The following is a 110,492-nucleotide window of genomic DNA, read 5'->3' on the forward strand; positions in this document are numbered from 1 at the left end:
TGTAATGCATAGGCCTACCTCATAGCAGGGTCCGCGGGTGTAAATGTTGACTGTGGGGGGGGCGATCGTGGTTGTTGACGGGGAGGACGGACGGACCGACGATCGGGATTGACGGGGGGGGACGCGTGTTTTTAGTTTTTTTGGCCGTGAGAAATTGGATGTGTGGCGTGTGTAAGCAGGCAAAAATGTGTGTCACACGGTGAAACCGTGCAAGTTGGCAGCTCTGAAATGTATAAATCGAATTACGTGGGAGCCAGAGGGAACCAAGCTCCCAAAAAGGCAACAAAGTCAAAAAACTGAGGGGGTCTCTCATCTGAAGGTGTCTGCCATATTTGGCATTGTAATTTCATCTTAAACAACGCTCATTATCCATCCCCGTGCGGTCTTACCTATTATTAAATAATAAAAAAATAATAATTATAAAAATATATATAAAAACAGATTTTAAAAAGATATTAAAAAATATGAAAAAAATATATATTAAAAAAATATCAAAAAAAATTATATTAAAAAAATTATTTAAAAAAAATTATAAAAAAAAAATTATATAAAAAAAATTATAAATTAAAAAAATAATAATAAAAAAAAAATTGGACCTGCGCACAAATGTTTTTTTTTGGACATGCGCACGCGCATCTTTTTTTGGACATGCGCACGCGCATCTTTTTTTGGATCTGCGCGCGCATCTTTTTTTTGTCCATCTTTTTTTGGACATGCGCGCGCAGGTCCAAAAAAAGATGCGCGTGCGCATGTCCAAAAAAAAGATGCGCGCAGGTCCAATTTTTTTTTAATAATTTGTTTTTTAATTTATAATTTTTTTTTTTATAATTTTTTTTATATAATTTTTTTTAATATAATTTTTTTTTCCTATTTTTTTTTATATAATTTTTTTTTCATATCATTTTTTTATATCATTTTTTTAAAATAATAATTTTTTTATTATTATTTTTAACTGTCTTCTAAATTAAGGAAATGATACAGGGAAACGAATAAATCATTACACGCCACGAGTGAACTTAATAAGCGATCGAAATACTTTTTTCAACCACCGCCTCTTTCCCTTGACATTTAGTTTTCACCTGACAAATGCGACCGATGTAATTAAGGCAACCCGGTCTCACAGGAATCCGTGAAATGAGTCAGTCTACGTGACGTATAGTAGGCTAGCCTATATTTTAATCGAACATCTTTAATGGTAAGAGACTGCACGGGGATGGATGAGTGTTGTTTAAGATGAAATTACAATGCCAAATATGGCAGACACCTTCAGATATGAGACCCCTCAGTTTTTTGACTTTGCCTTTTTGGAAGCTCGGTTCCCTCTGGCTCCCACGTAATTCGAACACTGATTTATACATTTGCAGGGCATGTTAAATAAGTGCGGTGTAAAACCAAAGATAATACCGTTAGCATCTACAACTTGTATTTAATAAGCCTAAATTGTTGTGCTGTGTCCTGATTAGCTGAAGAGAAATAGCCACATCGTTGCGTTCTAAAACTGGACCTGGCGATTTGACATGTTCAATCTTTGGAGACTCCTTGCAACGGCATCAGCCGCCTTGCGACGACCAGTTCACACTGCTGCAACTTTTCCCCTGCGACGTCCCAAAAGAGTCTCGTTGCGTCGCGAATCTTTGGTCTGAACTGGTCTTAGGAGACCGTCTATGTGGTATCAATGATGAATTTACCTTAACATGTTCGCTGTAACTGTTGTAATTAGAATAGTTGGTTGAATAATGGACTAGGCCAACATGGACGCAAGATAACCTAATGTGCTATGATGATATTGCTTTTGATAAGGGTGATGTGTACCTTTTTCTAAATATTGTTTTATATATATAAATTTTTTTAATTTTAATTTTAATACGGCATCACTATTAAAATGTGATTATATGTTTCTGTATACAAATGTTATATCTCCTGTACATGTTTGTATATAATTGTGATATTATAGTACCTGTGGTGTAACTTTGGTGATTTGGATACACTGTGACCCCAAACACACTCGTGTCTTGGGGTGATTGGGTGATTGGCAGGCGAGCCTATAAAAGACCGCTGCGCCCTGTGACGCATCACGTACAAGGAACACGGATGAAGGGCTAGACCCGAAACGTTTCCCCTTGTTTATGTGTCCTGTAATTGTTGTTTCGGCTTTTAAAATACTTTCGGAACTTCTCAGCCCTAGTGTGCGATCTCCCCATTCTTCACTTGATAAACACTTAAAACATTAGTTTGCCAGCTGCTGGTCAGAGATGACTATGGGCATCAAGAGAATTAACATGAAAAAGTTCAGTGTTAAATTTCACATGACATGTCATTCACAGCTGCTAAACAGTGATCAAAGTGTGAATTTCAAATTCAACAATATGGCCAAATATTCAGGTTTAACTTGAAAAACATTCTGCAGTTACACTTATGCTAGAACAATAATCCCTGCTCAGATGCATCTAAAATACAATTTAAGACAATAAAATGTGTGATAAACACTTAAAACATTAGTTTGCCAGCTGCTGGTCAGAGATGACTATGGGCATCAAGAGAATTAACATGAAAAAGTTCTGTTAAAATTCACATAACATGTCACACAGCTGTCTTGACACGTATGGCTTCACAGGTCTAACTTGAAAATACATTCTGCATTAACATTTTGCTAGAACAATCAATGTAGCAATGTAACAATGTAGAAAAATATAAATAAAATAAATCAATGTCAAATTTCACGTTTCCTTATTAGCAATAACTACATAACTTACAAATGGGTGTAACACACATTTTACAAACTTTTGAGTTATTAACCAGCAATTAGTCTGAGAACACAACACAAAACAATTATGTGAACTTGTCAAATTTCACAGCTGCTAATCAGAGCTGACTCCAAGAGGGAAAACCTGTTTCTTTATTTCACTTTTCTTTTTGCAACGTTTAGACAAGACAAAGCTTTTTCTTTAGAGATCGCACACAGTTAGAGCATTTTGGGCCATTATCCAGGAACACGCGTTTCAAAGGTGTACTTAAGGTCCTCCGGATAGGAAATATTGAGTGCATAAAGGAGGCCGAGAAGGTAGGCCATGGGAGTATCCGGAAGGTCCTTTACTACTATGGATTCCTCTAAGATGAGTGCGATGTTTTGGATCTTGGGGGATGAGGCTTCAGCCACACAGGACATACAGAATTCCCACAGTGACTCCCTTGGCAGCCACGTCATCTGGATCAGTTTCCTGTTTGAGGATATAAAGAAATATGATTTTCAATTCAAACTCACATCACATACTACATGTCTTGTAGGGAGCCAGGCATCTCAAATTGGATTGTCATATCCAATATGAAGTTGTCTGTCATTTTAGCTTTGTTGTTGAAGGACCATTCCGGTGTATACTGATCCATATCCCCGTCATTCAAGCCTATCTGGTGCTGTCCATGGGAAAAATTAGAAAAATTGTAAAGCTGACTTAATGTGGTATTCAATAACACACAAGTTTAAGCAAGCACTCCGATTGGTCAATTCCCATTCTAGAGTGTGTTTAAATGCCTGGTGAAAGAACGGACAAAAATAATGTGCCTAATTACAGAAAGTATCGATACGCTAACTAGCTGAAACTACTTTCATGAGCCTAGTTTCCATAACAACGTTCAACTGTTACATTGTTTCACTTTCGGTTCTTTTAAGCAATCTTACACAAGATGGCGTTCTTGAATGTCATTATTGGTACTTGAAGCACAGGACTTCGGAACTCGGCGCAAGCGCCTCGTTCCTACGGCTGTGCTTTGCGTACCAATGACATTCAAGAACGCCATCTTGTGTAAGATTGCTTAAAAGAACCGATCACAGGTGGCCAGAGTAGGAAATGTGACATCCACTATCCCTCAGCACAAGTGCTTCCCAGGGCCAGAGCCGTATATAGAGAGAGTTCCGCCAACTCTGTTTAGAACGTTCAGGACAATTCTGTCGTGGATTGGTTCAAAGGTAGTCACGTGTTTTGTGTACGCCATCTTACAGACCAAACATTAATCAATCGTCATTACCATGCTATCAAGGCAAGTGCGACAACTTACAAGAGAGGAATATATATCTGTAATATCATTACTTTTCGAAAGAAAATGTCGTGTTGTGTAGCCTATGGTTCCTCTCTAAGGCCCGGACGTGGTAAACGTCTGCATCATTTCCCTCAGGACCCTACTAGGAGGAAATTGTGGGAGCAGAGGGTCAGAAGGATGAACTGGAAGCCGAATAATTTTTCCTTGTTGTGTGAGGTAAGAACATTTCTATCATGGACTTTGTAAAGAAAACACATTTGGAAATTATTATTGTACCCCATCAATTCATGGCATGCTTCGAAAAAAGTACTAACCAAAGTGAATTTGATTTGAACTTAGCCTAGTAGTGTTAAGCTACACGATGCTCGCTAGCTCTTTGCGCCTTTTTTATGCTAATGCTAGCACTGAACTCCGGGACAAACAACCTGCATCTGCCGTCTGTATTTTTCCACCAGGCTCTTTTATGCATAAGTATGCACTGGTTAGATGCCATTCTGTGAAAATCTATGCAATTTTTAGAATAATGACAACTATTAATACTCCATCATTGCAAGGCTAGCCTACTTGACGTGCTATCTTTCTGCACTGCCGCATTTTACCCTGCATTCTTTCAAAACACCGGCTGCATTGTCTTTGTTTATGTTCATGCATGTCAGAAAGATTGTGATTAACTTTGCACGGAAATCATGTGGATATATTGCAAACAAATGCCCTTTTGCAGCATTGCTTGGTCAGCTATTTCTCGAGTTACAGATAATACATGGTCAGTTCATGTTTGCTGGAGAGATTTATGTTACTCTTGTCTAGAGTCTAGTGCAAACAGCATGGTGCCAAAGCGCTTATGTAATCCATGCAATAACTATGCATTGGTTAGATGCTGTGAAAATCCATTACCATCATTTACTTTCTCTCTGAAATTGCATTAAAATGTCTGACTCCGTTTGTAGGACCACTTCGATGAGACACAGTTAGAGTCACAGAGCTGATGGTGTTAGGAAGCTCAAGCCGAATTCCATCCCAACACTGTTCGTCTTCACCCCACCGACACCGCCCAGCAGACCCACCAAACGAAAACGGACTGAAGATGAACCATCTTTGAATGCAAACATTCCGAATGTATTCAGAATGTATTATACGCTATATAGTGTAAGAAGTAAAGATATTAAAGATTGTCTAATACAAAATGTATACTTTTACCGTAATATTTGAGATGTTTTAATGGCTCTTCCCTGATTTCACTGTTGATATTTTAATATGAATATTGAATATGAATTTTCCTGTTGGAGGATCTTTGCGTACTGCTAAGATTTGAATGCAAACATTCAGAATGTATTATAAGTTATAGTCTAAGAAGTAACCAAAGTTATTTTTATATTGCCAATGTCTGATTCATTTTTTATGAAAGAGAAAACTCTTTAATTGATAAACAAAATCATACGTGTATGGTCTTTTTTCCCTTGGGCATTAGTCATCAGTCAGACTTTTAACAATAGACACAGTCTGATCATAACACCTAAGTAGGCTACGAGAAGGGTTAATTTGATGTTTAGGGGAAATATTTATAGTCTAGATTAAAATAAATAACCAAGAAGTTGTAATTTTTAGCCAATGTCTCAATAAGTAATCGTAGGCTACACGGCGATGGCTATCGGAGAAGGTAAGGTGAAAGCGGCTCCACTGATAGGCGATCAGGGCTCCAGAGTGCGACCTATTAGGTTGCATATGCGACCTAATTTCTTACGGTGTGAGTTAAAATTTAATGAGGTCGCTCCGGTGCTACTTGCAGGAGGACGAGCAGATATGAAGCGGTCGATAGTAGACTATTTTAAGAAGAAATATGTGTCGGAGGAGGAAACAAACGAGCCTGTTGGTGCTGGAGAAGGGTTAGCAGAGGAAGCAAAAAGAATCTCAGATTCTTCTTCTGAAGAGGACAGTGACAGGTTGGCAAAAGAGGCGGGGGGCAGTGGGGAGAAAATTTTTTTTATAAAGTAAAGTATTTTTTTCAACAAAAATGGCTGGCGCAGTTCCCGTGGTTGCGTTATGAAGGACAAACCATGGTGTGTGTACTGCAGGACATGTGGCCCGTCCGTTGCAGGCAAAACACATTTTGTAAACGGGTCTACACAATTCAAAGTTCAGTCATTAAAATTACACAATGAAAGCCAAAAGCACAAGACATGCAGGGACCGCTGCATCACATGAAGCTCCCAGTCTCTCCCCACCTCATTTAATCGGATAGATGAGACCAATCGGTCGGCGGAGAATGAACAAATGATCATCAAATTTAACACCGCCTACAACATCGCTAAAGAGGAACTCCCGTTCACAAAATGATGAAGAACGGACTGAACGTCAACCCCACATATTCCAACGACACTGCGTGTGCACAATTTGTGGGAGTTATAGCAGACACACTCAAGGGAAAGACCGCTGACAAAGTCGCATCCGCCCCCTACCTCTCGTTCATGCTTGACGGTTCCACTGACAAATCCACCAAAGAGTGCGAGATTATATATGCCCGTATCGTTGAAGATGGAAAACCGTGCAATATTCTTATTGGCCATATTGTGGTTGAACATGCCCATGCAGAAGGTAAGGAGTGTGTCTCATTTCTGTTTCATATTTCCTTTAGAATTAATTATTTAATGCCATCATGCCCAGGTATCTTATAAAAACACACAGAATAACGTGTGTGTGTGTGTAAATATAAATATTCCATGTTATGTGCTTAATTTAAGGCGTTTATCTATCTTTATTTTTATTCTTTATCTATTTATTTGTCAATCTTTCATAAACATAAGGTCATGTATTAATAACACGCTATACAAAGAAAAATATGGTGCTACCTAATTTGTTTTGGTGCTACTAAATGAAAAGCTAGGTGGCACCAGTGCTACCTGTGAAAAAGTTAGTCTGGAGCCCTGTAGGCGATGTAGGCATAATTGTCTGTCTTCTCGAGACGTTCAACGTGATATATTTGTAAAAGCGTTATATTTTAGCAAAGTATGAGAAACCTTTTAACATTCACAACAGTTTATGATGATAATGAGCGATTTGTTGCAACATCCCATCTTCGTTCCATTGGCAGACGTTGTACAGTGAGCTGACTTGGGTCTACAAGATGGCACCCATGATTTCAGTTGGCAGAACTCTCTCTATATATGGCTCTGCCCAGGGCTATGTGATGCACCCAGACCAGCAATCACACCTCCATCATCAAATTTGCTGCTGCAATGGGTTGGTGCACCTGATCAGCAGAAACAACAATCAAATGGGCCTATACCTAAAAGGAGCCCTATGAATTAATAAGCCATTTAAAAAGGTCCCATAGCATGAAATTTTCACTTTTCAATTTACACGTTCTAACATTAAGTTGAGTTTCCCTAGCCTCCCTATGGTCCCCCAGTAGCTAAAAATTGCGTTAGGTGTAAACCGATAAGTAGCTATCTTGCGCCGTCTTTGAAAAAAGGATCGCTGAAACGCTTCGATTTGGCTTCCGGCCCCATATGACGTCATATGGGGCCATGTTACCTCCCCTTTCTCTGCTTGGCCCGCCCAGAGAATTTGGCCCGCCAATGAGACAATGAGCTAGGACCGTGCGAGCGCCACATGTGTGTATGTGAATACACACACTGTAATGCAAGTGTTCTTTGTTATTTGGATAACCGTTCCACTGTTGGTGTAAAGGCCCATTCACACCCTACGGTAAATACGGATACGGACGCTTTTGTCTGGTCCCGGAGGTCGTCCGTCAGTGGGTCCGTCGCCTCTGAGCTTACGAATCCGGAGTGCTCCGGACAAACCGGAGCACTACCACCGAAGATCGAGGCGGCAGTAGAGGCAAAAGTCCCAACCACGAGAGTAGTAGGCCTATAATAACTGATATGTATATATATTTTGTATTTAATGTTTTATACTTATATTATACTATGTACTTCACCTTATAATTTTATTGTTCACCTGCTTTGGCAATGCAAATGTATATTTTTTATGCCAATAAAACTTTTGAATTTAAATTTTGAGCAGAGAATCTGCAGGTTGGTGAGGGGTGCCACGTGCCACCGCCACGTACACTTTGTGCCGGATGACACAGAGCAAAATCATCTCCTCTACAGATACTATGTTTTCGATTGTCGATGCCGGTCATTTTATACACGACAGTCACTGCCCTCTAGAGGTTGTTTTGCGTCATCCATAACACTGAAACCGGACGGAGGTATGAAGGGTAGTCCCGGAGACAACGTTTAGTACGGACGGACGAATTTCGTCCGGATCCGGAGGTATGAGGCGGCCTTCATGGCGCATAACATGCAACACAATAACGCAAGCTTGCATAAAGCTCCCATTTGGTGAAAAGATTAGACTGCGTCGGGTTGGTTGAGAAGGAATTGGGAACCGCGACGTGGAGGAAAAAGGGATTGTTGCCTAGGATTGTCCGTCGGAGCCCCGCTGTAGTGGGCAGCGGGGCTGGGCGGGTAGCCCCGGGGTTGGCCAGTGTTCAGCAGGTAGCCCTGGGGGTGGCCAGCGGGCAGTGGGGTTCCGACGGACCACTGCCGTGGCAGCGGGGCTGGGCGGGCAGCCCCGGGGGCGGCCAGCGTTCTGCGGGGCTTTGACGGACAATCCTGGGCAACAATCCTTTTCTCCTCCATGTCGCGGTTCCCAATTCCTTCTCAACCAACCCGACGCAGACAACCCCGGGCAACAATCGCGGGCAACAATCCCCTTCTCCTCCATTTCATTTCTCCGTTGAGTCTGTAGCCTACTTAATATTGACGTGGAAGTGGAAGAACCAGAGGCGTCTGAGAACCCGTCGCAGTCGTTTGAGATTCATAATATCATACGGAGGCGCAAACAGCTTTTGACCATGATAATATATATTATATAGATATCTAAATATAATATGATATTATTTAGATATAGAGCTCCAGGACTCCCGCCGGAGCACCCGGAGTGTTCAGTGTTCCACTGTAAACACTAGCGCATGGTACCGTGGCCACAAGCTGCTCAGGGCCACACTCCCACCCTCCACCTTGACCCGCCTCTAAAAACGGCACGTTTGTGGAGAGCTCATTGCGGGACTGGCTCGTAGTGGCTGTAACTGTCTCTGCACCAAGGCTGAGTTTCTTGAACGTCTTCAAATACTGTATTAGGGGCCCACTAACACCTTTATTAAAGCATACATAAAATAGCATGCCATGGGACCTTTAAACAAATAACATTTCCTAGCATTCAGCTAATATCTCCTCATGATCCAATAGCTCTGGTCTTCTCAGCAGCACGTAGGCTGATAACTATGAAAACTATGTAAACTACACTACCGTAATTTCCCACATATAGGCCGCATCGTGGACAAACCGCAAGCCTTTAATTTATGTATTAAAAAAACAATTGTGTGCATGAGAACGGTGAGAGCACATCAAACGCGCGTAGCAGCTAGGACCCGTCTTTCTTTACTGTCTCTGAGTGTGTGTCGCTGTTAAACACCTGACAATGAGTTAGTTTACCATGATAAGACCGCCATATGAATCTGGAAAAAATGAATAAAGACAGGATTTGGTCTCCTATATTTCCTATGCAGGATAACTCATGTATGTTTCCATTGAAAACAAGAAAATTCAAAGTGATCCTAAACTTTAAACCTACTCTACGTTCTGTTGGGCAAAAGCATCAGAAATTTAAACAAATAATACAAACTGAACTTCCACCATCATGCATAGCGCACATTTAAACAGATAAAAGAGCAGAGAGGAGCCAGCTCAATAAAAGCATCTTCCCTCATGGTATAACCTATCTATCTATAATCTATGGTATAATTCACCTTTGTGAGATGCGTGCCAGCTCACCAGCATAACCTGCAATGTCCACAAAACCAAGGAAATGGTTCCAACCCAATGTAGAAGAGTATATCACCCTTGTAGTTATGTGGCCCAGAACATTTGACTCGGACTGTAAGAAAAATAATAGCTTGTAGCCTGTAGAGGCCTAGACCTAATCACTAGTATCAAAAGAATGACCTGACAGGTGGTGAGTGATATGGCTGTGATCAAGCCCCCTAGTTCTAGCCAAAGCAGGTAGCCTCGGTCTAACATCTGCCGACAACAACCTGTATATCAAAGCAGCATCTTCCTCATGGTATAATCTGAAACCCCTGTCAAATGCGCTAGAGGGACTCACTTCACAACCAATAAGCTTTTATATAAGACAGGCAATTAACTTCCCTTCCCTCTCTCAAGCAGTCCGAGGGCGGAACAGAAATAAACTTTCAGATTTTCTACTTGTGTAGTATTTTCAATTACAGTATCTTCATTTTACAATTGTATCTCTATGCTTGTAAAATTTATATTAATGACCATTAATACTTACAAGACACTGCTTGAAAAGTAGATTAGGATCTTCACGTAGGAACACAGGAAGTCCTTTCATGGCTGCTTCCTTGCCGTGTCTGACGATGTTGGTGGTCTCAAAGAAAAAAGGAAAAAATAGAAAGATAGCTCTAATAATAGCAAGACTAATTGTAATTCAACAGATTGAATTTCATCTGGGAAAAAGTATTGTTTGGTACTGTACTGTGCACACACCTCATCATCAAGCTTTCTCAGTATCTCCTTCAGGTCCTTGCCAAACTCTGTTTTTCGGGCGCGGTACAAACTCAGCAGTAGGGGCGCATATTTTTCTACAGCAGCTCTGAATGTTCCGAGTAGATCTTTGTTTGTAATACAGAAAAACTCCTCACAAAGCTGTAAAATGCAGGAAAAAACAAATATGTACAGAGGAATAGTAAGTAAATTGGGAGAATTTGTAACCGGTCAAAAATAGTCTATAGTCATTATCATTTTTAAAAGCATTTACAGCCTCTCCGGGTTGTAGTGGGTGCCTGCTTGCGTGAATGAACGTGCGTGCACGTGTGTTCGTGCGTGTGTGTATTGCGAGCATATGCGATTTCAAAGTGACAAACAAAAACTCAAAGCCGATGCATGCATCCAAAACTATTAATTGAAAACCAAAAAAACAGCGTCGCTTATTCGCTTCAAATACTTTCTTTTTTTTCAAAACTTGGGAATTAATACGGCGCGGTTAAGTATTTAAAGCGAATAAGGGACGCTGTTTTTGTTTTTTATTTGGTTTTGAACGAATAGTTTTGGACGCATGCATCGGCTTTGAGTTTGTTACTTTGAAATCGCGCACACGCACACGCTACAACCTGCCCGAGTGATGCCGCAGCGCGTTGACTAGTCCGTCCTGAGGCGTCCATAGGCTTTATGGTTTGTGTGTTTGAAAGCCGTGACACTCCTTTACCAGTTGGCCTGAAATACTCGACTTGATTCGGGAGGACTCACCTGCCTCAGCCATTTTTCATATCAAAGCAGTGAAGGCGGGGGGGGGGGGGGGAAGAAAGAGGATAGCAGATTAACCAGCAGGGCGCGCACAGCGCACAGACTTGTGCGGAGGTGAATTTACAGTGAGCCGTTTGGAGAACAAAAATAAATAGGCGGTCGACTGACCGCGGCACTAATGTGCTACGACCAACAACTCCAAGGACCGGGAGGTGGTCTGATCACGTGCCTGATGCCTGTAGTGCTAAGGCGAACTCACCGACGAGAAACTGTGTCAATTTCCAATGGATAGTGTAGCCCAGGGGTCCAAACTTTTCACCTACCATAATCTAAGATCCGAATCATCAAGCTGGGGCTAATATTCAGATCTTAGCTCCGCCGCCGGGGGGCTCCGCGGTCGGGGTTCCGCCGCCGGCCATGGGCCCGGTCAGGAATCTAGCTAAGATCTGCTAAGATCTGAATGGCCCGGTGGTTGGGGACCGCTGGTGTAGCCTATCTATGGGCAATTAAAATGCATGAAAAGGCCATGCTGTATGGATAACGCGAACACATTGGGTACCTACATCTAATAGAAAAGTATTCATCGAACCGCAGGCCTTGACTAGGCTAGTCTACATAAAAACGACGTGTGCAACTAGCCTAGCTAAACACCGAATTGTGTTCTCATTAAACAACTTGCGATACGAGAGTCCTGGTTGCACAACGATAATAACAAATTAAGTGAACAAATGAATGATATAGTTGGTTGCATGGTTGAAACTTTTGGTTGAAACAACTCTTTAGGGAACCTGACAAACTGTAACCCACTGTTCTTATGGTTTCCTCGACGATCGTGTGAGGCATTGGAGCAGTTTTTAACGCAGCAGTTATTTCCAGGCATTGTTAAAACAGTACAGAATTGCATCAACCTCCTCTGCTAGCAGCTACCGTGTCAACAATAACGCAAAGCTCAGCTGCACTCGGAGGGGCGTACCTTCCAACATGGCGGGAAGGGGGTGGGGCTCTGTGCCGTGACGACAACTCCTCATTCTCATATTGAGAATGGGCGTGGGCGGGGCTCGTTTCTTTTTTTGCGGATGCATTATTTAAAAAGAAAATGTGGGTGGGGAGCACGCATTTGAAATATCGTGAGAACACTACGTGTCATCGTGGGAAGCCAATATCGTCATCGTGATAAAAATTCGATATATTGTGCAGCCCTACTGTGAGGTAGAATGGAGGGGGTCCGATTTTTCTGTCTCTCATTTACAACCGTCTCTCACTCAAACATACGCGCACACACAGCTCCAAGTTGTCTCTATACTATATTTCTGCTCCTTTCTCCCGTCATAAGAACATTACTGTATGTAACCGTGGCTATCTGTTGCGTGGCTTTCCCACTAAGATAGCTTTCTTTATAAAACATTAGTATTCATTTTTAGTGTTTATCGTGTCACAGAAACCACAGTGAATCCTGTGTTTCTGTGCCCCGCTGTGGTGTCGACAGCACAGAGCTCCGGTACCGTAACAGGACAGCGGTGGTTTCTTTCAGCTTGTATTGTATTCCGATTTTAGCGAAAAACACACATAACATTAGCTTGAAAGAAAAAAAAAGTTTAAGGATGCTTATCTTTGCGTGAATTTTGGGATGACTCGTCTACCAATGACTTCAAGTTGGTTGTGTTTTAACCGGTGATTGTTGCGCCAAACTGTTTACAAAGGGACACTTGCTTGCGACGCAGCAAGTGCCTGCTAGTTGATCTGCCGGGCGGGACGATCAGTAGGCTTCCCCACATAAAGAGCTTAGTTCTGATTGGATCGCTTCCCAAATCGTCCCGCTTACATTTTCGTCTCGTTTTTATTCGTTAACGAAAGTGTCAAAAGATTTCGTCGTAGTTTATTTTTATTTAGTTATCGTCTCGTTTTCGTCAGACTGTAGACCCCCCCCCCACCACCCCCAATGTTTTCTCAATGGATCTCCACGAATCACACAAGTGGCCAATTTTGTTAAAAAAACAAACAAAAAAACGGCGAATTTCGCCGAAAGGTGACTAGTTTGCATGCCTGTGTTTGTCCTACGGCCAAGCTTCCGTGGAAAGGGTCTATGGATATCTTGAAAACAAGGATGTCATAAATGATGGAAGTAAGAAATAAGTTTAATGTGTAATATATGTTTTACCATGCAATGCACATTTTCTAAGGCCATAAATTAAGACAGCTTTGTAGAAAGAGACGAGTCTTTGTAAACATAATACATTTTATTCACTAGGTATCTTTAGCAAGTTTCATGATATGCCTTCCCCACTGAATTGTTACATTATGGACAATTGTATTTCAATTTAGCCCAACATTTACAGGCAATATACAACTTCAACTTTCTCCATAGGGAAAACACATTTTAAATATAGTGGCTTCAGAAAGTATTCAAACCTGCTTCAACTTTAATGCATTTCGTTTTTTAATGACAAATGTTATTGCATTTCTTTTTATGGTAGTGATTTTACATAACTTGATCTCAGATTTAGTTTAATCAAATGAAGCTGCTGTAATCAAGCCAAATGCATAAAGTTGAAGAGCAGAGAAAACCTTCAACCGCGACTGTATGTGATATTGATGCGGAACGAGGTCACCCCAGATAAACACTTCTGTACATGGTCCCAGGGGAAATCAAACTAGAATTAAATTTACACTCAGTTCAAATCATTGTACAGAACATAAACAGGCAACAGTAACCCTTAAAAATACAAAATATTTTTTGTGTACGTACGATTTACATAGGTAACTATATATAACGTTTTTTGAAAAAAGAAAAAAGGGCAAAAACAAGTGAGTGACAAGTGAGCAGCTCGCGCTCCTGTCAGGTGATACATTCAGATAAGCGGAGGGTCGCGAGGGTCCTTGCAGTAGCGTGGCAAGAACCTGCAGCTGTAAACCCAGTCTGCTCCCAGTGAGGCCCAGTTAAGATCACAGTGCTAGTACTGGAAAGTCTAATCTCGGATACATACGCGGATGGATGTAATGCTATTTAACTGCATGTCCTTTTTAAAGTGCTGAGCATCTTGGTGAGATACGCTTCCCGGATATATTCCTGCCTGCGTTTAGGAATGGCATGGCAAACGGGATGACTGCAGCCCCAATCTGCCTGAAGCTAGGTAGGTTGAAGCGTGTAATATACGGATAAATGTCCCGCCCCCTGCGCATCCTTATCGGCATAGTCGTAGCAGATGGTCCTGTGCGCCCAACCAGATCGAGGTTGTGAATGATGCCCCTGCGTCAGAGGAGGGCGTGGGAAACCCTTTACAATGACGTCACCGTGATCCAATCATATCAGAGAGTCGACGTGGGGGTTGGGGGCGTGCTGCATGGGTCTTCACTTCCACAAACATCACCAGTGTAGCAAACATGCAAAAGTAACACGGAAAACACACCGTACCGGCACATATATGCCACGCGACACATCAAGACACAAACAAACTCATTACGACAGTAACCATCCATTCACAACCCACTACGCCCAACATTCACCTGACCCTCCACCCCCTACTCATTCGCTGCATACAACACTGTGTGTGTGTGTGTGTGTGTGTGTGTGTGTGTGTGTGTGTGTGTGTGTGTGTGTGTGTGTGTGTGTGTGTGTGTGTGTGTGTGTGTGTGTGTGTGTGTGTGTATATATATATATATATATATATATATATATATATATATAAAATATATAAAATGGCTTTTGTTATGTAATGAGTGGTGGCATTTCCAAGTTAAAGCTTGTGATTTGAGTTCAACCATGCAAGACCATTCCTGTATGAGTACAATTTCAGAAAAGTGTGTATACATCATGTATAACAAGCATTAATAATTAAAGAAAGCTGTACTTGATTTGATAAAGGCGGTTTGCAGTAGCAAAAAACTATTGTTACAATTTTATAACAATCGTAAGCGTTATTTGAGGGAATAACATGATTGTCGTTTTATCCAGGACCATTAAGTGTTTAAGATGGACGAAACCACATACACCTTCCAGGATTCCACGACGCTCCATTCATAACTAAAAACGGCCAACCAATAGGAGACCGGCACCAGAGAACGGAGGCGGGCTCTTACATCAGTAGAAGCACTACGATGAACTTCAAATCCTCTTGACCCTGATTTGGCTGGAGCCGTAATCCAGGTCAGATAACGTCCAGACCCGCTCGTGCTGTCACCCTCCTCATTACCAGCCACGATGGAGACTGGATTATTTGTACGACCAAACGGTCAACTTTAAGCCGTTTAAATGGCGATGCATTAGCTCAGCCACTGGAAAGTCCCGGCTGGAGATCTTTGATTGACGCTCGGTTGAACTACGCTTCGTTACATTCTTATCATTCTGCAGTCCAAGTAAACGTGATGAACCTCAAAATGAAACTGGAGAGGCGTTAGCCTCATTTTGCGATGGATTGTCGTAGCTCTCTTAATGCTTAGGCTAGTGCAGCAATTTAACTTCAGGGGGCGCTAGTGCTGTATAAAAAAATTCTCATCAGTCATCGGCCTCTGCAGTGTCCTGTAGTGAGGTGTGATCCGGGCCACGTTTTCCTTCTCGCCCCGCGGCCATGTGCTCCTGCTGGAGAGGAGGAAGTCCTTGTGATCACATTCTTGGTGTGCTTATTATGGTGGGCTGAGCACAGTCTACCCCCCTCACTACTCGTGAAGGCCCAGTTCAGTCTCATCAGTGCGCCCTCAAGAGAACCAGTAGTTTCTCTTTTGGGAGAGGGAAAATGGTGGGTCAGCTGTTGTATTAAGGGTCTTGTAAAAAAACAAACACATAAAAGATACAACTCCTCTCCTACCCCCCCCCCCCCCCCCCCCCCCATTCAAACCGCTTTGTGACTACTATTAATGGACAGGAAGTGCACCTCAGACCAACTGTTTTGTTAAACATGACAAACCCCATCGACACGATCACCTTGGAACACACACACACACACACACACACACACACACACACACACACACACACACACACACACACACACACACACACACACACACACACACACACACACACACGATAAGAGCAAGAAACTAATTAGGATTTGCATTCACCTCCTACGATGCCATTGTGAATAAACATTAGCTGAATAGTCTTTTTGGAATGTTCCACGTTGTTTGAAATGGTTGTCGTGCTGCGCCACGTTGCTACACAAAAGGTGTCCGGCCGGCCCTGCTGCCTGTCCTCAGCCACGGACCTGTTGGTAGCCGAGCCCAAAGGCCTGTGGCTCCTCCCACACGCCCGGGGTCCACCGGGTCTCCGGCGGGCAGCCCTGCTCCTCGTAGGCCTCGGGCCTCCCGGGGGCCACCTTTTTAGAGTCGCACCGGGAAGGAGGGCATGGTCACCATGGTGACGGGGTTGAGCATCGCCTGGCCGACCAGCTGCGGGTGGTGGGCCACCATCTGGGCGCCCGTCTGCTTGCTGACCACGGCGGCGGCAGCAGCGGCGGTGCTGCCCGCCGTCTGGCCGGGCATGCCGCCGTTCAGCTGGGCGACGGCCACCGACTGGGAGTAGATGGTGGGCAGGTGGGGGCCCAGGTGGGCCACGGGGGTCACGGTGATGTGGCTGATCTGTTGGTGGTGGTGGTGGTGGTGCTGCTGCTGCTGCTGACGGTGTCCGGTGGCCAGCTGGACGGCGCCCGAGCTGCTGGACGGGGCCAGGTGAGCCATGTGCTTGTGGCCGGCCGCCTGGATGACGTGGTTCACCGCCTGGATGACCGACGCGTGGGAGGCGGGTGCGTGGGCGATGACGGTGGGCTGCAGGCAGGGCTGGGAGGTGACCACCTGGGTCTGGGCGGGGAGTAAGGCCTGGATGGCGGTGGCGCCGGGGATCCCGGACGCGGCGAGGACCGTGGGCTTGGGCAAGGCCAGAGTCTGGTGCACGGGGGGTTTGTGCTGAATGGAGATGTGTTGGGGGAGGAGGGGGTGGGTGGCGACGACGGCAGCAATGGGGGGTGGTGGCGGTACGGGGGTCAGAGCGGGGGTCTTGCGTTGATCCGGCGGCACGGCGCGAGGCACGGCGGGTAAGGCGGTGGGCATCCGGCGAGCCGTCTCTCCGTCCTGGTCGTCGATGTCTTCCCCTTCTGCAACGCAAACACAACCCATTGAGACAACGTCACAACTACCAGATCGGTGCCCAATGCACTCCCTAAGTGAATCAACGCAACTGTTGATTGAGAATGCAGTCAAATTTGTAACAGGGTCACTTCAATTAACATAAAAATGTATATTAAAAAAAAGGCGTATTTTAGTCCAATCGTATACATATGTCTGATGTATGTATTTGGGTATGGCAGCAAAGAGAACCGGCGAGCCAGCCCCTCCGTACCTGAGGCCGTGGACGTGGAGGCCTGGTCCTCCTCGGGCTGGACCGTCTGCCGCAGCACCCGGTCCACCTCCATCACGTCCATCCACTGGCTCAGCTCGCTCTTCAGCTCGTCCAGGCGCTGCTGCGTGGCGATCTTCTCCCGTGCCAGCCGCTCCATCTCGTGCTCAAACTCCTTCTCCTTGCGCTTCAACGTCTGAAAGGGAGGGAGGAGGCAAAAGGGGAGAGCCCTTCAGTTTGACCTTCTTGGCAGGGGAGTTTTGCTTGAAGAAGGATCAAACTGTGTGAACTCAAACTGTAATGAACAACATCTCGCCAAGAAGAGAAGAAAGATGACTTGTGGCGGGAGGGATAGAAGTGAGGCATGAATGTGATTATGAGAGATGATTCAATCAGAGTCAGACATGATTTATCCGTCAGTTATCATCAAAAGAGAAGAGATTCACGCCTTCAGTCGGGCCTGCCACAAAAGCTTTGCATTCATCTCAGACCGAAAGGTGTGACGCCTGCAGTCGTGAGATTGCACGTCTGGACACATGTGGGTAACAATTGTGGCTTCTGAACTTGCAACCAAATCTGTGATCAGCCGGTTTGGTGATTGGCTGGTTGTCTCTTGCCACAATCCACACCCAACTTCCGCTAATCCCGGGCAAAAACAAGCACATACTTTTGCTGCGTTGTTTCACTTTGGTTTGTGAACTGACACAATGCAGCCAACACTGTTGAGCTTCATTAGTCAACATAGAGGTTATAGGAGAACCTTTAGAGTGTATTCAATTCAACTCCTTCAAGGGCTGTTGAGACTTTTGGGACAATTATTAAAGTTAGTCCCCAACTTTTTCTTGGTTGCTATTGTTTGACAAAAGGATATGGCAAAAATGTGCTTCACCAAACAAGGCTGTTTGGATGTTTCAGGCAGAAAAAAGTTAGGCCACACCCTTGCGAAAATGAAACATTTGGACATTTGTAGTTATCCACAGATACTGAAGATTTGCTTTGGTGGAGACTTCTGTTACTTTACTTTGGGGCTATACAGTAGTTAGATCCTGATTGAAGGAAGATAACTACGATGTCTGTGGACAAACACTTGTAAGGAATTTGTGAGTAGAAGACCACATATTCATTATACTGTATGGTTAACTTTTCCTTAAATATGTTGTCCAACAAATGAAAATGTTGACCTCGGGTATGAGTTCTTGTTATTATGGTTTTATATTGACTTTATCATATTAAAATAATTCCAATACTTATTTACACTAAATGACCCCATACCAAAGACAAACAAATGATCCCAGAATGGTGAAATCTTAAGGAAATTGCATAATGATGCAATTTCCTTATGGCCATGTTGCCATAATGGTGTTTTCTCAAAAATAAAATAGGTTAATATAGCAAAATGAAACAAAAACAAATCTCAACCTCAAAACAAAACTGTGTGCACTGTGTGCTGTGTGCGACCAATACCAAGCATGGAGAAACACATGGGTGTGACAGAGATGAGGGGGAGGGGCTTGTTGAGTGGGGGGAGCTTCTAGGCAGCCACTACACCATGACCCAGTTTCCCTTAACTGGTCAGCTGACACAGGAACACTCTCCACACACACGATGGGCGGACTTCCCTAGGCCACAGCAACAGGAACAAATAGTTGGAGGGAGTTTTTGACCAACTGCCGAGGAGAGCGTTACGACACAAAACTATTCAGATTTCCAAAATATACTACAATATGCTAAATCCATATAGAAATGTTGCTCTATTCAACATTAAAAGGGTTTACATGACAGTAGAGTCAACTCTACATTTAAGATATTTGGTTTGGTGTAAAACAAACAAAAGGCCAGTCATTTCAGAAGCAGCCATTGCGCTCTTAGGAAGGGCATGGCTTCTGTGGAACAGTGGGAATAAATGATTCAACACAACGCATTGCTTTGGAATATGAGGCCCAGGGAAGTGGGCTGTGTGACTTCACTGCTCCCCTCCCGGCGCCTAGCGACTGGATGACACAGCCGTTGAGTTGTTTGCTCAAAGACTGAACTTCCTGTCACTGTGAGTGAGCAGTAGTAGTGAGGTGTGTGTGTGTCTCTGCGAGTGAGTAGTAATGTGATTGAGTGAGGGAGTGAGTGAGTGAGAGTGCTCCTGGAGCTTTTCTCCGGGAGTACTGTGGTGTCGAGTAGTACTGACTGGTGTACTGTGAGAATGAGGAAAACACGTGATTACAATATTAGCGCCAAATGATGTCGTAGAATTGCATCTCCCCTTCGCCTCCCCAGTCATTACAGGCTGATAATACCCACGGCAAGTTCCTTTGAGGATATTAGAACGAGTACCCATTGAAACCACTTAGAGGGGTAACTTTCCCCTGCTCCAGTCTTACAGGAAGTGAATGCAGAACGGAACCACATGTTCACAGGAAGATGGAAAAAAGACAGACAGTAGGAACAGATTCAGCAAACAGAATCTGCTGCGTAAGCTGCCTGTGAACATCTCCTGGTGCTGTGCGCAACACTGATCACATGTGCTCAGAACCAGGAACTAGTTGCTTTGAGGACAAACTCCTAACTTAATGGTTGGACAACAGATGATCAACATTCCTCAGAGATAAGTGATCATCCAATCAGGCACTTGGCTAGATGAAGAGGAGGGGTAGGTTGAGATTTGTTTTGTGATCTTAAAGAAGAAGAACAATTTGACTGATTGAGTCGCCTCGTCTGTTGCTACTGACAGGGTGAGGGTGGGGGGGTATGGCAGTTTCCATGGCAACTACTAAGACATTCGCCGAGCAAGGCCTATAATTCACCCCCTTGAACCATTCAGCCATTGAAACTATGTTCCTCATTAGTTAATAATCATAAAATAAACCCCATTTCTAAAGGACGACATTCTCCAGGGCACACACTATGAAATGTGCCCTCAGCACTAGTCGATGTGAAGCATTCACTGGATGGAATTCTTGGGAGTTACTGGTTTCTCCGTCAGTCGGCACAAGCCAACTGTCAACAGTCCCTGTTTGATCCCCCACAGCAACAGGCAGCAGCATGCAAGCGTGCCGCCACACACACACACACACACACACACACACACACACACACACACACACACACACACACACACACACACACACACACACACACACACACACACACACACACACACACACACACCATTTGCCCAATATACCCAGACTCTCTACCAGAGGCACCATGTTCATCCTGTATGTTTTCCTGGCTTGTCCTTAAACACTGATCCAGTGTGAGGTTGGTTGAGTTTCCCTAGGCCTAGACATGTTGAAACGTGAAGTTCGATAGAGGAGGTTACAACGGGGTTAATTATCAGTCACGGTGGAACTTTGCCAAGATAACTATCAATGCAGACATAATAACTTGCATATAGAGATCCTTACTCGCACATAGACATTGCTAATACAGAGTTACGACAGAGCCATTGCATCTGTCACGCCAGTCTATATTTATTCACTACATTGGTCATCGATACTGACGAAAAAAATAAAACAATAATGCAGCTTTTATGGTAAGTAGTGACTCTTAAGGGAGCAATTGACAAGGGGTCAAGGTTTTTTGTATTAAAGGAATGCCAGCTTGTTCTTTTAACTCTTTTAAGTCTCTCAACCCTCCAGTGGGTTCTATCACTAGTCCCTCTCCCCTCCAGTGGGTTCCATAGTTAGACAGCCCCTCTCCTGTCCATTGTCTTCCATATCTCAATAGCCCCTCTCCCTTGCAGTGAAACAAGGCCATGTCGTCATGTTTATGTGTAGAGAAGTAGATCAGCACAGGGACAGATCGGATTGTTCATTTATGTCTGCACCTGTGCCTGTGTGTGCCTGTGTGTGCCTGTGTGTGTGTGTGTGTGTGTAAGATAAACAACGTCAGCCGTTGTCACAAGCAATGAGAGTGCCGAGCACATGGCACCGCAGAGCACGGGAGGGAGGGAGGGCGGGCGAGGAAGAGAGCAGTACAGGCTGTCCTCACTGACTCACTTTTGCGGCAGCCTGAGACAGGCCGTGCTGGCTGGGACGAGCTTCTCTTAAAGGGCCAGTAGCAGCAGCCGCCGCCGCAGCAGCAGCGGGGGAAGCCACGTTGCAGACATGCCCCTCCGCCGCGCGGCTGACTGATCAGGCCGAGCAGCGTGGAGGTCTTGTGACGCAGCCATAACCATAAACCCTTGTCTTGTCTGCTCTCGCCTTCCAGCCGGATCACAGAGCTTCTCGTGTAGAGCCGACACCCAACAATAAAACGGCATGTCGGTGGCCTGGTTTTTTATTATTTGAATCTTGACCAACATTGGCCTCCCCCCAACGCCTCACACTGTGGCCATGGTTGTCTCTATCCTGCTGCACTAAAGGCCTCAGAATAGGATGGGATTACAAACACATTTTCTGTCTTTATACCACATTATTTTCTCTGCTGTCCATTGCGATGATAAATAAGGCAACCCATTTGTGGACACTGAGACCAAAAGGGACCAACTGAAAGCCCAGGACTACACAGTGTGATTGGCCATCTATATTTGCATTCTTAATGCCCACACAGAAAGGCTAATTCTTACTTCAAAAACAGACTTGTTGACCCACTTTCACTTGGCCTCAGCTGGACTCTTACAAAAAACTAAGACTGATTATTGTGATTCTAAAGAGATATGTAGGTTAAGGCCTCATTACCTCCCTCAGCCTTTCCCCTAACAAAAGAGAAAAACATTTCCTGCTTCTAGGGAGGAACAAATCCTGGGCTATCGGTAAACAGTTAACCGTTAACTCTGTGGAAGCCCACAAAGAAACTACATTATGCACATTTTCCCCCTTCCTCTGCCTCCACCCTGAAAACAACATGGATAAGAACGAAATCCCCAGTCTTCAATTGAATGTGGGACTCGTGGGGGATGTGAAAAAAAAATGTATCAGAGAGCCGAGACGGCCTTCCACACGGCAGGGTGCAGAGCTCCGTTTGAAAGAAGCGTGCTAGAGCGAGTAGTGGGAGAACAGGTTCCTTTGGCTCCACTGTGGTAAATCAGGCGTGAGCTAGGTAAACTGAGCTCAGTGTTTACCCCTCTGTCTATTCCCTCCCTTCCTCCTGCTGCTCCCTCCCTCCCTCCCTCCCTCGCTGGCAGCCGCTCCCGCCAGTGTGGCCAGTCCAGCTTGTCGAGGAGGGAGGGAGGGAGGGAGGGAGCGCAGGAGGATGGGGGGGAGGGGCTGACGTCACGCGGCTAAGGCTAGCCATGTGCTCGTTGCTCATGTGGCTCTGGGAGTGGAGAGTAAGACGGAAGGGAGGGAGGGAGGGAGGGAGGGAGTGGGCGGGCGGGCGAGTGAGCGAGCGAGCAAGGGAGAGAAGGGAGGAGTGTGTAGCGTACGGCCGGGTTTGTTTTTCACGGTCAGCTAAAGTAGCACCACACAGGCCCCGGGAGGACGAGTTTAAAAAAAGAAAGACACCACAGATCATGAGACGTAGGGGTATGAAAGATATGCACAAAGGAGCTGAGGGACCAACCACAAAGTAAAAGGACAAAATGCTGCCTTTTAAGCACAAAATGGGGACAATGCCTGTAGTTTACTGAGCCAGAACCATACAATGTTAACATCAGGAATTTAAAACCTTCTTTTGACATTTATCAAATGACTTTTAACTCCAATCACAATCACTCCAATCGCCAAACACAATCCCGCCAAACACAATCCCATTTCAATAAGTATGGGAGTGGGTAGTCTCTAGACAATATCACAACGTGACTACCACCTACAACACAAGTGAAGGGCAAATCATGGACCAAACGAAATGTTATCCTGAGCCTCTAAAGCCCTATATTGGAACCTCTCCTACGTCCATTGTCCGGCTTGGCAGACCACCTCTTTTCTCCCCCCACCCAAATGAAAGGGGGCTTTGGAAGTGTAGAGGGGGGAGGATGAGGGGGAGGGCGGGGGGGGTGGAGCTACTTGCAGAGGAGACACGCGTGCACTACCACCCGATGTCACGACAACAGAGAGCCGCCACTGTGAGCCCCTGAAGACTCGGTGTCTGCTCTGGCTCTCCTCCCACGCGCCTGGACACCGCCACCGGCCAATCAGAGGGAAGGGAATGCACCATGTGACACAAGAGTAGTGTTACCCAGCCGACACCCGCCCTTCAGGTTACTGAAAGCCCTGTAACCATGGAGCAGGGATGTTGAACGCAGGTTCAACCCACTTTGTCCCCATTCAGCTTTGAATAGGTCACCGTTTACACTTCCCCTGCCGCCGTGTGCAGGCGGAGAAACAGGAAAAGGGGGTTCATGATGGATTCATGGAACATTCTAGCCACAAGTCGTTTTGGTCCACCAGAGAAACAGGGCAGCTCTGAGACTCACGTAGACGTGCTTCAGGGCAACTATACAACAATAACAAGCGGAAAACAAACCGCCGGCATGGTCCTTTAAACACTCACATCGAGACTTGGGAAGTTATGATCAGTGTGAGATTACTTTTTGCCCCCCATTTGTTGCTGTTGATTCCCCAGTCAGAGGACTTTTAATGTTACCCAAATAATATTGTTGAATGTATGTTTCAAACATGGTCATATTTCTTATATGATCTTCAACATAGTAATCAGTCATTCACCAACCAGTTTGCGAATGTCAGACTCTGCTCTGAACGCAGGTTGCATTCTTTGAGACCATATTAATATAGTCTTCAACGTCACGACAAAGGGACTCTGGCGGTGAGTGTGTGCAGCGGTTGATGTTTATGAGCTTCTGAGAGCGGGGTCAAGAATCTTGGACACTTACAGCACAATGGCACGGTGTGTGTGGATATGTGGACATGTGGATGAGTGGGGCTCGTTGCGGGCAGCTGTTGATTTTGATGTTTGAGTCCCAGAGACGGTTATGCTTCTAGGCCAACTATGCAACTAAGTAACGTGTGTGTGTGGACGTGTTTCAACTCTCAAACCCAACAATAGTACTACAAAAGTATCACAGAGTGGGTCGTAACCATGGGGATAACAACCCCCCACCCATTCCTTTCCTCGATCTCACCGCCCAAAACACCTGTTTTACAATCTCAGTGTTACATTTCGAGCTGAAACAGGGGGTTCACTCCCACTTTAAATACAGCTTGAATCGTGCTCAGCTGTTGATAAGGAGGAGACAGACAGACAGACAGGCAGACAGACAGGCAGACAGGCAGGTCAGGCTGCCCACCAGGGCATGCTATGTTGCCTAATCGCACAGAGGCAAAGGGGAGGGAAGAGTTTCACAAGCCCTACAACCACCACACTGTCCTAGTTTCACCCTCAAGTGTCTCATACAGTCACTCCGCCGCCTTCGTTAGGTTTGACATACAGAAGCTATTTGTTGATTGTGTTTCACAATCAAACATGGGGTCGCATGATAAAAGAATGTAGTATGAAAGGGGAAGTGGGACATTTCCAGTAGCGTTCTATTATTATACATATATTTTTATATGAATGTTTATTTAGAGGGGGAAAAGGGAAAAAGGGTTTGGAAGTAATCGGTATTTCCACTACAATGTATAAGCATTGGTCTTGGTCTTATAGCCTACAAATATGTGTTGCAGTAACCGTCAAAGTAGAAAGCTACATTCTAACAATCGTATTCGTCCCGCAACGTATTTATTTATTCTATTTTCCCACCATGTCTTTTTTTAAAACATAGACACGGTTATTCAAGAAGTACAAAGAACGGTGTTAAGTTGACCTTTGACCCAGCGACCACCAGCTAGGATGAACACAGAGTGGTCCTGCATGCTGTGTTAGGCTTAACTGCACGGTGACTAATCCCGGCACATGACTGGTATCCTAATTAGATATAGTATCTGGGGCGTAGGGGATACGAGAAGAGGATACGACAAAAGGAACAAACAGGGCCTCCACTTAACAAATACTCATTCATAAGATAGGACCTACAGTTTCAAGTTTCAACTGAAGTCAAGCACTCAACATGTTCCTGCATTTCGGTTAATGGGGACATATTATACCACCAGGTGTGAGTGTGATTAGCCATTACAAGCCGTTTTGAAAATGTGCCGCTTCTGACATCACAGGTGGCCGTGTCCACCTAGATGTGTGCCGGATAGATCAGTCTACCAGCCAGTGGACTGTAGCAAACGTTGATCATCTATCCGTCACACATCTAGGTGGACACGCCCACCTGTGATGTCGGACGCGGCACATTTTCAAAACAGCTTGTAATGGCTAATCACACTCACACCTGGTGGTATAATATGTCCCCTTTAAGACACACAAGTGCTAATGGTCCAGTTATTTTCATGCTCAAGCAGGCATATTGAAGCGTTCCAGTGTTGCTCTTGTTAAAGAGCATTGTAGTGGAGTTCAAATCAGGATCTATTCTTGGATAGATGATACCTTCGCCAAAAGTACAGTATAGTATAAACTCCACAAAATTGGAAAACTCCAGAACAAAATCCTCAAGTTGTAAAGTATTTTTTTGTAAACACAGCAGGACTGTTATGTAAATAAACTAAGAGCCTTGAGTTCTGCAATTGAGAGGCGAAGAGCACTCCTCTCACCGGTCACAAGCCGCCGTACAGAGATGAGAAGGGTCACAAACCAGTGTACAGAGATGAGAAGGGTCACAAACCGTCTCACTTCTCTCACCGCTCACAAGCCGGTGTACAGAGATGAGAAGGGGCATCTCAAAGAACAGTATTGAAATCAGGGCAATGCGGTTGAGAAATCTGCATTTCTCCAACGGCTCCTAGTAGACATGGGTGTGGTTCATGTGACGGTATGATCCCAGTCTACGGAGCCTGGTGGTGCTTACCTGGATGTATCTCAAGGCACTGCGCAGCACACTCAGGTTGGACGTCTTCTTCTCGTCCACGTTGGGGATGTTCTTTTTCAACATCTCAAAGCACTCCTTCAAATGTGCCCGTCTGAGGAGCAGAAAGAACAGACAGGGCAATTCAGCCGGGCGGAAAGGACAGGCCTAGTCTCTCTAGAGAAATTAGCAAAACATCCCTGACATGACATTGACTGAATACCACAAGAAAGACACATTGATTTGAGAGGTTTAACATTGATGTTGATCCATAGGTCTAACATTGGAATTGAGTCATGAGGTAAGAAAGGCCATCCGGGGGCAATGGAGGAGGTACACTGCCTCTGTAGAATTGAACCCCCATTCAAGAAATTAAATGAAGAAATTAAAGAGAAGTAAGACCGTGGCTAGCTGTTCTCATCTACACTGGTCTGTGCACAGAGATCAAATCTCTGCATTCAAATGGCACAACAGGAGACAGGTTGCACCCACCTGTTTTTCTCAAGCTTGTTATGCACGTCTCTTGTGCCTGCCCTGTAAAAGCACAAAGCAGGCCAAAGTAAGAATTTGGTGTCCAGAATAACGATTATTACAAAAGAAAATAAATCCATGTCCATTACTACTCTCTGTAATCTCTTCCACTCTCTAACTATTCCCATTTTAAAAAACGGCCTACATAAATAGAGTGTCAGTATTATTGTTGTTACTATTACGATTAGGATTTTGAAGGTTTGCTAGCAAACCACTATTTGGGGCACACATGTTGTCACTATGACCCAATGCTGAAGTGTAATCAAATAAAAGCCCTGGCTAGCGTAATAACAGCTGATGAGCAAAGCAAACTATGTAAAAGGCTCCGGTCTTTACCCTCCAGGGCGCTTCTTGTTGTCCAGGTGACGGCCGTCGTCAGGAGGGCTGCCCCGGCTGTTGGGACTGGTGGGCAGAGGGGCCTGCGGCCCCGGCTGGGGGAGTAAGGGCTGCTGCTGGTGCTGGTGCTGCTGCTGCTGCTGCTGCTGCTGCTGGGGTGCCGTGACGATGGAGCCCGGGTACCGCTGCAGCGGCAGTGGCGGCTGGGCGCTGGCGTGCTGAACCGCCAGCTGCGGGAGAGGATGATGGTGATGGTGATTCTGGTGGGAGGGCGGGGACTGGTAGGTGGCGGTCGCCGCCGACGCCAGCGATGACGGGGGGGGATCAGGCCGGGGCTGCGGCGAGACGGGGGGCGGGGCTCCGGTGCTCTCCTGTGGGGGGGAGTAGGGGTCCCTCCTTGGGGGCGAGGGGAAGTGCGGCGCAGCGGGTTCGGAGAGGCTGGCGGGGAGTGGGGGCGGGGCAGGCGGTAGACATGTGTGGGAGGCGGCGACCACGGGGATGACCGTGATGGGCATGGGCTGGGGGGGCAGTCGGTGGGCCAAGCGGGGCTCCTCTGCTTTGGCCACATGGTGGACGTGTTGGTCGTAGTGGTGGTGGTGGTGGACGGGGGAGGTGTAGACGAGGCTGGAGTGCCGGTGCTCCGCCAACTGCTCCAGACGCAGCTTCTCCTTCAACTCATTGTCCTCTGTGGGAACAACGTGGTGGCGTTAGCAAACACAGCCTGGACTCAATAAGAGCTCATGCAAACGTTTACACTGAAGAATAGTGTAAACGGCTGTTTTAGGTTTGAAATCTATTCAAAGCAGATGAATAATAACAAGGTTGTGTCAGTTGTGTGTGTGTTGTATTCGTGACGGTGTTGTGATGTCCATCTGTTGTACCGGACCCAGAGTGCCATGTCGCATAACCCGTGACTCGGGGGACATTGACAATGACTTGTCCTGTTCTGCCTTCACGGACCTCTGACAGCTTTGCAAAAACACATGCCTAATGCGACGTCAGCCCAGCAGTGGGGAAGGGACATCCTATTAACCAGAGTTGCTCTTAAGAGGAAAACCACCATTACTGGCTACTTCATCATACAAGCATTTGGTCTCGTGTCAGGCTCTGTGGCAGCTACAGACGTGGGACACCATAGAATCAGTCACATTTTGCATTACAAAATGCATAGTAGTAACAAATGGTAATGGCCCACTATTAGCCTTTCCTTTCATGGTGCATCACTGTTACATCATCCTTTGCAATGCAATATGTTTCAATAACATTCAGCAGGTGTGGTCAAAGGATTCTTGGTTGTGTATAAAGTGTTGAACACACACACACACACACACACACACACACACACACACACACACACACACACACACACACACACACACACACACACACACACACACACACACACACACACACACACACACACACACCCCTTTCAGTTCACTGGCAACAATTCCTCATTATAAACAACATATTAACAGGCAAAGCCCCAAGCAGGAGCGAGCAAGAGAGCACACATTCTACGAGGAACGGTGGCGTGTGATCGACGTTGTCTCGGGTCACGCCAGAGACAATGGGGATGAGCTCAATAGTCAATGATTTTCCATCAACGTTGGGTCCTCCAATCACATTAAAGAGTCTCCTCCACTCCTTGTGGGCTTTCCGTCATCACATGTTTGAGGATGCTGGGAGGAAGGGGCTGTACTGTTGCCATGGTAGCGGTCTTGGAAGATTTAACACTACACGCGGAGCGACGAGGGGTGAAAGCAAGGGTATTCTCGGTATTTCAGACAATAGTCCTGCACCCTGCAGTTAAGAAAACTAGCAGGAGTGAAGTCACATGGGGCAAAATGGTTCATACCCTGATTCTGCAGTAGCAGCATGCAGTAGTAGGCCTATATACAAAAAATGGAATAGATATAAATCAAGGCATGATGCCTTAACCAAATTAGCCAATTGATATCATGGGATATAGCCTATGCTGAATGGACATCAAACTCCTTTATCATGTGCTTTGATTATGCTTACTGCTTTGGTATAGTTCAGGTAAACGTCTTATAAACTCCTAGTGACGTTATCTGCTTTTCCACCAACAGATTCTGCCAGGAAATGATCGCCACCATATTTTGCTGCCATGGACGGTTATGAGTACAACGTTTTAAACCTCCTAAATATTTCCGCTTATGGACTGGGCCTTGTTCAACTAAACACAGGTGGTTTGAGGAAAACACGATACATATTTGTTTCTCAAGGATAAGTGAAATGTTGAATGTCAAAATCCACTTCCCCTGAAAAAAAACCCTAACAGATTGCTTTGTTCCTTGGAGTTCTAATTGAACAACTAATGAAGGACTAGTCTTACACCAGTCCTATTGGTAAGCAATATCTGTTGATGTTCATGAAACACGCCTCATCGAAAAGAAGCACGTAGAAAGGTTTACAAAAACAAGGAGTACTCGCTCTCTTATATAAGTGCAGAGAAGGGGGGAGAGGGGGCTGGCCCACTTTCCCTCCCAGTTTTCTACAGAGAGTAGGAGAGTCTACAGAGAGTGGGCGGTGACGGCTATACAGAGTGGGAGGGTCTACTGTGCTAGGAGACTGCTCTCCACTGTCTACAGAGCAGTGGGAGGAGACTGCGCCGAACGCTCTGCCCAGAGCCAGGGGCAGGATTGCCCAGCACGCACGTGGTGAGGTGGGCGGTCTCTCTAAACTCACATAGATAAGAGGCGTGGTCATTTGGTACACGTCATCGACTGCCACTCAAGATATTGTAAAAATCAAGCTTTATGAGCGATCACAACACCGATACACTGTACGAAAGACGGGGGGGGGGGGGGGGGTGCACGGACCGTTGCACCACTGTGTCATATAGAAATCCGCATCAGCGTATAAAATCAATCGATCAAAGACACGCACTAGGGGAAGCCTGGGGGGAGCGTCATCTGATATCCCTACTAGGTCAGGTCATTATGTAAAACGGGATGGCATTCCGGTCTGCCACCGCCCTTAGTCGTCTGCTTCTTATTATTTAAAATGTGTGGTAGTAGAACACGAGATAAACGTATTGCCTACTCGAATGAGGCGGGGATGTGTGCGTCCTGGGGATCATTTGAAACGTAGTGAAAGGTTCCGCATAGTAAAATAAGCGCCGTGACTGTAGACGCAACATGTAACCATGTCATGTTCAGCGCTGCAGAGAACTGTGCCGAAATGTTTAAAATATAACGACCCCGTTTATATATCTGTGACACGCGATGGTCTAATAGAAGCATGAAGCTCAGCCGCATATATTTCAAACGAATGTGAAAGTAAAAAAACAACCGTGTAGGCTGGATTCTGGTCGTATTTTTGGCTAAAAGCATTTAATACAAACGCAACAACCCTTCATACTACGGCCGTGTCGTTGAGTAGGTTTTACTGAAACACACCGTAGACGTGAAGAGGCAAGTTATGCATTACAGGGCACAGTATCATTTACACATTTTGAATTTAAAAAAAATGCATGAGCGTTACAATTTCCTGCACATTACGCTTACCACGTGCTTTCTGTTGTTGCTGTGCTTGCAATTCCAAAAACTTGGCTGCTTCCAAAAGCGTTTCGATGCTCATTTCTTTTGTGATCGAGGGACTGCGATTTTCCGAAAAATCGTTAAACGACGATTTGATATGTGGGATCCAACAGAAAGGGTCCAGTCTGTGGGGCTGAAGAGGATGGTCGGATATCCTTCATAAAAAAAAAAACTCTTCCACATACGTAGAAGAGTTACAACAAGATGGCGCTTAAAGTATGAGGGAAACAAATAAGGTTTAGAAGCAGAGCATGTGTGACCGCCCATAGACGTTTCCCTCCCGTGCCGCTCGGGCGGTGCGACGGAAAACCCGGAGGCTGAAATCCATGGATGGAATTTGAATTCATAGCAAGCGCAACGGATATTGTTTTGGACAATTATTACCCACAATAATATGAGAAATGTAATGTCTCCATTTAAGCATAGAAAATGTATTAAATAAATAATATGGGGCGGGGGGAAGGAATAATTCCCACGTGACACTGATATATCGTGCTCCGCAAGGGAATAGTAACGAACGGACGAGTACAGTTAATTAGCATATTCGTATTATCGACCAATCAGCGTGCAGAACAACACGGTAAAGCGCTGCTCACGCGCACGCACGTTTAGCCATGCTGCAGTATCATCTGTCGGGTCTGTCTCCCCGGCTCCCAGAAACTGTCAGTTGCTTAGTAATAGAGTAATAGCCAATGATAACCAAATCATCTAACCATCTACCGACTAGATGGTGCAAACAATAATGCTGACCCAAGTTTCCATTCCTGATCGTTGGACGCTGCGTATTCGAGGTGCTCAACGACCACATAAAGTGGGCGCTTGTTCCTTCCGCTCTCTTCGCCTTCTAGTTGCAGGGTTGGCTTTTCCGTATGTTTTATAAAAGTGTCGTCCGTCTTATCCAAGTGAATGTGGACTTTTGAAACGCTTAAGACTTTAATGCAATTCATGGTCATGGTCCTCGGTCAATACATTATTAGGCGCCATCACGACTGACCTGCAACACCTGGATTCCTAACTCTCACCTTATAGAACTGACAGAGGTCCGTGTGTATGCGATCCAATACTGTCCGTTCCCTGTAGAGAAGTATCCCCGATTAAACCTGCTCGCAGTGTGCTCAACAGCACTATTCTTATAACGGACCACTGATAGTGTCCAAAGTACTCTCCAAGAAATGTAAAATAAAATACACAATAAATAATTGGTTACGGGTTTTGAAAACACATCTTATTCACCAACCCAGAATGATACAATAGTTGAACTACAATAAAAAAACTCCGTCTGGGGACATTCTGAGACATATTTGCATGCGGCAGTTTAATTTCAAATCGAAGTAAAATAGCAACAGACATCTACTGTCCCCCAGTGGCCAAATTAAGACACAACATGCCATGCTAGACGAACAACTAGTCAAAGTAAATCAAGAAGTTACACAATGCTAAAAAAGTAAATTTTATTATAGATACTGTATTAACAAATACAGAACACATCTTAAAAAAGTCATACAAACAAACTCAACAAAACATTCATGAATATGCCAAAATAAAAACATGCACAGGAACGTTTGTTCTTCCCAGTCCGTTTTGACATTAGGGACTGGCCACCATCTTGAGGAGTGAGTTCTTAAGGTATGTACACAGCTGGTTCATCAGGTCTTTACTCTGGCCCTCCACCCAATGCATCTCCACCACTACACCACCACTAACTTCCTCCATCAACACCTCCAGCAGACACTTGAACAGAAACTCTTGAACAGAACTGGGGGTCGGGGGCCGTTTCACCAGCACCGTTTCATTTGTTCCTGCTCCTTTCTCTACCACAGAGGTCTGGGTTTCCATCAGGTCAACAACCTTGCCTGCGTCACTCCCTAACACTTCTGATGGTTCAACAGTTGGGTCCCTTTGGACCGCTACACTTGGGGAAGAGTCATTGAGCGGTTTCTTCACTGGCTGTGGTGGGCTAGCTGGCAGTTCCGGAGTTGCTAGCAGTCGTGGGCAGGCTAGTTCTACAGTGGCCTGGTCTGAAGGGGTCTCAGGGACCACAGGGCTTTGTGCTGAGGGCTGCTTGGTCTGGGAGGACCTAGTGGTGCTGGCTGAGCCCGTTGAGGTTGCGGTGCTCTGGGAGCCGGCCAAGGCTGCAGGGGGCGCTCTAGGCAGCTCGCGCAAATGCCGCTTCTGCTCGCGCCGCTTCTGTCGCCCGTGGATCCAGGTGTTCTCCACGGCGGTCAGTAGCAGACTTGTCTGCTGCACGCTGCTGGGGACGCGCTTGTGCAGCACCTGCAGTAGCGGACCACGGACAGAGGAGCACACCTGTTCATTGTCCTCTTATTGATGCGTCACTGAAAAGCTGCTCTATATACAAATACATCATTCTTAAAAATTCTCACCCGTATGTCTTATAATTATATACTTAGTCTTTTCTACCCAGTGATGGCAAAGTTTGGTCCATCACACAGCTGTGTCTAGTTTTCTAATCACCTGGCATACAGCAGCCTATGCCCTTGTTATTCTAGAAATATTCCAAAACCAGTGCTGTGGCCACAGGTTGACATACAAGCAATGTCTTAGATCAAGTACAAGTACTGTGAAAACCAAATGCAGTATGTTGACAAGGGGGCGTGGCAATGTCCCTTTCATTACAAAAACATCCCTTTTAACTTTCAACAACCCTAGAAAGTAACATCCCTCCAATGTAACTTGCTGCATGTGACTGTGTCATGGGACTTGAGAGATGGGAATTTAAATGCAGTGGTGTTGAGGTGCGTCCCCAGAGAGTGGTGTATGTACCCGCAGGTCGGTGAGCGTCCTCTCCAGCAGGGCGGTGATGCTGTCCAGACCAGAGGAGGACTTGCAGCCCTTAGCGGAGGCCTTGGCCCGGAGCTCCTTTACACCAGCCTCTGGAAGAGTGAAGGACAGGGGCTTCCTCCCCTTCTCCAGCTTACGCTTCTTGTTGGGTGGGGACTGCAGAGACAAGGACATTTAGATCCTTCGTGGAGATCCAGGTGGATGTTGGACACGTTATTTTACTAAGAAAGCGCTCAGAACAAAAATGACACTTGGCACACCTATTTCATGGGACAGGTGCGTAGGAGAGGGACGAGAAGATGAAAGGTTGCAAACAAACTTCGCACAATGTCTAAGATGCAATATATTCATACCCAACATTTCGGTGCCTTTAACGGACCTTCAACAGGCAAATGGTTGATGACAATGAGGATCCATCTTAAACAGGGAGTGGCTGTAAATCTGTTAACAATCTCGTTCCACACTTTTAATTTGAAGACATAAAAAACCAACATAGAGAACTGAAATGACCATGTAGCCATCACTTCGATTGAATGTGCAATGACTTCCTGCTACGTTTCCAACTTCTACATGGTTAGTGGAGACCACTGCCCTGAAAATAGACCATGCTGGTGTTTTTTTATCCTCGTCTAATAATTACTGATGCATTGACATGTTCATTGCAGTTGCAGACCATCTCCTCTAATATGTTCCTCTCTTTTTCAACGGCTAGCTGATCTTCCTCATTTAACAAAGCCATTTCCAATTCCACACTACAATCATCCGCCATGGTAACCAATCTAAGACAATCTCATACACAACTGCATTTGTACGGTCCACGTTCTTGAAAAAACCTTGTTCAGCCTCCACCCAAAAAGACAGATGCAGAACCATAAATCGTGCACTGGTGTACACGCCCATGGGTTTTCTACTGTGGCAACATGCAAGAGTCAAACGTTTCCACCACTAGATGGAGCCCCATCCATGGCAAACATTCTGGGCCATGAATGACATTGAGGACGACTTCGACCTCTCCCGGCTCAGTAACTATAATATTGCGCAGTGTAAAAGTGCAATACTTTGAGTAAATAAAACATGGGTCTCTGTGAAAAATATAGACTGCACAGCCTTTCAGAGGGGCAGACGTAGGCATGGCTGAGCGTGTGCATGAGGGAAGAGCAGACACACCGAGACAGCATGGCCGACTGACCTACAAACGACAGGGGAGTGGCAGGGAACACATCGTGCTCCAGCACTGTTTTGGTTGCCATTTTATCCCTCAGTAGTCGTCCTTTTGAACCACTTTAGTGGACAAAAAACAAACAAGTTATTGTGTGACGTTTATTGGTTAACTGTCAGAACTGTAAATGATTGTCGCGTTTGGCTGCTCATTAGATATTGTCTGGTAGCAACTGCTTCATTTACATTAGATCGTTGCAAACTACCTCTCACAACACATTCACCTTAAAAAGAAATCAAGAGAAATCAAAAATAAATAAATCTAAAGACGCTTTCCCGTATCACAAATCCACATGTAGGCACACACGTCTACTCATCTCTGGTGAATCACGTCTGCTCTGGCTCTGCTGTCATTCTATTATTCATCCAACCTGCCCTCTCCCTTCACACCACATGCCCGTTTTCTCTCACACACACACACACACACACACACACACACACACACACACACACACACACACACACACACACACACACACACACACACACACACACACACACACACACACACACACACACACACACACACACACAATTAAATAGTAAGAGTGGCCTAATTTTGAAAGCCGGTAATGGTAACAGCCAGGGTAATACAAAGATATTTTCTTCCATTAGAAACTCCATACTAAATTATCCATCATTCCACTTTGTTTACATGTACACAGCGTGTGCGTGCATGTGTGTTTGTGTGTGAAAGGTTATACCCCAGACTGCAGAAGACATGCTGACTGCACATGCACTCCCTCTTCCAACCCTCAACAATGAAAACCTCCAGGGGGACTGTGTCTTGGGGGTCTTTCTGCAACCTGAACCTTTCTTAACCCTATCTTTCCCAAGGGTCCAGCCAGAGTCACATGATGCTGGAGCAGCAGCAAAAGAAAACATCAGCTGTGCAGCCTATAGGCTGTATGAAAGCCCTTCATCCAATAGTCAACCTTTCATTCCGGCTTATTCAGAGTCTCCGCTAGCTTCTTATCAGTTCACCATACATATTTCCCATATATAGTTATTTCTTTAAAATATAAGGGAACACGATGGGAATATGCATGAGGCTATGGCCCTTTTATGCAGAGCATAACAAATAAATAGAAATAGAAAAGAGAAAATAGCAACAAAAACAAAACGATATATATATAGCAGAAGAAACTGCAGAGCAGCAGCTTCCTGAATATCAGCATGGTGATTTTGGATCATTATCTATGCATCTATCAAGGAGAAAGCTACCAAATAAGAAGGGCTGTTGGGGCAGTGGGGAGACGGAGGGAGAGACCTGGTATTAAAGGGCTTTGAGCAGGGGAAGACCTTAAGTGAAGTAGGTCACTAGGTCGGGCATGTCACATGTACTTTAGGCCATACGTGTAACATTTATACCCCCCCCGTCCCCAGATGTTCATCCATACATAACCTACACATCCATATGAAGGCACATGCATGGCAGATTAGCTGCCCAGCCATGCATTTAACTGCATGCATAGAAAAACGCATGCATCAGCAACACACGTGCCCGGGCGTACACACATGTAAACTGATGCCCCACCCACCCACACACTCACTCAGGATAACAAATATGAATGCCTTGAAATTATTATGAGCAACTCCAGTCTGAAGAATCTTGGAAAAGGATGGAAGGGGTGGGGGAAGATTGTATGTCTATGTCTGTGTGTTTGGGGGAATGTAGGCCAATTTCTCTGCTCAACTGATTTTATGTTTAAAGGAAACAGTGTAGTCTGGTAGAATGCTGCAAAGAGCAGACGGAATAAAGGCTTCATTACACCTAACAGCTCTTCAAATGGGAAAACGTCTAGCCCCCCCGCCGGCTCCCCGCAACCCTCCAACTCCTTCAGTCTCATGTTCCATTTCCCTCTCTCCCACGGATTTATAACTCTTCACTTATTCACCTATTCTCCCCTTAATACTTTCCTGCCCTTAACGTAGCTTTCACTTCCCTCTATTTGTTCCCTTCTTCCTTCTGCCCCCCCCAGCCTTTGGAGCGTGGGCCATGGCATAGCATGCATGTCTGCCGTGGCAACTGTTGCCTGGATACGGCACATTACTGAGAGGTAAACACATCCCCGGAGGGCTGAATAAGTGCATCTAATGGAAATCGGCCATAGAGTAGTAGGAGGGGGAGAGGGGGGAGCTGGAGAGGGACCCAGACAGAGTGCATTATTGATACGATGGCTCGGAAGTTCAGTTCACATGCACGGCGGTTTGGGAGCGGCCCCCTTGTCCCCGGAAGACCTGCACTAGTAACCGTCAGGCCGGCCGCCGCGGAGAGAGCTGCTCTCTGGAATGACTAGCTCACCCTCCTCCCGACAACTTACCGGAACGATCACGTCATCGTAGAAGCTCCAGGCCAGAGCCCAGCGCATGGTGCGGCCCTGGCAGAACTCTGTTTGGGTCACCCGAGGCACCTATAAGACCATGGGTTGACAAAGGGACAGTCAGTAAAAGGGCAACCACAACGGACACGACTCTATTTAGATGCCGATACGCTTAAGGCATCTCGCTCGGCCTTGGCGAGCTGAGAGAAGTGAGAATCAAAATGGCATTGATCTACGTTTGACAGACAGATGGACATCAACACATGTACTGTCAATGTGTCTCCTGTGCAAAGCTCTGGTTCACAGTATATAGAGTTGTCAAAAGTATGGATTTTTCATATCGATGAACATTTTAAACTGCTTTAGTACTCATACTTCGATACAACTCTGCAGTATCGAAGTATGAGTACTAAAGCGGGCACTGTAGTGCTCACATGGCCCCGCCTCCTCTCACTCACTTGCATTGCCGTCTCTCGCAGTCATTTGTTATATTTATCTTTCAATGAAAAATCTTAAATTGTATGCGCTCAATTTTGTGTTTATTTTTTCCTGTGGTATTGAAAATGTTATAGAATATCGATTTCTTTCAAGGTATCAAATTTAGAAAATCCAGTGTCAAGACAACACTAGCACAGAGTGTGTCAAAGTTACGTCTCTATTGAAAAGAGTGCCAACGGAACACAAAATGGGATGAATGTGATCAATAATAGGGGGACGCATGTCAGTCTAATAACAGGTCAAAGGTCAAAAGCACTAGACCCAAATGGAGGGGGTGGGGGGGCTGGGGGGTTTACAAGAAGCCGCCCTTAGCCCTCAGAAACATTTAGCAGATTAAAACAAGACACTGAGTCGGCCGAGAGATCCGCGGTGGCTCCACATCTGCGTAGCAATCAGCCGCGGTCTCCCTTTACACCTCAACCTGCGGCGAGGCAGGCTATCCTCTGCCCTGGGTGACAGCCAGGCCGCCACTCACGCTGATGAGCAGCGACAGCGCCCTCACGGCCCCGCACAGGAGGGCTTCAAGAACCACGGACAGCGACGGAGAGTTCCCTCAACCAGGGGGCCGGGGGACCCCCTGTCAGCTTAACTGATGCCTGACGCAGGGTGTGTGTGTGTGTGGGTGTGTGATGTCCGTCTGTTCCACATCATGCCGACCGTATCATAGTAATGCGGGCAGGGGCTTAAGTGACTGGCGTTGTGCCATAGGGCCCAAAACGTGCAGTTAGCAGTGAAGGGGCTAGGCTATTAGCTAGACCTCTAATGAATGTTAACGACACACTGCCACGCAAATCAGTCACGCAATGCTAATAGAAATTAGCGCATTCATAGCTGGGCTGTGACATTGCTTAGATAACCTATTGTAATAGGTTTTTCTTTATGGTTTGCTGGATGTGTGAGCTTCATTGTGGCACTGCGTGAAGCTCTGTTTGACGCGAAGAGAGGCTTTGAACAGAGCGAGATAGCTTCCATCTTCGATTAAAGACAGCAGGGGGGACATGGGGACAATTAGGTGTGTGTGGGCACGTGCAGGTGTGTGTGCGTGCGTGTGTTCCAGTGTAGCCGGGCTCTACTCACCCCATGCTTCCTCAGCTCCTCCTTCAGAGGGGCCAGGGTGCATTTCTTCCCCAACATGCAGCTGTACCACCTGCAGCGGGAGTCCAGCATTAACTCACAGCGTGATGGTGCCAGGTTAACCCAGACAGATCCAACAATGGCCTTACATGCAACACGAACACAGTACGAGCGAGCACGCCTCTGCTGACCACTCTCTGTTCCCCATTTAATACGGATTAGAAGTAGGCGTTTTTATCCTCTATTAAAGCCAATAGAAAGTAGCCGCAGAAGACAGCGGAGGTGCTGTGGCCCCAGGGCAGAGCGATGGAGCCTTTGATGTTGTCCTGCGAGTCCATCTATATATGTGCCATGCGATATACAGTACATCCTTAAATCCATAGCAAGGCTTTAAGAACGCAACACAGAAAATAAAGAATTTTACGGTCAGCCAAGGAAAGAGGGACATTTTCAAACATTTTACAAAATGAATGCTTTCGTTATCAATGTCTATAATGTTACGGCAACAGCTTGAAAAAAACAAAACAAACAACTTGCCTTTAGCCAGCACATCATGCCAAACAATGTGTTCAATAATAAACGGGAATGGAAGGTGTAGGTCAGTGTTGCTCTGCGCTTTCCTTTTGAGATCCAAGCACAACCAGAAGCAACTACCCTCCTGCCTTCTAATACTTTCTAGCAAGCAAAGGCCTTCTTAAAAAAATAAAATAAATAAAGCACGCCGGCCATGCAAATAAATTCACGCCCATCATAAGTACCAAGAACCAAGTAAACAGGAATAATCATTCATGCATTGACTACTGAATGAGAATGCAATTAGGGCACTAAGAAAGGCAAGTCGATTAGCAGGGAGAAGGTAACCGTGTCTCTTTGGATGAATGTCCAGATGAATACAAGGGCAGTGGCATGCTACAGCACGTCTGCATCAAGTGACACCATTAAGTATTCAACAGAGCTAATATCCCCCCTTTTATTGAGTGGCTGGGTTAGGGGCGGGGGTGTTAAGACCCACCACAGCCCTCGGGCTCCCCTCCCTGTCGACAACAGCCCCAAAGGGTCCAGCTGGAGAGAGCACTTTGCCATATTCAATTTTGTCCTTTCCTTCTGAAACACGGGCTTATGATTACAATCCTGCCGCCAGTGACCGTAATTATCACATCAATGGCGGCAAACACTTCAGCCCAGAGAGCCGAATAAAGGAAGCGCGTCTCCCTGCCGTAACCGTGGCGTTCGTGTGTGTCGCCTGTGCCTGGCAACCGAGGTGGCGATGGTGTCGCGTGGCGCCTTGTCACCAAGGTGGCGTTGCCCCTCCCATCTGCCAGTAATTATAGTTTAGCAAAAACTAGAAAAACGAGTTGCAGTTACATGCAGGCAGGGGGGTGGGGTGGTGTCTCGGCGGTCCAATCAGAATAGCTGGCGTGGTTTCCATGGACACCTGGTGGCTCTGGTATCCCAGCATGCGTTCGGGAGTGACAGCCGGCTGCGGCTGGTTTGGCTCGAACCCCAAACTCGACAGCGGGTGGGGGAGGGGGGTTGGAGGAGGGGAGCGGAAGAGAGGTAGACTGGGGATTCACGCCTTGCCAAGCGGTCTCCCCTCACCTCTCCCCACAGTGTCACATGCGGCGGTACACACGGCGACACCGGCGGGCCCCCCCCCTCCCTGCGGAGCAACCCCTTAACGTCACCGCCACGCCGTGACACCGTTCGGGACGCGCACCGTCTCAGGCACCCCCCCCCTCCCCCCACCCCGCGATCGCAGCCTTGATGTTTAACACGTGTGCCGCGCCGCACCCCCCACTGAGCCCAGGTGCGACACGTCTCATCATCCTTCAGATCGCACCTCTTCTTCTGCGCTCCGTCGCAGACTCACTCACACGGCTGCCTGGTCGTCCGCCTCCTTAGGCTGGGGAGTCGGGTGGGGGGGGGGGGGTTGCTAAGGATTTGTTTAGGAGGAACCCCCCCGAAGACCAAAACACAGCTGTTCCCTTTGGTAACCCGACACCGCGTAGGACCGGTGCGTGCCAAATGGTTAAACCAACTCTGGGTGACAGCTCCACGTTGCCACGCTGGATTCCCCCATCTGCCCGCCTGCCCGCCCCGCCCTCCTGGGATCGTCTTTCTGTAATTTCCGTTTACATGTCCCATCAAGCCCCCCCCCCATCCCCGAAGCAATCAGGACGTCTTTAGTACCGATTAATTGTGTTGTTGCGTGGCCAACGTGGATGACACAGTGCATGTCTGCAGATGTAGGGAATCTAGCGTAGATCTTCGGGACCCGGGTGGGTCCATACCGACCCGGGTGACATCGACTAGACTGTGTATCACAGGAGTTATCGCGATCGTTTGGTGAGGTTGATTTTGCGTGGCCGAGAGACATTAGTTAATGAAGGCCACAGTCCAATGGAGCCACAGAGAACCTCACGCGTCCTTTTGATCCTTCCTTCATATCAGAGGCCAAAGGAGAAACGGTCCAGAACAACAATAAAAACCTCAACACCTAAAATACCGGCCAGTCTTACCTCAGACGTGTCCTGAGCTGCAGGCTGTCATGGATGATCCTCTTGACAAACTCGAGCTCCCCGCCCTCGGCCATGATCTCCGTCACGCCGCCCGTGTTGACGGAGCTGGGAGGCGGCCGGCGAGAGTTTCTTGAGTTCTCCCCCTGAGAGAGCCAGGGGAGACAGGAGCGCCAGAGTCCCATCAAGTCCCACGACGGCTTCTCGCTCCCACTTTGTCAACAATTCAAACGATTCCTCCTGGCAGAAAGCCCGCGCTTGGGAGCATAAATCATTGTATGGATGCCCGCAACCAGGAGTCTGAAGCGCAAGTCTGCAAAGCACTCTTTGTTTTAAATTCAAACTGGGGGACTCGTGGGATGGGAGAGATGTTGTAAACACACAAACACCCTACCTTAGCTTCCAGCTGGTTGGCGAAGAAGGGAGGATTACACATGCAGAAGTCGTACACTAGGGTGGTCTCCTCCTTCAGGGCGTCCATCAGCAGGGTTTTATGAGGAACCTTAACCACTAAAGTACACATCATACGGCTCAAGGTTTGGGTGTCACATTGGGTGCAAAAAGAATGAATGCAGGCCATGTAAATACATAACAGATACATGTATGGATAATCAAAATGAACACGATCGAGTGTTTCCAGACGATATCTGAGGTTACGTGATCACGGTGCCAACGGCCTGTCAAACATTAGCAGTGTGGACTGTGATGCACTGTGAGTCACCGTCCCGACGGCTGACATGAACTATGAGTCACATCATAAAGCCCTACAGTGCCACGATGTGAAAGCGCGGGTGATAGTGGACCACTTTTTTATGTCTCTGTGTCAAATAAAACAAAACCGTTAGTGCTTTGATACTGGGGAAGGTTGGCAGCCCAACCAAACAACTTACAAATGCCTACACTGCAGTATGAATGTGACTGGCAAGAAGCCACATATATACAATGCACATGAAAAAGAAACTACACCTCCGATGAAAAGAAATGTGTTGTGCAGTGTTCACTTTGAAGCATTACACCTGGCTAATGCAGTGCAGAGAGGACTCGGCTTGCCTTTAATGAGCTCAGAGAGGTTGTTCTGCTCCACATTATTTGTGGCGTAGTCAAAGCAGATGTCGTCGACCTCAGTGGCTAGGAAGTACCAGCCATTCATAGTGGCTCCCAGCAGGGGATAGATGCAAGATGCCCCAGTTCCTGTGAACACACATGCACAACAAGAGTGTGAGAATGATGTATGCTGTATGGACGCGGCTAATTGAGGCCTCTGGAGGTGAGGACAGTCCCCATTATATACGTAGAACAGTCTGTAGTATACACCATAATGTTAGAGGTAGTCTTTATCAAATCCACAGGCACATACAGGCCATAGAACAACCATACAGCACATAGACAGGCCATTGAAAGACCATACAGCACATAGACAGGCCATTGAATGACCTTGTAGCACATAGACAGGCAAAGTCAAAGAACAACCTTTGGATCAAAGTTGTTTGAACAGAACACACACGCTGAATATTTACTGTCAACAAAAGCCACAGAGTGTGGGGCGGAGCAAAACAACAAAACCAGACCGCACTCCTTGAACACACACACCTCAGCCAACCTAGAGAACAAACCAGTGGGAGGCTCAATTCTATTCAGTTGTATTTGTATAGCCCGTAATCACAGGTACAGTCTCAAAAGGGGCATATATTTATGACACCCCCTTGAAGAAAAAAAAACTCCCTAAATTAGCAAGGAAGAAATTTTGAGCCGGAACGCCGAGTGGGGATCCCCCCATCCAAGGATGGGCCGTAGTGCAATGGGTGCCATAACTGACACACACAGGCAAAATATCTGACATCATGTGGTTTTTAAATGTAATGTCTATGGTGATGGGCTGCCGGCTGGTTAACCGTTGTGTGAGGGACCCACCGATGTCGATGCCCTTGCGCAGCTGGCCCTGGCCCCCGGTGAGGTCCTCCACCCAGTGGATGTAGTTGAGGCGCAGCGGCACAGTGGGGATGAGGCGCTCCAGGGGGATGGCGATGGTCAAGCCGAAGTCCTCCTTCAGCAGCGTGCACGTGAGTGCGCGCACCGCCTCGGGCTCTTTGAAGTTCAACCTGGGAGAGGGGAGAGCACACGGAGCAAAGCCCAGAGCAGAGTCAGACGAAGCCTCGGGAGGATCGAAGGCTAGGCTGACGCGACGCAGAACCACCATTAATTATCATTTAGCTGAAAAAGGGGAATCATTTGATCTGGGGGAAGGAAGGAGTTTTGTGTTCACTTCATTTAACAAAACAAACTAAAAAAGAAATACTGTTAAATCCATAACATAGATCTTGTTCATGACGTTGGCATGGCAACTAGAACTTCTGGGGCTGATTCTTTATATGAGCAGTATCACACATAATTAGAGTTGTACATATACGGAGCACGGAAAACATGATCCCGAGTATTGACAATTCCTGGCGGCTGCTCTTTGTCAGAATGCGGTGGTCCAGTGTATTATTAGCAGCATTTCCCTACACCGGCACTAACCCAGCACTCCATTAACCCCCTGCAGTGACTGGGGGCCCTCGCTCCAGCCCAGACACATACCACTGATGAATCGCTGTAGAAGGATAAGCAGCACATCAATTTACAACACCTCCCGCTAATGACACTGAAACTCACATTTACTACATCAGCAGAGCCTCACATTTACTTTAATCACTTTTCCACACACACACACACACACACACACACACACACACACACACACACACACACACACACACACACACACACACACACACACACACACACACACACACACACACACACACACACACACACACACACACACACACGCGCTTCCTAGCCAGCTGAAACCATTAAGACTACCTACGGGGAACAATGGGTGGGGGGGCTGTGTGTGTGCATGTGCGCGTGTTTGTGTGTGTGTGTGTGTGACAACGCAAGTGGGCGAGCTAGGTGTAATTAAAGTGTCTCTGGGCGCTTTCGCACCTTGACAGATGCAATTAAACGCTTCCTGGTGATTGGAGCGTCTGGCACCTCAGGATTTGTGGTGTGAGCCCGATTCTCTCCCCCCCTCAGCCCATATGCAAGTACACCACAGACACATTGACTGACAGCCGCAGCATATCTCCGATCAATGGAAGCCCCAGCAGCACTGCACAATAGATGGGATGGGGGGGGGGGGGGGGGGGGGAGACCTGTTAAACATCTCCAGAGGGTGTATTGTTCAGAGTGGGCTGATACTGACGCAAATCCTCCTTCAACTTCATCCTCCTACCGTACCGTTCACTATGCCTACTAGCAGTGCTGTAAGCAGGATGCAGGATGCATGGATGGGAGAGTCCAGCACAGGAATGCATAGGGAGGTGCTCTTCTTGGTCGTGGGGATCCGGCATCAATCACAGCTGGGATTCCTGCCACTAATGACCGCATTAGAGCAGAGGGGAGGGTAATCAAGCGTGGCCATTTGGTGTCAGGTGGGACACCAACACCTGGCTGGGTTTCAGGACACTGCTGCAGGTAAAGCCATTCAACGTTACACGCATGCTCCATTTCTAAGGGGGGGAGGGAGAATTGAAGTTCAGGTAATGAGTATGAGTAAGTGATACACCACCTCCATTGTCATTATGCTGTTTAAATCTATTCTCCTTGCCGCCCTCTCTTCATCTCTCTTTCTTTCTATTTCTCTGTCTCTCTGCTGCTTTCTCCCTCCCATGCTAATGATTTAAAACTGTTGAGAGCATTCCCACCTCTATTTTTAGCGCCTGCTAAGTGCATGCGTTGCTGGTCGTCTGCACAGCAGCAGCACCGCCGAGCAATGGCAGCGCTGCAAGCGCCAGGTTGTCATGGCAACCCCGCCGACTGCAGAGACGAGAGGAGCACGCAGATCTGGCCACGCTGGAGCAATGGCTGATGCCCGGCATCGTGCGCGCTCCCGACGTTTACGCAGGGTGGGCGGCACGTCATGCCGTGGTCGATGGCAAGCAGCAGGCTACAAAACTATGGAAAACGCGTAATGTTGGAACATATGGCTAGGAGTAGGAGAGTCAGAAACACAGAGGGGCTCGTCACCACAGCAAAGAGCGGCAGATGACGTGTGGACGAGACAGATCCATAGAGAAAGAGAGATATATAAATAAATGTATCTCTCTCCACACACACACACACACACACACACACACACACACACACACACACACACACACACACACACACACACACACACACACACACACACACACACACACACACACACACACACACACACACACACACACACACACACACACACTGTATTGCATGAATGAAGCACTAGAGAGCAGAGGAGAACTCGAGCAGAGAGCAGAGAGGTACAGTCAGCAGTTCCCTGCTGCTGCAGTCCAAAAGAGGGAGGAGGCGTGGAGACCAAGGGGTGCGTGCTGTCCCTCATCCTCAAAACAGTTATGAAGGTCAACAACGGTTCTCCAGCGTGCGATCAAATAGGCTCACGTCTTTCCACTCCACACACACGCGCATCCGTATTTTGTGCATAATATTCAAAATCGTGGGTTGGTTACTAGAGAGGGTCAGAGGATGACTTCAGATCCCAGAAGCAGCAGGGCATGACCACGTACTAGGGGAGTGGGGGAGTCAGTGGGGGCACGCACCACCTCACACCTTCTGTGGTGACCTTCAAGCTCTTAACACCGCGGCCGGAACACACCCTGACTGCACAATGGGGAGGTCGGCGTTGACACCGCGTCACATCTTTGGCTCAGCACAGAAAGTGGAGAGCCCCCCCCCGTTATTTATATATATATATATTTTTTTTTTTGTATTTATTCATTTTTTTGGTTATTACTATTACTTATTTTGTTTTACTAATTATGATTATTGTTTATTTTGTGTGTGTATTTACATTGACATATTTCCTCCCTTTTTTTACAGTAGTAAATATAGTACTTACTGTGACTGTTGTTAAAATTCCCGGGCTTGGAAATGTCATCTAAAAATATCATTTATCATTTAAAAAAAATGAAAATAAAGTTATATAAAAAAAAGAAAGTGGAGATTGGCTTGTTATGTATGGTTTGTTATCTTATGGATATCAATGGCGTCTTTCTTGCATTATAGTTGTGAGATAAACATTCACTTTTTCACGTCAATATTAATAAATCATCCGCTCAATTTTATGCGCATTTGGGATGAGGCAGTTAGCTTGCCATGGCAGATTTCAAGGAGTGTGTGCATAATGAGGCGTTATAACCAAACAAGACCTGTCTTGGCTTCAACATCGCTAGTGCACACATTTTGACTTGCTTTCCCCAGGAACAGCTGAATGACCATTTCTAGATTGACAAAGAATCAGCCTACACGCCAATATGGTTACAATCGGGCACAGATGTTCCAAGTCTTAAATGATTCTGTCGGGAAAGCCGTCTACATACAACACATGCCACTGGGTTTAACTGATAAGAAGACCTCCTGTAAATAAACTGATGTAAACATTTCTACTAGCCAGACCCAAAACCCTTTTGTTAAGAATAAAAACACATTGACATAATTCCAAATATATGACGGTTTTACAGTCCAAACCACTGCACCGAAAGCTTCTCCCTCTAATCTCCAGCTCGAGCCTCTATCAGTGACAGAACAGACGTTTCTATCACTTCCAACAGTGCATAAGGAGAATGGGTCTAATTGGGAAGGAGTGTGGTTGCACTCAATGGAAATGAATGGGAGAAAGACAGCAGGTACAAACATGAAGACCAACACCTAAGCACAAATGAAATCCCGCAGGCCTTGTTGTGACAGTCCTCCCAGCAGGTTGTGGTGAATAGGCATCAGTGGACGTCCACCCTCACCCTTCCCACTAGACACTTTTTTTGTGCACCTGCAGCAACCTGTGGCTCACTTGTTAAATAGTTCACTCCTGGTGAGGACACATGCAATCTTACACCAAAGTAGGGGTGTAATGATACACGTATTCATAACTAAATTTTTCGGTAGGGGTCTAACGGTTCATTGCACGTTTCATTTTGGTACATTTGAAAAACATTTTTATTGTCACACACTCTGTGAATGCCTTGTCTTGTCCTGATGTTTTGTGTTGAGGACCACAATGGAAATAAGTCCTGGACTTTATTGTGTTTTAATCCTCAATTGTATTTGATCTATTTTAATTTGTGTAAGGCATTTGTTTGATACAATTTTATAAATCAAATTAAAAAAATTGTTTAATAAAAAAAAACTGCTGTACCGAAAAACATACCGAACCGTGACTTAAAAACCGAGGTACGTACCGAATCGTGACTTTTGTGTATCGTTACACCCCTACACCAAAGCTATTTCTAATTTACGATTGGCTGACGGTTGAAGCATACTTGTCAATGAAAGAGGCTGTACAGAATGATGACAAACTTCAAAGTAAAACCATCCAAGTAAAGAAGACAGCTGACCACACAGATTCATTTGACACTGTAGTCATACATCAATAATAATTATTGAAAAAAGAAAAAGGATTCAAAATGGAAACCCAATGTGTTTGCAGTTCATAGTCAAACTTTGCAGGCCCTTCTCATTCTCAGTGTTGACAATTGCTGACAGTAGCTTTGTTAGATAGGAATTAAATGTGTATATTCATTTGTTTCTTTGTGTTGGGAATGAAACTGCAATACAAAAACTCATACAACTGCCATGTTCCCTTATTTCACTAGGACGTTCATATTTAAAATTCCTGACATAAACTTCGATCATCTCCATCTCCACTGTGTATGGGAATGCTTCGTATGGATATCATCATAACAGCAAGTATAAACAGTGACACGATTTCCACTGCACTGATTTGTTAATTGATTCCTGGAAAATAGAGAACTCATCACGGAATACCGTTATATTATCTATATATTATGGGCATTCTTTCTACCCAGAGAAATCAGATCAGAAAGAAGACTACACAATTGACTTACATGGATCGCCCAGCCATACTGGTGTGAACATGCTGCTGGAAGTCCGGGTACTTGGAGGCCAAATAGGCGAAGTCTGGGGGCGTGTCTTTATACCGGTTGCGTGGATGCATGGACTTGTTCAGAGACATGCTTCCTACACAGAACAAATAAATTCAATACAAACACATCGACATTTCACCAGATTGTAAACAATGCAACATATATTCCGAAGATTAATCTTCCAGTAGGCTACGTAGCACAATAACAACATGTGGGTCAACGTGCTGTTGGCTCTACGGATGTTCCAATCGCTGCAAGTATGCCCAACAAATAATAAGAGCAGAATACAAATGTCTCTAGCCTGTTATCTATCGACAACATCATGTGGACTGTAACTCATCCCCACGCATACCTTTGTAGTGCTGTTGTCACTACAGCAGTTTCCACCTGAAATATTCAATCAACGTTTAGGCAAAACTCACGTTGCTCTAACGTTCTACTGCTCCACTTCTTCCGACTTTACGATGACGTCAAGATTCTGCGCCGACACGCACGAGGACGTCATCATCAAGCGACTTACTATTTTTGTAGTCCGGAGTGTGAGTATATTTTGGTATTTGTAGGATTGTTTTAAACTTGTTATCGAACTTTGTTGACCACCGCAACAATGTTACTATTTTGATCTCGTAATTTGGGTCAACATTTGAACTAACAAATTCAGTCCAATATATCTTTGTTAAGGCTTTTAAAATTGTTAGAAATATCATTAATTTACTTTGCTATGGTAAAGTTTGTAACCATATCATAACCATCCAGCAAACTTGGAACAAACCCATATGAACCATTTGCAGGGTTTAAATGTAAAACCACTCACACACTCTCATAAAGCACCAACAAAATAATCAAGACCTGTCTTTTTTTTCTTCTTTCGTTTATTATGTTGCAAACAATGACATCCAGATATATTGTTAACAATTTGCTTTGTGATGGGTGAAGACCATGGAAGCAAAAATAACCCTTGGTCAAGCTTGTGAAGTCTGAAACCCTTGATGTATTCAAAGGGCACGATACAGTTAGTGGACTCAAGGCTACAGAAAGTGCCCACAGTGAAGCTTTTCCCTTCAAACACAACATCACTGCACCATCAGGACTGCTTGGGACCTGCAAATCTCAAGCAGAATTCCTTAGGAGAAAAAGGCTGGGCTGTAGTTCATTCACTCTCACAGCCCCGCCGCATTGGCTTGCACAATCCACCTTCCTTGTCCAATACCAGAAAGGTTCCACTAGCAAGGAAGGAAGGTTTTGTCATGTTTAATCAAATTTCACCTGCGTAGTTTTGTTTGTTGGATGTCACATTGTCTGAAGTCAAGCGATTGGAAAGAGGGAATATGATTTTTTTTGTTGGTACTTAGTCCTGTACCAAAGAAAAATAAATAAGAAAAATAAATGGAAAGACTGCATTCAGAATATTCAAAATCAGATTGTACCAATAACTCTTATCTTTTGGCTTGAGCTAAAAAATATGTATCGCCACTGCATTTGTATGACAATGAACAGTTTAGAACACAAAGAGCTGACAAAGGGAATGACAAAATCAATATCGCTCCTCAACCAAGTCGGCAAGGAATCACAGGATTAATGTAGTGAGTGGCCTTCCCTTGAATAGGGTGACAGGGATTCTCCTTTGGAACATCTCAGTCTGCGGCAATCTAGTCAAATTGACACAAAGGAGGCAGCTAACTTAGCTTTGGCCTCCTTTTGTATAGCTTCACACAGAAACATGATCAGTCTTTCTAACCACATAACAGCTGCCTTTAGTTACCCAGCCAGCTGAACTGTTTGGTAGGGAATCTTGCTGTTCGGTCCCTTTTTAAACAAACGCTGTAAGCTTAGTGCTCATTACATTGCCTTTTTACAGACACGTTCAGAAATGGATGTTCTATGGTCGTTCTATGGTCATTCGGGCCAATTAGCATTATCATAGTGACGTCAGTAATAGCTTGCTTGTTGAGCATTGAGAATGCTGCACTCGAATCAACCAGCTGGCCTACCCAGACAGCTCTGCCTCTAGTCCATTATGTCATGCAGTTCTATATCAACAGGTCACATGAGGCTCACACTAGTCAATATAAGGAGGGTGTGCAGCACGTAGCCACATCCAGTACACACTAGCAGGAGGGTGTGCATCAGGTATCCACATCCAGTACATACTAGCTCTTACTAGCAGTAGGGTGTGAAGCATGTAGCCACATTCAGTACACACCAGCCAATAGCAGGAGGTGACGCACCAGCCAGCCACATCGGCCAGTAGCAGGAGCCAGAGGTTGTGCAGTAGGTAGTCAGATCCAGTACACACAAGCAGGAGGCTGTGCAGCGGGTAGCCAAGTCCAGCACACAGTAGCAGGGGGCTGTGCAGCAGGTAGCCACATCCAGTACACACTAGTAGCAGGTTGTGCAGCAGGTAGCCACGTCCAGTACACAGTAGCCACTAGCAGTAGGTAGCCACATCCAGTTCACACTAGTAGCAGGTTATGCAGCTGGTAGCCACATCCAGTACACACTAGCCACTAGCAGCAGGTAGCCACATCCAGTACACACAAGCCACTAGCAGGGGGTTGTGCAGTAGGTAGCCACATCCAGTACAGGAACAGGAAAAACATGGCAAAGAGGCTAGATAAGATCAGTTAAGCAGTCAAATTCTTTATTAACAAAGAACTGCATTGGAATGAAAGGCTAATCAAATGATATCATTATGCATTTATTAATATGTCTTTAAATCTTTGTCATGTCTTTGATCACTAAACATTGCCAAAGATCTTAAAAAGCATTGATGTGCAGGGAAGTTAAATTAATTTCCTTGGTCAGCTACAGAGTTAGATGCAAGATACTCTATATATTCTACCTCCATTGGAACGGAATGGTTTCTCTCTAACACACTCAATAACGATTACTTGTGAACGTCTTCCTGCTCTTTGTAGATTATTGTTGCACCAAAATCAAAAACGAAAAATAGGAAGAGGAAAAGCCACTCAAGTGGACATTTGTACATATTTTAATTGGTTTGTGAGGTTTGCACTTTGAGCTCCTCCCATCTTAGGCTTTAGCTTTCTTGTATGCCCTTTAGATGAAAAACCAAAATCATGGCTCATCTAGGGAAATACACTGCCTTACACAGTGGAGCTCGAAACCGTAGCAGCAAACATCACCATAAACCATTAGTTAAACAGCCCACATACATATTTATTTAGTATGTCTGCTGCTAGTTTTTCCTAAGTTCTCCTGAATCCCCATGCTGCATTTCCTTGTGGGCAATACAGATTTGCTGAGTCTCTCCCCAAAAGGCTAATTTTACATTTTATATATTTACAGAATCTGCTCTTTTACCCGGCAATACTTTATTATACAGATCATTTATTTCCCCCTTTGAGAAATCTTGGGACACCCAGAAACCAAACCCAGGGGCCACTTTAACGTTGTGTCCCGCCTTTGTCTCTCCATTTGACTGGCAAATGACATCCCTACCCTTGTGATTTAGGCTGCAGTGGCACCACGGGACAACAACTACTACCGATAAGGACTCAGCTGAACGAACGTGAGCCAGACCGTATGACGTTACAGTGCAACTTCAAATGAATGAAGACACAGCTCCTGTCATTAATCAAGTGCTAGAGATTAGAAGATTTACTCCCTGAAGTCTGCCGGAGCCCGGGTTCCACAAGCCAGGGCACTTTTTGACAGTGACGGCCAAACAAACAGGCTATGGGTGTTTGAGGTAGGGGATCCTCACACTTGAACCACGTCAAATTTAGGCCTACATGCTCACAAAGAAGTGGACATCTGCGCCACATCTTAGCAGCCCTATGCACAAAGCCATTGACGATCATATTGGATTCCTGAATGCAAAGCAGAATTTCTAAAGCTTATCAGTGGTTTCTCTGCACATCTGGGATCCACCAACTTGACAAGAGTACCCCCTGCCCACCCCCCCCCCCAAGGTCCAAAGAAACATTCTTATATGCAGCCATTAAAATATCGTCTAGTTCCACATGAAGAAAAATGGTATGCACAGTTGAGAAATGAGGTTACAACGCTACAGATTATTCCAATTACAAAGCCCCACAATTATATCTCCATTAAGGGATTATATTGTTCCTTTTTCTTGCCTTTCTCCTCTGAACACCTCACCAAGCTAGGCACCAACAGACTAAGACAGTGAATGAAGAGAAATAAAAATACACAAAATAAATCGTACACAAAGAACGCCACTGTCATTTCTTAAATTATCGTGTGTTTTTTTTAGTGCCCTACATTTTTACACCCAGTCAAAAGAACAAAAGATCTGCCTTCGGTCGGTAAGGCTGCTTGACATATGGTCAGCCTTGTGTTAAACCTATGGTACTTCTAGACAATGTAATGTTAATTTATAGTATACAATTTTGGATTACCATGCAAGAATACTTTTTTGTGTGTAACATTTAATAGCTCAATCTACATCCAGGAATAATTTACATAGAAGGACAGTAGTTACTGAACCAGAGAGCACACTAGGTAAATACCCACGGTGGGTGGTCGGAGGACAGGGGGCTGGTTGGTGGGTTCTGGTGGAGGTGGAATGAAGGGGGGAGGTGAGGGTGGGGTGGGGGAGGAAGGCGGGGAAGGGTGGCTGGGGGTTTATTCGGATCTGAAGGGAGCGATTAGATGGCAGGGGTAGTTGTCCGTCCAATCTTCTAGGGCACAAATCAGCGACACTCCCACACTTTGACTGTTTGATCTACACTCCCGGTGACGACGTAGGGAGCAGCCTTGTGGAAATCTGGGTAGAAAGAAATGAGAGTATGTAAACAACGCAAGGCAGAGAAAATATACACCACCTGGAAATCTTAAGAGGCTCTGGATGAAATGCTATGGACAAAATATTATGAATTTATCAAAAAGGCACCGATACCATTTTGTAGGATATTTCATTTTGGTAAAACAAAACCATATATATAACCACTAATAACAAAAAATAACACCTTTTTTTTTTTTTTTTTTACACACCAGCCCTCGAACTTTCAATTCAGTTTTCTTTAGCAGTATCCTCCCTCTGGGGAGACCTTCAACAGCTCAAGAGGACTGGGCTTCAAACGCCTGCCCAGAAAAGCAGATCTCAGGCCAGGAAGGCCTCTAAGGAGCGTTCCCAAGCCTTGATCTAGTGAAATCTCAGCTTGGAGGGAGGGAGGGAGGGAGGGAGGGAGGGAGGTTGGTTGGAGTGGTCCTGGGGCAATTGTTTATCCAGCTCAATACAATCCTCAGGACGTCAAACAAACATACTGTGGGGGAAGACGTGTTGTTTCTACTGCAAAAGCATTTTCCTAAAGCAGCTTCCTGTAGCTCCAACGAGAAGAGTTCATAGGAGCCACCTGAGGGGGAAGCGATGTGAATCTCTGATACCCAGGGACGGTATGAAACGTGGGTAGTGGGGCTGCTTACCAAGAGAGGTTACAAAATGTTCGTGGGCATACAGGGTCTTCATGCAGCGCTTGTTCTTGTAGTCCCAGATCCTCAGGGTCTTGTCGTCCGCGCAGGACACTATAAACTTGCCTCCAGGGTGGACAAGCATCCCACGCACCCAATTGTCATGACCGACCTGCAACAGATGGGACGAAATTAGCCAAAGCCTTCAGTTTAATTGAGAATTCGAGAGAAACCGTTCAATTATGGTTACTGGTTATGGACGGGTCCTCACCAGTGTCATAAGGCACATGCCAATGCTGACATCCCACATCTTGATGGTTTTGTCTCTGGAGCCGGACAGCAGGAAGGGCCCAGGCTTTCCACTCTTCTTGACCTGGTGGGTGAGGAGAAGAGGATATTATGACCTAGACTTCACTGATCGAACAACGCCCCGCTCACCACCACTGAGCATCATGAGCATTACTCACTGGTTTGAGTGGGAAGAAAGGGGTGACGACACTTTCCATGTACAACACGTCAACGACACAAATGTCTGGCAGAGGAGCACAGGGCAGAGCACCAGCACAGGAGCATATCGCGTATCAGCGTATCATGTGCATTACAATAGAACAAATTCAAACCACAGGCTACACTTTAGCTATTCAAGGGCAATGTTTTCAACACAATATGCATAAAACGAATTGGTACCAAGCACACTTTGTAAGTCTTCTAATTAGCTTGTATGAAGTTAAGCACCTGCACTGTTAAGGTGTTCTAGGATATTTAAAAGGACTCAACCCTGGTCTGCCACAATATGTATGGCAATATTAAAAATGGAAAAAAACATATTTGGTCTCAAAATCCTATCTATCTTTACCGAATATACAGCCCTTTGACATAGTTCCTCTATGGCTAGAGGAAATCCATAATACATTGAGAGCGGCTTCTTTGTCCACAGAGTACTACTTTCCTTTGTTGCTAACCAAACAAAGAAGTCGTTCCCCACTGTACACATTCATACACGAGGTACAGTGGAACCAAAAGTCATTACATGCCCAACAGTTTTAACTGCTTAGGGGAGGGACTATTTTAATCAGTAAGAGCAGCACAATCAAAAAAGGAGTAGACGGGGTAACATTACATAGTTAATTAGTTATAATTAGTTATTTGGCTCCATGTGTGTGATTACAATGTCTCAAAATGGTTTCTCTGCCAGTTAATCCACAAATTCTAGTCCAAGTCTAAATTATACCACTGGTAACAGGCATATATATCTGAAATGGGCAGGCAAAATCGACCTACTTCAATGATTTTAATTGAACCAAGGACCATCATGAACCAATAGAACAGATCAAAAACACAGTTGTGAAAGCGGGACATTGTGTTTTCATTGCACTTGGAGGTGAGTCTCTAGCTGTGAGGACAAACGCTTTAATTAGATGAACCCAGCATTAGATACGGTTGATCACAAGGCAGAGAGGCGAGTGTGCCGGGGCTGACCCTAGGCCATTGCAGTTAGTGTGCGTGTCAGTGTTTGCGTGTAGTGACTGAGTGAGTTTCAAGCTCTTACAATACGCAGTGGTCTTTTATAGGTCCGACTCGTGGTTTCAGTGTGAGAGCTCCACACTAGCCTGACTAGCCAAGCGGAAAAGGAATGCTCTTGATCACCTAGAGATTACCGTGGACAGCACGGGTCACATAATGAACCAATAGTGCAAATGGCCCCACGTTTAGTATTCTGTGATATTATCAAGATTATGCATACGTCCATAAGTCCTGCTCTTTCAGTGTACCAGCCAGATATGTAGCCTGGGGTTTTAGCATATCTTTACATAAAAATAGATATCTTAAGCATAAAGTAAAATTCTACAGTGTATAACTTGAGTGACATCTGACTTGGGCCCACCAAGCCCATTTTCATGCCTTCTTCACAAAATAGATTTGGTTAAAAATGGACCAAAACGTCTGTCTTGTATAGAGAGGGGGAGTCTGGTAATAAACCACACGTACCTCCCATACACGGCCTTGTAAAGAGAGACCGTGTTGGGAGTCTTGTAATAACCAACACGTATCTCTTATCCCCAGTCCTATAAAGAGAGACCGTGGTGTGAGTCTGGTAATAAACAACACAATCTCCAATCCCCCGTCTAGTATAAAGAGAGACCACGTTGGGGAGTCTGGTAATGGGAGCATGACAGTAAACCAAACGTACCTCGGAGCCGGTGGCCTCCATGATGCTGGGGTAGGCGCTCTCGGGGGCCCAGGAGATGCACTCCACCACGTGCTCGTGCTCCCTCAGCTCGGCCTTGCACTCTTTGGATGCCACGACCCACACGCGCACGGTCTGGTCGTTGGAGCAGCTGGCGATCAGCGTGCCGTCTGGGTTGGGCCGCACCATGCGCACCCACTCCCTGTGGCCGGTGAAGGTCTTCACACAGTACCTGGTGGGGGGGCGCGGGGACATGAACGCACGTCAGCGCACACTTAATGAACACTACGATGACGACGGTATTGATTGAGTGCTCAGTGGTAAGGGTGGTTTCACGAGTCATACCCAGTTGCGACCTCCCACATTTTGATGGTTTTGTCCCTCGAGGCGGACACTATGTGATCTCCATTGGGCATGATGGTTACAGATGAAACGTTGTGGTCGTGTCCTGCAAATATTAGACGGGGACAAAAAAGAACAATGACCATCGGTATAGGGCTTGTGCATCAGAATGGATCATGGGAATTTGTTTTGGTGATACGGTGATATGTGATACGGTGATATGGCCGTTCTGTCATGATTCGAGAGAGTTGTAGTAATGTCAAAACCTAAAATCAACATGCTGTAACCGTGGCTAATCAAAACTTCATTTTACCTCGCTCGCATGAGAAGCACTGTGGCAGTTTCATACACAACAAGGATGAAACATAATTTCACAAATAATTCCTAAACACTGACCAAAACGCTGTTACTACCAATAACATTCAAATGATTCTATCCTTCCAAAATGGAGGCAGTCCTTGTCCTTGTCTTGTGTGATGTCAGGACGAACAAGTCCTAAACGACCAACCATGAGTTTAAGTGATGCTGTACGTATTTAACTTCAATCAACTTTGAGTACATAAGAACAGAGGATCACCAATGAAACAAACTACAATTTGGTTCAAGTATATTATAAATTCCACCCAAAAGTAATTTCAACTGTATGGTATTATTGTCTAGATTGTTGAACCAATTAATAAAGATCCACATTGCTGCAGGTAACTAGGTACTGAAGGGAAGAAGAGAAGGCTAATTACCTAGAATCAGTTAGTGTTTGAGCTGCTAAGCACAGTAAGGCCAATGGTAAAGAAAGTCTCTGAGGAAAAAGTCAACCCTGAGTGTGTGTGTGTGTGTGTGTGTGCATGCATTTTTGCATGTGTGCTTTAGGGAGGGGTTCTACTGGGCTACAATAAAGTCTGGCAGCTATAACAAGAAAAAATAATATGTGGTGCTGAAGAGGCTAATTAAACTGCTCTCCAAGTCGATACTAATCTTCTACACAGAATCAGTTATCCTGGTAAGCACAGGGAGTGTGTGGAACATGAGATATTAAAATGGCTGGGTATGCAGGGAGAAAATAGAAGAATGGAAAAAAGGGAATCTGTTATAATACACTCCCCACTCACTCAGACGCATCTTAATACAAACGTCAGGGTTAACAACTCCAATGCAGATTTTAGATCTAGCCTGTTTAATTGAGGGTCTACATAATGGGATTGGAGCACATGCTGTACCACACATTCCGTATCACACATGCTGTACCACACATGCTGAAGGGGAAATGGGGATTTCTCTAGACAGCTTAGACAGAAATATCACTCCGAGGGGGGGTCTCCCTATCAGTACAGCCTGGGGTAACATCTACAATCGGTACAGTTGTAATTTACATTGCAATTAGGGTTGAAAGGAAGATTGGGGAGGACATGAGCAATGACACACTATAGTCTCAGCTGAGGAAGATCGAGATAAGCTACTTAAAAATTCTCTCTTGTCCACTTAACATTTAATATGGCACATTAGGATATCCCAAACAGAGGAGTCTGTAAATGGGTGAGGTATTTCAGAGCAGGAGAAACACACGCTGACAGTTGGGGCTGTCTTGATTTGGAGACCTTTCAGATTTTTCTAGCCTGGCATCCCCAGACCAATTGGAAAATGGGTATTAGTCTGGAACCTGTCAGTACATTTTAGATTGGCAAGGGGCGTTATCAATGGGCGCAGACCAAAATGACTCTAGATGCAATTGGTTAGCCCTACAACCAATCAGAGCAACAATACGTGCAACATATCAGTGGAAGCCACCTTGGTGGTTTATGGAAATGCGACAACGGCGCTCCGAAAATCTATCTGAACGTGAAGGGGGCTGGACGCATGTGCCAGAGTAAATAAAGCATGAGCTTGCGGATTCGACTGGTTCCCGGCTACTTGTTGACCATCGGGGGATAACAACGTGATAATAAACAGTGACACACGGAGACCCAACAACCAATAATTCCAACTCAGGAACTCGAAAAAAATTTCCATCTGAATGTGTAACAATTTTTTTTTTAAATAGATTCTACTCTTACGACTACAATACTACTAAAAAATGCAAAGCAACATAGCCATCTTTCCAACAAAAATGTCCAAGGCTAGAGGTTTTTGAACATCATGTTTTTCTCCAAAACTGTATGCAATGAACAATAATGAATTATGCCTGCAGTTCAGCACAACTCCAGCAGAATTCACAGAAGAGATGGATCTTCAAGAGAACCCATTAGGCTCTTACCATGCATGGTCCTGATGCACTCGAAGCCTTGGAAGTCCCACAACTTTATAGTCATGTCCGCAGAACAGGATGCTAGAAGTTTGCCAGTCTGGTCGAAGGAGATGTCCTGCACAGAGTCTGTGTGCCCCTTGAGTGTGCGTTCAAAGTCACCGGTCTCGTAGTCCCAGACCTAGTGGAGGACACCAGACTGTTAGAAAAGGGTCCAAGATATATACTCACACTCCAATTAAGGGGAAAAAAGCAGAAGTACAATATTTGTTGTTCTGATTGGTATGAAGGATAAGCACACCTAAATATCACATCATCTGTGACTGTGTACACATGCATGCGTGTACACAGTCACAGATTATGTGATGTATAGGGATATTTTACCACCTGTGACATTATTTGTGTGTGCATTATTTCCTGGTTTAGAGAAACATGGCAGTGAAATAAAAAATACCCTGCCTTGAAAAAATAAATAAAAATGTCTCAATAACATAATAATGGTCAAACTATTACATCATTGCATAGCTAAATACACCTTTTACATTTCTGCTAATGAAAATACACTTGGGTTTTGAAAGACATGAGAATTTAATATAGGGTTTACAGTAATTGCAATCTGAATGTGATAGACTGTAATAGTAAGAAGCCACCTGATGTTAATGTTCGCCTGGCTTTCAGGAGGACAGACGGCTTGCCGTGCAGGATTAAGCCCTTTGTGGTCTATGCTGGGGTGGGGGTATTTAGACAAGCTGTGATCGGAGACACCAAGGATCCTACCATCTGAATGGGGATTTCCTTGCTACCAAGCCCCACTCCTTTTGGATTTGCATCTCATTGGGGGATTCCTGCCAACTCCTAGTCTTGATATAGTGGCAGTGAGCTACCAAACACACGTTATGTCAGTATAGGATGTCCAGAGCAGTAATGGATGTTTCACATTTTTCATTGACAAAATGACAGCAGCTCCAGTCTTTGAAATACCTCGGCTCACATTTACAGAATATTCGACAATAAAAAAAGGGCACAAAGTGGCAAGATGATGGATTTAAATCAAATTGCTCATTGTTCAATATTCTTGAACTGCCATGGAGCTGAATATATAATTCTCAACCAATAAAAATTAGTTCTGTGCCAAGTACTCGTAGCGTACTTGACGTTCAGAACCCAGACGTCATGTGACTGGGTGGGAATGTGGTTGTGCAGCTCCATCAAAGAAGAGACGCATGCACAAATGTCAAGATGAAATATGTTCACCAGACTGTAGGTGTGACCTCGAATCTTCGACGATTCTAATCTTCCAATAGATAGACAGCTAGTCTACATGATAGTTGACAATTACACCAAGAATGTAATGAAATACATTTGTGGGGGTTTGCCTGCATTTTGCGGTGTTAGGTTTGTTGCTTGATAACCCTTTTGTGTAATGGAAGTCATCAATCTGTGTTTTAGTCTCGAAGGATACAGAAATTCAGGAAAATTGTCTGATGAACCAAGTTATTATTTTCTAGTATGCATCATTGAGCTGCATATGTAAAGTAACATGATGCTCATGGTTCTGGTGCGACAAATCATATCCGACTATGCAAAATCTCAGTCGAGGACCCCCCCCTACTAACATGTCCCAGTTTGATAACCAGCAGCCACAGCAAGCAGGAGATCCAGTGATGGGATGAACCTTTGAACGGACAGAATAATCAAAGTCCACCTCCAAGAGGTTGAGGGTATAGGGGTAGATCAAGACCGGAAGCCGTCCGTCCAAAAACAAAAAAGTGTATAAAAAAGTGACAACGTTAACACAACCAACACCTCACCTTTATTGTGGCGTCTTCAGAGGCGGACACCATGACGCTGAACACAGGGTGGAAGATGACCCGGGTGACGGGGCTGCGGTGGCCGCTGAGGGCGTACTTCTCTGGCGGGCGCGGGATCCACTCTTTGGGGTCCCGTTTCTGGGTGACCGGACCGCCCAGGGTGATCTCCTCCTTGGCCTCGTTCAGCTTGGACTCCAGCTCCATCACCTGCGGCCGCACACAACACGTCAGCTCAGAGACACCGCTGGGTAGCTTTGATTCAACTAGGTGCAACGCACACGCACCGTGAAGATCAATGATCTTAAAGCTGTCCATTTTATGTTACTGGCAGGGATATGTTAGTGTTGAGTGTTAGAACATGTTAATATGTTGTAACAGTCCCAGATGGTTCTTTATACTACACCCCTTCAACTGTTAGTACTGAAACTGTATTTGTAACAGTCCCAGATGGTTCACCAAACTACACCCCTTTAACTGTTGGTACTGAAGCACTGTATTTGTAACAGTCCCAGATGGTTAATGTCACTGTTAGTACAGGAGGGAAAGGAAGGGTACAAACCTTCTTCTGTAATCTGATGACTGAGGTCCATTTCTTTTCCAATAGGCCTGCATACTTTTTATCCATTTCTTCGTTCTGTGGAGAGTGGAGGGCACAGAGTCAGGACAGACAAGGCAAGGAAAGCCAATCACATCACTGGGTTTAGCCTTAGCACCATGAGGAGGGGGCCGGGGGGCCAGGCTCCATGCAGAGTCTTTGGCTAGACTCATAATTAACCTGGCCAACCATGATTGCTAGACGGAAACAACCTTCAGCTACACGCACACACTCCTATTCTTAATCTCTGTCATGCAAGATAATCTCCTACAAACATGGAAGGTTTAAGCGGTTTATAGTCACCTAACCAGAATTGGGGGAAACTAGGGCCAGAGTAAAACCTTTTTTTATATATCACAATGACCATAGATTCAAAATCAACCAGACAATTCAGATTTTTGATAATTACAGTTTCAGTTTTCCTATTTCCTAATTTTGTAATTGAAAATTGCCGTTAAAAAAAAATATGTTTTCAGAGCATTATGCTTGGTTATATTTCTATAAGTCTCAGCTATCAAAAGGAGAGCATATTAGTCAAATACCGGTCATTTGACTAAGTTTTCACTTTCCAGACCACAGTATTTTTTGTGCCACATTTGTGAGATACAGCAAAAATCTTCCGGGGCCTTTGATCCAATCTATTCTCTGCTACTCCCTACAGAAACCTAACCAACAGATTGCCAGAAATAGCTTGGCCTGTTGCCATCATGGGAGGTGAGAATGAGTAATTATTATTTTTTTTAACTTTGGGACATGCCAATTTCTTCTGGGCATGGTGTATGGACTTGTTTATTCAAATCTTAAATAGCATTTAGCATATAAAATGTAAATTAAAAAAGCATACAAAAGGCCGGATTGTAGGCTTTCATAATAATCAACCACACCATGGCCCTCACGTTGTAAGATAGCCCGAAAAGGAATGTAGGACAGAACAGGCAATGGTGCAGTCATGGTGCAACTCTGCCATCTGCATGGCCTCTTTGCCCATTAGGTCAACAGACCCGGTCAGTGCAGTGCACGTACACACACAATTATGTTGCAAATGTGTCTGCTTTTGCTGCACTATAGCAGAACAAGATTTGGGGTACAACAATACCCCAAAACCATTATTCTCTTATCTTCACAACCAAAAATCTGGTGGCAAAGTGCTGCTTGGTACCAATTGCCTAAAACCCCTACAAGAGGGCCGAAACCCATACACAAGGGCCATACCTACCCTCGGTAGAGCACCCCTCCATGATAATGTGACAGGGTGCTAAACATTCTCACAATAAAAAGATCCTTAATGAATGGGTATAAAAGGTGGTGGGCTTTTAGCATGCTGCTGCTTAGGTGGGCAGTAGGACACGCGTGGCACTTTTGGTCATGAATTATTCAGTTGATTTCCAAGGGATGCTACAGAATAAGCCACTTTATATAATCTACGGTATATTTTAGCCAAGAGGAAATGTAACATTCAATTCTGACATGGTAACCACAGCCAGCTCCCTGAAATGTTACCTATAAAGCAATGTTTTTAATTGATATTCAACGCCATTTAATAGCATCTTTGATAGACATCTTGTCAAATAGATCACCTTTGTTTAGCTTACAAGTTTCCGTATAGATCGGTTAATTAAAAAAAAGGCAAAATAAAGTGCACATCAAGGCACAATATCTGGATGAATGAGTCCCTCGTCTACTTACCATATCTAGTTCAGCCTCCTTCTTGAAGGTGGAATATGCTTCTTCATAACCATTGGAACGCAGATAGTCAGCTATTGCACGATTTCTGAAAATGTTAAAAAAACGTTAACAATTAGTCTGGCTGATTAGCAGACAAGATATGTTCAGCACAATGAGAAGCAATCTGCTTACGCAGTGAAACAAAAGACCGAAAATGAGCATGCATGGAAATGTGTCAGACAAAGGGAATTAAATGATTCAACTTTTGTTACACATTCAGATGGAATAATCACATCCCCCCCACACAGTTAGTCTCAGACACAATACGAGACTGCAGTTCACAGTGTGCCTCTTACATTTCCCCCCCTGCACACACCTCTTCACATTTGACACAGATAGAGCGCACATCTGTCTGAGCTCTATAATGAGATAACATGGCTGTGGGCAAATAATGGAAATGGATGACTCCCTGTGGTGGAGATATTGGTACTGATAGGCAGTGCAAAGCCCAGGCAGCCTTACTTCCACAAATAAAGACTGACAAAGAAAAATGGTGGTAGAACGAGTCTACTCAGTTGACATCAGCTGCTCTACCAAGAACACAGCATGTGAGGCCACAGCCAAATAAGACCACGCTGTTGTTTTTTTTTATATGATGGCTGAGGTCAAAGCCATTTGTGCATATGGTCTTTTCCAGAGATGTTGAGAACAACCAAAACTAGCATTCACACATTTAGCCTCAGAAGAACATTTCCAGCAAGCCTCCCACAAAAATATAAGATCATATATCATCAAGTGTAGAATTGAAAGAAGCACAATATTGAAATATTATTTTTATGGTGCTAGTTTCCATTTTTTGCACAAAAAATAAACTAAGGCCTTATCCAAATGAGCTTTAAAACGGCTTAAATTGAATATGTCAATCAATGCAGTTCTAATTGTATCGCTATTGTAAAGCAACGGTGTGTGTGTGTGTGTGTGCATGTGTGTGTGACTGAGGAAAGTGTGCTGCCGAGCCTGAGAAGAGAAGCCAGGGATCACGTGATAATCTCCCTGCACGTCTCCACAGAGCAGACACCTTGAAGGGGGATCAGCAGTCACCGGAGGCTAGCCATTCCATGAGGTTTAAACATGGTGACTGTGTTTAAACCGAGAGAAACTGATGAGATAGGGACAAAAGCACACCAGTGGCTGAACACTGAGGTGGCATTGAGAATACGAGGAGAGAGATATCCAGATAGAGAGCACAAAGGGCTAGTCGAGCAAGACGAGAAGAGCCCATCCTGCCTTTTCCTGGCTTTGTCTGCTGCTGGCTTGTTTACAACCACAGCCTCACTGCTTGTGTCAGGTTTCAATCCATGTTGAAGTGACGGGGTAACCCTGTAACATCTGGCCTCTCCAAAAAAAAGAAGATCATTCATGGCCAAGACCAGGAATGATGAAATAAAAAGATTTGCAAAAGAATAAAGATGAAGGCCGGTGTGAAACCCTTTGCCCTCTATTCTCTCCCCTTCCTGAAGGCCCCTCATGACAGGAGCAGCCCGATTAGAGCTCAAGGTTAGCGGGAGGTTATCAGGTCTGTGACAGCCTGTCTGTCGCAGGTCTGGGGGTGGTGGTGGGGGGGGGGGGGGGGGAGAAAAGCAAACAGTGATGTGTGAGGTGAGGACTATTTATGGCAGTGTATAATAATGAGGTAGGAATGTGGGGAGAGAGGAAAGCTTTGTGAAGTGCCACGGTTTGTGTCCTTCCACAGTGTGAGATGACAGCCAAGATAGTGTGCCAATCGGCAGGCTAGGCCAGACAAGAGAATGGCTGAGTGCGATGCTACACCTATCTCAACTGTCAAAAACCTCAAATTAGACACACATGTACGCAACGAAAGGCTTCTACCCAGCCAAACAGACACAAATGTCAATGTTTGGGGCTCAAAATGTGTGACAACTTTTTAGCTGCCTCGGTTAGAAAGCATACACATTCAATATGAGACATTTAAAATAGCAGCATCTATTTACAGAGTCATCCAAATCCTTGCCTACTAGCCAGCCAACTTGTTTTGTGTTTACTTATACCAGTTGTGTCTACAGTTAATATGGAATAATGGGATTCAACAATGCGTTCTGGAAAACACGTTTTGCTGAGGTTACATGTTGATGGCTAAGCAGCAGATACAAGTACATTTTTCTAGGAGAATCACAGCAGACAGTTTCATATATATTTTCTAGAATAATATTATTAATAAGACAACTGTAAATGCTAGAAAATAAACAAAAATATAATATTTGCGACCACAATGCTACCACTTAGTGGGTCAGCCATGGCTCTTGCCATTTCCTTAACATTAATCTCCACTCTACACACATGACATCATTGTTTTCAAATTAAAAGAGAATTGAGGCAAATATAAACAACAATTCATGCCATCATGTTCATGATATATATCAAGAGTTTCCAACTAGAAATAGGTAAATGGAGGTGCAGAAAGAGTGGGCCCAGCGGTATCCATGGCGACAGGGAGCCCACAGCTAGAGGACGTGATTGGGAGATGGGAGAGGAGTGGCATTGAGGAGGGACAGCATAGAAGCAACCAGAGACTGCATCACTCAGAGCATATACAGTGGTATTAAACCTGGCCAGCCTTAACGTGTTCAAAAGGAAACATTGTGCAAGAAGGAAGATAACTTGCAATAAGAAAACGTATTACCTGCTGCAATATAACCAAGGGTAATCTAATGTATTTAATGCCCAATGTTATAGCCAGCAGGTTTGAAACACTACTCCCCACACTGCAGAATAGTGCTGTCCAGCAACTTCAAAATGGAGAGCCACTGTCTCATGGATGACAAACACTGAGGAGAAGGGAAGTAAAGGGAGGAGAGAGTGAGCTCATCCGTTAAGGAGAGTGACAAATGAAGAACTGAGTGCACTAGCCAACATTGACATCTCACTCACACACACACACACACACACACACACACACACACACACACACACACACACACACACACACACACACACACACACACACACACACACACACACACACACACACACACACACACACACACACACACACACACACACTTAGACTTTAAACTGGGAAAAGGGAGAGCCATGTCATCATATTATGTACAGCTCAAAGTACTAAGTCATTATTAAAGATAAACTGTATGTGCTGCAGATCTGAAACACATATGTTTATGCAGTGTCAGTGTCGAGACTGATCTGGGTATACCAGCAGCCAAGTATAGCCACTTGATCAACTTAGAGCAACAGGCCTACAAGTAGATAACCAAACCAACTAACAAATTAGTTTGCATCTTACTTATGCCTTCACATTTACATCTCATTGACCCATGCCCGTTAATGATGACCTATACATGACATGTGCTAATGAAATTTATATATATATATATATATATATATATATATATATATATATATATATATATATACACACACTGTCATGTCATGGTTCCGGGATACCCCAACTAATCTAGCCATTTTATGTTTAAATGAAACACAAAGAGCTCCAGAACCCTGCACAAATTAAACTAAGAGCACTACAGTCAATCAAAAATTGGATTGGAGTGTGAAAATAAATGTTATGCACACGTACAGCACATTACTCTATGGAGCTCTGTAGCTAAATTGGTAGAGTGTGGTGTTAACACAGCCAGATCAGCATTTCCACAACCCATGCCAAGCCTTTGGAGCAAGGAATCCAGCTCCAATATATCTGAACATGTCTTATATGTGGATCTAGGGATGGGCGATTAATCAAATTTTGATCGCGATTTCGATTTCAGAGTGAATCGATCACCAAACTAATATAATCAAGTTGAAACGATAAAAAAAAAATAATAATAATAAATAAATAAAAATATATAAAAATTGCAGAACAGCTGGATTCATATCTGGACTTTATTTTCTATTTGACCATTTTGTGTATATTTTTAAGGGGAAATTTCGAAGTTCTCATTTACAAAGTGTTTTTTTTGGAGAGAAATTATGAATAAATGCATCATGTTTTCAAACTCAAAAATAATCGATTCGATATTGAAATTTCAATATTGACCAAAATAATTGTGATTATGATTTTTTCCATAATCGATCAGCCCTATGTGGATCTAAATGTCACTTGGATTGTGCCTGTAGTTATTTCCCACCCTGGCATGTTACATACTTTTTTACCAAGGAAAGGAAATGCAGGGGGAATTTAAATACTTCCGTATTACAAACTGAAAAGTGATTATTTCCTAAAAAGCCTTCCAAGTTCCACATCTAAATTGGGTTTGAGAAAGAAGAAATGGACCTGACTGTTTTGGAACCTAATGGTGGTTACAATGAGGTACTTCTGGCAGTCACACATACTGTCGGGATTACGAGAAATGTTACACCAGTGTGATTTATTTGAATTTTATATATTTCTAGGATTTGGATACCAAAACAATTTGAATCGTGAATTAATGGTCAAGACATTATTGATGGTCTTTTTGATGTCTTAACCATATTGTAAAGCAGCATGAATATATGTGTCTATTTAGGCCTTATTTAATGCACAGCCGTGTCTGTTGGTTTAATATAGGCTAATACTGCATAGAGTGCCCGTAGAACACACAAGTGCAAATTACTAGGGGGGTACTTTAGACAAAAATATCTACTTTAGTAGTCTATATGAAAGGAAATAACAATGAAGAACAATCATATACAAATACAGAATTGCGTCTGATACTAAAAATCAATGCCAGTATGTGTACTGGGAATTATTTGGAAGAAACCGTCAGTCCCAGGACAGACAATGAAACCATGTGCTTCCATCCGTCTGTCATGGAGGAGGCAAGACTTGAGACATCCTGCTGATTGGACCCCCTGCTGATACATACTGGTGCCTTCTATACACACTGTAGCTATGGTGCCACTGACAAACACTCTATACATCTCCATCTGCCTGGAAACCATTCTCTCAATTCAAGCACAGCCACGCCCATGCACCACTCTCAATCCAAGCTAGGGTTACTTTCCTATTAATTGAGGCTAAAGACATTCATTACAATCAAATAGGAGCTTCAAATATGACTCAATCGAAAAAAAATCTAAAAGGAAATAAAACAAAGCTTATAATTAAATAAGCATAATACAGTTATATAAAAAAGGAGTATGACAATTTCCATTGTTTGGGACATGGAATGGGAGCTTTGCTTGCTCAGCCAATCCAGTTTGTCCATAATACTATAATGCAACTACTGGCCACCTCAATCACTACTGACCACCACTAACACATGGTCTGGCATTTATTGTGTTTGTCGTGACATTCACAGCCAGAGGACCATGAAAGCAGACAAAGTTACATGGCCCTTTTATCTGAAGACATAGAAAATGTCTACAGCAAAGGCCAACTGCACATGGGTGTCCACAGGCAGAGGATGGTTTGTGTTCTGGGTCTATTTTTATCAAATGCCTGCAGAGAAGGAGCATCCCCTGACCCTGAAAAGGAACAGAGATGTGCTTTTCATTAGATGTGCTTAGAAAAGTAAGACTTGTTTTGAAGATGCTGCGCAATCACAGCATCTGACTTTAGTGCTGATGGGGCCAGTAAAAGAGACAAGACTGCTCTGTTTGGAACAGCAAGTTTATCTAACAAGGTTCAACTTGTGAGAGACGGTTACAATGTCAATCCTGCTCCAATAATAAATTCAATTTTATAAGTGGCTCTAAATGTATGAAGAGACTGTTTGCAACCAAAAATAATAACAAATATGTTAATCCCTAGTTTTTTTATAAAGATTTATTTTTGCATGTTTATGCTTTAATCATAACAGATACAGTGAGAGGTAGACAGTATGAGAGAGAGAAGCAGCAAATGACCACGGTTAGAATCAAACCCGGGTCAATGCCCTAAGGACTGAGCCTTAATGGTATGCTCTCTACCCGCTGAGCCCCTGATCCCTACTTCTTATTTAGAATTTGTAAAATTCACAGCATCAATTTAATTCACCAAATTCAAGAAATGGTGACCTTCACACTTGAGATGCAGCTCATGTGTGCGCAGAACAGTGTTTGGTGTCTTGAGAACAAAGGTGTTGACCATCTGTTCCTTGCGTATGTTGTATAATATTAGAAATATTATTATACTTCATGCATAATGTAAAAAATAATCCTCTAAATATCCAATATACTCCATGAGAAGCATACTGGGAATGACTAACGATTAGGCTTTTTTAGTTGGGTACAAAATAGATATCGGAAGCAAAACCGCCCGGAGGAAAAACCCCTAGATTCAGTTTAATGCCGTATCTGGGGCCACAGAGGTAGATGGTGCCAGCACTAATAGGCAGCCCCGACAAATGGAATGCAATGAATTCCTGATCATGGCTCACATGGTGTGCTGGTCTTACACTATGTTCCTGTACACCATGGGCAAGAGCATTATGCAACAAAGAAACGAGAAGCTTGTTTGACAGGGAGCACACAGGCATCAGCATTCCAACAGAACTTTCCATTCCGACAGTCGGAATCTAAGAAACACATCTGAGAAAGACACTGTTCAGGAGAAGTGCCATGTCATGCAGACGAAACTGCATTTCTCAATGACATCAGAAAGCACAAAACAGGGAGTCAAATCAAATATTAACACATGTTGGAAATGCTCCACAGTGAATTCTATTCACTAAATCTATACATCAACAAACTCTGTATAGACTGCATCTATACATTGTCAGAGTCCTCACAGACACAATGTTTAACCTGGAAAGAGATTGGAGCTCTTAAGGTCTAGAGCTCAGAGACCTACACCTTTCTCATGCTCCTACCGTCTGGCAGGAGGTAGGTAAACATTTAATCCTAGCCTCAGGAGTTAATTATATAGTTAGGAGATTAGGCAGGGCTGATTTCTAGCCCAGCTAGTGTTTTTCCCCTGCTCAATAGGAAGCATAGACGGACCATGCTTTGTCAGAATGACTACTGCCTATGGAGACGTTAAAACCAATATTAGAAAAACCAGGGATAGGGAATACTCGTGGACATGTACTTCATGTAGCAAGCCAAACATCTATATGCTCCCTATCCTAGCTCCTGAAAAACCATACCTTCAACACATGAAATTGAGGTATTGAAAAATACATCATAGAAATAGAGCCAACTAACCCACAACTAAATATGCACAAAACAATGCTTGGTGTAATTTACCAGTAATCCTGAAATATATTAGGAAAAACAACTGTCAAATGGCATGGAAAGAGAACTTTGACACCTGTCAACACTAGCACTTGCCCATGGCTTGAACATGTAACACAAAATAAGCATAGCATTTTACCAGGTTAGAAGACTCAAGCACAAATCTGCTAACACTATGAAATGTACACTGGCATAAATACTAAACCTAAAGCTCAGCAGAAACATTTGATATTTTTTGAGGCCTTAAGTGTTGATATATCAGTTTAGAGACTTACAATTCATCGCGTTGCCTTTGCGAGAGCACCATGGTGTGGCAGGTTGTTATGGACAGGGGGCGAGGGTACTAGATGGGTGGGCAGGGGTACAGTTGCTCCGACCTCCTCTGTCGGGAGATGAGCGGGGCTGGTCCGAACAACACACGTGAAGAGGTGCTCTTGCACTCCTTAAGCAGCTCGTTGGTTAGGTCCAGTTAAAACGTTTAGCGTCCGAGAGGGGTCCGGGAATCTGCCTCCCAACCTGGTGGTGTAAGGGACAAGACGAACGGAGAGCCTGCAGACCAGTCACTAGCTGGGTCGACAGTGCATCTAAGGAGAGAAAAGAGGAGAATACAAGTCAGTTAGAGCTATACACTGGACCACTAAGTCCAGCAACACAAAACAACATCAACTCGAGCACAGAAGGGACTTCCATCAATTTACGGTTTTACACAACCCAAACCACCTAGTTCCAATCTACTCTTTTCAAACTCATTTGAGACTTTCACTCGGAAAGTGAAACCAGTGGAAAGATACGGTTTGCGCTTGTTTTGTGTGATTCTAAGAGAAAAATTATAACAGCTGTGAATGTTAAGGGAGTTTAATGATATACAATACGATCACTAGTTAAATTATGCACCGTTCCTACTGTAGGATATGGGAGCTACCTCATATGAAACATGTTTACCATTGGTCCTAAGCCAGTCAATGTTAACATTTTTCTACATTAGTAGAAGTATTATAGCCAAATGTTATTTTGGACAATAATGAAATACTAACCCATCTATAGAAAAAGTATACTACTTAGTATACTATGTTTTTTTCAAATGAAAAAAACACCTATTCTCTTACTTTAAATGTACACATTAAACAAGATGTTTGGCGAAATTCTTTTATGTTATGTTTGTTTCTTTCATTGATTAGAACTCCAACGGCTAGGCAAAGGTATGTGTAAATTCATTCTTAAGAAAATACATTTAAATCAAATCAGAACTGTGCCTGGCCATAATAATCATATATAGTAATCAGGGGGGTATTCCATCAACGCAAAGCCGGGCTTATTTTGCTTAGCCTGGCTTCTTTCAGCTAGAGTTGCGTTCCATTAATGTGGCTTAAGGGAATCTCCACTAAGTAACCATGGTAACTTATCCGACCAAACTAACCATCAAGCTAAACGCAAAGCCGGGCTTCTTTCAGCTAGAGTTGCGTTCCATGAACGTCACTTAAGGGAATTTCCGCTAAGTAACCATGGCAATTTATCCGACCAAACTAACCTGGTCGGGAGCAGGTTAACTGTCAGGCTAACTTGAGCGGTGTTTCAGAGAAATCCATCTGTCAGCAACAATTGTACCATCAGAAGGTTCCGCCAAGCCTAGCCCTCACAATTTTGTCATAAATGTACATATATGAAGTACAAACAGCGTATATTTTCACCAAGGGTCTAAGATTAAATTATGCAAATGAAATAATTCAATGAATTGCTATCTATTATTACTGTGGCTATTTTTTCAACATATTTTTACACTAATCTATGTATTATCGCGAAATCAGGAATCAGCGGCTGGGTGAATGGTCTAGCACAGTGTTTCTCAACCTTTTTTGAGCAAATGCCCCCCTTACCTTACCCTGATCCTCTGGCGCCCCCCCCAATATTATTGTTCCTAACCAACTCCACTCCAACTCGTGCTACATTGCTTGAATAAAAAACTTCTGTGCCGCTGGTTTTTTCTGGACAAGAAAATGTGTATTCAGAGTTTTATTAAAAGGTTTTAATATTGAGCTATTGAAGTTTAATACGTAACAGTGCTTGTGTACATTTTTATTGGTTATTGAGCTGTTAACCCGCAAACTTGGGTTCAATATGTGCACGAAAGACTCCCTTTGTTTACGTGACGTTGCCTAGCAACGCTGTGCATGTGCAGCCTTTATCCGCTTCGTTCTGAGTTGGCGAGTAGCACGTTTAAGTTCGCGGCCAAATAGTAATTAAAGTAGTTTGTTACTATACAAGTTAAGCGCCTGTAACATCAGTGTTAAATGCGTATGTGCCGGTTGGTGTGCGTACTTTATGAAAGTGTTTATCGGTTCGCAGACGTAATGAGCGACGTTGCAGTGGTCTACATGTAATGCGCACGTTCTATTGTTTACAATTAGCATGCTAAGCGGCATGAGCTTTATTCACGTCTTATGTTGCCTTACTATGTAATATGGATGAGATTCATGTTGCTTAGCGTAATGCCCGATCCACCGCTTGCTTTGCATGTCCCGCAAACCAACCAGTGGAAGTCAGGGGAGGGCGAAACAGTTTCGGAAAGCACCACGCTGCTGCGATGAGGTGGATTTGTTTATCGGCGTTACTATGGCGATCATGACGGCACTGAGCATAAAGTAAAAAGTAGATGAGACGATAGAGGGGTTAGAAACCCATATGAAGATAGGCTTTTTATTTCAGTTATCCTATTTTTGCACCGAAAATATTTGAAAACCATGAAAGTTTAAAAAGTAAAAAATAATGACCAATACACAAAGCAAAGTTGTGACACCCCCGTGTTCGTTCCCAGCGCCCCCCTAGGTTCTACGAACGCCCCCCAGGGGGCGCTGCCGCCCCCGTTGAGAAACCCTGGTCTAGCACTTGCCCTGTGATACGCGCGTCCAGAGTATTTCATAGTATTCTAGGCGTTGGCTTCATTTTGTAATTCCCTTTATTAATTAGATTAATTCCCTAATTAAGAATATTCAAAGAAATGGAAAAAAAATGGCATTTGATTTCTCTAATAATCCTTCCTATATTAGGTAATTGCGTGGGGATAGAACCCCGGACGACTTAACTCGAGACTATCTCCCTGCTTTCAAATCCATGGTCAATATTAAATTAAAATATGTTACGCTTAATACTACTTATGAATTCAACAGATCGCCGATTTTTGTGCCAGGCAGCCTCCCTGTTTCTATTAATGGTTACGGTGTTCCCTTTTTGAGTTATTATATGGTTGTACTCCTCATAGACCTCCACATGCAGCTTCTGTTCGCCGCTGGAAAAGACCCCGCTCGGTCCTTTTCGGACATTTGATCCATGATTCGACATTCACGGTTATGGGCTGGTTGCATATCTCGTGAACGCGCGTACTCCAGGATAACGTTAGCCTGGCTTGAACTAACCTGAGTAAGGCGCGGCTGAACTGCGTTGATGGAACGACTTAAGCCTCAAGTGGAAGTTGGCGCTAGTTCTAACCAGGCTTAATCAACTAATCGCCGCTTTCATTAGCGACTTTGATGGAATACCCCTCAGATATATCATATTTGTTATCGATCGCCGATATCTGCGTTTTTTACGTGTAGCGGCATCGGTTGATTTTTTTTTTTTATTACTTACTATTTTTTCCTGGCATGATTTACAGACAGTTCAATAAATGTTCCTTTTTTAAATGGAGACTTGTAACATTTGTTATCATTGTGTCATTTTTAGGATGTAAATTGAGGGAGCAAAAGCAGTATCGGCTCAAGGAAATCGGTATCTGCGTATCGGTCATCGGCTAAGGCTGATGAAAAAAACAAACAGTATTGGCCCTAAAAAATCCATAGCGGTCAATCCCTAATATTGTCCCATGGTCTGTAATGATCTGATGAACTGATAATGATAATAACATAAAATGATGTTTTGACATTGTAGGTATTGGGCACAATACCAATTTCATACCATGTTTATGATTTCAAAGAATCCTTCTCAGTAAGTGAGTGTCATCACATTACATGGGTCATTATTATATCAGAATAAAACCAAGTGTATCTTTGTATATGATACAATCATGTTTTGGACAGGCTATAAAACATAAGACTCACAAAGCAGTTTCATTATCTTCGTTTCGTGATGATACAACATATAATGTCAAAAAACAATTAATCATCAGCCAAGCATAGCAGCAAGTAAAAAAAGAGTGTTGCAGTTTGTCAGGTCCCCCTCAAACATGGGACGAGAACACCCAGGAAACACTCACTGAATTGCTTGAGTCAGCAAGGCAAACACAGGCGACACAGAATAATGACAGATGGAAAACATTTAATTTATTTGACTTCTGCATGCAAAAACGATATGAAAGATCTGTCCCATGCATCATGTTGGTCTTTGTATTCATTCAAATCGTCTGATTAAAGTTAATCTCACATTGACACTGAGTGAGCAGCCTGTTGGAATAAGTAAAGCAAGTAGCTAGCAGTATTTGCTTATCAACAGTGGACTTGACACTGCTAGGATGTAGCAGGAGAACACCTGACATCAGTCTCCCTGGAAACAAGCTGGCCACTGTACCCTGTCGTCATTATCTTGTACTGTTGCTAAAGACAGTCCAATGCTAACCTGGACGATGGCGCAAGAGTCCCGGGCCCTCATGACCGAAGAACAGCCCATGTGTCATACTAGTTCAGGATTGGGTGATAGTATTGGGGATCACAATGATTGGTATATATTGGTTTATATTGATAGATGGTATATGTATTGATTGATCGTATCATTCTACCTAGAAATGATGGTTTCAAATAAATCAATACAATACTAGAATAACTGCCAGGATTTTTTTTTCTTTTTCACGAGAAATTAAGTCTAGCAATGAAAGTAGTGTCTAGAGTGCTTCTTCTGAAATGACCACCAAGCATTCCCCAACGGAAATGGGCATACATTCAGATCGTCTACCATATTTCTGTCTTGAATAAATTGCTCTAGGCAGCTGGGATCCCTACAGAGTCTTGACTCTGCAGTATATTGTCTTCAAGAAAATCGCTATTGTCTCAAAGTAAGGATGTGTCCATTGTCCGACAAAAGGTATGATCCTCGCTGACACTTGTTGCTGTTCTATGTGCAAAACAAAAAAGCTAAATAGAATAAGTTAGAATTAATGACAGTGATCAATAGTCAATACATTTTTGGGTTTTTATTACACTTGTTTATCCAAGTATAATATTATATATATATATATTTCATAATACAACATCTTATAAAGGATGTGCATTTGAATTATAAGATTATTCAGGATTCTTAGCATTACAAGAATCTTCTATCTCATTATAAGTCTCATTATTTATTCATAGGAACCCTATATGGAGCAGCAAGTTGTGGGTCTCATATCTCAATATGGTTCTACTCACTTGGAATATGGGTCAAATAGAGTCACTATGTTTCGAATACCTGGGGAATGTCATGTCAGCCGTTGACGTTTCACAATAGTTGCTGCATTTGAGGCCTCTTCAGTGAGTCTGGATTGGTCTACTGAAGCGTTGTGTACACGTCATCTTGTAATATACCCAGAGAAAATGGGTCATTCCTGGGAATAAGTTCTGTAACTTGGAGTCATTCAACGTGAATGTAAGGTGCTATGTATATGCTTTGTATGATGGGAAACTGTACAAAAAAGGATCGCTACAGAACTGAAACTCAATTTTGGACATTTTGTGTCCTGAGACTTTTGACAATCCATTCAGCACATACATTGGTTATTATAAAAATCACATGATACATTAGCAACCCAATCTAAATTATTTCAAGCAGATGTAAATCTAAGCTTGAAACATTTTGATTAACAATGTTTAATCTGCTACAAATTAATCATCATCAGTATGTGCGATATTATTCAGCTTATTTTATTTATATGCATGCATTTTTAGCAGATGCGCCATAAAAAACATTTAGTACCCTCATACAAAAAACAACACAATACATTCTAAAAGTAGGCGTTGACGGGGTAATGTGACTGAGGTTCAACTGAATACTGGTATAAAGCAACGAGCAAAATATAATCCGTCAAAAAGGCCAATAGACAACCGGGCATATAGACAAAACTGAAAAGATCTCGAAATAATATCTACTTTCTCATCGTGTTCTCAATAAGCACGAGGAGAATGGCTTAGTTGTTCTCTCTAAATAAATGAACACACAAATAAATTGTGTTTACGTATCATAACGTTAACAGTCACCACACCACTTTAATGTAGAGTACTTCTTCATGTTGGTTTTACACAATCCCTTTCGAGTAATGGACTCCAATATATCAGCTACTCCACCCAGATCATATGCGGATCAACATCCACCAAGTTGCAGTCGTGATGACAATGCTTCTGTCCAGGCTAAGGGTACTAGGTAGGCTACATGAACACGTTAAAAATTATGTTCACAACCTAGGCGAGAGGTATTTAATAAACATAGCTCTGACGCCTGTCAACGATCGACAACGGTACATAATGGGCATTACTTGACATGGCTGAACCTACAACAAGCAGAGCGTCCTACCCGACGCCTGATGCACAGCTCATAGGAGCATTGTCCAAGTCACGTTACTGCCAGCATTGGATGTCATCGGGACGCTAGTCAATGACAACACATGGGCAGAGGGCAGCAATAATAGTTTACCACAAATATTTTAAAAAAGCCATTAAAGCTGATGTACGTCCATTTAACTAATAGCCGAATAGGAACATCACCTATACGTCTAACTTAAAATAATCTACAACATTGACACGACTAACACACGTTTACTTTCCCAGCAATGCAACACACACGCACACGGTCTTTGAAGAGTGTTCTGGACGGGTTGTTGTGCAGTTTGTTTTAACTGTAGTCTCCATGGACGTATCGTCGGCTCTGCCCAGCTAACATTAGCAGGCTAACACTAGCCGCTAACATTAGCAGGCTAACGGTGAAGTAACATCAGCCCGCTACCAGCCGGAGTCCCGCAACATGACACACAAGTGATGAGGACTACGATGTGGTCCCACATGATTAACACTTAGATTATGCTCCAGGTGGAGCACACCTTAACAACACTGTCTGTGTGTTTGGACCCCCCACAGTCGGTTGTATGTGTTGTTTCTTATAGAGATAACTTCAGACAGCGACCTGCTGCTCCTATCGGCCTGTCCGCCATTTTGAGACATAAAAGGCGGTGCAGAAACTAAACCTCCTCGTCCTGTACTCTTCTAGACTAACCCGGACCCTGTCCATGGGCCTGAGAGAGGAGTTATAACAGCTACTCACCCTATGACTATTCCTCGGTGTCCTGAGCTGCCTCCGGTGTGAACATAACCCTACAGGGCGTCAACACGTCTCAGTGAGTGTCTCTGCAGGTCAGGATGCGTCTCGATCGTCTCTAGCTTGTTTTCCTCCCGCAGTCGCCTCACTCTCGGGCACGAGCACAGCTCGCGTTCACAAACAGACGGGCGCATGCACCAGCTCGTGCGCACAAACCGACGGGGGCGCGCACGCCCTTGATAGCGGCTACTTTGTAATTTCCTGTGCAATATATTTAGTGTTAAATTGTGAAGACCGTCATCTAATTACAAATTCAAGAGGTTTCTTTCCAAAATATTAACTCGAGATGTCTACGAGGAGAAGAAATGTCTTTCGGTGTCCACTTTCAGTGGTCAGTGGTGAAATTACATTAATCAAATGACGACAATGTGATAAACGGGGTAAAATGTCATGAACTACAATTTATTATTTCGTTTTAATATAAAAGAATACCCAGATGAAAAATAATTGTTATTTAGTGAAAAGCAGACAAATATGTTACAGGGGAAGCAGGGTTTACACTTTGCTTGTGATGGCTGTGTCGAAGTCTCATGGATGTATTAAAATAGTCTCAACAGTTGAGAAATCATTTAAGAAAGCGTTGCTCTTAAGGCCAGATCGACCACAACACGAGTGGTGGCTGAACTGGAGATAAGTATCTCGCCAATAGATCACATTATTCCAAAGAGGCCACCCCATATATCGACGACGATATGTCCGGAACATTTTGTGAGCCTTGAAGACACCAAATAAGCTTAAATTGCTTTGAATAGTAAATTTAATTACTTTACAATTAGCAAAATCCCAACATTTCCCCCTCATTGTTTTTGGACATTAAAGTTTTAACAATGCAAAGATTAAAACAAACATACATTTACTTTTACTCTACCGTAAACATGAGTAATTATTCTGCTATATTTGAAAAGGTAATCTGTTTAGGAAATAGGTTGATACAATTTCAACAAAGAACTCAGCTGTGCAACTTTGTCTCCACTTCGTACCCAAAAATCACCGTAATAGTCGTAATTCAATGATAATTAGCCACAGTCCCCACATTACTCTACCGTGACTGTTTCGGCTCAGCTGAAATGTATGTTCAACAGGTAGCAGGCTTTGGAATGTAGGATTATTTAAAAAATCCCTACATTTGGAAAATGTGCATCAGTTTGTTCTGTGACAGCTACCTTCCACACTCAAAAGAGGCGTAGCTCAAGTGCTACACCCAACGGCCGTTATTGATACGGCGGCCGTGCACATCTAAATATACAATCTTGGGAGAGAAAGTAAATGTAATGTATGATACATGAATCATACAAACTATACTTCGAGATAATTTTTGAAGTGTAAGGGGTAAACAAAAATTGTAGTGAAACCACAAAAGGGACAACAAACCATGAAAAGAAAAAAAGCACTCCACCACTACACCATTAAAATGGCTAATGGTTCCACCAGTTACCAAACAGGTTTCCTTCTGAAGCATACATAGGCACAATTTGTATAGTTGTTATTGATGCACAAATTATGTTTCAGAAGCATAATTATCTAGGAGATTACTGCAGTAACTTCACTCCCCAAACAAATCTAGAACGAAAAACCAACTAGTACACCAGTTCACATTGTAGAGCAAAGAATTAAAAGCTGCACCTCTAAAACAATAATGTTCAGCACCATCTCTATTGCTTTAATCACACATAGACACCAGGGTGTAGAACAAAAATACACAGCAGGGGAGATCACATTGCATGTATACAAGCGCACACAAAACTATCCATCTTTTGGTACATTACATTAATGCAGCCCTTCTTCACTCACTTTCCGTGGCGTTGTGCATTGATCATATTCAAACATCACAAAATGGTGAGCAAGATGCTGCATATTAATAAGACGCTGGCATGCGTCATATTGCAATCTGTTGGGTGTTGGGTAGCGGTTTGTTTAAATTCCATAGCCAATTGCTTTCATATGCACAGCTAAGACTTCCATTTACATTTTTCCATCAGTGGTATAAAAAATAAAATGTTTGGATAGTCATGGCTCACTTGATGCTTATCCAAGCTATTCAGCAGCAAAGATCACAATCTCATGGCCAAGAAATTGGACCAAACAAACAAAGTCACACACAAACATACATGCACAAATTATCAAGGTGAAAAAATATGATTGACTATAGCAAGGACAAGATATATACTGTTCCGGCCTACACTGGACGTTTTCAAATTCGAGTTTTTGTTGACAGTTTTAGTAATTTTTTTAATCCACTAAAGACTTACACACGTTCCACTCGTATTATTTGGAAAACGGCCTTGGTAACAAATTAACCAACACTCAACCTTAAAAGGGTTTCTCCCCTTTTAGTAAAAAAAAAGAAAGAAAACAAATTAATTAACCTATTGAGCAAATTAATAATTAGAACAATTGAACCTGCACCGTGTGTCTGCCAAGAAAAAGGTACTGAATTAGCTGTGATGAAAAGACAAAAGCTAAGTGACGAAGTATGTAGCAGTGAGAAATTACAGAACTAAAAAACCAATAAGGTCCACAAGGACTAAATGACAGAGGGAAAATCGTCAGGAGCCCAACAGCAGGAGGCAGTTCCAAAGTCCCTCAAGATAAATCTATAATGTATCAACCTTGTTCTGGTCTTAGTGCACAGTAGAATTTACCCCTGAGTTCTAAGGACGGCTCAGGTGCTGTGTGTTCTGCAGCACCATTGGGGATGGCCACAGTGTTTTGCGCATATTGAGAATGAACGGCTGTTCAAGTGTGGTCTTGGGTTTTGAGGGTCACGGGAAGTGATAAGAGCCAAGATGGAGGAGTATTTGGGGGTATGGTACAGTGGATAAGGCTCTGGTATACAATGTCATGGTCGTTCTTGGTCTCCATCTCTGGCCACATACTCTTTGCGGCACGCACATATACATGCGCACACACGCACACATACAGAAACACAGCAAGCAGCAGATAGTAGAATGACCTTTGTTCTGAGGATTCATCACCTTTTTATGGGCCAAGGAGAGTATTCAGATTGCACATTATTACATAAATTCTACACATATTTATTATCTATTTAATTTCCCATTCCTTCCTACCTTGTAGGAAGTGCATTGTCTGTATTGCCCAACCTAAACTTTACACAGTTTATACAGATTTGTCCACTGCCCCAGACAACCCCCCCCCTCCCATTTATTTTCATTATTGATTTGGACTGCTCAGTTCTCAGGTCCTCAGGCTTAATTACATTTCTGTGGTATTACAGCCTCCCAAACCAGCAGAAAGCAGCTTTGCTTTGGGCTTTCCAACATTAATCAATAGGAATCTTGTCATCCAGCTCCAGGAGGCTGTCTGCCGTTTGCTCCTCCACCTTCCCTGAATCCTGCAGCTGCTGCCGTCTCTGGACCTCCGCCTTCAGGGTTTCTAGGTCCTTTTGGCTGGAAGGGGAATTACACAGAGCATTGCTGCAATTTTATCAAGGGGTGGTAGAGATGCGAACACAATAGTGGAATCAAAAAGGTAAATCAAGCAAAAGATTTCTGGAAACAAACAACAAAAAAAAATTGATTGGAGTCAATTAAAGTCTTCTCTCAACATACCTGAGGGGGATGAAGATGATGCCGTTGATGATATTGAGCTGTTCCAGAACGCTGGCCATGCTGGGAGCGGTGAACTGGAAAACAAGAGACGACAACAGCACAAAAATAAAATTAGATTTTGCCTAATTAGCCTTACAGACACCTGCCTCACCATCCTCCCTGAAATCACAACGTCGCAACAGCTTTGATTCCTAGTGCAGACTTGCACAATTCTTAATTGGTCACCTTGAGAGGCGTGATGCTGGCGTTTGAGCCATTCTTGTAGATCTCGTTCATGGTCCTCTGCAGAGCCACGGCCTGCTGAGTGAGATACTTGAGGTACTCAGAGCTCTCCTTGGTCTTCTCATGAGCTTCGCCCACCTAAGAGAAATGATACAACAATGCTGTGGTTCAGGATTCATCCAATAGTGAAGGAGGCGTCCGCAAACAGCTCGTGTTGTGAGGTCTCTGGTTACCTGATTCTTGTAAATGGTGTAGCCTTCCTTTTCGTGCTGAAGTGCGGAGCGGAACTCGGCCTTGCTCTCGTAAACCCTTGCGACCAGGTGATTGCTGAAGGATGAGAAGGACGTGTTTAGAATTTTTAAGGTCAGTATTTGTAGAAAAAAACCTTACCCTAAATCTCTGACCATCATGCCTACCTGAGGGCCACTTTGAGGGAGCGAGAACCGTGGTACTTTGTGTTGATGGTCAAGGCGTTCTCCAGGAATCTCAGGGACAGCTCGTATTCCATTACCCCGTGCAACACCAGGCCAATGTTGCTCTGTGGAGGAGATCCAGGATCACATTCAAAACAGGAGCTACTGCCAAAGCTATATGCTGGTGAGAACTTGAATAGATTTTAGGGCTCAACATGAAACTGAAGATAATTGCAAATCTCCTTATGCAATATGAGATTGAATAAAGAAGGATGAACTGTGGTTGACCAAGACAAATCGGTATTTAAATAAACAAGGCTGGTTTCCTGTTTGGTAACAGTTTTACAATATTATAATAATATAAGAATATTATACAAAATAATAAATTCTGGCATGTCGATTAGGCTTTCACAAGGCGCCATCTACAGTGGTCAGTCTAAATGGTGTTTATTTGAAACCTCTCCTGACTGTTTTTTTTTTTTTTTTACAACAGTTTACTATTGTTGTACTACTGTACAGTTGAGCATTTGTTCACTCATTACCTACCTAGAGTCCCACCTCCAGCAATACGATTGGTTCAAACATGAAGCAAAAGCAAGTGAAACGCCTATGACACCCAGATTTGAGCTAGTCTGCCATCAGACTTTATTATCCAAATTATGATTTGTGAGACTAGCATTCTAATAGCCACACCAGATTAATAATGTGCATATTCATGTTAATTTACATAACAAAAGAAGAAAAAAAAATCAACCCTGAGTGGACAACAGCATAAAACAGTGTTCATATCATGCAATTCAGATTTGTATTAATATTGCAGTAACCAAGTACCATTTTAACAGTAAATTAAAACAACACTCGTAAGACCAAATAATGTCGACTTAAAGCGCTCAAATGACAAAAAGAGTGATACAAAACTACGTCTGAGGTGCACTCACGTCAAGCAGGGCCATCTCTGGGTGGTCCTCCCCACACACCATGAGCATGAGGTAACGTGCGCGGTACAGCAGCTTCAGGGCAGTGGAGAGCTGGCCATTGGCGAAACAGTACAGTGCCAAGTGCATCTAATACGAAGACAGAGACAGAGGGCAAAACAATCAATAAGTAGGAAGCCTATAAAAATAAAGCAATCTTAATTTTGTATGCATGCAAGTCCATCCAAAGATGATATCGTACATATTCTTGAATGGTGTTGGGGTGTTCAATGCCCAGGGCTCGCTCGCTCATCAGAACTGCCTTCTGCTGGTTGCTAAGTGCCTGTTGGTTCAAAACATTAAAAGTGACTAAACACTCCCAATCGTATGAATCTCAATCATTCATAGTCACAAATACGCAGACCTAAAAGGTGTTCTGATCTCACCTCTTGATGGTCTCCCATGATGTAGTTAAGGCGAGCCAGCAGGCGCAGGCAGGCACAGATCTCCACATGCATGGCTCCGTACACGTTGTTGAACAGGTTTAGGGCCTCGTTAATCAGCTCACAGCCCTCCTTCAGAAAACCTGCAGGACGATGTCGTTAACAACCGAGTGCACGTTGGAAGGCAAACGAAAGGCTGCTCGGGAAAGCTGAAAGCAAAACAATTGCATCAATTGAGTGCATGAAAGTGCATTAATGAGGAAATCGTGGACTCACCTTGCTGCACCTTGGCCTGTCCACTCTGGAAGAAATGGAAGGCGTCTGAGGCTTTGGGGTTTACGTGCTTTACCACTGGGAAGATGTTCAGGATGTCCTCCTCTGTGAAGGCCGGTTTGTGGCGGCTGTCAAAGTTGTACTCCTTGATCAGGATCTACGTTGAGATTAAAAACCAATGGGTTAGTGGGAGAAGCAGACCCGGGAGGGGGCGGGGTGTACTTCGCAACCTAGGGAACGAAGGGTACCTGTATGCCAGTCTTGATGGAGATCTCTCTGAGGAGTGTGATCTTCTGGAGGCCATGCTTCTCCACCACCTGATCCACCTCTTCACTGTAAATCATCACGTTCACATCAGTCACACATTGGATGGCATCGATGCACATTTGTTTCAGCTGAATGAAAAAAGTAAGTTGCATTAAAACTGCGCGCAGTGATGAACGGGACCTCGCGCCGGCTTGCGGCCGCGTCACGTGCCGTCCTAACATGTGGGCTGGCGAGATGTGCACATGTTAGGACCGCACGTGACGCGGCCGCAAGCCGGTACGAGGTCCCGTTCATCACTGCGCGCAGTTTTAAAAAAAATTTGCGCCGGCTTGCGGCCGCGTCACGTGCCGTCGTAACATGTGTGCTGGCAAGATGTGCACATGTTAGGACCGCACGTGACGCAGCCGCAAGCCGGCACGAGGTCCCGTTCATCACTGCGCGCAGTTTTAAAAAAGCGCAGTTTTAAAAAAAATTCGCGAATTTATGTAATCTGTAGAAGCAGAGGTGCCCTGTGGTGTCCTACTGATTGTTTTGACATTAACATGTAAGACCACATTTAACTGAATTACATGTTCATTAACCCTACATCAATGATCCGATAAATTCCCTAGGAGGAGTTAGTTGAAATACAACGCGAAAAAGTGAAAGAATTCCATTCAAAATGGCCAACTTTGACGGCACGCCACGGCCACGCCATTCAACGTACAGTCACAAATAACACAGCGTTGGTTGAGCACCATTTTTTGACTGTACTGACTAATTGTGAAGCAGATCCGATAAATACCCTAGGAGGAGTTCGTTCAAATACAAGGGGAAAAAAGCTCAAATAAGACCACGGAATTCAAAATGGCCAACTTTGACGGCACGCCACGGCCACGCCATTCAACGTACAGTCACAAATAACACGGCGTTGGTTGAGCACCATTTTTTGACTGTACTGACTAATTGTGAAGCAGATGCGATAAATTCCCTAGGAGGAGTTCGTTCAAATACAATGCGAAAAAGTGAAATTCCATTCAAAATGGCCAACTTTGACATCACGCCACGGACACGCCCTTCAACGTACAGTCCGAAATAGCACGGCGTTTATTCAGCACCACTTCATGACTGTACTGACCAATTTGGAAGCAGATTCGATAAATTCCCTGGGAGGAGTTAGTTCAAATACAAGGCGACGGAATAAAAAAATGGCCAACTTTGACGGCACGCCACGGACACGCCCTTCAACGTACAGTCACAAATAGCACGGCGTTGGTTCGGCACCATTTATTGACTGTACTGACCAATTTTGAAGCAGATCCGATAAATTCCCTAGGAGGAGTTCATTCAAATACAAGGCAAAAATGTGAAATCTTTTCAAAATGGCCGCCGAGAGTGAAAATGAAGAAATTAAGATTTCCGACTTCCCGTGGGGTTTGGAGCATGGGTCCAAGAGGCTTTTCTGTAGGTATTGGCACGTTATACGTGCCTACCGATTTTCATACATATTGGTGAAACGTGGCGCAGGGGCTGCTTTTTAAAGTTCCTGTAGGGGGCGCTACACACATGAGAAACACAAATTTTGGTATGTGAGCTATCGGCACCAGTCTACACGTGTCCAGTGAATTTCATATTCATAACTATTACGGTGTCTGCAGAGTGATCGACCCTCCTCTGGCGGCCATGTTGTTTTTTAAATCGACTTAATTTTTGGTGAGCAGTTAGAACTTTGGTACCTAACGGCCATTGAGTTGGTCCCGCTCAAATCAAACATTGCGTCTATGAACTGTGGCTATTTTAGTAACGGGCCACGCCCACTTCGATGCCACGCCCCATTTGAAAAATTGTTGACTTATTCTTGTTCAGAATTTGATTATGAACAACTTTAGTAGAGAGGTCCAACACCATAGGAGTCCAATTAATGTAGATATGTGCAATTTACTATTTTTGGGGTGAAAAACACACCCCTTTTTGAACTCAATGGCTCATGGGTACTTTGAAATTTATCCTACAGACTAATCCTTATGTCAGATTGAAGATAACGGGCCATAGATGATATGTGCCAAAGGAATTCTGTCAAAGTCGAAAAACCTGGGATCCTTGGGGAATTTACTGTTTTTAACTAAATTCAAAATGGCGGGAAATCTGGCTACCGGAAGTGCTAAGTTAGTATCTGCAAATTTCTTCATTATGAGGATTTGCATATGTGTGCAAAGTTTCATGAGTTTAGGTCCAACCGGTGACGAGTTATGCTTGTGCAAACGTTGAAATTTTGGCATAGTTGGTATAGCGCCACCTAGGGGCGAATGTGAATTTGAGGGCTAGAATATCAAATTTTTCACCAGTCCCACAAAATGTGCCAAATAAAAATGAGTTTTCGAATATGTGCAGGGGGGGAAAAATGCAGTCGAAGATGAGGAAAAATAAGAAGAAGAAGAATAAACACGAGGGTTTCAATAGGGTCCTTGCCAAGTTTGGCTCGGTCCCTAATTAATTAATGTGCAGGTATCTCAAGGGTGCAATAGGGTGCAATAGGCTGCAAATAATGGCGATTCAAACCTAGAAGCAGTGGTTCGGGGGAGTTAGACCCCTTTACATCAATTCAATTTGTATAGCCCTTAATCACCATTACAGTCTCAAAGGGCTTAACAGGCCAAATACTTATGACAATATTATTTAGTCTAACCACTATACTAGCCTGCTCCTCTGAGTTCTTACCACTGCAATGTGAAATGATAGTAGCTCTGGGCCTCTGTGGCGATGTTCTTCCACAGCTCGCTGGGCGTCAGGCTAGCCCACACCGTGTTGTCTCCTCCGCCGGGCACCCTGTTGCGGCGCTTGCGGTTCTTGCGTCGGGACACCAGCTCGTCGGGAGGAAGGTGCGCCACCGCGTCGGGGAAGGAGCTTAGGAAGCAGTTGAGGAAATGGCTGACGGCAGCCGAGAGAGCAGACAACTCCACACCCTGGAGGAAGGAGAGGGGCAAGGATTACATCTGAGCGGCAATAAAAAAACTGTAAAACGGCTGATAAAAACGTAACGGTTTATTTTATGACATCAAATAGGCCGACTGTACCAACCTGAAGATACGTCTTGAAGAAATGCTTTGCGCACCTGGTTATCAGCTCACAGATTCCTATTCTCTAAACATACAGAGAATAGAAGAACAACGGTTAGTGCTACTGTCAGAGATGCAGCATGTTTGTAAAGTTATTTTGTACTCTGTAACAGTTGTATCTACTGTAACAGTAGAGATACAATCCAATACATTTACAGGGCGTCTTGGTAGGAATCAGAGGAAATGCCATCAACAACCTTAAGAAGAATAACATACCAAACCCCTCTTTGTCTAACTACTATTCAATTCAAGTCAAAGTAGGATCGACGGCCAGAGGAATCCCTTACATAGAAGTGCTCCAGCTTGGCTTTCGCCGGGGTCTTCTCCACAAACTCCAGGACAGTGCCTAGGTAACGGATGTTGATGCCCCTCTGGTGCAGAGCTTCTGTCAGGGTCGCTCCGTCCATGGGCAGGGCACTGTGGTCCAGGCAGTCCTTTACCTGAAATACACCATACATCAAGGATGAGGATGCGCCTATGAATGGTTGCAGTTTGCAGATACAACACCTCAAAGTTCTTGGTCTTAACCCTAACTCACAATCATGCATTATTTCAGCTGTCAATGATTGAGGCTGACAATCCTACAATGACACCTGTTGTTGTCCTGGTGTTGCAATGTAAAAAGATGCATGTAAATAACCCTTACTGGTGATGACGCAACAAATTATCAAGTCTCCATAAAACGACCACTCCCTCACTTGCGTCGGTCGGGTGTTGGGTGTATAAGACATATTTTTCCCATACCAGCGAGGGAACCTGGCAAGACACCACGAATGCGGCGGCATCTTTGAGGAGCTGCTTCTGTTTCTGGATGTCGTCTGTGCTCTCCTCAGGGAACCGGACGCCTGGCAAAGCACCACAGAGTCAGCCCTAGTGCTGGCCAAGCCAATGGTTACAGAACTTGTGACCTATAGGCGTGATATTTCCTCCTTAAATACAGAAATAAGATGGAAGATATGTACCGGGGGAAAAGAGGTCAGGGTTGAAGCGGATGTCGAAGGAGGTGTTGCTGATTGAGCCAACGGCCTTGCAGGCGTTCAGGACCACCTCCCTGCTTTTAGGGTCTGGAATCATACAAAAGGGCAAAACATGAATATAATGTATTTTTAAAACAAATTAATGAAGGTTAATGTTGTGATAAGTAACATTTCACCCAGCTTGTGTCTTCAAATTACCTTGACATATCTGTAGTCAATGCCGTGACTAGGGTTTTTAAAAAATATTTAAATCACAACCTACAACTGATATATTGTACAAAAAAAGAAATACTAATGTCTTGTAGGGGTCTCTATTGACACTCCCAAAACCCCTTCCACTCACACCCCCCACACTCAGCAGAGCTACAGAGTCAGTTCATGTCACACAGCCAGTTAGAGTGGACAGAACATTGTTATTTGACTGGGACAGGCTCAATTTTACACATTGCACCAGAAAAGCCACAATCACATGGATGATAGGAAATTATTAATAAATTACCATGAATTAAATAATCTATACAATCACATTCATAAAATCAGTTTAGTACCAACAGGATAGATTTGGTTAAAATTGGTTGAAAACGTGCAAATTATCATATCTGCCATGATTATTTCATCCAAAGAACCAATTTGTATTCAGGGGCAAAACATATCAAAGGAAAGGGTCCAACACTGGTATTCTAGTGATTAGGGGTACGGGTCGTTGTTATGGGCTCATGCTCTAGCCCAATGCAGGCTGAGGACTGAGTAGAGACAGCTATCCAGGTGAAAACAAAAACAAAAAAAATTTGTAACATGACGTAATGCCATGATGTAAGCACTAAGCAGCACCAGAACACCCACCTCCAGATACTCATCTTACAAAAATAGAAACATATGAAAATACACACATTAGAATATTTTTCTTTAGGCTGTGCTCCACAAAGATAGCTGTCCCCATTCCGTCCAGGCCATGCCGGTACTAATGCTGGACGTACCAATACCGGATCCGTCTTCGGCGACTAAGGACTCCGCCAGCTCTTTGGCCTGGGCTAACCCTGGGATCGTCTCCTCAGCCTCCTTACCCCCCAGCGGGCCCTCCACCTGCCCGTTCTGCGTGTCTTCCGGCTCAGACACCCCGTTGACCACGGGCTCGAGGGAGTCTTCGGCGCTTGCGGCCATTGAGGGGGACTCCACCCCGTTGGTCTGGTCCACCTGGGGGGCGTCTGTGGGGGGGACCTGCTCTTCAGGGGTGTTGCTCTCCGGGGTGGGGGGCTGGGCGGGCAGCACTGAAGAGACGTCTGTTGGCTCCGTGGTGGGGAGCGCCAGTTGGTCGGCGGCGGCAGCAGCAGCTTTGCTTGAATCTTTGTTCGCCTTATGCTGCATGAGCTGTAACGCGGCCATCTTCATGAAGAGGAGATATCTGCAGGGGAATTTAACATTATATGCTATACGCTCCACACCACAGCGTGTACGTAACACCAGTTACAAACGTGTAGTGAATCGTTACACACCTATGGTGAAGCGTTACACAGCCTTTGACATTACACAGCGGTAAATCGCGACATACGTGTTGTGTATATATGTTGTGCATTGTAACACACCTGTGGTGTATCCATACCTATTATTACCACCTATTGTGTATTAGGCCTGGGCAATAAAACAATAAATTATCGTATTGTGATAGACTTTTGATCAATATCAATATAAAACTGCTGGGTTTGTTGCTCAAAACACGGTTCCATACTCATTTACAATATTTGAGTGTTTTCATTGTTGTATCGACATTGGAGTATTCATCAATAAAGAACAGTGGAAGGTCATATTAAGTGTGTTAAATAGAAGTGTTTAAATCCATCATGGTAATTCCTAGTCTTTTTAGGTCATTAAAATGATCAATAGTTATTGATATCGATCAATGTCTTCAAGTTATATTGTGATATGTCTCTCAGCCATATCACCCAGGCCTATTGTGTATCCATACACACCAATCGTGTATCCAACTGTTTATGTTACACACCGGTGCTCAACGAAGGCCTCAATGAGCTCTTGCCGCAGGCAGGCCAGGCGGTGGCGGTGCAGGCGGGGAAAGCCCTGCTTCTGGGTCTCTGGGGGAAGCTCCTCCCCCTCCACGGGCAGGAAGTTGAGGTCGGGTGGGAAGGTGCGGAGGAGGTCCAGGATGTAGTGGCGCCCGTCGTTGCCGATGATGCCCTTGCACTCCACGGAGGAGCAAAGCTGCACTGCCTCATCCTTCTCATTCAGCACGTCGTGCCTCTGGACCTGAGGAGGGGGACGCAGTGGGGAAGCAAATGACCTCACACGTCAGAACGGCCAAAAGGAGGAGGTGCCTCTCGGAATACATTTAATACAGTAACTGAGGGATCCCTCGTGCGCATGCCCCGTTCGTTTCTCCGGCTGACCTTGAGCGGCCGGCTGGTCTTGTCCAGCAGCTCCAGGTACTTGCTGTGGGACACGACCGTCTTGCCGAAGTCGATGGAGCCGTAGATGACACTCTGCTCCTGCTCGCGCTCCAGGATGCCGGGGATGATGGACTGGGCGGTGACGCGGTAGCCCCGGTAGTCTACCACCACGGTGCCCAGGGTGTACAGGCCCTCCACGTCCACCGCGCCGTACGCCCGCACGCCGTTCAGGTCGTTGGTGGGGGCGGCGTGGGCCGCCGCGTCCCCGCCCAGCTCGCGGTAGTGGTCGCGCACGTCGAAGCCCAGGCTGAAGAAGATGTTGTTCCAGATGAACATCTGCATGCGAGTCTCCTCGCCGGGGTTGATGGCCATCACGTTGCCGTCGATGACGGCCATGGCGCCTCGGGTGGCGGCCGCAGCGAAGTCACTGTGGACCTGTGGGAGAGTTCATTACAAACCAACCTGTTTCTAGATAGAAGAGTTTTAAAGACAATAAAATGGGACAGCATCCAGTTGAGCACATTACATAGCAACACTGTTCATTCACAACCATCACTTGTATATTTAAATGTGATCATTGATGCCATGTGAATATTCTGATCAGAAGATTACAGTTGGCCTCATACGTACACAGCTATAGCTTGTCAAGTTATTTTTCACATGGCCCACATCTTGTAACTTCGCATCTTCTAATGGATAAGATATTAAGCCATGTGACTGTAATTAGCTAGGCTGTGTTTGTAGTTAGGCATCTATTCATATACAAGCAACCGAAAAAGATGTCATTAAAGGGTACCGTACCTTGAAGATGGCCCTTTCTCTCAGCAGGCGTTCTGGCAGGTTCTTACGGGCCAGCTCTCTGGTGGTCTGGAGCTCCTCGTTCCAGTCCCTTGTCTGGGAAGCCATCAACAAGATATTACCCTTCACACCAAACCCTTTGTTTCCCACAGGAATCATCCATTCTTAATGAGGCGTACATGCTGCCCACCTGTCCGGGTATGTGCTCCTCGTACCCCAGCCGGGAGGTGTAGGCATCTTCAGCACGGACACAGTCCATGGCGTGGTCTAATTGCGGGGCTGTCCAGCTGTACACCTGGAAGGGTGTGGCTATCCTCTCAAACGGGTGCCTCTGGACTCTGATCGGCGAATCAGAATCATTTTAATGCATATTAACCCACCCAAGTCTTATTCGGTGCAGTGTAAATATGAATGTACACCGTGTGACAGGGTCCTACCTTTTCTTCTGCAGAGCGCTGAAGTTTTTTTTGAAGGCCGGACTGATCTGGCTCAGCAACTCTACCAGCGAGTGACTCAGGAAGCTTGGATTGGCTGGCTTGGGGTTGAATGTGTAGGTGGTAGATCTGCAATACAGAATACAGAATATTATAAGCAGTGCCACAATGGAATTATAACAGCCAACCCTGGAATTGTATGCAAAAAAATAAAGATGTAGACTAGAGCAAGTGCATAAAGAACTCATTAGATAAAGCTCTGCAGTAGCTGCAGGATAATCTTTCGTTAAACTTCCGTTATCATACATACAAAGCACACTGCCTCATTAATTCCATGCAATCTTAGGCAACACTTCCGCAACCAATAATAGCTCATTAGGGTGACCTAGGGTGACCCAACAACACAGCGAACAAAGCCTACTTAGCTCGGGTCAGTGTCCAAATATACATTCTGATTAGCAAGGTGCCACTCATAACAGTTATCAGTCTGACTGGTGGAGGTATGATGTACGGGGTACTGCCTGGTTGAGGTATGGGGTTGGGGGTACTGCCTGGTAGAGGTATGGGGTTGGGGGTACTGCCTGGTAGAGGTATGGGGTTGGGGGTACTGCCTGGTAGAGGTATGGGGTTGGGGGTACTGCCTGGTAGAGGTATGGGGTTGGGGGTACTGCCTGGTAGAGGTATGGGGTTGGGGGTACTGCCTGGTAGAGGTATGGGGCTGGGGATACTGCCTGGTAGAGGTATGGGGTTGGGGGTACTGCCTGGTTGACGTATGGGGTTGGGGGTACTGCCTGGTTGAGGTATGGGGTTGGGGGTACTGCCTGGTTGAGGTATGGGGTTGGGGGTACTGCCTGGTTGAGGTATGGGGTTGGGGGGTACTGCCTGGTAGAGGTATGAGGTTGGGGGTACTGCCTGGTAGAGGTATGAGGTTGGGGGTACTGCCTGGTAGATGTATGAGGTACTGCTCGGTAGAGGTATGGGGCTGGGGGTACTGCCTTGTAGAGGTATGGGGTTGGGGGTACTGCCTGGTTGAGGTATGGGGTTGGGGGTACTGCCTGGTTGAGGTATGGGGTTGGGGGTACTGACTGATTGAGGTAGAACCCGCGGCTGGAGGCGGTGACACTGATGTGTCTCTCCTCCACCGTCACCATGTACAGGTACATGAGGTCGCCGTGCATCTTTCTGTTTCCTGGTGGAGGGTTCCAGCCGCTCATGGTCAACACCTTCAGGCACTGCATGGGCTAGGGATGGGCGGAGCAAAAATAGAGGGTAAGGAAGAGCAGATGGCTCCATGTTACAAATCAATCATGTACATCTGTCATTTACATCACAAGGAGTAACTCCAGAGTGAATCGGAGTGATTGTTAAACAGTTAGTTGTCATTTCATTGCACTTGTAGCCTTTATTTTCAAGGTTAACACTGGTGTTTGTACCAAGTTGGGAGTCCTGAGAAGACACCAGAGGCCTCTTACCTTCCAGTCCTTGTTGGGCGGCTGGAGGGGCATCAGGGGTCGGTCCTTACTGCCAGGGAGGATGTGCTCCGGAGGGGTGCAGTCGATCTGTTCCAGCTCACTGCCCTTTTTCTTCCTCCTGCCGCTATCTATCGATTGATGCCAAGGAGAAGGGGTCAAGGTATATACCATCTGAATATTGAGTGGCTTGGATACAAAATCGAATAAATACACAAGACATTCCACATACGTTTACACACACACACACACACACACACACACACACACACACACACACACACACACACACACACACACACACACACACACACACACACACACACACACACACACACACACACACACACACACACACACCTCCAAGGTCTCCCTCTGTGAAGATGCTGAGGAAAGAGAGGGAGTTGCAGTCCACTCCATTGTAGGCATCCGAGGGGTCCAGGCTCTTCAGCAGGTCTCTGATGTGACGCACGTGGATGCGGGCCTCTCGTACTGTGTAGGGCTCTGCAATAAGACAAGTACTTTCAGGTCAAACACGCTGCACATTTTGTTAACGAAAAAGAGTCTGCAAATGTTTAACAAGGAATTAAACATTTGCTAAACTGAACATTTCATTAATCGTTCGTCAAACAGGCGTACAGGATCTTTGTTAAGGGTAAATCATGAAACATAAATTGATTGTGCAACAGCACTATTCACTTACCTACTACTTAAACATTAATGCATGGACATTGGATGCATCACCATTTTAAAAAACATAACCTGCAGGACCGCTGCACTGATCATGATTTCCCTTTACGTTTTACGCCATCTTTTCCCCTGGTACAATGTTGAGCCTCTGTTGTCTTCCATCATAAAGGGAAACATGAGAGGGACTCACCTTCGACCACTTTGAGCTGAGAGCCCTCCTGCAGGCCTTCGATGGACTTGAGCTCTGCAAAGTTATCCAGCACATTGCCGTCGAGCTGCAGGGAGAAGCAGGTGCGGTGGCACGTGTCCTCCCTGTCCATCAGCACCTGATGGATCTCCTGGACCATCTCCTGGGGAGAAACCTGATGGAGGGAGGGGACATCAACCCTTTTACACATATTTAAAAAACGCTCAATGGTGCAAAAGTGTACTCTAGGACCTAGTGTTTATGCTGTGCGGACGCTTCGTTTCTCATGGATTGAGGAGACACCATACCTGGAGGTCAAAGGGCTCTGTCCCGGGGGCCTGGATTTTTACATTGAAGCCTGTGTCCTGGATCACAATCACTTCTTGTTCGTTGGAATCATCCCCAGCATCCCCGTCCTGTTTGGACTCCACCTCCCCTGTGTGCTCGTGTGTCCCACCACCATTCATCACTGCGGTTTCTGTGCTGTGCTCTGATTGGAAGAAAAAAAAAAAGGGGAGAGTGACCTTTAGACCAATCATTTTCTAATCGCCCCTCCTCCACAGTATGGTTGGGGATCAAGGATGAAGGCCACTTCGCAAACAGATATGACTTATAGAGACCGTTTCCAAATGAGTTGGTTAAATATCTGCCCACAAGCTGTTAAAACTGCCTCCCGGTCCTGAACAAAACACCGCTCCAGATTCAACCTTACCACCAGGAACATCATTGAAATATTTATGATCAGCAGAATGCTAACCATCAGAGCTATGCACGTGCCATAGAAATTATTTGCCAATGTGATGCGGATGTGTCAGAAGAAGATAAAGTTTTTATCTCATAAAAAAAAAGTGTCAATGACACAAATGTAAAGACTTTTAGGTAAAAAAGCACCAGCACTGCCCAACAAAACAAACAAACATCACTAAACAATCAAGCATCCCTTGCAAATTTACTTGATCAAGTAACAGCCACTCTGCAGTAAAATCTGAAAGGGGCTGGTTGCTTTGTGGGAGGGGGCATCACCGCTACAAAGGTCAGGCATAACATGAGGCAGCTGAGCAAATGGTTCCTCTCGCAGAGACAACTGCTGCCATTCTGTGTCCTTGCTCACTGTCAAGGGTACGCCAGTGTCAGGGTTACTGGAGAGCTGGGGGTACCAGGGAGGCCCACTGGAGGCGAGGCTGAGGTGGGGGGAGGGATGGCGGTGTACAACAGAATAAGCCAAGCTCAGAATACCAAACACAACCGCCCTGAGCAGACACAAGGTTGTAGAGCTGCCAATGCATAATTGCAAAAGGTATTGTGCTCTATGTATATCGAAAAAGTTACATGTTTCGGTGTCATTAGTTCATACAGTTCCTTGGGAGTTGGCCATCTATCACATCGATATTGTGCAAAGATAAAAGTATTTCAGGGGAAGGCAGTGCAACTTTGTGATGCAACAAGTCCTTAATGCAACATTAATACAAGGGACATAAGAAAAACATTGTTTTGCATTAAAAACTACCAGTGCATATCTTATTTCAGGGATTTAAAGTAGTCTCCTCCCCTTTGACCTAGTCAGATTGAAATGTTTGGAACAAAGTATCTTAATAGTGTATTTTTAAGGAAAGCAGGTATACATTTTTAACAAACAAATCCAAATACAAAGCCAATAACACAAGCAAGCACAACATGACTTCTGACAGTTAAATGTTAAACTGTTGATGTTAAATTAATACTCAAGCTGACAGAACCTCAAGAGTCAATGATTGAGAATGTCTGTCAGTACAATTCCTGTCTGAAAACCATAAAGCCTCCGAAATAAAATATTTCAATTCCGGCGAACATGCTGGGCTGTTTGAGCAACCGTGATAACTCCTTTAATGGAATACTACTTGATATGCAATAGCCAAAAACTGCTCCAGTCTAACATCAGTTATAACACTCAATTAATTAATTCAGTGTCAAGCCTCTTTGGGGACCTTGACAAAGATACGAAGGACTACGACTGCTGCCATAGAAACACCTAACAGCCCTGAAAACATACCACACAAGGACTTTGTAATTAAAAACTTGTGGCACCACAAGATGGCATCCTATTGTTGCACATACAAAATATCAGTCTGAGGAAGACTGCCGAGTCATGTATACGCAGTGAAATTTCACAATTATTTAAAAAAAGTGAATGGCCAGCTTTGTCTAAATAAAATGGATGGGAATAACCTAATATGTATTTTGCACTGCAGGAAAGTCAATGAGATTAAACAAGACTGGAGAAGAATAAACAAAAAAGAGCCAATGGCCATAAGACATGATTAAGTTTAGATAATACAATTAAGTATATACACATGTTTGAATTAAATCGTGTACAGCACTGGACGTTTGCCTAGTTTAAATATAAATATTAGGCTTGATTCGCCAAGAAAGCCATCAAGCAAGGTAATGGCAGCATGAGGACTGCTCAGATATGGACTTGGACTACGATTTCTGGGATTAACTAGTTCACGTTTCCCCCCCACAAAACCTTTAAGCGCCTTTAAACCAACATTGTACCCTATCCAAAAACCTGGCTGCCTTATTTGCACTTCGTTTTTGTAACTGTCAAAGTACGGTCATTGTTGTGAACCATCACAAGGTACTTACTCAGCACCACGTCCAAGTTAAATCCCTCAAGTGGCCTAAACATTCGCTTGCATATTTGTGGTTAAAGGAGCAAAACTATGAAATGACGGACTCATCATGCTAAGAGAGCATGTGTCAAATTCTGAAATTTAATTTTAGGAGGAAACACAGCTAGAGCCAACCTGCTATGAACGACAGTGACACACAGTGCAGTCTATCATTATGAAGTTGTAACGTTATAACCACCAACAGGACAAACTTAGCGAAAAAAACGTACTACAGAGATAACCATGTCAGTTATACTGACTGGTTTTTCTCAGCGCCGTATTGAATTTAACCTGATGCAAAGACATGCATGCAATTAATGAATGTGGCTACTTACCAGCTGCTGAACTAGCCATTCATGAAGTATATAACCTTCTCTTACCGAACATGCACCATGACTGCTCTACAGACGCCGCTTCCGCTTCCCGGTCGAGGAACACTCGACCTACCGACACCGAGAGTGGGGGGGGGGGACTCTGTACACGTAACGTACTGAACGGGGCTCTTCTGAACTGATACTTTTAGCATGATGAGTCCGTCGTATTTATCAATAATGGAGAGCACGATATAGTATGCAATTGATTCGCTGGGCACATCTAAAGCTATACAGCTCAAATCCAACCGTGAAACCCCTTCATCAGACTAACAATGAGCTATTCCACTGAAGGTGACCTTCAGTCATTCATCTACTCCGTACGACATGTGCGTTAGGTCAGCTAGTAGATGAGGTTCATGCTGTCATCTGTGGATATTAGGACTGGAGTATAATGTTTTTTTTGTGTGTTTCTCTGATATTAACGAGCATCTGCATTATGGACTCGACCAACGTGACAGTTGTTCGCTAGCTAGCTTGCGTTAGCAGTTCTAAACACAGCCAGCCACCTGCAGTAGCCCAGGGCTAAAGTCATTCTAGTGATCAGTTTAGGTAGGACTTCAAAGTACATAAGACAATTCGACCAGGTGGGTTTGATTAACCATCTATCGATAACCTTAAAGGAATAAGGCTAGTAAACTTGAATTCAAATAAATAAATACTTCTGGTGACATTGGCCATAGTACCTTCAATCTGGTTTGCTGCTAGGCAAGATGTGTTGTTACAGAACAGTGCATGAACTATACAGTGGTACGGTCATACATCACTTCACATTGCATTGTAACAAGATATAACGTTATGCCACCACACTGAAACCTTGAGTCACTTCTTCTGGCAGAAGGATGTTGCCAGTGTTTGTATGAAACATAAAACAAGTAACCATAGCTCCACTATCTACCATAACCCGACCAAGAGTGACCTTACCGCAAGCACACGGATCCTTCATAGTTGCCTTTATGCTTTCTTTAATGTCCTGGTTTCCATTCGGTTCATGTGCAACACCACCTGGGTTACAAGTAGGCACAGTGGCTGGGACGTCATCCGTCTTGCTCACCATGTCGGGCGGTTAGTTTATCAGCAAGATGTGGAAAAGGCTGCAAGTCTATGAATTCGCGACGTCTGAGCAGGTCTCCCAGCAGTCAGCTACATGCGAAGGGTATGAGCTTAGCTTACAAAAACAATCTGAGGACAGTGCTGTACATGGAATCACACGTGGTTTCCTCCTCTTGACCCCTTTGCCTTTGCGTTCCCTTCAACCATATAAACGCTACTACGGAAAGCCAGTCATATCAAATCTCTTCAGCAAGGACATGCCAAAAGTCGAAGCAGCCTCCTGGTGGAAATTGGTTTTACATTGTCACCATGACCTGACTGTTATTTTTTGGATTTGAAAATTCTTATACCATTAAGAATTAAGTAAGCTATGCAAAATAAGTGATAATCATAGCAATATTGTATGGAAATATATAGCAACATTGATGTTTTGTAGACTTCATGTGCATATCCCAGTTATTAGTAACACATATTTGAGACCCAAAATGGACAAAGGTCCAATGTAACTCAAAACACTACCAATGTCAATATTGAAAACATTCCTGAAACATAGACCTTATTCAGTCTGACAAAGATTTAAATAGTTGTTATTTTTGTATAATAATAACAACGTATTAATCATTCAAACCCATATCATTCTAACTCATCCAACAGCTGTTATTCTCAATAAAAATCAGACAACAGTCTATACAATTCAGTTTTATTCAAATTATGTGTACAGTATAGTTCGCTATAGGAGGTTAACACAGTATAAGCGGTAATCAAGGTCAATAAAATACTCAAACAAAATCATTACAAAACATATAACAATCTAGAATTATAATTGTGTGCAAACATATACCAAAAACCAGAAGGTGCCACACAGCACTATTGCTTGGACCAAAATAACACAGTAAATAAAACACTTTATAGTTACAAAAAGAAAAAGGAAATTGATTAACAATATGTAGTGGTCTCATCCAGGAAAGGATTATAGAGACAGGCTTCTACTGACAAACAATGTTAGAAATTGATTCTACAACAAATGATAATGCTTAAATCACTTTTGGGATAAGCAGCTTAAGATGGAAGACAATCCTGCTGAACATCAATAGCTAATCCCCTCCCTGCGCTGCTCTTCTGATGTCCGATATAGTAGCCTACTATGCTCTCTCTGACATTCAAATATGAAATCAAAAGGACGTTCTCTATTGCAAACAGGAAAAATAAGACATCTTTATTAAGGCATCAAATCCTTCCGCCGTGATCACACTTCTTTTTTTCTGGTCACCCTCTTTGGCTCAACGTACAGGCCAAGAGTCTGAGTCAATATGCGCATAATGCAAGCCTGCTAAAAGATAATGAAGTTCTGATTGTTGTTCAAGATGAATGGTGCTGAATTATAGATATGAATGAGATATAATGCTATTACTGTTTTATAAAAAGGTGGAAGGATGCACGTGGTCAACTGATTGCCTTTATTTGGCTGAGTGGTGTACTATATTTTGAAGTTCAACAGTCGGTTGTAAATGACTTTGAGGAAAAGCTGAATGAACTATGGGCAACAATGAACAGAGCTTTGTATTCTTGTTATTGTTCTCCAAATCTGGAGGAGAAATAGTGCACATTCATGCAAAATGGCTTTTCAGTACAAGTGAATCTTCAAAAAAACACTTGAACTTGTGCAGAAGACCAGATATTTTTCGTTCAGTGCCTTCAGCATATCAATAAGCTTGATGCTTCTCTTAACGAAGCATACTTGACTTAACCTTTTCATATGCCTCTTATAAATGAGCAGAAACTGTAACAGCGTAAAGTAGTCAAGTTAATAATTCCAGGCAAATGAGGAAAGTACCGAAAAATAAGTTAATTAATTAGAGAATATAAATATAATTCTAACACTTTTCACCTTAAAATGTCCATAAAACCTGGCAGCTTAATAATATTAACCTATTGGTAATATCTAAATACACAATATAAGATGACATTTCTGAAGGACAAAAATATATCATAACTGACGTCTCAGATACTAAAAAGAGCAATCTTAGAAGCTATCGACAGCTAAATTTTGCCTTAATAAGTTGGCTCAGGTCTTAGGTTACAGATGCTAACTCTTGGTATATGTATTTAAATTTTGGCTCACTCATAATCAGGATTTTACTATGTTTTTGTTGTCTTCTCACAGGTGTCACTCACTTCAGGTGGGACATTATAGAATGGAATCATTTTCATAGAGTCCTACAAAAACAGTTTCTGAGCCATGGTTCACTTTTTTGACCAAAGATATTGGAAAAGTCTCAGGCAAGATGACCTAGCACAGTATACTCCTTCTCAATAATCATAAAAGATATAATGGTATAATGCTACATTTGTTTTAAAACATAGTCAACGATGTGATCATGTTGTAGCCTAGCAAAGCCAGACCAGATTCACTGTCTACACAGTTCGTGTGCCATATTAGGCTGGCTTCCGTTAATCATGTTGTGCATCGATTAATATAAACTACAAAATATAAATACTCAGAAAATTGCTTCTAATCTAATCATGGAAACATATTTGTTGATTAAATTTTTCATTCAATCAAATTGGAAAAACTTTTCATGAATCATATCTGATTGTTTACATTTTAGACTGTTTACTAGTCGGATTACATCCACCAATAAATAAACCAAATGTAGTGTAAAATGACCATAATACCATGCTTTAACTAAAAGCACCCTTTTGAAATGAAGATCCTAAAAAGTCAATTTGTTATGATCCATTATTCTTGAGATAAAAGATTTCAACAAATACAGTCTGTGGTAGAAGTTGAGCATCATCTCTGGTCAAAGAAGTGAGACCCAATGGATCCACTATAGAATCGCAGCCGTTGCTTGGGTCAGGGGGGTGTCATAAATACTTAGGGCCAGTTAAGCCCTTTGAGACTGTAATGGTGATTAAGGGCTATACAAATAAAATTGAATTGAATTGAATTTAAGTTACTCCAATATGTACGTCACTTTAGGGCCCTGCCTCTAGAAGAAACAAGGTTTGTATAGTTATGTCACCTGAGGTGTATCTAGCCTTCACTCTGGTTTATTATTGAATATCGGGGGAAAAACAGTTAAAAAAAACACACAGTATATACCTACACTGTATCATATCACCAGTGGAAGACTAAATGATTAACATTTTGAATCATCGACTGTAAACATAACTAAATCAAACAAGGTTGAACCCAATTGGTTTTGGTTAATACGAGAAGATCTTCCATTTGTTCCACCTCAATTCACAGTCAGAGATGATATCCTACAAGGAAACCCTTGTATTACCAACCGACCATCCAGTCACCCAACTTGCACCATTACAAGCAAAAAGAAAGTTATTTAGAACATTATTTCAAAGACCAGATATCTAAATGTCAAAAAAGGTTTCACAGCAAAGACAGCCACGGATGTGCAGACACTTGATGTTCTTAGCTGTGCCCAGAAGCCAGTGGCTACGCCCATGTTTGTTTTGTCTGGAAGATTGATTTATGGTGTGGTGCCTCTTGAAACGACACAGCTGAATGTGAGCCACACGAGAAGGTGCTTCATTTACCCAAATGGCCTTTTAAGATCATGTATAACACTACTAAAAAAGTGCTGACCAAAAATAAGGCCCAGTGGCATACAAAGTTGTACCTGGTGTTTAACACATACTTCTATCGACTTTCTTACTAATTCATTAACTTCATCCAAACCTAGTTTAGTATGAGCAAATATCATTAACTTCTAATAGAAAAGTGGCCCAATACGGCAATGGAGGTTTAATATTTTCAAGAACCCATGACACAGGTCTGTGAATGAATTTCGGTCAAGATGCAGAATAATAATCAATAGCGTTAACAGTCTGAAAAAAAGCTGATAATGTCAGAAATGGTTTGTGATCACATTTCACAACGTCGGTTACATCAGCTGCTGTTCTGCCTTTGCCTGAGCAGCAGGGGGCGCTAGCGATGCAGACATTCTGAGCTCCTCATCGTGGGGCTCCACCAGCCCTTCTCCTCCGCCCTCCTCCACCTCCGCCCTCCCCGGTCTCTGAGCCGGGGAGCGTCTGGGGCGGACCCGGTGCCGACGGGGGTGAAGGAACAGGGCCGGATCCGGCATGGCCATCGGTTCCGCCGGGCCTGTTATCATCTCCCTGGGAACACACTCTCTGGCCCGCTCCAACCTGACCTGCCCCGGGAACGGCCTGGCTACGCTCCTACGCTTGGGCTTCACCACCGGGGATGTAGCGCACACCAGCGAGGGACACTGCGGGGAGCTGGAGCGAGAGTGTCCTCCCATCCCTCCACCGCCACCGCTGCCGTGGGCGCCCTGACCCCGGGCCAGGCTCTGCTGCCGCTGGCCGTGCACCTGCATGCGCTGGTGGTGCAGCTTCTGGCGTGCGGCGTGCAGCTGAAAGGAGAGGTACGCCGCCGCCTCCGTCTGCTTCTGCAGCTCCGTGTTCAGCATGGTGGAGCGGTGGCTGCGCCGCTTCAGCTCCTCCAGGAAGTGTCTCTCCTTCTCCTTGAGGTTGGCTCTCAGGGTGCCCACCACCGCCCCCTTGAGGCCCACCTCCTGACGCAGATCTCCCAGGGTGCACTGCTTCTCGGCCACACCAACCTCCGCCGCCCGACATCGGGCTTCTAGGAGCTCCACTTCTTCCTGCAATTCTGCCAAGTACACACACACACACCCACACACACACACAGACGCACACACACACAGATGCATACGCATCAAAGCAGTCCTTCAAAGAGCATATCTATCTTCCATGTCTAATACCTAAGGCCCAAATACCTAATATGGGCTTAGCCCAGATGGCCCAGATGATATTAAAATGAGATCTTGGATAGAAGCCTTGCTGTGTATTCAGTCCAGTCCAAGCCCAACCATTTTGTAAATCAGCAATTTTGCTATAAAAGCCTATTGCGCATAATTCAGGAGCAAACAAGAAAATAATATATGGCCTTTAGTGTGGTTAAACAGAGGCAGCAGGCCAAGCACATCAAGTTGGAAGAGTCGCTCTTCTCTCTGCATGCAAGGCTCTATCGCCACATCTCTGTTTCCCAAGGTGCTACCGGCTCAGATTGTGATGTGACAGACCATGGGGGTACTAGTGTGCACTGAGGTGAGTGCAACAGAAATGGTTTCATTCGTTTTTTGTAAATTTTATCTGATCACATATATGTGCCGACTTATTGAGCACAGGGGAAGGAACATCTGTGTGTGTACTTGATAGCAAAAAGGGAAATCATGCCGTAGGATATTATGGCCAAGCAACAGATTCAAACCTTAATGAATCAATTGAGAGGCCTTGAAGCAAAACAGGTATTTATATGGTTCATGAAAAGGGCATTGATCATCACAGAAGGGTAAAACCGAAAACAATAAAACTACAAACACAAAGATATCCTCTGTTGCAATAAGACTCATTGAATCAAAATTGTTATGGGGAGGCTGACTGGCAGAGAATCATAAAACCAGACTCAAAAGATGGCAAACTATGACATGAAACAGTGTTGCAAATAATATACATTTTGATAACACATACACATCACCATACCCTCGCCAAAGGCATAGGTTTGTTGAGGAAACACTGTAAAACACAACAACAGATTTTTACTGAGAAAGAACCAATCACACTAGAAGTGCTGATTACTCCTCTTCTCGGACATAAGCCATCTGTTCCAGAGCCATTACATAGTATCCGTATTTAGCTGACACAGTTTTTTTATTTATTGCCACAGCACATTATAAGTGCAGTGCACTCCTCAGAGAAGGCGAAGAGTTGTCAAGCTACAGCTCAGCCAAGGGAAAAGGCAGATTACACCCACTGGGAAGCATTTGGTGGATCAACCACCCAGAAATAGGTCATTGTGACTGGGAAAGAGATGCCTGGATGGACACAGACGGGTTCAGTTCTCCTTTGGGCAATTTAAGGTGCTAGTGAAGGGTCTGGAGGCAATTGGCACCTGTTGGCACCTGTTCCTGCTAGGTCTGACATGTACTGTTTTTATTTATTTATTCATTGTGATGTTCATTGTATTTTATTGTATGTCTGTTTTATGTGCAACTTTTATGGTGGCCTTCTTGGCCAGGGCTCCTTCGAAAAAGAGACTTGTTCTCAAAGGACTTCCCTGGTAAAATAAAGGATAAATAAAAAATAAAATAAAAAGTTCTGGGGTGGTCTGAGACGGCGGCAGGGGGACTAGGCTAGTGAAATCCATATCCACTTAAAACACACAACCCTAATTCATAGATCAATAGTGGCAATAAAGAAGACGTACAGCAAAGCCCAGCCCACTTTCCAAATCAACAGGAAAAAGGAGCTCTTCCGACTCCGTCTCTATCTCTCTTTTCTTTCTTTTTCAAATCCTGGGTCTCACGTCCTCCTCTGACTTCCCTTTCCTAAAACATCCTCTTGCTCCACCATTTTTGCTCTCTTTTCTAATCCCTGCTCTGCGTGTCTTTCAGGACGGCGCCTGCAGCCGCTAAGTGGGGTTGAATCTGCATCATCGGGTCTTACGGCGCCACCCCACCCTGTATGAGCTCATGGCTTAAACCAGATACATCTTATCTCAAATAAGTAGTTCTAGAATATCTCTTTCTGCATCTGTGTCAGGCTGTCTACCTCCTTGTCTCTGAATGTATCTCTCTCTCTCTTTCTGTCCCTAAATCTCTCTCTTTCTCTCTCTCTCTCACTCGTTCCCCACATGTCTGCAGCCCATTGCATCCCCCCTCCATTCTCCTTCCTGTCCAACTGTTCATCCAGTGCTTTGACTCCACCTTCCTGTTGTTCTCTCTCTGTCTGTCTCTGTCTACTGCTGCTGTTGGAGCAACGGGCCTGTAATCCAACACCCCCTCTGGGCCCACGAGGAGGAGGAGAGCAGGAAAAACAGAACAGAATAAATCAATGTGCCAGCCTGGTGTGTGGGTTGTGTCTGTATGAGTTTGAGTGTGTGTGTGTGTGTGTGTGTGTGTGTGTGTGTGTGTGTGTGTGTGTGTGCGGTGTGTGTGTGTGTGTGTGTGTGTGTGTGTGTGTGTGTGTGTGTGTGTGTAAACGATCAGGAGCACTAATGGCTCCTATGAGCGGCAGCTGGGCTTTATCTCCCACCTTGCACTGGATCTGCCGTGTAACAAAATGGTACTCATCTGCTTTCCTTGAATACGATCTATTAAATGTGATGTGAGCACATGTCCCTTGTCTAAATTACGTGAAAGAAAGATGGTGGAGTAGAAAGGGATGAGAGTGTCCCTCCGGGGGGGAGGGGAGGAAGAGTGAAGGAAAAGGCAGAGGAGGAGGAGGCGAGCTATGGATGCAGTGGTTGTGTATGAAAGACTGATGAATGTTGTGAGGCTTTAAGTGGCGAAAGAGAGGTCATGTGGAGAGTGCTGCATAAACAATGTTGCTCAGACCTCATGCTGCTCTGCAGGGAAGAGGGCGGAGAGTACAGCAAGAGGAATAGGGTTGGGAAGAGCAGCGACAGTTACAGTGCTTCACTTACCTATTTGGTTTTTACCTGGAGACTTCATACTCAGCTCACAGGCCAGCTCTGACAACAGAAGGACAGAGAATAAGAGAAGTATGCTGTAAAGACTGCTGCAGAGGATGAAACACTTGATCCTATATGATCGGATTGCAATGACCTATATATATCATGGCTGACTATGGCTCGTTATTGGAGGAATACATATTCAATAGATTTGTTTGGCGCCAGTGTGGGGATGTAATGATATACTCTCAGATGTACTGTACCTTAAGACTTCAGTCCTGGACTGATATGGATTACAAATGTAAGCACGATAACGTAACACATGATGTATTTTTTAATTTCACAGTAAACCAAGTCAACCAATTGCACCATGTGCAATTGAAAAAAATGCAGTTGAACACAGTAAATATGATGTTGGGTTAGAATAAGATACTTTTAACAGACAATTCTGACAGCGCTCATGATTCAAGGATTATACATTTGAAACAGGCTAAAGACGGTTACTTGTTGTTTCTCCGGGGAAGATATTTTTAAGTTAAATATTTTATATGTTAACCAGGTTAACAAACAATAATTTAGAATGACTTAACTCATGCCTCAATATTTGCTGGGCCTGTGTCTCTGTTATGTTTGTGGTGACTAGTCTGGGGCTGCAGACAAGATACCTACGTAGGCTCGTTCAGATCAGCTTTTAGCTCTGGTACAATAGCCTACTACTAATACATAAGTAATGATACATTAAAAGTAATGAATGATAGTAGTCTCTTATAGTAGATCTCTGCATTATGTCATTCTGGAAAGGAAAGATGAAAATGATCATAATTCCTTTCATCTTCCTTCAAGATTTTTCAAAGTGACCAATAATATAGGAGTGTGCATATGAATGATTCATGATGAAGTTAAAATCACAAAGGAGAAAAAGCCATTTGAACATAAAAATAGGTGCAGCCCTAATCGCTAGCTACACTTTCATCCTCTGATTGACACTCTGCCACACCTCTTCCTTCTGCTAGCACAGCGAACCCCCACCCACACAGATGACACCAGCAGAGAGACACAAAATAGTGAGAATAAGTAAGAAAAAAAATTGGCCTGTTTAATGTTAGCAGTGCAATCCAAGAATCCATTATAGGAAATTTCCGCTTGAACAGCAGTAACAGTTCAGGGGAGTGAATTTGTAGCAAAGATGTCATTTCTCCAGTTCCACTTTCTACTGAGGTTTTTCCAGCTGACTACCGACAGCAATCTCACATTTCATCTGCAAACTGTCAAACCAACATAATAATCAGCCCGACCCTTCCAATCCCTCGCCCGGTTACCTTCATAATCCATTCAAATACATGATTCAAATGGGATCCTGATCTGTCAGTCGTAACAGCTCATGAAGTCCCCCAGGCAAAATGCCAACAGCTATGGAGTGATGGAGAGATCTGCCTGATCTGAAGTGTCAGTGACTACCAGTGATGCCTCAACCATGCTCCATTACATCCAATACAATATACAGAAAAAGGTACATACATTTAAGGCAGCATAAGAGACTATTTCTCTATGCATATATGTGAGCTTCTGTGTGCGCATGCAGAAACCTACATCTTCAATTAAAACAAGCCATTGCACTTGGACCCTGATACATGACTGCAAGCTACTTAATCCAGGAATCTGGTTAATTCTAGAAAGGCTCAAGGACATAGAAAACATTCACTCATTCCCTCTAAGAAAGAAACTACCCATGTGATTAAGAAGCAAACTCCTTAATGGTGAAAAACAAGCTCTGATGTTATGGTGGGATTGTTGGAATCTGCATTAATTTGTTTTGTTTTTTTGTCCATCTGATTCGACACATAGGCCTATATTGCTTCTTCATTAAGGCTGGAACTAAGATAAGGCTTAATTAATAATATGCTCACCTCACACAAACAAACACACCACACAGTGTAGTTAAAGGTCTAATCTAATTGAATGGATCCCTATGGCTCAAACATAGAGGAGTTCTGCATGATGGATGGGTATGTTTATGTGACTATCCATAGCTGGTCTCTGGTGTGTATCTGTAATGCACAGCATCAGCAGAACCCCTCCTCATGGCTTGATTAAATGGAGAGGCAGTTCACAAGGCCACGTAGAGGAAATAAGACCTAGGCCTACAGGAATCAAGGCATGACATCATAGCCTTAGGTGAGTCACAGTATTGTACACTACACACATGTTACACCAAAATGGCTGTACATGTATAGCCTGATTATAAGTGCTCTCCAAACACACACACACACACACACACACACACACACACACACACACACACACGCACACACACACACACACACACACACACACACACACACACACACACACACACTAGTATAGGCTCACCTGTGCATCGTTTCTGCAGGGCCAGGACCTCCAGGTGGAGACCCTGTAGCAGGGTGACATGTTCCTGCTGGAGGAAAACTGTGCTGCGCTCCACGCTGGCCAGCTGACCGGGCAGGCTGCACTCAGAGTCCATGGTCTAGTCCTCCCAGCTCCACACTCCACACTGCAGGTAGAGGAGTAAAACAACAGACATGGCAAGGGTTAGGGGATAGGAACGTTTTGTTAGGGTAACTCTCGCCTCACTTGATGCTTTTCACTTTTAACACGTTTTCTTCTGTCACTAGGTAAAGGGCGATGGAGTCAGATAGACTAAGGACAGACAGACTGTCAGGTGTTGTCAGGTAGGCAGACATGCAGGCAGACAGACAGACAGACAGCTACCAATCATCGCATTCTCATCATTCTAAGAAATGGTTATATTTTGTTGTGATTATGTTTGATATTATTCATATGTACACTGTCTGTGCTTTAGCCGAAACACAAGTATCCAAGTTTAGCGTATAACATATTTACAATCAATTTTGATGTAGAGAAATTAAAGTTAGGTAGGCTATATCTAGGTCATGCAGTACAAACCAGGAATTAAACCCAAAACTGTTGATAGAAACCTTCCATCTTCTGACAATGTCAGAAATGACATTGATGACACGTTTACAGTTATAACTGGCAGGCTTACCTCTTGACGTCAAAGCCCTTTAAAATTTTAAGAAATCGGATTGATCTGAGTGATAAACAAGTCCTCCGACCGGAGCATCTTGCTTAACATTGATGGTCGAAATCATGCAGGCTATCGCTGCGGCATGTGGCGTAAAAAAAGGCTTTGAAGCTGCATGTGGTGACGTTTGATCCAACAAAAGAAACCGGAATTCGCAATTATGTTGAGATCACAAATAACCAACACGCACCGCAGTGCGGTCTATTGGCAGATCGTTCTGCATGGCGACATCCGTTTCGATCAAGAATAAACAAATGCAAATGGAGAGGTCACCACGAACATCCACTAAAAAACGATGCGCAATCCGTTTTACCGCACACATCTCCCGGGGTCGCCTCAACACAAGACACAGTGTCTGCTTCGGTACCCAGAACAGTGACAACACCGCACCGTGACCGGAAGGCTTGGGATCATCGTACGACGGAGTCAGCAGTGCTGCTGATTGGACGATTCACTCCATAATATTCAACATCCAGTTGGCTCCATTTGTCAGCATTGAGGAAATCACACTGTATTATGCTGGGGGCTGGGCTTTACAGCCTAGCCATCCTTCAGACGGATACCTAAACCTGCATTCTAATTCGCTGTAAATCGAACTAAGCTGAATTTAAACGGAATCAACCTTAACTGAAACCTGTCATGTAGGCTTTTTGTAGCTGTAAGTTGATATTGTTTTCAGAGGCATGGACGGTGATGGCAGAGGTTACACTGACACCTATAGGGTGCAACAACCTGCTCAGCAATATGTTCCCATGTTTGAAATGAAGCTCAAAAGATGAATTATTGTTTATTTTTGTATATATATATATATATATATATATATATATATATATATATATATATATATATATATATATATATATTATTGTTCACACTGGAGAAATACACTGGAGTCAAAAACCTGCATAATTAACAATCAATAAACACGTAGGTCTACCATTATCCTAGGCCTATAGTTAGGCTAAAACACCCTTCGTCATAACAATTATTAATATTGCCCACATCAATTCATAAACGTTCAGTCCAAATAGGCTTTTTTAAATAAACCACCATCAAATCCAGCAATTTACACCTCAACAAAAAAAAAGGTAAATCACAAATAATCATAAAATAATCAAACCACTTCACTCAAGTCCAACCCACATTAACCCTTCTATACTCCTCTAGTCCAATTACTTAAGTGAAACAAACGTTGACAATAACAAAAAGATGACTGTTTATATTGTAAAAATAGATTTAGAAATCCATGCCAGCTGTTCATCTGTCTTGGACAGAATCTCATCTTAAGTGCAACTCAAATCGTTAGTCAAATGGTTAGAGAATGACAATGATTTGGGAGAATGGCATGGAAAAAACCCTTTCCCCATTCACCAAGGCACAAAGCAGGGACACCATAAAATGGCAACATACAGTCATTAATAACAATAAACACATTCATATTCAGGGTGGAAAGCTGCAGAAGGTAAAGCTGCCTGAAGAGACCAATCAAACAAACACCGCTTTTCTTAAACAAACAGTCAAATAGTAAGCTTAACCACATCATGGCTTTAACATTTAATATCAAATCAAATTATTTATTTTTCCTTTTACAATTTTTTTTTTTTTACAACTTAGCACAAATAAATTACAAATATACAAAAATAGCCATTTCCCTACAATAAACTATTAAAAAAAGCTTAATTTTTTATACAATATTTTTTAACGTATTAAAATTAAGACAGGATGGAAATCAATACAATAGGCATAATGGTAGTGCTTGTATACGATTTTAAGTTGAGTAATTCCTTCTCCAATGACTTTATATATATATATATATATAATATATATGACAACAGCAACAGCTCCTGTATGTTAGTAGGCCTATACTTATAGTAAAATAGCACTGAAACGTAATGAGGTTATGAAAAATGTTCTGTAGCAAATGAGACTGGAGTGCAGTGCCCCCTGTATGCCAACAGTAGAACAACAACAACAGGCCGCCTTCTACTACTTTCTGAATGTTCATCTTATAGTCCAATTACTTAGATACGTTTTGCAATTTTACTACACTGCAACTGCAAGTTTGACTCCAACTGCCACATATGAAAGACATCTTTTCCTTAAAAATAAAAACTTTAGAGCAAAGTTTGTAATTAGCAAGAGAGAAAGCAAAAGCATAGAGTTCCTGAGGTAGCAAGCATGTTTAGTTGACATAAGACTTCAGTGCATCAGTTATTGAGACATTTTAAGACACCAAAATTATTGGACTATTGGACACATACTCCAATGTACTTGATAGACGAGAGAATTATAACCTTTGAAAATAATGTTTAGCTCAACAGTTATTACTTTTTCCACATACTGCATGTGGCATACTTCAAAATGGTCTCATACACAGTGTTTACTTTGTTTGTAGAGTATCCAATATAAAATTATACGACTTGAGCTTATGAGGGTTATTGGTTGTACTGCACGTTGACTTTTTCTTCTTCATTAATTCTTACATATTCTCTTGCGATACTCAGCCGGCAGGTGAGGCTTCACAATGGTTTATCCATTCCAATGGAGCCACAAGCAAACCATGGCCATGGGAAGCTCTCTGCACAAAGCATGTCTGTATGTGCTGTACCTGCATGCACCTCCCAACTTCCTAGCACAGATATTCAGAT

The 110,492-nt window shown here is 44.0% G+C and overlaps 5 protein-coding genes and 1 long non-coding RNA gene across 9 annotated transcripts; all 6 read right to left on the reverse strand.

Moving 5' to 3' along the window:
• Window positions 1–3,012: 3,012 nt before the first annotated feature.
• LOC311342032 lies at window positions 3,013–10,717 on the reverse strand. The gene is made up of 3 exons (XR_014633382.1): window positions 10,614–10,717; window positions 10,399–10,494; window positions 3,013–3,218 (listed from the first exon to the last, which is right to left on the reverse strand). It is a non-coding gene; the product is annotated as an uncharacterized lncRNA (long non-coding RNA).
• A 4,193-nt stretch (window positions 10,718–14,910) lies between these two features.
• On the reverse strand, window positions 14,911–31,059 carry mnta (MAX network transcriptional repressor a). 2 transcript variants are annotated; one of them, XM_084466458.1, is made up of 6 exons: window positions 30,877–31,059; window positions 27,344–28,028; window positions 26,969–27,010; window positions 26,480–26,591; window positions 17,701–17,893; window positions 14,911–17,455 (listed from the first exon to the last, which is right to left on the reverse strand). In XM_084466458.1, the coding sequence occupies exons 1-6, from the start codon at window positions 30,947–30,949 to the stop codon at window positions 16,686–16,688; spliced, it is 1,875 nt and encodes a 624-aa protein (XP_084322584.1). In that variant the 5' UTR covers window positions 30,950–31,059; the 3' UTR covers window positions 14,911–16,685. The 2 variants fall into 2 exon arrangements, with proteins under 2 accessions (XP_084322584.1, XP_084322585.1); XM_084466459.1 differs by lacking the exon at window positions 26,969–27,010.
• A 1,293-nt stretch (window positions 31,060–32,352) lies between these two features.
• Window positions 32,353–48,769, reverse strand: mettl16 (methyltransferase 16, N6-methyladenosine). The gene is made up of 10 exons (XM_084467015.1): window positions 48,677–48,769; window positions 48,286–48,418; window positions 43,253–43,440; window positions 42,392–42,532; window positions 41,736–41,851; window positions 41,345–41,487; window positions 38,829–38,898; window positions 37,254–37,343; window positions 33,694–33,867; window positions 32,353–33,183 (listed from the first exon to the last, which is right to left on the reverse strand). The coding sequence occupies exons 2-10, from the start codon at window positions 48,411–48,413 to the stop codon at window positions 32,497–32,499; spliced, it is 1,737 nt and encodes a 578-aa protein (XP_084323141.1). The 5' UTR covers window positions 48,414–48,418; window positions 48,677–48,769; the 3' UTR covers window positions 32,353–32,496.
• A 2,170-nt stretch (window positions 48,770–50,939) lies between these two features.
• Window positions 50,940–77,145, reverse strand: LOC311341724 (lissencephaly-1 homolog A-like). Its single transcript, XM_084466525.1, has 11 exons — window positions 77,004–77,145; window positions 70,007–70,315; window positions 62,580–62,664; window positions 60,858–60,932; window positions 60,299–60,505; window positions 58,500–58,668; window positions 56,255–56,357; window positions 55,913–56,141; window positions 53,993–54,094; window positions 53,737–53,893; window positions 50,940–53,077 (listed from the first exon to the last, which is right to left on the reverse strand). Exons 2-11 carry the CDS (start codon window positions 70,036–70,038, stop codon window positions 53,004–53,006), a joined length of 1,233 nt encoding a protein of 410 aa, XP_084322651.1. The 5' UTR covers window positions 70,039–70,315; window positions 77,004–77,145; the 3' UTR covers window positions 50,940–53,003.
• Window positions 77,146–77,786: 641 nt separating this feature from the next.
• Window positions 77,787–97,467, reverse strand: cluha (CLUH binding protein of NUMT mRNA a). Of its 3 annotated transcripts, none has more exons than XM_084467482.1 (27): window positions 97,154–97,467; window positions 93,516–93,697; window positions 93,211–93,382; window positions 92,691–92,834; window positions 92,334–92,461; window positions 91,948–92,102; window positions 90,865–90,990; window positions 90,618–90,765; window positions 90,431–90,523; window positions 89,630–90,064; window positions 89,230–89,489; window positions 88,295–88,632; window positions 87,216–87,317; window positions 86,998–87,098; window positions 86,541–86,693; window positions 86,216–86,278; window positions 85,856–86,100; window positions 83,140–83,224; window positions 82,895–83,048; window positions 82,622–82,761; window positions 82,438–82,518; window positions 82,200–82,325; window positions 81,265–81,386; window positions 81,082–81,175; window positions 80,852–80,986; window positions 80,627–80,700; window positions 77,787–80,464 (listed from the first exon to the last, which is right to left on the reverse strand). In XM_084467482.1, the coding sequence occupies exons 1-27, from the start codon at window positions 97,284–97,286 to the stop codon at window positions 80,338–80,340; spliced, it is 4,116 nt and encodes a 1,371-aa protein (XP_084323608.1). In that variant the 5' UTR covers window positions 97,287–97,467; the 3' UTR covers window positions 77,787–80,337. The 3 variants fall into 3 exon arrangements, with proteins under 3 accessions (XP_084323608.1, XP_084323607.1, XP_084323609.1); XM_084467481.1 differs by having other exon boundaries at window positions 88,208–88,632; XM_084467483.1 differs by lacking the exon at window positions 97,154–97,467 and adding an exon at window positions 96,194–96,232 and having other exon boundaries at window positions 88,208–88,632.
• Window positions 97,468–101,187: 3,720 nt separating this feature from the next.
• On the reverse strand, window positions 101,188–107,262 carry ccdc92ba (coiled-coil domain containing 92Ba; the record flags this gene model as incomplete). Its single annotated transcript, XM_084467537.1, has 3 exons — window positions 101,188–101,936; window positions 104,772–104,819; window positions 107,130–107,262. 3 exons carry the CDS (start codon window positions 107,260–107,262, stop codon window positions 101,188–101,190), a joined length of 930 nt encoding a protein of 309 aa, XP_084323663.1.
• Window positions 107,263–110,492: the final 3,230 nt, after the last annotated feature.

This window comes from Micromesistius poutassou (genome assembly GCF_964030765.1).
Source record: "Micromesistius poutassou genome assembly, chromosome: 4".
NCBI classification, from domain to species: domain Eukaryota; kingdom Metazoa; phylum Chordata; class Actinopteri; order Gadiformes; family Gadidae; genus Micromesistius; species Micromesistius poutassou.

What these genes read in the sequence shown, in the direction of transcription:
- mettl16 (XM_084467015.1), bottom strand. Translation starts at nt 48,413, where the DNA reads ATGTCTCTGAACAAGTCCATGCATCCACGCAACCGGTATAAAGACACG. An exon ending in CAGCTCAGGACACGTCTGAG is followed by an intron (nt 38,899 to 41,344) that starts GTAAGACTGGCC and finishes CTCCCGCTGCAG; the next exon opens with GTGGTACAGCTGCATGTTGG. An exon ending in ACGATGACGTGATCGTTCCG is followed by an intron (nt 33,868 to 37,253) that starts GTAAGTTGTCGG and finishes TTGTCTCTGCAG; the next exon opens with TCCCCACCCAACAAGAAGCG.
- mnta (XM_084466458.1), bottom strand. Translation starts at nt 30,949, where the DNA reads ATGAGCATCGAAACGCTTTTGGAAGCAGCCAAGTTTTTGGAATTGCAA. An exon ending in GTGCCTTGAGATACATCCAG is followed by an intron (nt 17,894 to 26,479) that starts GTAAGCACCACC and finishes CCTCCCTTTCAG; the next exon opens with ACGTTGAAGCGCAAGGAGAA. An exon ending in CTCCACGTCCACGGCCTCAG is followed by an intron (nt 17,456 to 17,700) that starts GTACGGAGGGGC and finishes TTTGCGTTGCAG; the next exon opens with AAGGGGAAGACATCGACGAC.
- cluha (XM_084467481.1), bottom strand. Translation starts at nt 97,286, where the DNA reads ATGGTGAGCAAGACGGATGACGTCCCAGCCACTGTGCCTACTTGTAAC. An exon ending in TCAGCTCAAAGTGGTCGAAG is followed by an intron (nt 92,835 to 93,210) that starts GTGAGTCCCTCT and finishes GTCTTATTGCAG; the next exon opens with AGCCCTACACAGTACGAGAG. An exon ending in TCATGGGAGACCATCAAGAG is followed by an intron (nt 82,519 to 82,621) that starts GTGAGATCAGAA and finishes TTGAACCAACAG; the next exon opens with GCACTTAGCAACCAGCAGAA.
- LOC311341724 (XM_084466525.1), bottom strand. Translation starts at nt 70,038, where the DNA reads ATGGTGCTCTCGCAAAGGCAACGCGATGAATT. An exon ending in CTGAAGACGCCACAATAAAG is followed by an intron (nt 58,669 to 60,298) that starts GTGAGGTGTTGG and finishes GTCCTCCACTAG; the next exon opens with GTCTGGGACTACGAGACCGG. An exon ending in ACATTTTGTAACCTCTCTTG is followed by an intron (nt 53,078 to 53,736) that starts GTAAGCAGCCCC and finishes CTTTCTACCCAG; the next exon opens with ATTTCCACAAGGCTGCTCCC.